Raw genomic sequence first — 142,174 nt, forward strand, 5'->3', positions numbered from 1 at the left:
GCCACATCACTCCAATTTAAATATTGTATCTTTTTTTAACTTTTTTTTATCTTTACTAAATAGTCTCTTTTCACTCTCTTTCATTATTTTATTTTTCATTCATCTTAACTGAACACAATGTGAGATTTACACCTCATAAAAAAGTTGTATGACATTGTTTGACAAATCATTTTTGATTAAATTGAATGTAACTTTCTCGAGTGATCGAACGGAGATTAAGAAAGGAGACTCAAGTTACTGAGAATCAATTTGGTTTCATGCCGGGAAGGTCGACCATGGAAGCGATTTATTTATTAAGGCGGGTGATGGAGCAATATCGCATGGCCCAACAAGACTTGCACTTGATTTTTATTGACTTGGAGAAAGAGTATGATAGAGTGCCTAGAGAGATTTTGTGGAAAGCTCTAGAGAAGAAAGGGGTTAGGGTTGCATATATTCGAGCTATCCAAGATATGTATGATAGGGTATCGACTAGTGTTAGGACACAGGGTGGAGAGTCAGACGATTTTCCCATCACAATTGGTTTACATCAAGGGTCAACCCTTAGCCCCTACCTTTTTACCTTAATTCTGGATGTCCTCACGGAACAAATCCAAGAGATAGCGCCGAGATGCATGCTTTTTGCAGATGACATAGTCCTCCTTGGAGAGTCGAGGGAGGAGTTGAATGAGAGGTTGGAAACTTGGAGACGAGCTCTAGAAACACATGGCTTTCGCCTAAGCAGAAGCAAATCGGAGTATATGGAATGTAAGTTCAACAAAAGAAGGAGGGTTTCTAACTCAGAGGTGAAAATAGGAGACCATATTATCCCTCAAGTCACACGGTTTAAATATCTTGGGTCTGTAATACAGGATGATGGGGAAATTGAAGGGGATGTGAATCATCGCATTCAAGCAGGATGGATGAAATGGAGAAAAGCATCGGGGGTGTTATGTGATGCAAAGGTACCGATCAAGTTAAAGGGAAAGTTTTATCGGACTGCGGTAAGACCGGCGATTTTGTACGGAACAGAATGTTGGGCGGTCAAGAGCCAACATGAGAATAAAGTAGGTGTAGCGGAGATGAGGATGTTGCGGTGGATGTGTGGTAAGACTCGACAGGATAAAATTAGAAACGAAGCTATTAGAGAGAGGGTTGGAGTAGCGCCTATTGTAGAGAAGATGGTGGAAAATAGACTTAGGTGGTTTGGGCATGTAGAGAGAAGACCGATAGACTCTGTAGTGAGGAGAGTAGACCAGATGGAGAGAAGACAAACAATTCGAGGCAGAGGAAGACCCAAAAAGACTATAAGAGAGGTTATCAAAAAGGATCTCGAAATTAATGGTTTGGATAGAAGTATGATACTTGATAGAACATTATGGCAGAAGTTGATCCATGTAGCCGACCCCACCTAGTGAGATAAGGCGTTGTTGTTGTTGTTGTTGTTGAATGTAACTTTCTCTTATCTAAGATTTACTCCAAATTTATTTCTCTTTTCCTTTTGGGTTGAATGCGAAAAACTCCAAACATAAATTAAACTACATTAAATCTACTTTTAACTAAACTAGGTTTACAAAATTAAGTTCAACTAAACACCACTTTTTCAGTTATAATCCAAACATACTTATGCCTAATTAGCATGTTAATCTTACCACACTTAATATATAGATTAATATACATATATCAATTTTGTCAAAAAAATTATTCTGTTAAAAAAATTAAAAATTAGATAGTAATTTTTAGTCAATTTTTTTTTCAATCACTTTTTTAGTTCATAAAACTTGAAATTAAGATCTTGCTTGACATTATGATTTTAAAAGAAAAATGAAAAAAAATGAAAAAAAGAATCTAATTTTTTTGTCTTAATGTTTTGGTTCATCAAGAAGAAGAAACTATAATTGTTCTGGAATTAGATGAAAGGTAAGTAAAATTTGTTCAAAATTTATTTTTGTTAAGAATCAAACTTAAGTATTACCAAAATAATTCAATCTTAACTTCAACACATTAATCATTTATGTTTAATCCCTTATTTGATAAGGAGTAAATTGAAAGAATATAAACCTAAAGAAATAGTAAAAAAAAAAAATATTTATTTAATTGTTTAGTAAGAAGAAAAGTAGAAGAAACTGAATTCATAAGTTTTCTTTTCTCTTTATTTGATTGAGTATAAAATGAGGAGAAAAAGAAAAGTATATATTAATATAAAATATGTTCAAATGCAAAAAATAAAAAATAGTCAAGATACAAAATAAATTAAATTAAAATCTATTTGAAATAAAAACAAAAATAACAATATTTTACAACTTAAAAAATATTTTTTATGTTTTAATTCAAATTTACATTTTCTATGCTCCTTTCTTTCCAAATTAGAAAGAAACGGGTTCTAACATGAAATCCACCGCCTCTTTCTTTCCTTTTATATTTATAAGTGAACCAAACAAAGAAAACTATATATTTTTTCCCCTCTTTCTTTCCTTTTATTGTCATTGCAATCAAGCATAGCATAAAATGTCTGACCTCAATTCTAATGAAATCAAAATAACGTGATACTAAAACGATTTATACTTCCAAGTGATTTGGCCAACAATAATTAAACACAATAAAGTGTGTTTAAGTTAATATAATATCCAGTTTTTGGTCGATCTGCATCAACGCAGCTCTATAGAGATGATTTGGATTTTCAGGTCCCAAAATCAGAGCCACCGCAACAGCTGAGTCACTCTTAAATTTTAAAGATAAGCTAAAGCACCTCAATTCATATAAAATAAAAAAGATACTACATTAAAGCTCTATTTCTTATTTTCGCAGTGAATATATAAGTCATATTTAATAATTTTAGAGTTTAATTTTAATATATAAAATTTTAAATTATTGATTAATTAAAAATGTTAAATTATTTTTTTTCAATTTAAAGTTTAAACAACTGGTTTTATTTTAATCATTTTTTGCTGAATAACACACTGTCACTCTGTCACATGCTGAACCTGCTAAAGTTTATCCTTCAACATAAGCAACAATGTTGATTTTATTTATTTATTTATTAGGTGTTCGATCGTACAGATACATGGTGTATAAATTACTAACTTGTATGTTCTTATGTAATGAATATTTTTAATAAATTGTTTTATTTTGTTAACTTCTTTAAATATGTTTATAGACGGTCTGCATCCAAGGAATTCCAGAACCTGAGGAAGCAGAGGTTGGTGGAGTCGTGGTCTTTTCTCCACGCATTGGAATGGCTACAAACTCTCCAAGTGCACAACGTTATTTTTGAGCTGGATTGCAAACGTGTGATAGATGGATTAAGCAATGAAAATAAAGGAGCTACTGATTTTTATGTTTTATTATCTTTTTTTAAAGCTCTTATTTATCATTTTCCAAACTTTTTTTGGGGGAGTAGTTTCATTTAATTTCATTACGAGACAAACAATTCATAATTAACTTAATAAGAGTATCAAATTTTTTGCTCACAACTAAGTTCATGATTGGATTCCAAATTATATTTACTCTATGATTATAAATGAAATGGAGTAGTGCTGTTTTCTTTCCAAAAAAAATGTTTATAGACACACCTACATTATAAAACTTGAAATAAGATATATTATTCAAGGTTTACGAAATACACATGACACTTTTAATTCATATGTTTATTTGAGTGTGAGAATTTTTATTTTTTTTAAGGTTTTTTTTCTTGTCTTTCTAACAAAACTTGCTCTCGATCAACGTGTCCCAGCTTAGCCATGTTTAAATGTGTGTCAATTTCTAGTTTTGATAAATACATAAGGATTATGTTTGAACATTCTTGTTTCGCATTTTATATTATTGTCCTTTATAATTTTCTTATTTATCGTATAATAGTGTAGAAACACTTATCATAATTCTAAAATTTACACAAAAAAAAAAGAAATTTGTTTTACCAAAATCCAATTAAATATAAAATGCGGTCTTATGTTATAAATTAAATATAAAATTTGGAAAAGTTAAAATTTCACTCTTTTTGGACTCTTAGTCATTTGAAAACCAGACCGAACTAGTCGGTTCGACCAAAAATTAATTACATATTCGGTCTAATATTTCATAAAAATATGATGAATTAATAGTTTTCCTTGAAAAAATTTGTTTATTATATATTTAAATTAAATAAAAACAAACATGTTTTATATGTAATTCACATGCTAGTACACTAATAGATCTCTAATATTGAGCTTATAAAAATATCGATGGAAAGAGATAAGACTTTGTTTGTTAAACAAAAAAAAGAAGAAGAAATAAAGGGATAGACTTTTAATAAGTATTTTCAAGACATTAACCAATAAAATTAACAGCGAAATATTTTATAAAAAATATTTAGTATTATCATTATATTTCATTAATATTTTGAGACACCCACTAACTAAAAATAAAGTTTTAAAAATTATGTGGAAATATTAAATTCCTTATAAAAACTTAAAAATGATTTATTTTTTAGAAAAAAAAAGGACAATAAATGAAAAGTAGATAAGGCAAGGCGTTGGAGCGTGGTGTGTACTGCGTAAGGTGTTGATGAGAGAGTGAGAGAGTGGCGCATGGAAAAAACACGGCAGCAGCTTCTTGTCGTCTTGTCGTGAAGCAGACAACAACGAAACTCCCTACAATTGAAGTTTCAAAAAGCACTGACTCCTATAATGAACTTCCATCACATTTTTCATCATTTGATTCTCCTATTTGACATGTAATGTCACTAATTCTTCTTCTAATGATTCGATTCATTTTAAGGTAAATCAATACTTTTTTTATCATTCAAACTTTAGGTAAGTTGGGTTTACCTAAACAATATTTATAGAATTATTTACAAATTATTTATTGATAAAATTCTCATATCAATAATAAAAAATTAGATCTATATCTTTATTAGAATTTGTTTTTTTATTAATTAGATCAAATTTGATCGGTAATAAATCAATACTTTAAATTACAATTATAATTTCAAATCATGAATCAAATCCCAACGAAAAGATATAAATATCAAATCACGTGTGTTAATATAATTAATTATGTTTAAATAATATTAATAAAGTTTACTTTTAATCCAAAACATATTATAAATTATAACTCGCTAAAATTATTTCTTTATTTTTATTAATAACTTTGCAGTAAAAAAATGTTTATTAATAATCTGTTTTATTTTCTAAGGTAAGTTCTTGATTTGAAAGTGTCAAAACTCTTTATTTTTAAGCTCGAGCTCATTCTTTAAAATAATAATTCAAAACATGAAAGAGACTAGTTTAAAACCTAACAAATTTGTCGCGTTAAATCAGAGATTAATTTTCAAATATTTTTACATTATCAGTTAATCAGATATTCTTCTAGAAATTACTTTTAAAGTATTTTTTTCTTCTTCTTCTTCTTCTAAATTTTAGATAACAATGTACAATTTAAAAATTACTTTTTTAAATTAGATATATTCAGTGTTATTTCTTTCCTCTTATTTGAATATGTATTATACACGTTACTTTGCCCCATGCAATTTTTTCCAATCATTTTTAATTATTCTCCCTTTATTTTTTTTATATAATTAATATTTTTAACTATTAGGTTATAATTTATTTTTTTACATTAGGTTTATTTATTTATTTTTTTAAAATATCGATGATTAAAAATATTTTATAACAGAATTTTTTTTTATCAGTATTGACCTTTGAATCTTATAAGCTAAAATTAATGTTATATTTTTTTTACACATGTAGAAACTAAATTTATATTCTTATGTTTTAAGGGATTAGTAGATAAAATATGTACTTATCCTATTAAAATATTATGTTTTTTTGGCTCCCCAAAAAAACACTTTTTTATGATTTTTGTTTGTTAAGTTTCAGCCTAGCTTATCAGTCGAACGTAGTACTTCTAACGGAGCATGAGCAAGAGCCAATGATTCTTCATGCTTCAATTTCATCCCATATACCAAATACGTATCCAAATTCTTCAATGCTCCTTCAGCTAAAGTTAATACGTGACAAATTATTTTTTAATAGTTACTGCCAATTATTTTTTATAGGACAGCGTCGCATGAATTATAAAAAGGAATACAAACTTTGAGTTATAAGGATTTGTTGACGGAAGACTGCTCACAACATCCTTTTCAACATATTACTTTTAACATAATTTTATAATTTTTAACTAATAATAAATAATAAACTAAATTATAATTTTGATCTCTCAAATTCACAATTTTTTTCTAATAATTTTATATCATCTTATATATTTTTATATGGAATAATTCACATATTTTTATTTTAATTAAAATTTATTAGTTTAATTTTTATTAGAATTTTTTTATTTAATTTCTTATCATATAAGAATCATGTCAATAACCTACATAATTGTTAGGTCATTACTAATACGTCACATCAAAATTAATATTTGACTTTAAAAAATTAATTAATGAGAAAAACAAAATTATTTATTATAAAATAAAAATTAAATATTTTGATTTAGAAATAAGTGGAACCAAAGTTATAAATTTAAAATTATAATAGAATCAAAATTATAATTTAATCTAAATAATATATTAAAAAAATGTGTAACTAACATTTTTTTGTGGAGGTGGTTCAAGAACCAAATGTGGTTTTTTTTTTTTTTTAATATTCATCATGTATAAACTCTATTTCATCTTATTTTTACCTTTTTTTTCTCTAACAATTCCAATGAAAATTTCTTTGTTGAAATCATATGTAATAATTAAAAGTTGTTGATACAAGTGATTAGATACTTGAGCCACTTAATCAAGATTTAGAATTCAATCCCTAATTTAGTATGTAATTATAAATGAAAATATCACTTTATCTCAAAATAAACTAATCTGATTAGTTGAGTACTAAATAATTAAAAAGTCTCAAATAACTCTTTGCTATAAAAAAATAGTATTGAGCAACTCATGGGAGTTTCTCTTCTCATTGACGAGCAACCTAGCGGGTCTTATATTTTTATGTTTTGGATTGCTGCAGAAAGCAACGGTTACTCCTCCAAAATCATGGACCATCAACTTAAAATATAATTATATAATATTGTCTTTAATATCTTGTTGAAATTGTTTTTGGATAATAGTTCTTTTATCAGCTTGTTTTTGGATAACAACTGCAACACACATTGAAAAAATGACCGTGCAATACAGCGAATTAAACGTTCGTTTGTTATACTATCCTCTCGGGCATCACTTCATTGACTTTAGCGAATTAAACGTTCATTTGTAGATTGATTGAGTCTATCCTCTTAGACCATAACTACCTAATGATTTCTTTCAAAATGGAGTGAATGAATATTACTACTTTCATATTTCTTATAAGATCTAAATTAGAAGAGAGATTTTATGAGAAGTAATCTAAAATGTCTCTTTCATTAATTATTTTTTTATAAAATATTATTAAGACAAATGTTAACCGGTAACTTAAGAACATGGATTAAAGAACTTAAAATATAAATATTTTTTATTAAGAGACAAGAAATTACATTGTCCATAATCTTTTTTATACTCTCATATGATTTGCACAATAATTTTTTTCTTTTTATTTTCTTAACTAATACCTTAAAAATAATGGTTAATAAGATTCTAATCTTAATTATTAACAAATTTTCTGAATTAAATAAATAATATAAGTAGAATACATTAATGTGTTAGACTATTTGAAAGTCTTTATCTTATATATAGAGAATATTTTGAAAACTTAGTTTGAGTAATAAAAATATTAATGAATTTCCATAATCTTAACATAGGGAGTATTTTTTTCGTGTGTTTTATGAACAACTGTCTGCAGTCTGCAAGTACATAACAACATCTCCTAAAAATGAAATGATGATTTTACAACCCCCTCACCCACATGCACGTACACACAAAAGAATACTTCTATATGTTTCTAATTCTACTAAAAAGATTTCATTTTTTTTATGTTTTCAAAAGATTTAAAATTACTTCAAAAGAAAGAAAGAAAAAATGTTGGGTTGAATTTTACTCATTTCCCGATTAATTAGTTGCGAGAAAATTATTTTTATTATTATATGCAAAAAAATTATAAAATTTTATAAAATACACAATCTTATAATAAAAAATTAAAATACTTGAGTTTTTACAAATTTAAAAAGATACAATGAATAAAATTAGTCCCAACTTATTTATTTATTATAATTTTTTACATTTTTTAGAAAAAATATTTTATTTAGTTTATGCTAATAAAAACAATAATTATTTAATATATTACAAGTAGAAAATAATAATTTTACGAGAGCAATTGCTCCCATAGTCACCAATGTGCCTCCACTCATTATTATTGTTATTAGTGAGATGGTTAATTTGTAGATTTAGTTAAGATAAGGGAGAAGCAAGAGTTAAAGTTGAGTTGTACGTTCACGGCATGCAGATGAATGTATGTATGTATGTATGCGCGCGTGAGAGAGAATGGATGAATAATGCTAGTTCCGGCCACTGATTAATGAGTAATTAGGCGTTAATGCAAACTCAAATGCATATGATTATGATTATGATTATGATGCAGCCCCTCCTTCCCTTCGCTCTTTCTTTTTCCCAAACTTATAAATACACACATTCTCAACCCCTTTTATAAACATACGCGCATTCCCCACATTCTCTCTCTCTGTCTCCGATATGGGCTTTGTCTTTGTCTCCGACCACGATATCGTTCCTCATACCTTCAACTCATCTTTTTCCTCTGCTCAAGTAAACCACACTCACAAGTAAGCTCTTTTCTTCTTTCTGTTTTGCTTTTACTATGATTAATATTTCTCCTTTCGAGGTTGATAGCAACTTTCTTTCTTTCTGTTTTTTTTTTTTTTGTCTTATACTAGTACAAAATTGTTTCTTTCTTTATTATAGCTCATTATTTTTTTGTTCGTGTGTGTGTTATTTATTTTTAATGGAGTATGAAACTCCAGAATAATGGAGATTTCACCATTGGAGGGTTTCTCCGAGCTTGATTGGCCATATTCAAGCAACCACCTTTGCTTCAATGAGTTTCCAGATTTAGAAAATCTGGACCTCGATTTCAGCCTCCCACCCCTTGGTGAATATTTGGAGGAGGAGCTGGACCAAAAGCCCTTGAACATTGTTGTTTCCCAAGGGGTCCATTGTAATCGGGAAAAGGGTTTTGGTGAAGCTTCTTCGTTCACGATTGAAAATGGGTCAGCCACTGCGAGCTATGTGCAGAATATTATTCGTCAGAGGCCACAGCCGGTGTCTAGTAGCAGTAAGAAGAAGACATGTGTGTTAAAATTTGATGAGATAAGGAAGCATTTTGGTGTTCCTATAACTGAAGCTGCGAAGCGATTGAATGTGGGGCTAACCATGTTGAAGAGAAGGTGCAGGGAGCTCAACGTGAAGAGGTGGCCACATAGGAAACTCAAGAGCTTGCAATTACTCATCGACAATGTTAAGGTACCTTGCTAGCTACTATGTCCTATGAGAATTACAAACATTTAATGAACCTGACCTGAACTGAGAACAACGTTCTCTTTGGATTTTTCCAATATCCCGTGTCTTAATCAGTCAAGGAGTAAACAATTTTGTTTTTACTTGATGACCAATTCAAAGTTTACTATTCTAGGAGTAGGACCCCACGCGGATATGATACTTGAGAAATTATATTAATTTTTACTAATTTGTTGGTCTTAAGTCTTAACCATTAGTTTTTTTCAGGCAGTGGTCAATGTTTGAAAGTGTTTAATTTGTTCTCTGGTACAGGAAATGGGTTTGGAAGACGAGGTTGCAAGGGTGGAGAAGCATAAAAGGTTGCTGGAAAAATTACCAGGAATGGAACTAAGTGAAGAAGCCAAGAAGCTGAGGCAAGCTTGCTTTAAAGCTAATTACAAGAAGAGAAGGTGCATGGCATCACTCCAAGCTTGACCTTTGTGGTTATTGCCATGAATTTGCGGGTGAACAAAAGATATGGCTAGTTGTATATGGATCTAGAAATTAGAAAAACCATATAAAATAGGTTAGGAAAGGACTCTAGTAGCTATCTTAGGATTATATTTTGAAATAGGAAACTAATTTGACTGCACAGCTCATGTTATTTCGTGTGACTTCAGTCGGAGTAGAATGTTAATGAGTTCTTTTGGCCTGTTATCTTTTATTAATATTGTCGGTTGTTTCTTGGTACAACAATGGTCGGCCTTACGGTTTCGGTGATTTAAAAGAGGATAGCCGTCCATGATCCATGATCCATGATGAAGCAGTTATTTTAAAGAAGGGTGCAGTGTGGTAAGGGGAAAGAAAGATGGAAATTTTAAACACTAATATATTAACACACCATTGCATATATTTAGAACATGTAGTGGATTGGGGGCGTATGTCCCTTTTTTTTCCCATGGAGACAAATAATTGTGAGAGACTTATGAAAGAATATTTAAGTTGAATTGATTTCTTAAAAAAATAAAATTATAGGAGATATTTACAGGTCCACTTTTAGTTGGCATAAAGAAAATCTTCGAGGACTCTTTCGATGTTGGAGCGCTGTGACTCAACAGGAATGGCGATGGTTGTTAATGGTCATCATTGGAAAAGTTATTTACCATTCAAGAGTATTGATTTGTTCCACATTCCTACCTTCCTAAACTATCACTCCTTGTTTTTTGAGTCAGTTAAAAAAAGCCTTTCATCAAACTAAGAAAAAAAAACCATATTTTATTGTGTGAAGAAATTAAATTAAAGAAAAAGATCGCAGCTACTAGATCCACACTTTAAGTTTACTGTGCGGGAAGAAAGTCATAGATGAATGCCAATACCAACTAGCACAAATTCAAAACGGACGATCAAATTAATTCGTTATGTGTATTATGAAGCTTTCAAATATCACCAAACACATGTGGCTGAGTGGAAAAGCCCACTTTGATGACCCATTTCTCCTTCGTGGCAGTGAGGCGCCCAAGTGGTTTGGGAGAGGGCGTAGGAGTGGCCAACTCACAACTCCATACCACTAACTCAATGTGTTAAGGATTAAACAAAGAAAATTTAAAGAGGAACGACCAAACAATAAATATAAATCCTTAATTAAACTAATTGGTTAAAATGACCTACTATAACATATCATTCAAGATGGTTCCTCATATTTTAAATATTTTTACAAATATTAAGTATTAAGAATATGTATGATACAAGAACTCAATTTAGATTTTTAACTCTCTTTGAAAGTTATTTACTATCATGTACGATTTTAGAACACCCACTAGTTTTCTCTCTAATAGAGAATAGTAGAACCCAACTTGTGTTCTTAATTTACTTTTAGTGAGTTCATAATGTATTTCACATTTATATATATATATATATTGTAATAATAAGTGTGAAAAAATAAATATTAAAATATTTGAAAAATTGTTTTATTTCATAAAAAAAATGACGAGAAATACATATCATATATAAATAAAAAAATTAGTTTCTATTGTTTTCATGTTTGATATTGTCTAAGTTTGTCTTCAACACATTACGTTACTTTCAAGAATCAATTCTTTTTTGTTATATATATGATTTAAATAAAATTTATGAATAGAAGTTAATTTAAAATTTTAATGTCTATGCATTAACATTATAAAATATATTTACTTTGTCATCTAATTAGGAGTCACCGATAGAATTACTTTAAGATAATTGTTTTAAAAATCAATAAACTTACCATACATGTTGAGTTATGATTAGATGGATGTATAATAGTCTTTACATTGTCAGTGTATAACCCTCGATACTATAAAATAGTTTTACATTATTATTCAATCACAACTCACGGTTTGTATGAATTTTAAAGAAATTATTGAAAAATTCAATAAACTTATCATACTTGATAACTTGTGATTGGATGACTGTGTAAAATTATTTTACATTGTAAGTGCATCAACCTTTTTCTCTTTAAATAATGCTTAGTCATACCTAAATATTATCTTAAAATACACTAACGATATAACTTGCTAATGTCTTCAAACTAAAAAATAAGTGCATGCATGCTAATAATTAAATATAATCAATCCTTAATTCAATATTATGGATTCTTCCTCTAACATTCATCCTTTGTCTACTAAATCTTTACCCCCTAACCATCATCATTTAACATTTCAACTACCCCTTAACCTCAACCTTCATGATCATCGTTTGTTATTCTTTCTCTTGATTTGCTTCAGCATGTGTCATACAACAAGAAGAATAATTTGCAATCATTCACTTAGAAGTCTAATATATCATTTTTCATGTATGTAATAATTAATGAGGAGTTTCAACATAATCCAAAGTTTAGGATAACAGTGTGGGTGGATGGAAAGATACACTTCCCCTAACACTTTTTCTCAATATATTATATCATTTCTTTGTACACACACACACACACACACACACACACACACACACACACACACATATATATATATATATATATATATAGAGAGAGAGAGAGAGAGAGAGAGAAGGATTATATATTGACAATACAAAAAGTTTTACACTATCATCCAATCATAACCTACCATGTATAGTAAATTTATTGACTTTTACGATAATTACTTTAAAAGTCATATTAACAGCGAATTATGATTGGATGATAGTATCAATTTTTTTTACACCGTCAGTGACACACATAACACATATATAATACAGAGAAAAATTGTTTGGGAAAGTATAACTCATTCTGTTCACCGAGACTGTTTTCTTAAACTTTGGATTATGCTAAAGCTCCTCATTAACAATTACATACATGAGAGTGGTATATTAGACTTCTAACTGAATGATTGCAAATCATTCTTTTGGTTGTATGGCACATGCTCAAACAAATCATGAGGAAGAAGAACAAAAGACAATGGCAAAGGTTAAGGTTGAGAGGTAGTTGAAATAAGAAATGATGGTTGTTAGGGTAAAGGTGTAGGAGGCAAAGGGATGAATGTTATAAGAAGAACCCATGATGTTGAATCGAGGATTAACTATATTTGCTAACATATATGCACTTGTTTTTTTAGTTAGAGTATGTTAGTAAGCTACATGTTCATTGTAATTTAATATAATATTACCCTATAAAGTGAGAACTCTAGAAGGAATCACATTATTAACGTTAAGTCAAAAGTTAGTCCAACATAACATTACATATCTAGAAAAGAGAACACATTGGGGGGACTTAATGGTGCTAGGTTGAACCCAAACTGAGCAACATAGTTAAGAAAAACACATGGTAATATAGTCAGAGGACATGGATTAAATAAATATAAACTTGAGAAAAATTAATTACTGCATCTATCAATGAGGATATAATATGATAGGAGGTACTAGGAACAATAGGAAAAATTCATCATGAAAATCAAGCCACACCCTATAGGAAAATGACAATCCAAATGTCAGCTCTAGAAATCATTACAAGAAAGCATTACATGGCATTTGAAGTCACTATAGAGTTGCAGTCAAACAACACAAGGTTTAATTAAGACCAAATGGGATGGGAAAAGAAAGATACACTTACAATGATATGGATTAAGAGTTAATAGGCTATTTTCCCAAGTGTACAAGACCTTGGCAAACAAAAATTAGTGGCCATCAAAACACCCAAAATTAGAAACTCAAAGCAAACGAGCACATAAAAACAAATAACTCAAACAAAGAGGTTGCAAGAGAAATGTAAACAACATATAGGTTATTGAGGGGTTGCCAAAAAAGATGACAATGAAACCTTCACTAGAACAACCAAAACAAGAGAAAAAGTATAAGATTTTGTTGCGGTTAACACGGGGAAGGCTTTAATCGGAGTAAATTTCTAAGATGTTTATTGTGGTGGGTAAAAATGTCTTTAAAGATTGTAATTAGGGCTCAATTAAGGCTTTGATTGGGGAAATATTTCATGGGGGCTTTGATAGAGGTTGACAAGAGGAGCAATTCTATCAGTTTAAATCTAAAAATTAATTTCCATGGTGCATGGAATCAATAATGATGATAGAAAACCTGAGGGAGCATAAACACATCAACGTAAAACTAGAAATATCATATAATCACAAAATTATTGCATAAATAACAATTAAAAATCACCAAATGTATACAAATAACCATAGCGCAAAAAAGATGAAACAAAAATCTCAAAGAAAAAGGTTGTGAGAGAAATGGAAACAAATGATAGGTTATCGAGGAGTTACCATAAAAAAGGTCAATGAGGTCTTCATTGAAACTGCCAAAACAAGAGAAAAAGTATATGATTTTATTGTAGTTAACATGAAGAAGGTTTTAATCATAATAAATTTTTGAGATGCTTACTATGATGGACAAAAATGTCTCTAAAGATTGAAACTAGGGTTTAGTCAAGACTTTGATTGGAGAAAATTTTCATGGGGCTATGATAAAGGTTGATGAAAGGAGAGATTCTATTGGTTTAGATCTAGAAAACAATTTCTATGGTGGCTAGTACTAATGGTGACAATGGCTGACCTAAGGTAAGGTGAGAAAGAGAGAGAAAAAGATAAAAAGACAATAGAGAATTTTTAGAATTATTGCATTTTTTTTCTTCAAAATATATAGGGAGAAGGCTTTGAAGACAAAATTTTGGTGTGCAGAAATACAAGAGTCTTACACAAGGCTATAGGTGGCAAAATGGACTACCTGCGCTCATGTGATCTAACTTGATGCGGATTGCAAACTACAGCGGGTTAGGCTAAAAAGTCCAAATTCAATTTGGGCTTAAAAAATGAATCTAAAGTCATGTAAAAGTCTATTTTTTTTTAGTTTTTTGACAATTTTTACAAATTTAACCCACGTTGGTCATGATTGGATTTGGCTAAAAAATTGGGGTTTAATTTAAACTCAAGTCCTATATTTTATTGAATAAAAGAAACATTAAATTATGGAGGCTAATGATATAAACCACATTATTTTTGGCAGTTTATGTTGCCTATCAAAAAATAACCATGGGTAATAAAGGTTATTTTTTTGTAATGTATACACAAACGTTATAAAATAATTTTGTAATATCATTGAATCACACATCATTACATAAGTTCGTTGATTTTTTTTAATAAGTTATATAAATGATTGCTAACAAAATATATTGGAGAATTAGGGGAAAATTAATTAGGTGTGTTTAGGGTCATGCCAAAATATATTATGGAGAATTACTTTCACTTGTTTTATTATGGCTATGATAAATCTTATCTATATAATTATGAATATATAGAGTAAGTGAAAATAAATTATGTATTGATAATGTTACATTATCATCTAAGAGTAGTTATATTTTATATATAAAAAATTAAACACTTAATCAATAATCCTTTTTCTTTATCTTTTTCTTCCTATTATATTACATCATTAATCAAATCAATTTATTATTGTTTTTTTCTCTCAAGATGTAGACAACTCAAGATTATTCAAGAAATATTTTCATCATCTAACTAAAAGATTTTGTAAGTAAATTTATTATTTTTACAAGTCATATTATTGATGATGTCTGATTAATCAACAATGTAAATATTTTACATTGATAATACATAATCATTAAACTTATAGAGTTAATATTTTTTTTTTCATTTTTAACATAGTTGAATAATTTTAATCTCGAACACATATACAGTTGATTATATATTATATACAGTCAGTATGAATCGTATATGCTATGAGAGACGACTTTGACGTGTAAAATAATTTTTTATTTATATACTAAATGCTATTTTTTTTTGTTCAGGACGTCGTTTTTTTTTTCCTGTCAGAAGGATATAATTACTTAAACAACTCCATTTGACAAGAGTAAAAATCTAAAATATCAAACAGTTTTCAATTGGGAAGCACATTTTTTCTGTGTTTGTTGCTTGCGTCTCCATGGGACCACTTGCTTAAAGCTTTCATAAATGCTTGCCTGCAGTTATAAAAATATAATTATAAGATGAGATATCAACCTAACCAAGTCATAGGCCCAGGCAAGGAGTAAATAGCCAAACGGTGCAGGCAAAAAAATCTCTCAAACCAAGAAATACTCGATATTTTTATTGGTGGACAAACCAATTATTCTCATTGATTTTAGTTTTGTAAAGTCTTAGTAAATCCGGGCATATAACGTTTCAACTTTCAACCAAGAAAAAAAAATAGTGTCCACATTAATTCTTTTCCTTCAAAATGACCTTTACCTTTCATCATTGACTTGAATGATTTGCGATATCTATAAAAGTATTATGGTGGGGATGTTCTTAAAATGTTTTTTGTTCTTTTTTTTTTTTTTCCCAAAAGGCAACAAGAATTTCTCACTCGCAACTAGCAAGAAAATCCAATGAAGAAAGAACTTTATTTTTTGTGTACTATAATAGTTACACTTATTATAAGTCTTTTTAGTTTAATAAAATAAAAATAAGAGTTATGTTTTAGGAGAAAATAATGTATTTTACTCCCACAAGCAACAACAACAACAGTTGGTGCTTTTTCTTTAGCCAGGTAGTGAAAGTCCAACTTTGGGTACCCAAATGTTGCTGCTGTTTGACAGTTTTAATTTCTTGACTCACAGAAAGTAAGCAAGTCTTTCCATTTCTTGCGTAAGTGTAGGGTATACTCGGCTCAAGAAAATTTAACACGGAAAACATTCTTTAAAAACGAAATCAGCACTTTTTTTCTTTTTTACAAAGAAAATCAAACATACTAATACACAAGCTTTTATAATTTCGGTGGCTCTATAGTCATAGTCAAACATCACTTTTGTTCATGAGACAACATGCCATTTATAATGCATACCTAACGCCTTAGCTGGCTCTGCTTTAATTTATGTATGATTTGGATGATATATCAATATATCATGACACCTTAAAGCAACAAAATAATGTGAAATGTCCAATGATAGACGGTTTAGACGTACACAGATCAAAATTATTACCCTTACTTTGCCACGAACATGGAATCCATGGATTGAGCATATATTGAATCAATCAAGAGAATTCTTGTTAAAAATAACGAACAGGAACGATTATTGAACAAAATTTCCTTGTTATTTTTATCTCTTAACTATTCGAATAGTATTTGAAAAATATTACACCGTATATTCTATCAAAAAAGTTAATGTAAATGAAAAATATTTCACGAAAAGTTAGAAAGTAGTCTTGTTAATTTTATAGTATGAAGACTTACCCACATATGTGACCTTGGCTTAGACAGAGCCCAGAAGCTTCCTCGTCTGGGAACTCTTGTGATCTTCACGTTAGGCATAGTAGAGCTGGAGTCGGATGAAAAGTCAAAAGTGCCCTCGTCCTCTGTGGTGATCTTCTTGTAACCGGTCCACCTGGAGGACCCAAAATTGGAATTCCAGTAGTCCCTGGGAGTCCTATAGGAGGTGGTGAAGGACATGGCCCGGCCCACGTAAGGTCCATCAAGCACGGTGATAGGGGAGGGACCGTCAACGTCGGAAACCTTGTTGGTGTCCAACAGAAACAACAACCTCGGAGGCAGCTCCAAGGTTTTTTTAACAGCATTACCACTGTCCTCGGGCTCCGATTCGGTGTGGCAATGCCTAGGTTTCCCCGGTGCTTCCTCCCACTTGAAGGGAACCGAGATTGTGTTCTGCGGCGGTGGAGTTTCCGGCGGCATGGTTGGGCGTGAGATTAAGAGAGAGAGCTTTGTTGGCACATGATGATCACTGCACTTGTTATCCTCTGACTCCATCAATGGTGGTAGTTGTTACTACTTCAATTCACTTCTCTCTAGCTAGTGTGAAGTGGGTATGTGTGGTTTTATTGAGATTGAAACGTGTCAATGAAGAGAGAGAAGAGTGGTGAATGACTGTGCATTGTGGTTGTTATATTGAACAACAAATTTGCTGGGGTCCTTTCAAAAGTCATGGAAATGACTTAAATTACGTGTGTTTGGTTTGTGACTTGTAGATGTGGTAGAGGTGAGAAATGTAGAAAGGAAATCAACAAGTTGCACTCTACTCTACCCCCAATTGTAGGGTAACCGCAGGAAGGACTAGATAGAAATCAACGTTGACTCTCTGATTTTTTTTAATGAAAGTAAGATATTTTTTTGGTCCAAAATGATAAGATTAACCATCAAAATTTAAAGATAATTAAAGCAAGTTTAGTTTTGTCTTTCTCAATAACGTTTTTTTCATACAAAAAATTAAACCTTTGTCAACATATTTAAAAAACCCAATAATCTAACATGTGTATTGAATCTTATTGGTAATGTTTACCGTCTAATATTAATTGACAATACATAACAACTTAAGTTTTTTCTTTGTTAATTGTCATTTAATTGAAATTAAAATTAAAATTTTGGCTTAATAACTTTCATAATAAATTTCGATCTAAAAAATTAACATTAAGTATAATAATATTTTTAATGAAAAATAAAATTGAAACACTTGAAATACTACATCTATGAGTTTTGTCATTTTTGGAATCTATATAAAGTCAAAATGAAACATTATCTCTCTTTAGTTTTTCTTGGGAGAAGAGCCACCCCGTGATCCTTGTTGACTCTCTCTGTGTAGATCCCATCGTTTAGGTGGAAACCTCCGTATCATACGAAAAAAAAATTAAATGACAATATTTTTTTTACTTAAACCATAATTTAAAACTTCTCTAATTATAATGCAAACACTCAAAATCGACTATCAATTTTTCCTGATTGGCGAAACTTTTAATAGAACTGCCGTGAATGACTCATGATAATGTTTGCATACATAAATGAAACTTGTTGAGGATTGGGCTTAGGGACAATCCGTATAATGGGTTATTTAAACAGTATATATATATATATTACTGTAGAGTAAAAAAATACTTTATTGCTACAGGAGAATATTATCTTCTAGAGGGATTAAATCTTGTCTCAAGTAATCAAGTCTATTTTAGACTCATATAAATGCAATCAATATCATTACATACTGCATAAAATACTCTTTTTTTATAATTACTGTAATTAAGACTTTTAGTTTCTTATTAAAATCCTTATATATCTATATAAGGTTTGATTTTTTAGATGGATTATAAAATTAATTTTTTGTCTGTAACTTAGTCCACGATATATGCAGTTATTTTACAATGTTATTTTAGTCAAACATTTACTGTCAGACTTTTTGCAAATATTTATCTATTGTTACAAAATTTCAACGTTGCCAAAGTTCAGTTCATGCAAGAGACTTTAGATTTCGGCCAAGAAATCTTGAATTTTGGTTGGGACATCAACATTTTCATTTCAGATAGGCCATTTCAAATATATCATTATGATCTAATTCAAACAAATAATATAATAATGATGAATGTAATTCATCTTTACGAAAAAATATAGATACTAATTATAACTTGAATTTTGCTAGAAACACAAAATGGGGATAATATACTCTCCTATTTGATTTTTAATGGAAATTTCATTAATAAACCTAGAAATACAAGATATATTGGTCTCCAAGATGTTAAAAATGAAATAAGGAGCTACATATAAAATATGACTATCACATCAAAAATCTAAGCCATACTTAGCCCAAGCATCAATAATTTAATTTGTTTCGCTTAACATATGGACCCAAACTTTTTTAAAAAATATATATATTTTATTGAATTACCAATCCCCACACAAGGTGTGCGCCACATGGGGTCAAACTTAATTTACTCTCCTATTTTGATTTATTCACACTTTTAGAACCCTTTCAATAAGCTAATTCATAAATTGAGAATCATTGAACCGCTGAACCAATTTGTTTGGTATTGTTTAAGTATAATTAGAGATCTTAGAATTTGAATCCTAAATATACCGTTACATTAAATATTTAAAGAAAAGAATATATGTAGTCTAAATAAAAACAGAATCAGAAGTAGGTGCCTATACCATGCATATATTTCTGTATTTGTGTGCTTTGTCCGGTACAAATATAGGTTGACACGTTGAAACAGTGAGAATTGCTTCTTCTTCTTCTTCTTTTTTTTTTTTAAGAAAAATTGTACCGATTAGAATTTATGAGTATTGTAAGATAAATCACGAGATTATTGATCATTAAAAATTGGAAAGATTAAAATTATTATTGTGAAAATCACTATTACTTGAACCATAGATAACTTTAAGAATATATTGCAAAATCTTATTAGCGTTGGATAAAAATAAGTAAGAGAAATTCAACTAAAATGGTTAATTAAGTTTTTTAATAGAAATTAGTTAATGGTAAAATCAGTAAATAATTTATATTTATAACATCATGAAAATATTATTATATTACTCAATAATATGAGATGATTTAATTCTGTCAATAATTCATCACAAGTAAACATATATTACATTAATAAATCTATATGGATAATATGAATGCACTTTTTCTTTTTCAAAATACAAATATTCTTAATATTTTTTTATATCTTTTCTTGTTAGAGGGAACTTGACGTTGATAACTTCTTTATTTTATTTTAACTTTAACCAAGACAACTTTTTTTATTCTTAATGTGGATGCAGACTGCTATTATTATAACATAAGCTCGCCAAAATGAAATGGCAATTAGGAGAGTCAAAGAAAAGTGCATGCCTTATTGATAAAGTAGAAACTAATCAAAAAGAAACAAACAAACAGGAAATCGTTGATGAAAGGAAAAGAAGAAGAAGAATTTAAAATTTATACAAATTATTTGTACTCATAGTCATAGGGTTGTAAAGGAGTTTTGAATTTGCTATTGTTGATCCCGAGAATCTTTTGAGGCCATTTTTCTAAATAATTTACATGACTAATGAATAAACTTTGGGATATCAAAGAAAATATTTGAAAATATTGCACGAAGAGAGTCGTCCTTATCCTAATAGAATGAATGCCTTTTAGCTAGCTAGAGAGCCTTAATGTCTGATTTTTTAAAATATGATAACATTAACTTTAAATTATTAAGCATAATTTAAATACATATTTAATCTAATTTCTATCATAAATTTTATATATGTTAAAACGTATATATATAACAAAAAGAATTGATCCCGTAAGAAACATAAACACTATAGCCAACCAGGAAAAAGTTCGATCCGACAAAAAAACGTTCCAGCTCATAAAAGTTGAAAAAGAAACAAAAGGAAAGGATCGGAGAATACCAGCGCGCACATACTAGGCCTTTTTCACTCCTTGTTGTTTAGCAGCATTATTTTCTACTTTTATAACTTGGTGATATATATTATCTATTAAACTAAAGTGGTGTGATATAAAAAAACATTATCTATAAATTATATAAAATTTTATAAAGTTGATTTTTTATAATTTTAAATTTAGTTATTCAATTAGTTAAACATATTTTTATAAAGAACTTAATTAAAAATTCATTTTATAAATTTGACATTGATAGGAATTGTTCACAACAACAATAAGATATTACAAGATCCATTGATAAAAAATTATTTTACTCTCTGCTATATATCTATTTTATATATTATATAAAAGTTCGTTTACAATTTTTACCAATATCAATATTTTGAATTAATTTTCTTTTTTATTGTATAACTTCATTTTTCCATTTTTTTATTTCTTCAGTTTATAACCTTTTAATTGTCCATATTTTAAATTTATTTTTTATGAAAATTTATTAAAAATTTCATTTTATAACATTTGGAATTAGTGTAAACTGATCCTATACATGACAACAACAATAAGATATTAAAAGATTCCTTAATAAAAATATTTTGTACTTTCTTTTATATATCTATCTACATAGTATATAAAAGTCCATTTCTTAACTTTTCAATTATTAATAGGAATCCAAAGTGCATGTATTCGTTTTTTAATTGCAAATTGATCCCTTAACAATCATAACCTAATCACTTTAGGGTTCCATTAACTAATTATGAGTGGTCATGAAAATATATCAAGTAAAGTATAAAATTTGCCAAATATGAAATCAAGTGCTAAGGTAATCCTAATTGTGATGGAAAAAAATACTATATTGAAATAAAATAATAATATCTCAATCAAAACATAACATCTATTATAGTCCTAGTTATGTTAGAGATTTAGTTGTTGATAAATCAAGACTTAATCCTGAACCAAAATATAATATTACAATCTTATAAAACCTAGAAGCGGAAGGAGCAAAAAAGAAGATAAAGAATGAAATCCCTATTAAGTCCAACGTGATCTCAATCTTTTGTTAATTATACTGCGACCATTCAGAACCCTAATTTACTTTTCAAATTTGTGCATCCTCTTCCGTCTTCTCCAAAGTCTTCCTTCTTTTTCAATTATAGTAAAACATGAAATTTTTTTGAGAAGAAATAAAATTAGAACACGTTTCACAATCTTGTAAAAGAATGATAGGATGTTGGGGAAATTACATGATTATTTATTAAAATCACATGATCATGTGACGTTGACAATAAGTCAATAATCATTCCTTGATAAGAACACACCATGTGGTAGCTCTTACTTTTCCGTTATATTATTTAAATTTTTAATATATTATTAATTTTTTAGTTTAAATTTTAACAAATATAAGTTACTAGATATTTCAATAAATATTTAAATATATTTTTTATATATAGACATGTTCTAAAAATTATTATTATTGAAAGTGTTATCCTTCGTATGATATCATTCATTTTAATGATATTTTGTATGTTTTCTTTCAACTTTCTTTTTAAAAAAGTTTATTTTATTCTTTTTTTTTTGTTTGTATGTTTAATTTGGGATAACAAAAACTGGATGAACTTGTTTAATTACAATAGAATAAATTAATGTTGATTTAAAATTTTTTTATCGAACAATTAATTAAAATTGTACACATGTATGTTTTATAATAGTAAAATATATCCGTGTGAATTGATCTAAATTTTACTGTGTATGTGTATTTTTATCAATGTGAATTAATTAAATTTTTTCTTAATCATTATTACTAATGAATTTTTTTAAATTTTACATGTGTTTTATAATAGAACAAATTACTATATTTTTAAATATACTTGTAATTGAATATTTTTTTACATATTTTTAATCAATAAAAAATATGTCATTTTAATTTACACGCTTCTTATATCTATTATATAAAATTCAAAAAATAAAATAAATATAAAATGTAAATATTTCAATTCATACAATTTTTATGTAGTATAATTGATTTAAGATTTTATTAGAAATATAATAAAATAAAATAAATATAAAATCAACATTAACTGAATTATTTGAAGGGAATGAATATGAGGGTGCTAAGTAACACTCTAGAATATATATATATATATATTAGATGTTTTGTAAAATGGAATTTTATCATCTAACCATTGAATTCAAAGTTTTCATTAAACAGATCAAGTATATAATAACATTTTATATATTTTATAAACTACTTAATACTTTATCAGTCAATTTGGCATATAAAATATTTTTTAAATTATAAGTAAATATCAACTATAAAATTAAATACCTATCAACTTCTAAAAAACTCTCTATATAAATGCTTAATTTATCTAAAATTTAATCCTAAAACATTATATCATAAAGTAACAGTTAGATATATTTAATTATTATTCTATGGAAACTTAATATTGTCATATACTAACAGTTTAAAGTTAAAATAATTTCCATTGAGATATATAGTTTATCTAATGAAAATTAAATCACATATTAGTATACATAAAGTGAATTTATACTAGACACATTATACTAACAAACAATTCCTCTAATATTAATATAGAAAAAGAATTAATTTGTTTGTTTGTTTATCAATAAACTGAATAATGTTGATTTATGATGTTTGTGTTAATAATTTAATTTAAGTTTAATTATTTATTTAGTCCATATAGCTTTCAAATTTATTTTTTTTATTTTCTATAATTAATAAGTGAATTTTTTTAATATTTGAAATTTAATTATATTTCAATTTCTAAAAGATTTTTGTCATTAAAATTTTTTAACTAATGAAGTTAAAAATTTGTAAGGACAGAAATTTTTGGGAAATTAAAATATAAATATTAGAGATTAAAAAATTTAGTTATTGAACTTATGATTAAAAAATTTACTTATTAATTATAAGAATTAAATGGGATAAGTTTGAAAACTATAAAAATTAAATAGGTAATTAAACTTTTAATTTAAAAAAAAACAAGTTTAACTATCAATATATCTTTATCGATCCATTACATAAGTAAATGACATTATTTTTAATCGGACTCAACTTCTAAACATTCTAAAGGTGCCACTGCTCCACTCATTCTCACAACTATTGGTTCCTCACCTTAATTAATGTTCTCCAAACTAGGACCAAACAAGCGAATCACATCATATATTCCATACATTGAAAATTTGAAATCAAATGAAGTAATATAGTTGTAATATATGCATATGGTCTGAGGACATGCAGTATAGTGATGGTTATTGCTGAGGAACACATGAGATACATGTACCAGAAATAGTAAGCTTTCGTTTTCTAAATTTCTCCACCGCTATAAAACTGGCAACTATTTATATAGTGAATTTCCTCCTTCAATTTCGTTTATTGATTGAATTTTAAGCAACTTAAAAATAGTAATGTTATATACCATCGACAATTTGTGCTATGAGGGTTACCTTTAATCGATGGGTGCCAAATTCAGGGCTTCTTGACAAGTAAACCGAAACTAGAACATCTTTCATCTTCCATAGAACTTAATAGATCGAACCCAATCACAACCACTTCTAATAGATACTGTTGCACATATAGGGAACATGCGTATTGATTCTTGGTGACTATGACTAGCAAGCCCATCCTCACCACTGTCTTAATTCCAATCTGATGCTGCAGTGCATGGTTATGAGTATATATATATATATATATATATATGCCTTTAGAAGATCATTCCTAGCTTTCCCATAAATTTGAGAAGCCCAGTACATAAAGCTTTAACTAATTCGAATTAAAGTTATGTGGATCCAATAAAATTAACTTTAATTATGTTCAGAATTTTGCCATGTAATCATGTATAGTGTCGGTCCAACCTGTCTTAAGAGTTTTGAAAGGCTTTTCACTGATGTAGATTCTTTAGTACTTTCGTAGTAGGTCAATAATAATATAAAAAAAAGAAAAGAAAAAGAAGCAGAATTAGTTGAAGGGATGAAACACTTAAAACAGGAGAAAAAAGAGACAAGAAATCAATGTTTGATTTGAATAGCTAAAACTCATTAAGGAAGTTTGTTGTCCATTTAATAACTGCATTTACATGTGCGCTTGTTTTCAGTTACGTTTAAATGAAGGTTAATCCGACATCTCTTCCTTCTACATATTTGTCTTGAAAAGTAGAAAGGTTCCTGTGAATGTCACGAAAAAGTAATCACACCCTATATGCGATATATTGATGAGAGTTGTCTATCAAGTATATGTTTGGTTATCCTAAGTAAACGTTCAAATATCCACCTCGTAGTTATTGGTGAACATATCTAATAGATAGTTTTGTATAGTCTTAAAACGAAAAAATTATTAGGTGGATTTAAACCATCATTTAGTCTATGATTCTAATCATTCTCTATATGACACATATCATTTAGTCTATAATTCTAATCCTTCTCCATATGACACATATTCAAGTATCATTAAATATTTTTTTTAAATTAAAAAACTTAAATACGGGTTATATAAAAATTGATCTGCATCATAAATAGATAGTAGTTCAAAACTACCTAATGATTTCTCAACCTTAAAAACTCATAAATTATATTAAAAGCATATCCCTAATTAATTTTTACTTTCAATTTCAGGATTACCAAAATAACCCTATAGTATTGGTTGGAGAATGACAACCACATTAGCTAGTTGGATAGTGCTTAATAACAGTGATGGGGATTGGGGAGTGTAAGATAGAAGGAATATGATATTTATTTTTTTTGTTAGAGAAAGGAATATGATATTGAGCCCAAGCATATTATAATAAAGCCGAAAATTGTTATATTTCCAAAGTGGTGACGAATTGCTTCTTAGATTTTAGGCAAGTTGTATGGTTTCCGAGCCCACGACGATACTTTTGAGGGTTCATCCAACCGATAGTGGCCCAACAAAAGGAAAAGATAAGCATATTGTAATGTTTTGAACATTTCTCTTTCACACTTTCACGACCCAAAAAGAAACTTGATTTTTATGGATGAACAAAAAAAAATGCTGTCAGTTTATGGACCAGAAGAATTGGTGCTTGCACTTTTTTGTTGTTCTTTTCATATTTATGCTTTTCTTCTACTTTCCAATTTGCAAAGCCAGATGAGGAAAAGACTTATTCCATGACAACACTCGAAAGAAGAGAGAACTTGCAACATCACCACGGCAATATATACCATATACAAAGGCACCTTATTGGAGGAAATATTATATCAACAAAAAGAAAACATTCCACGAAGTCCAGTTAAAGCTCATGTGATTAGAAGTGAGAAAGGTTAAAAAATGGTTTGTAGTGTAATTTTCAGCTGATTCAAAGAATAATCTTCTGTCTTGTTGCACAGATAACTATCCATATAGATCAAAGTGTCATAATACTTCAATATTTTAATTTTTACACATAGTGCTTTTAAAGTGAAAAGGATGTGACATATATCTTGCTAATTAAAAAAAGGTAGGTGTATTTGGTCGAGTTTGTTAAACATGGGAACATGAAAATTTTGAAATAAAAGCACTGTACACAGTACACTTATCTTTTCATTTATTTATCCAACCTAACAAACGGCAAATTATTTAACGCTATAAGGAAAATACATTAAGCTTACTATTATTTTTTCTTTTTTGGGGCATGCCCTGTCACCTTTTAATATGGTGGGTCTATGAGTTCGTTCAAGTCAACTAAGGAGACAGGAAAAATCATGGAAGTTTCAATACCATTGGAATCTTTGTGTAACATCCATATACAAATTGATGTTATTAATAACTACAGTAATATAAGTATAGTATAGACAAATAAACACATAAAGGCCATTCTAGACCACAAGAATCCGTTGCTACCTTCTCAAACATGTCATTCCTTCACGAGCTAGAGTTCCCTCAAGGTCTCCTATAATTCTAGCCGTCCTAACTTCTAGACCTCTTTGAACTTCATGGAACAGATTTCTAATGCTGTCGGCAAACCGGTTCATGTCAATGCCTGAACTTTTCCCCATCTCTTCTGCCACTCCAACAAAGCCAGAAAGTATCTTGGACTGAATTTCCATCAGTTTTTGTCCTGTTGCAACTATGTATCTTTGTAACTGAAATGTTTCTTCTAGGAAGTGCTCCAGTGTTGATGTTTTCTCCTTTGCTCTTGCAGCACTCACATCTCCACGGTTTGCATAGAGGTCATTCTCGTGCTGAAATAATGTGCAAGAAAATTATTGAGTGATGCTTAACATTAGTCCATTTTTTATATATATCAAAAATGGGTATTAAAAAGAAGCCAAAAATGTTGACATGGATAAAAGATTGTTCTGAGGATGTTGTCAATGGATTGTAGAGACAAAAAAAATACTAATGGAACTAAATAGAATTAATGCTTACTTACCATCCGTTTGCAAAGATCGTCAGTCTTCTCTTGGAGGGATTGATATCTTCCAACTTGTTTATTCAGCAACGTTGTCAAGGACAGATAAGCCTTCATACCAACTTTGCTATCATCAGTAATTTCTGCATGCTCGTCATTGGCTTGCCTTCCTGTTAACCTTTCAACAAGAACAAGTTGCTGCTTCAGCCTCTTGATCTTGTAGGATATTCCAAGAGCATGAAGGTCCATCTTCCCTAGGGACTTTTTTGTTGTACTTAAGGTCTGGCTGGTAGATGCTATCTTTTCAGAAGCATCAGCTTCTACTTTACTTGGACTTTGATTTTGCATAGGAGTAGTAGGACTATCCTCCCTAGAAATACTCTTTTCTTCTTCAATCTCAGTTTCTGGAGATTGAACTAGTAAATTAGCACCGTTAACCTGGTCATGGGGCTGACACTGTACTTCCTTCTCACAATCTTCCTCAACCAAAGTTTCCATCGTTTCTAGCACTTTTTCACCTGGTTTTCTCTTGACAACCTTCACTCTTGACCAGACAGCCTCTTGGGCTATTTCTAAAGATTGTGGAGGCAAATTTGAGTTATTTTTTAAGGGCCTCAATTTTGATACAAATTGCTCTTTCAGGGAAGTCAGTTCATCTTCTCTCTCCAAAAGTAAGGTCTCCAATCTCATCTTGTCATGCCTTAGCTGTGTCACATCCTTGACCAGCCCCTCCACATGTGCCTGCATCTGTTTCATTTCTAATTCTGTTCTCAACAACTGCCACCGAAATGCCTCTAATTTTTCATCTTTGAGTCGCATTTGTTCAGCAAAAGCATCTAGCTCTAAGTGATGCCTCTGTTCAATCAAGGTTGCATACCTTTCTGCCTCAGCTCTCACCCAATCTTCCAAACGCTTAGCATTAGCAGGAATGGCTGGACACAAAATAATAGGACAAAGGGTCAAGGCAACTCTATAGTCTATACACCAACAACAAATACAAACAGAAACAATACAAGTTTGAAGAAATTAATCTTACATAAGTCTCCATTTCTTTGCTGCAAATAGTGATCAGGAAAGGGTGAAAGTTGGTCTGGTTCATTTGCAATGTGTGAGGACCCTGTGGAACTATGCTGCACACCTCTATTACCAGGGAAAACATCCATCCTTGAACTCAAGTTAACCAACATGCTTTTTAAGGATTGTCTTTCATGTTTTCCTTCTGAAACAGCCTTCCACCTTTGTGTCTCCTGCTCAGCTTGCTTCCTCCTAGCCTTTGATAACTTAACCTCCTTCAACAGCATTTGCTTCTCTGCAGTGTCCAGCTTAGACTTCCTCAACATTGCTGACAAAATTTTATCCTTCTGTTCCAAATCCTTGTGAAATTTTGTGATCTCCAAAGACAATTTCTGCGCCATCAAATCCGACTCCTCCTTCTTCTCCTCCACAGAAGCAAGCTCTTGTCTAGTAGCTTCCACTTGCTTAACCGCGCGACCGAGTTCAGCCTCAAGCTGCCTTTGGTTTGACACAAGCTCAATGAAAGCAGTTTTGTGCTTCCTAAGATCAGAAGAATGCTCTTGAGCTTCGCGCCTAGCAGATTCTCTCGTTTCTTCAGCATCCTTCTCGACATTGTTCAGCTTTTCCTCTAGCTCCTTCCTCTTCTGCTCCTCTTGTTCAATCTCCTTGTCTCTTGACTCCACCAAAGATTCCATGTCCTTCAATTTCTGATTTAATTCAGAAATAGCAGCATCCTTGTTTCTCTCAAAAACTCTCAGCTCGCTCAGTAGAGCCCCAATCTGCTGCCGAAGTCTCCTCCTTTCACTCAACCAGCTTTGCTCTTGTGCTGCAAAGATTCCCACAACTTTCTCATTGGCCTTGGCATCCTCATGCCTCATTTTTTTCAGATTCTCAATTTCTCCCTCAGCAATTTTGAGTTTGCATTCTCCCCCATTTCGCATTCCCTTCTGAAGCTTCCACACAACCAACCCCAAGAGTCGAGCACTCCCTTGAAGCATTGTGTCACGGATTTTAGACCATTTCTCAACCTCAACTTGTGGTTCTTCTGTGAGGACTTGGAGTGCAAAGAATGCACAAGAAACACCAAAATACATGGGATACATGCTTTCAGTGTCACTCTTGTTGTCACACCCATCTCTATCCAAAACAGAAACTTCCTTCTCACCCATTCCTGTGAGATCGGATTCCCTGGCACCTCTGCAACTGAAAACCAAAAGTTAGGAAACAAAACCAGCAAAGACTGTAATTCCCACATTACCTTACAACTCACATGATTCAGACCACATAAATGGGGGAAAAGCACAGACCCACTTCGGATAAAACAGATCACAAAATGATTCAATAATTGGGAAAAACCAAACCAACTAGGCTTAGTACATTGGCAGTGCAATAATTGAGGAACAGCAATACCCGGTGAAATTGATGGGTGCAGAATGTGACTAAAGCAACAGTTTCCTTTAAAAAAAATAAAATTCAACAACTTACTCTTCCCACTGCTGCAACTCACATCCAGTGAAGCAGAAACTGCAGCTAGGGAAAAAGTGTTATTCCAATGGACAAGTTAACTCAACCAGTCACACCAAACAGCAAAGCTCTATGTAAACTAATGTCAAAGGTGTCTTCTTCTATAAAAGGGCCATGAAAGATGGGCGCTTACAAGTGTAACACTGCACATTCGGTTGAAAAAGGGTACTCCACTACTCTACACTGAATAGAAAGAAATCTAATGAATTATGCTCCCTGGTTTTCAGTGAAACACTGCCCTGTCAACCCCACATGCTCCTTCCTTTCTTTCTTTTTATTTTAATTTTCCCTTTCTTCACCACCAACCCCCCCACTGTTTCACACTCTTTTCTCTTTGCCTAAGGCCTTAACCATTTAGCAAGCAAAAGCACTAGATTCCTGGATGCTTGTCACCATTAATTTCAAGAGAGAGAAACTCAGCAACAAAAAGAATAGATATCCAAAATCAATTTGGCTTAGAATATTGAATAAATTCAGAGTTGCTTACCTGTCTATTGATCATTAAAATATACAATAAGACATTTCTGTAATAAAAAATACTTGCAAGACCAGAGTTTCAACTGTCAAGGGTCCAGCTCAATTGATTGAGTCGGATACGTCTGGCTTTGATTCCTAGGGATCAAGCTAGAGTTTCAACAGGAGATAAAAAAAATAAAAAATGAAATTATCATGGACAGTACATATATGAAAGTGCATGGAAGCAGTTACACAAAGTATATTTTTATGTTTTCCTTATACGTATACAAGTTGAGAACAAGTGCTGGTTGCTTTGCAACGTGGTTTACCCATTTTTGAAAATTCGGTCCCTGTCATGATTGGTAGTATATAGTATAACAACAACAATACAAACAAGCGAATTAGTAACCTTCTCCTGGACCACGTATCTTATGCGTGAATTAATCCTACGATTACTGGGGAATTGTTTGCATCCATGTAAATATAATACCTTCACAAGTTAGGAATAATTCAAATATGTTGAGATGCCACCAATTCTACAATATCTGAGATCCTTGATAGTTGTTGTGGGGCAAAAATATATGTTGCGTTCAGTACATATTTCTCAATATCCAAGCAATAAAGGTGTCAACGGTCATGATGGACCCGCAATGCACTAGAGGGATATGTTTGAAGCTTCTATTTAACTGGTTTCCTTTTGAGAATTGAGATGTGCAAAAGCTGGAACCTGTTAAACAAAAGCTATACAACAACAAACTAAATTATGAATGTCAGGGTCATATACATTTTAATACATAGCAGAAAAAATTGAGATACTTTAAGTAGGTGGCTTTTTCTAAGTCCAATAAAGTCTAGTACCAAAGGAAAAACAGAACTTCAATTATGTTTTCTTTTCAACTTTTATGGATTTTTATGGTTAATGTGTTTTTTTTATACATAATACATTACAATGAATTTTTCACTAATTAATATTATATTTTAATTTTGATTTTTGACTCATAAAAACTTTCTCAACCTCAAACAATTGATATAAACCCGTGGAAATATTATTGTTTACTAGACTCTTTTAACGATTATTCAATAATTAATAGCAGAGTCAGCCAGACATAAGTATCATTGATATTTTTATTGGAAGAGGACGACAATGATTGTTTATGTATGTATAGCTATATCATATCATATATACCTTTGCCTTAATTATTGACCGGAGGATGACTCACCCAACCTTTTGCAGTTTTGTATATAAAGGTTTTATAATTTCGAAAATTCAAGATCTGATAGTGGAATGTGAACTCGGTAATGTCGCTTCAAATTCTCCAATACATTATAGAAATGTTCTTTTTTATAATTTTTTCTTCTGAAATTTGATTTTAAAACTTCAAAGATAACGCGAGCTTGGAGGGGTTACCATACCGGTGGATATTGATATTTATCCACCTTCTTGACTACAATAGTATGACAGCAAAGTGTAAGAAAATTTTGATCTTTAAGGAAGAAAATCGAGGCCTATATATGTTCCCACCACGGATCTCGAATTTTTGGTGATGCTTATTTTGGGCCCATGCAAATTGATACGATATCACAGACAGCAGTGCTGCATCGGTGATGAGTGAATGCACAAATATATAAATGAGCTTTACATCAAATCATATCAAAACTCCCTAGAGAGAAAGGGAAAAACACCTCTAACCTCCCTAGAGAGGGGGAGGAAGAGAGCAATTATTAGCTACTGTTTCTGTCTTCTATTTTTTTTTTTAATATGAGGGGGACAGAGATTTTCTGTAGAAATGAAGTTCAGTATAGGTAGAAGTTTGGCAGGTTTGGTTTAAGATTTTCCTGAGATTATGACATGATTGGTGAAAAAGAAAAACTATGATCATTACTCTTCAAACATGTTTGTGATGATTTAAATTATAATCTTCAGATATAATTTCTATTTTCTATGTAGGTCTCAACTGAAATACAATTCTTGGGAGAATCTTGTCCTTGGGGGTGTCTCCCCACTCTTAACAATTTTTGTATACAAAAAATAATATAATTTCAACAAAAAAAAAAAACAATTTTTAATATTAAACTTTGAAACTTATAATTAAAAACAGAAACTTTTTTTAATGAAATTTTATTTTTATTTTCTTATTTTTAAATATAAAATTAATTATTGCAAACAACTTCATATATTTTTTAATAAGTTTACTATAAAATTTAGACAAATTGGTGTTACAAGTAAGCTTTAAAAAAAGTCAATTTAAACAATAAATTATCTCAAAATAATTTTTTACCTAATATATTTAAATGTGAAATATAATTAAAATAAGTAAAACACGGTCACTGACAATTTCCTATGATCTATCAATAAGTTAAAATTCCCCTTTCAAACATTTTATATTGCTAACTAAATAATTAAATAGATAAATATTATTTCATATGCGTGCTCCAAAATGAAAATGTTACTCATAATGAATTGATTGTATATTCTATTTGTGAATATAGAAAAAAAAAAGTTTGAAAATCTATTTCTCGATTTCCAAACAAAACTAGTCACCACCTATCAACTCAAATACATCATGCACAGTTGCACACTGAACAAAATACACAAATCTTTGGGGACGCCTGGCTTTGTTCAACGATTAAACAGAGAACAACTAAATCAAAAACTTGAAACTATCATTATTCTATTGATAGTAGAGAAATACATACACACGCATTTCCTATACACATGTAAACCAATGGATTAATAATTTCATTGTCATTTCACCAAGGTTCACAGTGTATTCATTTAAAACCTTCATTGAATACAAATTTTTGAAGACATGATTCTAAAAGGTAAAATTTGAGGTGCAACTAAACTGTATAATCAAAGATTTTACTGAAAAACTTTCTAAAAGAGATGTAACTATTCCCTCAAAATTATTCAAAAGCTATTTGTCTTTCTAGAAAATTTAGTATGATGCAACCTCTGGTGTAAATTGCCAAGCAAGCTACAAATTCCACAAATATACTTGGGAAAGAGCATGCAAAACCGGGTGGGGTAGGGTAGGACCCTACTAGCACTCACAAGAAAAACACATGTAAATCAAATGAAAATCCTGGTATACATATAATCTTAACACAATCTAACTACAAGTAGTATATCAACTCCAAATTACGGGATTTCGTTAAAAACAGTTTTATCCTAAGCCCGTTACTTAAGCCAGGGAAGACCTCAGTTTACCCACAAGGGGTAAGTTTCTTATTTCCAGCACCACGTGGATTATCATCCTTCCAGTCATCCCAAGCCCTTGCTTTCTCCTGTGCAGCATCATCATCTTCATCATCATCGTCTTCTCCTAGCTTTGACTTCCTATCATTGTGCCAAGATGAATTGACTTCTTCCATGAGTTTGACATTTCTCTCTTGCCATTTGTTCATTATTTCCATTTCTTTTAGCCCGGCCTCCTCAATGCTCATAGTTGGCATCCTTTCATAAAAAAATTCAGCTTAGCATCTCAAAAAATGTAACCAGAGTGCAAGTAAAGTCCATCCTTAGTAATATTGTACAACTCTACTCTCTCAATCATAGGCAACCAATGGGGAGTCCTAGGCAATATAACACTGAAAACTACAAGGAAATAAAACTTCATCTCTTTTTGGGCACATGGTCTGTTTAAAAACACTTATATTTCCCTATTCCAAAGCCTTTCTTAGCCAGGTTGCATGCATTTATTGATAAAGGGGATAATGCGTACCTATGACTAGGTTGGAAGACCTGAGCTGCCATTCTTTCTCTCTCAGTTGTTATGTTTCCATTTACAAGGCTAGCTGGTCCAAATATTAGGGGTTGATGCTTGTGATCGTGTTCTTGTGAAGCCTTTGCTCTTCCTTCTAGAACATCTTGGGCGAAAGTGGCACATGTGATTGGTGGTGATGGCCTAGTGTACTGTGCACGAACTGCAGAATCACGATGCCAAGCTTCTGCTTTCTTGGCACGTTCATCAAGAACATCCTTAGAGAACTCCTTATCCCCATCCTAAAACATGCCAAAATCATAAGAAACAATAAATAAAACCAAATTAAGTATAAAGATTTGTATCTGTTTATAAATTTCCGGGGGATACTCGGAATAGCTATTTATGATACTATGCAATTTGTACAACCAGATATACAGACAGTATGTATGGGAATGTACAATTTCCTGTTCCTTTTTTAAAATAGAACCTGTCTATTATATTTAATTATATATGCTACATTTGGCTTGAGAAACATGCTATGATCTCTTAACAAAGTTAGCCAAGTATCAATTTTCTGCTACTTCGTAACATTTCTTCAAGTTTTAACTTTCAACTCAACAATGTTTCATAAAGTAATAAAGATTTCCAGTGTAATAATATTATCAATGTAAAATAGTAGCAACAGGCCCACAGCTGACTGACTAGATACACACAACAGTGCTTCATGAAGTATTTGACACACCAAGCATTGTACTACCTTGGATTGTCTATCCTTTACAGCAGAAAGCATCTCTTCCTCTTTCTTCAACATATCCAGCATATCTAGTGCCTGAATATGGCACAAGATAAACATGAGAACAATGGAAACAGAAGCTTCAACAACTGAAACTGTTGCATAAGTACAAACCAACCTTACAGATTGCCAAAGATATGGTAGTGATCCAAGCCTGAAAAAGGGGGAAAAATAAATGAATGCTACAATGAGCAGATATAGTTCATACTTCATAGCAATCACACACACACACACACACACACACACACACACACACACTGTTTAAGGCATTTGAAACAGCCAAAATCCATTTCATAAATCACAATCCATTCAGGCAACATATAAGACCACTATAAGTCTCAGAAACCAAATTTTAAGAGCTTATCCCAATTTTTGAAATATATTCAGTGAGTGCTAATTACCAATGTTTACAGAAGTAAGCTGAATTTATGCCCATCTAATGGGAAGCGGATGAATCACATAAAAACAGGTTTTCAGCAATACATATATATAGCATAAGCTCACAAAATACAGTATTACACTAAAATAAATAGCAGATCAGACACAAACCTCTCTTTCTTCTTCCCCATCATCATCCAATACTTCTTCCTCTCCTGCCTCAACAGGGGTGGACAGGGCAGCTGCTTTAGTAGAACGCCCACGTCGTTCCTTTCGCTCTTTTATTTCCAACAACTTTGATTCTGCAGCTCTCTGACGTTTGAACCTAGCGATCTGCACAATAGGATTCAAACTTATAGTGCCTGAATTCTATACAAAATCATGTTATATAATTTATACAAAAAAAAATAAAAAATGTACACCTTCCTGGCCCTCTGATCAGCAACAGTTTTTGGTGCCCCATCAATGTAAGATTCTAACTCCTCTTTTGGGACCAGCTCCATTGCTTCACAAAATGAGATAAACTCCTACAAAAAGGCTGTGTTCAGTAATCATTGATTGAAATGAAAGTTATGAAAATTTAATAAGGAATTGTCCATATTATGTTGAATTGGCTGTTGTGAAAAGGTGAGCGGGTTCCTTTCTACAGATCAGCTCTCACCTTAAGTTTTGCCTGGGAAGACTTTAGAATCTGTATCCTGTCATCCTGTGCTATTTTTTCTGTCAACTCCGCAAGATAAAATGGCACCTGAGGTAATTATGACATGAAATTAGTAAAATAGTAAAAGGCTATCATTGTTAAGTATTAACTACTCAGTTATCTTTACCAATCTGTACAAGTTAGAAGTTAAAACAGATGAAGCAAATATCCCATGGGTGGTGCATATGTCTAGCCTTACCACATTTATACATATCCTTATACTTGGTTCAACAAATCAGGGGAAGAAATGCATAGTGATGATTGGATTTGTTGGTACTAATTGTTGCACATTCCTTTTCTGTTGCTCAGGGGGGAACAGCATAAAAACAAGCATTCCCGTAATGAAACTCATTCCATTAGTAAACCCACCACTAAATCTTTCAAGAAGCTGAATAGCAGCTGAGCATGGCAATCCAAACCATTCAACAAGAAATTGAAATAAAGCCCCTATAGGCACACGTAAAGTTAGTTCAAGTTTCAATTACCATATTGAAAGAATCTTCACTAACCATTTTCCTCCAGTTTGGATTTTGTTGATAACAGATTTTCAGCATGAAACAGTTATGGTTCAAGTTTCACTCTAAAAGCATCATAAACTTAACCTAACTGCACATTACTGCCTCACACGACACGACATGACATGTTTTGATGGAGTGTCCGAGTTAAAAATAATTTCTCCAACGATGGCTCTATTGCTATGAAGTAAAAACACCTATTTAACTCTTCCAAACACGACCTAAATAGGTTCATGGTGGTATTCATTTTCCTTGATTATATAAAATAATGGCGTTAATTAAAAGTAAAAGTAACTAAACTCAAACATACGAACCAGAATGTATTTGAGATTCGTGGTGCTGATATCTTCTTTGGTCTCGTTGGGAGAGAACAAACCTAGATTATTGACCATGTCCTCGCATCTATGCAGAGCCTCGCACCCCTTCTTCACAACCTCCTGAACCCCAAAACAAAGCATATCCATCCGATGAAGAACACAAAAACAAAAACAAAAACAAAAAGAGAGACAGAAGAGTATAGCGTACCTGGTCGGCGCCGGAATCGGTGGCTGCGGCGTGGATCTTGCGGGCTTGCTCAAAGAGCGCCGGCAACGGCATGTCATCCATTCTGCACTTTCCTTTCGATTCGATTCGATTCGATTCCCTCCTATTATGAGCAAATCTGAAGCACCTCGTTTATGGAGAAAAGGGAAGGAAAAATCGAGAGAGATCGAGAACGAGAAAGAATGTGGAAGGGTGCACGCTACATACACATGCGCCCTCCACTCACACCTTGCCACTTCCTAAACAAAAATATCACCTTCAAAAAACTGTTTTTTATTTTATTTATCAAAGATATAAAAGTAAAAATATGATTGAAAAATAAGAGTACCTAGTTTTTATTCCATATAACCAACATATTAAAGAAAATCATTCCAATAAAAAAAAACGGATTGGGTCAAGTTTTCAGGTTGAAAAAAGCATGGGTTTCACATGATCCACTTAATTCTTTCATGTAGACATTTATCTATTACAAAATTTAAGGTCTTATAATTGGAATACATCGATCTAGAATAATCCTCAATCAATTTCTAGATTCAATGAAGTGTACGAGAGAAATCAAGCAAGGAAATTTTAACATTATTTGCAAAGATGTTTTAAATTTTTGTAATTTCTAATTATTGTGATAAATAAAAATGTCACTTTGTTAATTACAAATGTAGAAATATGTTCAAATTATAAGTATTGTTTTGTGATGATTTTTAATGGTCATTATGTTAAAATTATTAGAATGTAAATTTTAAATTAATGAGAAAATGAAATTGAAGCAAAATTAAAATGTAAATGACTAAATTAAATATTAATGAAAAAAATAAAAAATTAAAAGTATAATTTAGCCAAAACAAAAGTTACCCTTCAATTTATACTAACATAAAGTTTATTCGATAATTCAATGTGAAAAGGTGGCATGAAGTTTTGCTTAGTGAAAAAGAACCGTATTTTCTTTGCTGTTTTTTAATTATTGCTCAGATACGTGTGAATGAATAACGGGACAAAATTATATTTTTATGTGTATTTTAAAATTAGTAAGAGAAAAAGAAAAAGTTTACACTACATGAATATCAAAAGTGGTTGCATATGATACAAGTAACAATGATTTTTTTTAGTTTATGAGTGTTACCCAAATCCATACATAGGGAGAGACACTAATAACACATGCAATACATCACTGTGTAATTGGTTCAAAGAAATTTTATGAACTAAAAAAATTAAAAATTATTTCACTAAATAAATCATTTTTTTACTTATACAACAAGATCTTATATTACATTAATCCTTAAGTTACAAGTAACGATGATCTGATCATAGAAAGTTCATACACTTAAATTCAAAAAAGAAAATGATAGGCATTCAGTTTTGCCCAAACATCCAGTGGAAGGATTCCACGGTGTATTATAGGTAGGATGTGATTCATTTTTTATTTTATTCAGAAGTCCATTTCATTTGACATGACAAGGACATTCAATGATTGTTTGTACGGGCTTTCAACCATTAGTTCTATGATCTAGGCATGCCTTAACACTGAAAAAAGTTATGAACACAAGCCCATCTAATGTCAACTAATCTATGGCCTATTTAGTGCCAACCTCATGGCCGTTGTCAGAGAGTTTTTAATTTTGGGTAAATAACACTCATTTTTAATATATGATTAAATTATACTTTTATATTAAAATATTAATTTTTTTCAAGAAAATTAATATAACGTTTGTTAACTTTTTTTTAATGCAAACGAGTTTTTTAAAGTCAAAATTCCCCTTACTACAACTCTCTATTATTATCATTCACAGAAAAAAAAAACTCTAGTATAATCAATTAATTTTAAAACTTTAGAAAGTGAAATAAAGATTTCTAAAAGCAGTTCAAAGCCAATATGATAAAGAGCTATTGCCATGGGATATCTTAAAATAGATTTTTTTGGTCTCAGATTTGGAAATCACATTGGATCTCAATGAACTCAAAAATTCGATAGAGACAAAATATGAAGTCTCTGAATGCGTATATTTTTTTATTCATAATGTTGGAACCCAAAACTTTATTTAAATAAAACTAAATTCTCTATCACTTAGACTAATAGATATTGAACTTAAAATGGATTGATCTTAAGTCTAAATCACCTCATGAGAAAAAAAGAAGAAAAACTCCAGTTTGTTTATAAAAAAATTGGGGAACCCACTTCATATTTAATGATTTTCACTAGTGATTTTGTTTTTTTTTATAACAAATTTTAACCAACATTAGAAATGCAATAGAAAAAGTATATCAAAAGACATATATTGAATAGTGCGTTGTTGTCGCTTGTCTTATATATACTATTTATATCATGTTTGGTTTCATGTTCATATGATAAAAAATACATAATAAGTGTAAAAATCAAAAGCTAACAAAAAAAAAAAAACTTCAGTGTAAAATGAGAAAATGCCTTCTGAATTTTGAATTATACTAGAAAAGGTCATCCATACAACTGACCCAAGCATATCTATCTTCAAATCAATATAAATGTATATGCAGCTAATGATGTATGATTAATTATAGTCAGATGATAAAATTATATAGATTTTAACCTGTGTATAGCATGAGAGCGTTCAAGAGTTCAAAATACAGCGTATAGGTAAAGAGAAAGTATATGGAGTTGGATAGATATTAGACATTAATGTCAAGTATAACACGCAATCGATAATGAAAAGGAGGCATATGCACTAATGCAAATACACACTATTGGAAACGTCAATCAGATATTTCAAGCTAACAATTGTTTTGTTATGCCGCATCTGTTAAAATATTTAATATTCGAGTGCCAACTTGCCACAATAATTGCAGTTTTTTTTCCCCCCTAAATAAAATTGTTGATTAGTCCCATAATTTGGCATCCATATGGTCTTATCTCTGAAACGTGTTCGCTGCCCATGTGCTGGTAACCCTGAAACTGAACTCTTTTGTCGACCATGAACCAACCCTAAAAGGGATCCTTCATAGTTGGCCACATCAATGTGCCAGCACAAAAATTGCCATTCCCTATCCCACCACACCGACCCTAAAGACACAATAGCTAGTATCCCGTTCGAATGATTTTCTGTTTTTAGTTTTGAAATTATTAAAAATTAACAAATTCAGTGTCAATTTTACCGAACACATTTATGTTTTGAAATTGTATTTTAAAACTAAAAATAAAAAATTTACTCCTGCTGTATCTGACTATCTGGTGTGAAAGTTACATATCGAAACCCCCAACCTAACAGCATGTACGTTCACTGATCAATCAAACTATAACTAAAGATCTTTAGGAACAATTCCTACTAAATGTTAATTAATACCAAACCAACCAAATATATGGCCAAACGGGTTTGGTTTTTTTTTTTTTTTTTTTCCTTGTAACCTTTATAGAAATCACAGAACTTATCTTTTGACCACATCAGACAGCAGAGAAATTAACTGTATGACAACTGACAAGGATAGAATCCCTAATTGATCAGTCACTCACTCTGCAGTTTCTAAAACAGAATTCCACCCTTCATATCAATACATGGGAACAGTCACATGTATCAAAGTTCAGAACAAATACCCGAATTAACATAATCAGTAAACAATCCGTGAACCAAATACGAGACATGCCGCATCGCATAATAAATCAAGTTACGATAGTAATAACAATGTTTAGCAAGCAGAGAAGAAAAGAAAGTATAATATGATAGTCAACACGTGGAATCTGTAATTTTGCACAATTGAACATGATAGGTTAACAAGATGGATCCTTGATGGTTGGATATGCAATTCCCATTAAGAAAAAGAAGGAAATTTCCAATGGAAATGGGAGATAAAAAAAGAAGGAAGAAGAAGAAAACCGAAACCCCCCAATTACATATTACATATACATAACAGGTATGCGTATGTTCTCTCTGCAGTCTGCAACTTTCACAGTTATCAAGTGTGAATAAAATATTTTTTTTTAAAAAAAAAACAAGAAGCTAAAAATCCCTACCTCCAGAGAAAGAAGAAGGGACAAAAACGAACCCGAAAAAACGTGAACTTATTTTTTTTTTTTTTCAATTTTGAGAGAGAAGAAAAAAAAAAGTAGAGTGTTTAGAAATTTGGATTGGATGATTCAATAGGCCATGCACTTGAAGCCGCTGCAGACCCACAACCAGATGACAAAGAGGACAGCGCAGACGAACAAATCGAGGAGGAGGAGGACCCACACGTGTTTCTTCCAAACGTGCTTGGCCTTGTTGCTGTGGTTGTGGAGCTGGGGCTTGAGCGAAACGGCGTCGTCGGAGACGTCGAGCGTGGCGGGCGCGTCATTGGGCCTTTTCTTTTTCTTCAAGCCCTGAGCTGGAGGGTTGAGAGGAGGAGAGGGTTGTTGTTGTTGCTGCGATCTGTTGTTGTCGTGAAGCGCGTTTTGGAAGATGGTGTGGAATTGGGATTGGAAGGAGAGAGGGGCAAAGTGGTGATTGTTGGTGGGGGGTAGGGTTTGACGGAAGGAGGATCTGATGCGGTGGAGGAAGGGGAGGGTTTGGGATTTGAGGAGGGAGTGGTGGGAGATGGAGAAGAAGACGAAGGGAGGGTCGATGAGGAAGGTGTATGTGCGGTGGTTGACGGTGTGGGAGAATAGGGAGTGGTTGGGAGGTGTTTGGGCCACGCATTGGGCCGCCAAGGCCTCCATGTTGGGCTCCTTCTCGCTCTGGTGCTGCCCCAGGATAGTCTCCGATCGAGCGATGCAGGCGTAGTGGATCAATTCCGGATTCGAAATCATTGCTTTGCACCAATTCACATCAATGGCATTGGGATTCAGATTAGGGATTTTGAAAAAAATTAAACAAGGGTGGCCACGCACCGCGCCCAACCGCAACCGCAACCCCAACCAAATTACCAACTTGTCCTCCTATCTCTTCTGCCCCAACCCATCTGCTGTTGTTGCCTTTCTCTTCTTTACATCTCTCCTTATTAAACAATTCTCAGGCATCACGATTCCACTATCAATCATTATTCTTTTCTAAAATTATCACTTTTTAATATTATTACTAGTATTCCGTAAAAGGATTTTTTAAAAATTGAGCAACAAATTTGATTCCACTCCTTTTATTTTGTTACTTTATTTATAATAACTAACTAATATTTTAGTTTGTGTAACGTGGAGGATAAGTATTTATTTTTATATAGATTATGTTGTAGTAAAACTAACTAGTTTTATAAAAAACTAGAAGATGGACAAAAACTTATAAATTAACTGATTTAACTTAAACTTAAATATTTGTTAAGATTAATTGTTAAGAGTTATAAGATTGATTTAATGATAGAAGAAAAAAAAAAGATAAAATTATAGGTTCCAATTTTTTCTAGTATAAAAATTAATAAAAAATAACAAATTAACCACTAATATTGATTTTTTTTAAAAATGTTAAATAAATTAAATTAAATTTTAAATTACAATTAAGAATTATATCGTTAAAAAAATAATAAAAACTAGCATTATATTATATTATATTTTTTAAATAAGTCAAACAACTTTAACTTTATATGCTTTTTTTAAAACGATATAGCATTCAACAAAAATTTAGCATATTATATTTTTTTTTTACTGCAACATATTATATTAAAAACCTCAAGTCTTATCCTACTTAAGTAATTCTAAAAAATGTTCATATTTCTATATTGTTTTAATGACCATCATAAATTATAGCATTTGTCTCCTTAATAAGACTATGATGTATCCTCCTTTGAGTCCTTCCTCCACAAGTTTCTGTTATTTAGACCAGCTAAAAAACTAGTATTCTGTATAATACCTCATCACACTTAAATTTTTTTACTCCTTTTGTAGGATATATTCTGTCAAAATCACTCATCAAGTCTAGTATAACTTAATCGCCAAATGAATTAGATAAAAGTGATCCAAAGATTATTGGGTTGCAGGTAGGGGTGGAAATGAGCCGAGCAGCTTGTCGAGGGTTCTTTGGCTCAGCCTATGTAAGACTCGGCTCGACTTGTTTACTATAAAGGTCAAGCTCAAGCTTTTTAAAAAGCCTTTTTAGATAAAAAAGCCAAGCTCAAATCATAAAAAAAGCTTGTTAAGCTTGACAAGCCGACTTGTTTAACTAATAATAATAATAATAACTTTATTTTATCAAATCTTATCTTATCCATATTTTATTCTATCTAGATTTTATTTTATCTAGATTTTATTCTATCTCGATTTTATTTAGTCCAGGTTTTATTTCATCCCATCTTATAATCTTGTCCAGATTTTATTTTATTTCATTTATGGGCTTGGACTTAAAATAGATTTGTAAGCTTTGAGGCTGAGGACCTATATAACAGCACCAAGGTTTTAGTTTAGAGAGTTTTTTTTTCGGAGAGGAGAATAATTCTAGAATCTTAAAATTCCATTTTTTATTACTGTTCATGCACACTGTTCACGTAGGATAAAATTCATTTTCTGCAAATCATCTCTAATTCATACATTTATTAATATTATGCTCTTTTTATTTTCTATTGATATACTTTATGCTTTAACGAATTGAATTTAATATGATTTTGTTTATCAATTATTTTTGGATTTGTACATTACTTATAGGAAATTTTATAAGTTTCTTTTTTTAGTTAGTATTTCACTAGATTTTAAAATAATTAATTAATCAAAGACGTCTTTAAGCAAACTTTTAAATAGGCTCGTGGGTCAAGCCAGACTTTTATATAAGCCGAGCCGAGCCTTAAAAAAAAGCCTATCACAGGTACTGAGCCAAATTCAAGCCTTACGTGTTCAACTCAAGTCGAGCTCAAGCCTAGTAAAGCTTGGCTTGGCTTGACTCATTTCCACCCCTAGTTGTAAACTAGCAGGGAGTTGCCTAAACAATGCTAAGACAAAAGTGGGTGGGGTCAGCCTTTGGATATCAAAGAGATGCATGCACAAGACAAAGATTGACGCATCTTGCAAATTGTGTCGGTCATTTTTCATACTTTTTAAGTTTTAACCAATGCTAATAAACGCACATGCTAATAAACAGCTCTGGATTTATAAAAATTCCAATGTGGCACATGACCGGTTCTAGAACCCTGTTCCAGTTCAAAAAGCAATAACTAAGCATCACAATTGATTATTCATTTGTCCCTTGTACGGTAAAAAAAAACTTGTAATAGCATTTAATAATATTGGCATAGTTACAAAGTCGAGTTATTCTATGAGAGGACCTCCTAGCTGAGTTTATGTACCCTATCATATCATCAAAAGAGTACGGCCTCAAGACGGGTGAGATATGTGCATTCCTAAAATAAATTTTGCGTTTTCATAATCAAATTACACCAAGCTGGTGGACTCAAACGAGCAAAGAAAAATTGCTTCCTTCCTGTTATCACTAAGCCATAATTATGAACATGATAATCTTCTTAAGTAGCCTGAGTATTGAAAGAAAATCTTGCGTAGATCTTTTATGCAAACTTCATTTCAGCTTTCAGCAATAGGGAGGGTCGGTGAATGCCCACTCAATGACTTGCTCGTATTGAGTGGCAGCATTTACCCACGTGTAATCTCTTGTCATGCCTCTTATCATCAATCCCTCCCAAGAAGACTTGTATTCATTGTATGTTTGAATGGCATATCTTAGAGCCTGTCAAAATTAATAGAAAAGTTAAGATCATGATGACAAAAGAGGTGAAACATTCTAGTCGGAACATCATGAAAATGAGAAAAGTTAGCCATTCCTGTTGTAACAATATTGTTAGAACAAAGGATGAAAGTTTGAAAAAAAAGAAAAGAAAAAAAGGCTTCAAGTCCACATTCCAATATGTTAGTCCACCATAGACTGTATGGAATGAGAATGGAACAGATTCCTTGATGTTTTAGTAACTTCATATGGCTGTTTTTAACGTCTAGAGGCCGACTCGAGATTCAAAAAGCCAACACAATGAATAATAGCAATGCCAATTAGAGATGAATGATCCCTACCAAGAACTATTTCATCAGTCAGAGTAAACTAGACCAAGCATGCCATGATTGTATTAAGATGCTATCAAATTATGCTTAATTTAAAAACAATGAATTTGAATGGACCAGAAATTAAGCTTACCGCTAGCATGCTCTCCTTTGTTAGTGGAGAAAATGTCCACCTGTCAGTGAAGTTCAAAATAATGTCAGAAAATATATAATGAGCATATTCATCTTGTATTAGTGAAATCCTGGGGTTGTAAAGTTATCCTTGACAGTGTCAGAAAAAAAAAACATAGCAAGAAGCAGTTCAATAGATTTAGAAAGCTAACCATTAGTTTATATTTCAGAAAAGACTTAAATATGTTTTTATTCCCTCAAATTTGGATACTCTTGTTTTTTATCCCCTAAATTTAAACTTGCTTCTTTTAGACTTCAATTTTGAAAAATGCTCTTTTCAATTCTAGGCTGATTTTTTGGCAGTTTGAATACATAATTTGTGGTGTGTTTTTTTATTACAGGAAGGCTAAAAAAACATTTTTTGAAATTGAGAGACTAAAAATACAAATTTAAATTTAAGGAATTCAAAACAACAGTGACCAAAATTTAAAGGCTTCATAAAACTAAGTTTGAATAGATGGACCTGCTTTTTGTTAACTTAGATACTATTTTTTTCCTACCACAATTCCAGTCGACAGTTGTGACCACCTAATCTGTTCTTACAACGTATATTTATAATTGGCAATGTTACATGCGGTCATATTTTATCCAGGCTTTTACAGGCTTATGGGAGTTTATCTGATCACTTTTTTATGCTTACATTACTTTTACAAGTTTAATTTATTTTTAATCACTGTATTATACTTAGTAATCAGCAATAGAAAATCTCTAACTGTCATGATTCACAGCAAGAAATTTAAACAAGAGCCATGCTTATTATACAGGTTCCGTTTTTGTATTATGCTATAACTATGTTAGTTTCACCTGGACCAAAGAACTGTAAGGTTCATTAAGAAAATATGGCAATTCGATAATTGAAGAATAATAAATCAAAGCTCATGGACAACATACCCAGTGCTTTCAGCTCTGCTTTCTTCAGCATAGGGATTAAAATTATGAACAGTATCCTGTACGAAGAGAAAGGCATCAAGGCAAAGAAATCATATTGAACTAGTCAATTGTTTATATTTTCTTGACTTACTCTTAGCCCCCCAGTTTCATGAACTACGGGTATAGTTCCATATCTCATTGCATACAACTGATTCAGTCCACAGGGCTCGAATGCAGATGGCATTAACAGTATATCACAGCTGACCATACCAGGAATACAGTAAGAAGCATAGTTGATGTAGATATAATAAGGAAATTTTGAATGAACTGCAATTGTCCTATAAAAGATTCATAAATTTTGGATTACCCTGCAGTTATTTTATGAGATATTGGAACATTAAATCCCACCCAACCCCGAAATTTATCTTTATAAATTGATTCTGTTGCTCTCATCCAGTCTTCATAAATAGGGTTTCCTGAACCAAGCATAACCTGGAAAAGAATAAGGAAAAATAACTAACCATATAGGAGGGTCACAAATATACAACACACTCCGCAGAACTCAAAAGCTCTACTTACATCCATCAATTAGAATTCAAGGGGCCTCAATTACTCTCAAATGAAATTATTCATACAAGGAGGTTGCATTTGAAGAATGATCAATCACATGATTTTTTTTTATGGTAAGTATCAAGATGTTTAAAGTTTTATTTAGCAGGTATAGTCTGCAATGTCTCAAGATATATTTTATACCCTACAAGTAAACACAGCCTACATTCAGATACCACCATTCCATGAATTTAATTATTGATTGCCACAGCATGTGTTTATAGAACACATATATAAAATCACTTACAAACTGAACATCAGCTTCCATGAGCTCTGGCATTGCCAAGCGAATCAGGTCAATACCTTTCTGGTAGTCCAGTCTTCCAATGAATCCAATCTATAAGTTTCAGCAACAGTCAATACCAGAAAGAGTGAGCAAGAATTTTGCATTGCAGATAACAAACTTACCATTGGACAATCAGGCCTCATTGGAAGACCCAATTCCTTCTGCAAAGAAATCTTGCATTCGGCCTGTACATTACATATAATTACGATAAAACAATTTCAGCTAATGAGATACAAAGGAAGGGTGATAACTGATAAAGGGAAAGTGTAAAGCAACCTTCCCGGAAAGGTCATCAGCAGAATAGTTGCAAGCAATATGTTTATCACATGACGGGTCCCATTCAGTGACATCAATTCCATTTGTGATCCCTAGTCAATAATAAAAATTGTTACAAGTTTGAGCATCAAGGCACATCATTCAGTAAAGAATTATTTTTTTTGTTTTGCTTTCAAATTCACATTCATTGATTCCCAAGTCACAACTACTAGTACAACTGATAGCATAAGACAGCATCATGAGAGAAAAAAAAAATAATGACAAAAGAAGCTTCTAGAGTTCGCAGTGCTTGCAAACTAAACAATTCCTTTGCTACTCAAGTAGTGAATTTGTGAAATCGAATTGGGATGTTATTCTGACAATAAATTAGAGGGACTTTCAACAATTTTCTATTCAAAATAGAGACCAGTATCCATACAACAGATTCTATGACACCAGTCAAGATTGACAAACAAACACACAACTTTGACTGGTCCAAAGCAGCGTTAGCATTTTATCCAAATGCATTACCTAATTGACTTGCAAGAAGTTATCTGAACTATACTGGTTGATGGCAAAACAAAACGGAAAATGAATAGAACCCTCCTTAACTCTGGCTCATTTCCCCTTTCTTTCCCTCATTTTGTATATTTTATGTTAATGATTTGCCACCAATGCTACACTTACCCTATGTATGTTTGCATGAGACGCAACAAAATAAGGGAGGATAGAAAATTTTTAAAATTGCTTCTCGAATTTTCTTTCCTCTAAACTTTCTTTCTACTTTTTCTTCAATCAAACAATACAATTTTTCAAATTTCAAAAGTTTTCATTTGTCTCTATTTTCTCTTTCCTTCCAAACAATAAACATGGTATTATGCTTGAATGATAATAACACCGATGAACAAACCATCACAATAATTTTGCTGTGTAGAAACCAAAGTCTGTTAAAATTAGTCACTCTACAAACTACAATAACAATTAAATAAAAACTGAGGTGCAGTATTGCAGAAAATGAAAGTTGGACAGGATTCTATGCATTTTACGGAACAAAAATCTTGCAATTGGATATACAGATATGAAAGTCTTCTAATCAATTAGAAGACTTCTAGTCACATTAGTGTCTCAAATTTGTGACACTAGTTATTTGCCATCAAATCCAGTAAACATGAAATACTGCTTTCAAATGGGACTTGATTCACAACAGAGGAAAAAAATACTTAAGATATGTATTGACTGTTAAATTGAGAAGATCACAAGGTACTTGTGTAACAAGAATAGCAAAATTTGTTGATCACCCTGTTGATCAGTTTTGTAAGTTTACATTGAAATAAAGCTGCTTTTATGGGTGTCAATGTCCACCAACAACATCAAGCTTAAATGTAAAACATATAATCTGAAACTTTATTGGAGATACGCATTTGCACTGACGATAATTATTTGGCCCAAGCTTGAGTTTAACTTGCTCAAAGATTTACAGTTGTTCTAGGAATTAGGAGTATAAACCACATGTTACCAACTCCAAAATATTAGTCATAAATAAATCTTTGATAGGATGAGCTTCAAACTGTATGCTATAAGAAAAAAAAATATGCAAAAAATTAAAAACATACCACTGAGAATACTTTTTCGACTGCTTAATAAATCATGTAGACCACATCCACCTTCACTAGTTGTTATCTCCCAGGAATAGCCCTGGAAAAGAGAGGCAGATCTTTATGCATTGCATATCATTACATAGTAAATACAAGACACTTGTCTTCTACAAAATTGTTAATTTGTTATGATATCATACATCATAGTGATGAAGTTTTATCTTCTGAGTGATTAACAACATTTTAAAATGAGTATCCAATATGAGGAACAGAAAGGATACTGAGCAACAAAGAAATACCCAATATTTGACACAATAAAACAGAAGTAGAATATATAGTTTGCAGTATTATGACCTTGCTTACTGTAACAATCCGGTCAGCTGTAACAACAGCACCTTTTAGAAAGTTGACAGCTTCACCCGTGTCAAGAGCATGCGTCCTTGCCCAAGTAGGGAACACCCATTCCAGTGCTCCATACCATTCTGAAGGTAGCCCCAAATTTCTATATGTAATTGCAGGCTCCACTCCCTAACATATAAGTTAATCAGCTTCTTTACTGATATAAAAGGCTAAACAACTTAAAGATGTGAGATACACCATCTAAGAATTTATAACAACTAATTCTGTAGGTTATTGCTAACACAGTCTCACCAGAGTCCTTATGTTACAAACTTCTTGAATTAATATCAATGGACATTATATTTAACAAAGCATTATGGACCCTAGTTGTAGCATTACAGATCAAACACTACATCATTTTCCAAGACTGTACACTAACACAAATTAGCATCTTTGATATGCATGCACAGTCACAATCATGTTCAATTCATTCATTTCAATATGACAACCACCAACACAACAGTATATTACATATTAATGAAGTCTAAAATAAATCCAGCCAAATGGGCTTGTGCTTGGCTGTTGACATAAACTTCAAGATAAAAGTAATAATTTTCAGTTTTTAACAATGTACTTGTTATTATAGGCCTTTCAGGACCTATCTGTCTAATTTCTAGAATGTGACTTAATAATCACTGATAAGAGGCAGCCCAGCTGAAGGCATTTGGATGGGAAGTATAAAATAGAACTCATAAAGACCCTTGTTTGTACTTTTGTTGTTGATGCTTGAAATCTCATTTTAAGAAACAGAGATTAAAGAATGATGTTATTGCGCTGCTCTTAGTAACATCAACAAAATAAAATGAAAATGAATTAACTTACTTGATGTGCTATATTATGTATCACTAATATACTACGTGCATCCTTATATACCCCATGTGGACGATACTTCGCTGCCAAAAGTCTGCACCACAAACAAAGTGCTAGTACTCATCCTCAGTAAGACAATAATATGACAAATCACAATATCCTCCAAATGAAACTTAAAAATGTGAAAACTCACATGCCATAATGAAGCCTAATAATAAGTAAATGGATAAATTACACTGACCTCTCTTGAGAGAGGCTTAAACTACATTGCCACTCCCCTAATTTTAAATATTATACTTTTTCCCCTGAGAGACAAAATAAGCTACACTTTAGTTCAGTTTAATGTAAACAAACTCCTTCGTGATGGTGAGCAACTGTGAACAACCCTTCTAGCGGCATTTTCTTTTCTATGCAACTTTCAGAGGCATAGACGGCTAACTACAAAAACTATTATTGATTATAGGTTTTTATAAGATGAAATGAAGTTTTAATCATCCTTACCATCGTTTTTGATGATGCTGAGAATCACAGAGGGAAAAATTGTCCCTAAGAAGTTTGTTTACATTACAATTGAATGGTTAAAGTATGACACATCTTAATCTCTCAGGGGAAGGTGGTGCAATTGAAGCATCTATATGAGAGGAGAGTAATTCACTCTAATTATAAAAAGGAAAAAATGTAGTTTCCAAACTAGATAACAAATTGCTAGACTTTAGGGGAGCCATTGGAAGAAAGATAGTCTTTACTAAAGCAAATGTATTTGCTTCTTTATTTTAATAACAGAAATAATATGCTTAGGGAAATAACTCATTGTATTTCTTCAATTGCAAAAAAAAGGGTGGATAAAAGTAGGTATGCATACATAGGAACTAGGCTGGCATGCCAATCATTAGCAAGGAATAAACATTTTTCTCCATAACTGAACCCTCCCAATGGAAGCACCAATGGGGCTTCACATGCTGCATGGCAAAGTAAAGTGAACCGAAACTGTAAAACCAAATGAGAAAGAAGTTCATCGTTATTCATGGATGTATAATACTAATCTAGCATCAAAGCTAGAATTTAACAAGAATATACCTGATTATCCCCAAAAGTCCCAAACTTGTCTCCATACGGATTCCCTGGTCTATGGAATGAGGGATGATCCACAAATACCTAAAACAACAAGGCAGCACCAAGCATCATCCACAAAGAAACAAAGTAGATCTTACGATGTAAAAAATCAAATGGTTTTGAACAACTCTAGAGTAACAAAAGCCTAAAACCAAATAATCTGAAGTTCATACCCAGTCAACCCCTTCCCTATACTCATGGTAAAAGCCAATTTCTTGAGCACCTCCAAAGCAAAACACTTTGGTGCTTTGATCAAGATCAACTGCCCCAGCAAACTTGAGATCCTCAGAAGTACCATGAATGTATCTCGGCGTGACAACCATGACACGGTGTCCACGGCTTGCCAGTGCTATTGGCAAAGAGCCACAAACATCGGCAAGGCCACCGGTCTTCGAATACGGTGCCGCTTCAGAAGTCACAACAACAATGTTATGTGACACTCTAGTCTTAGCTTCCTCTTCTTCTGTATCCTCAACCTTGGGTTTTTCAACCTCATCGCTACTAGAATCTTCCTCAGTTATAGAGTGTGACACATTCATAAACTCTTCAAGACCTGTGACAACACTTTGATCAACTCCTCAAGACCTATATATATATATATATATATATATATATATAACATCCTCTAAAACTTGCTGGATGCAACATTATTCTCTAATTGTCACAACATAACAAGAATACACCATATTTTCAATTCAATAAAAACAGAGGACTTAAAATTAACGGAATTAGAGTAAGTACTAGCAAGAATTTCACATGCATGCCAATAAATAAAAATGTGTCTATGAATTTTAGTATGGAAATGAAAATTTAATGAAAAAGAAAGGTATGAAACCAGAATTAGGAAGCAAGCGAAAGCCAACGAGATAGCCAAAATCGTCTGTTTCTCTGGCTAATACAAGAGCTCTATCGTCTTTGTGGTGAGAGACTTGGTCTTCGAAAGCGAAGGGTCCGTCTTGTGAAGTAGCACCGCCGCCACCTTGAAGGTTACCGGAAAATGATCGCAAGTTGGCGTTTCTAGTTTTACTATTGAGAAGAGAAGGGAAACGAAGTTGCCTTATTGATCGTGAATTGTTGAAAGATTGAGATGGTGGTGGATGCAGAAGAAGAAGGAGAGGAACAAGTTCCAGAGACTCCATAGACAAATCCAATGCGGGAGGGAAGGGATTCTGAACCAAAAAGGAAACCAGAGAGCAAAAAGAAAGCACCCAGCACAAGTTCACATGACATGTAGTAATGTAAGCTACAAGTTAGATTTGGAAAGAGAAATACGTACGAATACCATGCGTTAGATCCTGAATACGCGCCAAAACCCATAACCAAGATTAACGATGTTTTTTGTGTGAAGGAAAACGACTAAAGATATTTTTTTTACCTTTCTTTCTATTTTTGGCCATATCACAATGTAATATTATTTTAATCTATACTTATACAGTTATACTTATATTTAATTGATTTTAATCTTAATAATTCCTTTTGAGTAAAAGGATTATATATTCATTGTGTAAAATATTTTAAACTTAAATATAATTATATTATTTTTATTTTGTTCGATTTGTAATTGTGTTTAAATGGACGAAAAAATTATGTTTGGGACATTAAGAGTGAAGATAATCATTACATAAGATGTGAAAAATTACATTAAAAAATGTGAACCCAAATAAGCTATTAATTTTGTATATATATTTTTTTATCACAAATAAAAATTGTGCATTTTCAATGAAAAGAAAGCACTCAAACAAATAATATTTTCTTTATGAAAAAAAACAAAATTCAAACATTTTCTTACATGCGAAACAGAACAGAAAATGGGGTTACTAGACATTACAATCTCACTTTTTGGGTGTGTTTAAGGGGGAGGGGGTATACAATCTCAAATATTGTTGTTCATGACACGACACCACGACATATTAAACTTTCCTTGAATAGTAAGCACATTGCATATCAAGGACCAAAGTTCACACCATACAAAACATGCTATTATTATGATTATGATATTTAGAAGAAAAAAATAATTAATCAAGTCAAGCCCAACCGTTGGTGGCTCCAAGGGGAAGGGCCCAATCCTCAATGTGAACATTATCTGGGCTGCCACCTGAAATCCGTCTAGATTGGAGGCGAATCTCGTTAATTTTTGGGTTTGGGCTTCTTGGGAAGACATGGGCTGCAGTGGGCCCACCAGAGCTAGATGAGTCACAGCCCAAACCAACAGAAGAACCTCTCCTTGTGGATGAGTTCCAGTGAGGCCCAGGTGAACCACGTTGCTTAAACGGGCCTTGACTTCGAACCTTGGCCTTTGCAGACTGGGTTGGGGCCATGTAGCTAGGGACACCAGCACTGTGGTGGCGCTGGTGGTACCTATTAGAAATTGGGCTTGTGTCAAAAGATTCTCCATTAATGAAGCCCATATTAGCATGAGTTGAGTCCAGAGTTGCACCCATGTCCATTTCAACTGTCTTTTCTTCAGACATGTCATCAGTGGTGGAAGTAGCAGTAGCAAGAGTCCTATAAAGGGTCTCACGTGGTCTTAAGTTGGGTGATTGTGATGACATCCAACGTTCCAACCAGTTCCAATCCAATTGGGCTCTTTCACGCTCAGTGCTATAGCTTCCTATATCATCACCATTTGGGTCTATGTGCATGTGTTGCTTCAGCTGCTGCTGCACACGAAATGATCAACAATGAAGAAAATGGATATAGGATAATGAAATAATATGGAACTATTATTCCAATGCATGCATCTGGAGATATTATTATGTGATCCAAACACCATCGTGCTCTCAACTAATGATTTTTTTTTTCTCGCAAATTATTGAAAAACTTACGAGTGGATAAAACAATTACAATTTAATTCCTGAATGAAAAAACAAAAATTCTAATTTAGTTTGGTGATTAAGTTTTCATGAATCATTTTTTTAAAGTTAAAAAATTATTTTGATATTAAATTGTAAAATTTAATAGTGAATTTGATATTAAATTATATATATAACAGAACGTCTTATTTCTACCCATTTAAAGACTAGATTATTTTGGTGGATGTGGGGTTGACTGAAGGAAGGACAAAAAAGAATACCTGGCAGTTGAAAGCGTAAGCAAGAGCTCTCTCCCTTTTCATTACAGCTTCATGTTTCCTCAAATCATTATCCTTAATTTGCTGGCTAGTTTGGCGCCTACTGTCCCAACCATCCATATCTAACATTTTGATGGGGCTCAAAAACTGTTTAGGTTCATCTACTTCTCTTTGGACCTTCTCCTCATAAACTCTTCTCTGAAGCTTCTCCTCAGTCAACTCCAGTCTGCGAGCTCTTACTCTTGTCTGCACTCGGACCAATGCATGCATGCATCTCATTGTCATTTGCGCTTGCTTTCGCACATTATGTCCCCTCACCAGCGCTTGCAGCCTCACCAATCCCTTCAAAGCACGCAATGCACGTCGAGCCTGCACAATTCAACACAAATTCACCTTACTTGGGAAGCTATTACTTCAAGTTAGACACAATCAATCAAAAGCTAACAAAATGTTTAAGGGAATAATTCTGTACTAATTAACACAATGGCTTTCGCGTGAGGGAAAAATTATCATGTGGAACACACTCACACTTGAAAAAAAAAATTATTCTAAATATAAGTGAAATGAAGTCTCACATTGAATTTAAATGAAAATGGTGAACAATAACATATTAGTAAAGAAAAGACCTACCTAAAGTATGGTGTCAGTTCGTGTTGTGCTCAAAGTCCATAAGTAAAAATCTCTCTCCATTGCACAACAAATATTATTCTTAACTTATTAGTTGTAGTCACGTAAGAATTTCTAATGATCAAGTTAATTATTAACTCTAAGAGTTCATAAATATTGTACTTGCAGATGACCCCCCTTTTATTATCCGAACCTAATTTTGTGTTCTTCTGGTTAGTTTTCTGCTACTCCGTACACAATGAATTCAATTATTTTCCCCATAAGTTTACCATATGTGTATAATAAATCAATGTTTAAAGACGAAGGGGGTCATATAAGTACTGCATGCAAAGTGTGATTCATATATTATTAATACAAGTAACTGTAAAACTTTGGGAGTGGGTGGCATATATATGGTCCATACCAAACCAATGAACTAATATGTTACACAGTTATAGTGTGATATTAAACAATTAACAACAACTTCACTCACAGAAGACAAGAAATAATTACTTCAGTAATTTTGTAAGAGAAAGACAATGGAGGGACATACAAGGTAGCCTCTGTAGTATGATTGAATGAGTATTGCAGCTCTTTCTTCTTTGGACTGGCGTCCATAACCCGCCAACCTCACAACTCTAGCGGCTGCTTGAGCTGCCGCCACGGCCGCTTCGGCGGCGGCGGCAGTTGCTGCTGCAAAGGCAACGGCAGGGTTTGTATCTTCAGTCACTGGTGTTGACGACGTGACACTCCCTTCATTGGTAAGATCTGGAGAACTCTCTGCAGGAAAATGCTCCACAGAAACCTCCTCTGGCGCCACATGCTGCCACTGTTCTTCCTTGTTGTTCTCTTTCTGAAAGTGGAAATACCAACATCCATCAAACTCCTAATTAACACTCATTTGGGGAAAATCACAAGGACTAACACAACAACATCAACACAGAATGCGTTTTGTTTAACACGTGATGGAGATCTGACATGGGAAGCACATGATGATCAAGATGAATGATGTGATGGGGTGGGTGGTATGATAACTATGTGACACGAATGCTAGTAAATTATTTGATATACATGGTCACATGATAGGGGACCATGTACACGTAAATACACACTGTGTTGGGTCGATGGTCCTTATTAGGACTAGGTCGCTCATCCTTTTTATGTGGCAGCACAAAAAGACAACAAAAACAACAACTAAGAAGTCGACTTTACTTTAGTATCCTAACGGAGGAGCTATTGGCCTTCAATGTGTAAGGTAGAATGCAGTGATGGCATTAATTACGCAATTTCTGCTTTCTTAAGGTTTGTTGGGGATTGAGTGAAAGGTCATGACTCGTGACTGGTTCAATATAACTTGGAGTTGAATCGGTATTAATGATCATAATATACACAATTAAGTCGTCGACCTGTAAGTTGGAGTTAACTCTTTTCTTTTTACAAGGCCACAGTTATCTTTGTATTAGAAACAATCTTAGAAATAATCATGTTTCAGTAACATAAAACTATGCCTATGGAGATATAAGATTGATTCATGTTGAGGAAAGATGAAGAGAGAAGAGAGGAGGAAAAGATAGTGAATTCACATTTACTAATAAAAAAGAATTAACTACCCACAAAACTCATTTGAGTATTTATCACAATTATATCAATAAATTTAAAAGAATCTAGTACTAATTGATGCAGGTTCAATGTTCTCCAAGGTTAAACAGTTTAGTTTTACCCATAAGATGATAAAAAAAATTTATTTGAAAAAAACATTTTTAGAAAGTTAATTTCATTGTACGAAAATCAATGCCTTGAATTACTCTTCAAATAATGCTATCGGAGTATCACAATTTGTAGTCGAAAAACATTATAAAAAATCTTTACAACATTCTAATTAAATTAAAAAAAATTATGGTTTAACAGTGAAACGAATATCATAATCTTTAAAGGAATAGATTAAAATCAATTTTGGAAATCTTCAAAGTTCAAACCATGAAAATGCGTATTTACTCAACTGGTAAATGACTAAAACAAAAAACAAAAAGAAAAGACAAGGCAAGAATTTCATTATGCTTATGGAACTCCAATCAAAATGGAAAATCCTAATTAAGAAAGACTAATTTAGATGAATCAAAAGAATGAAATTAAAATTCTAAAATAGCAAATAATTTTCCAAAAACAGTGGAATGGATCACCTTCTTCTCCGGCAGCGGCGAGTCCTTAGAAGAAGAGGACTTGAAAACTTTCTTCACCGACGAGAACCAGCTCCCTCCTTTCTTCCCCATCGTCGAGGAAAGGATCTACTTCTTAAGCCGCCGCCATCATCATATGCATTACAAATTCAGACACGTCAGAACCTCAAAAGGTGAATTGTAACCATCCCAAGTCTCATTCGACCAACCAAAAAACATCCAACGACACGCTACGTTATGTAGCTAGCAAAGAAGGCGTGTATCTGTGTGTACTAAATTTCAGAGACACACACAAAAAAAAATGGGTTTATGTTATGAAACAACATGTGCGCGTGCGTGCGTACGTACCTGTTGCCGAGGCCAAACAATGTTGGTGTATGGCCTTTACTTGGCATATTTGAGATTCATTAGAAAGAGGTGTTTGGTCATTTAGCAGAGTCCGAGAAACTGTGAAGAATTGAGAGAAAGAAAGAAGGGATGGTGTTGTGAGTCTCTGAGAGGCAGAGCTTGTTGTGTGTACAGTACATGAGATTGAGAGAGACAAATTGGTAGTAACCGTAATCGCTTAAGAGAATCCAAATACAAGGAGGAAATCAAATCGGATCTAAGTTCCACACTTTATATTGTCAAATGTGATTCTGTGAAGGTTAATTTATTTCATCAATTAATTATAAATTATTTTATGACATAAGTAAATGATAATGTAAAAACTTTTATGTTAGTATCTAGATAGGAGTATTTTTTTTAAGTTAAAAATATTTTTTTTGTGATAATTAAAAGTAAATGTTTTAATCAAAGTTAGTATCAATTAAACTTCAATTTCTCGAGTTGAGAAACTGAGTTATTTAATCAGTCTGTCAATAATTAAACTAATTAAATACACGAGTGGAATTTTTTTACGCTGAATATTTACAAGACCATTTAATATAAAAATACACACACCCACAAATTTTAAGTAACTATATAATCTTAGAATAAACTTTAGGCAAATATAAACTAAAAATCATTGAGATACACGAAATTGTGGTTTCCTATAATTTTTAAATACACTCACATTTAATTTTCAATAATAAAAAAAACTTTCTCATTTTAAGTTAAAATTTGTTTTCCGCTATATACTGAATATAAATATAATCATGAAATAAATAAATATAATAATAAAAATATTGTGATACAATATATAATTGTAGCATAGTGGTTAAAGTTGTAAGAATTAACATATATCATATTTGACTTTTTCATTAAGTAACATGGTTTAGGCCGATTTAGAAAACTAATTCAAATCTAGTGATATCGGTTTACTTATTTAATTAGCTAATCTATTGCGGTACTCTGAGTAATTTATGAGTCTGATTTAGATTTTGCTTGGTTTAGGTTCTAACTTATGAAAACTTCTTAATTGAAATAACGATTTTTTCTTACAATCCACATTGAATGCTTAAAAGTTTTAAATGTGACTAAGTTGTAAGAATTAGTTATACATAGATTGTCAAAATAAAAAGTTATTTAGTTACAAGATCACTTAAAGAAATTATGTGACCTTTTAAAAAACTTACATGATTTTTATTTTATAATCTAGGCAATTGATGATATGATACAATGGTTAATATTTATTTATTTTTATTTTATAAAAAACAATTATATCTATCTATATAAAGAGAGTAGAATGATCACATTTGAGCCGTCCAACAAATAGATTACCAAGATTAAAGGGTTTTTGAAATTACATAATTACCTAAAAAATCACATATATGTGTTTTAATTTTTATCATTTACTACACTGATGTATAGTAAAATCTAATAATATTTTTTTCACTCGTAAAATAACTTTTTTAGTATATACACTGATGTGTATTGTGTACATATGTATGTTTTTGTTGTTGAGGAAAAGTGGGGTAATAACTATCGCTTAATGTTAGATAACTTTTAGCCTGAAGATTACTAATAGCAGAAAAGACGTGGTTGAACCATTCATATCGCGGTGTGCATCATAGATGGAATATCGTTCCTTTGACAACTGTTGAATAGTGAGATATATCTTTCATAAATAGAATAGAATCACCTAGAAGTTTGTATGTGCCTAGTTATATTGATCAACATTTCAATGTTAAGATTAAGAGGAGTTCAGTTGAAATGTTGAGGTTGATCTCTACAACTCTCGCATGCATTTTAAATTCATCATCCCAACATATCAACATTTTAAAATTTAAAATTTTGCTTAAACATTGTAACCTACTTAATCTATAAAAATTCTAATAAATTGAGTCTCAATCAATGTAGCCATTTTGTTTTTCATGAAACCTCATCCATTTTGTGAAGAGCTCATTGCCCTGTAATAAGGTAGAAACAGAACATCGCAACTATATTAAAATATATAGGCAAAGAAAAATGAACCTATATATTTATCTGCAGAGTACTTCACGTGACTGAGAAGTAGGTCACGAGTCACGAGTCACGAGCTTGAACCCTTGCTCGCACGTCATGTATGCTGGCTTGTCCATTCTTTCTTCATCTTCAACGATTAGTCCCACTGAATTCAATAAAAAAATCTGTCAAACCACACAGATTAAAATGCAAACGAAAACTAGTTTTCCCATTTGATTAATCAGAAAACAGACAGAGATTAGGGGCTTACAACTACAACTGGTCATTGAAGGATTAAGAGACAGAGACAATGTATGCGTATAACAGATTTTGAGTATTACATCACTTAAAAGGCATTTTCAATGGCTAAAATTTTAAGATACCGATTTTGAGTATTTTAGAGCATATGTAATTGTTTTTTTATTTTAATTTGTTTTTAGAAATGAGTTAGTTATATAAGATTCACATATTAAAACTTCAAAACTTACGAAACTCATAATATTATCTGAACTTCTCTAATAATAAAAGAAAATAAAAATTCATTTTTTATCCTAAGAAATTTATCAAGTATTTTTCACTGGAGATGACCTTAAAATTTTCAAAGTCAATGTAAAGAATAATTTATAAATATTTTTTTAGAACAAAGTAACAAACATGACATCACTTGTAATCTCTTAAATATGTCAACATATTTAAAGTAGAAGAATTGGCACTAAAAAGAGTGAATACCATAAATTACTAGTGCAATTAGTCATATGGTAATGGTCGCAAGATATCATGAATGATGCCTCAATTAATAGATATCGAGGTGGATACGCAACTTCAACCCAATGATTACTTGATTTGATCAGCAATATAGACTCTCAATATGTTTTGTCATATAATTTTCTTCTTCATAATATATATTATATTCCTCTTATACCCTGTCTACTTTGTAAAGCTTTTATGTGGTGAAAGAAAAGCCAAGTTCTCTCTTCCCAACTTAATTAGACAAAACAAATAGAATATCTCTCCCTCTCATAGATCATGGAGCTTTCATATGCACTTTCGTTTTCACTCTTTCAGCTTCCTCAGGACAGTCGAGGAGCGCTGACGAGACAACGAAAGAATGTTATATATATATATATGACAGTTTATAACAGAAGATAATGTATAAAAAAAATTACAGGAGATATATGATTTATTTATATTATATAAGATTCACCCTCAAATATATAAATTGTTAACCTTCTTGTAAGTGTTGTCAAAACACACAGTATATATTTGAATCAACAAGATATTAAAGTAACTGATACATCGCATACATACATACCCACAACTTTAACAAATCACACAGGCATAGATTTGAATAAAATTAGATATTAAAATTATTGATGCATATATATATATATATATATAAGCTCTGTCAAAGGATGTAGGAATATATATATTTGAATAAAGTTAGATACTAAAATAAAATCGTGATTTTTTAATTATAATAAACGTCGGGTTATTTATTCAATCAATTTTAATTTAGTAAAATTAAATACATGAATCAATAAAAGGTTTTAATTCAAAAATAAAATTATATACAAGTTACTCGCTGCTGTAGTCGAATTCGCTGTTCTTTGGCTGCTACAAACTTTCAGAGTATATATATCACCATATTCTTCGGCCAATGAAACAGTTCAACACGATAAATAACTGTATATTTCTTTATCTTGTTGAGGTGTGATGATGCGAAAGTTACTTTATTATTAAACCATGCATGGAAGACTTTGGCGCTTGGAAGATATTGCTTGCGTTAAAAGGGAACAAGGTTAAAGGTATTCATTGGGAAGACCGGTACTCTTATTTATGTGCCCTATTTTTTCATGCATTTGAGATGGTTATAACTTATAATTTTGGTGAGACACACCTTTCATTTTTTGTTTGTTGTTGATTTATTAATTAATGAGTTTAATTTTGATGTATTTTGGATTAAATTCATTTAAGTAGGCTAGTATTAGATTAGTAGATTGAGTTTAAATGTTGTTGTGGTTCAAATGAGTTATTCTCTCCTTTCTATGAGCCGTCCAAAGCCCAATATATGAGCAAACATGTTCTTCATCTTTTTCTCCCGGGAGTTGCTATGGTCACTTGTGTAACAGAAATATGATTTCGTTACACACTCGTGGAATGAAATTATATTTCCGTTGTCCTGTTATGTTTTCACCCCCTTAGGTAGGCAACAGGATTATGATTTTATTATGTTTTTGAATAAAAGACAATTTCGTAATAAAGCAAAAATACACCCCCATGGTAGTGCTAATAGCAAAAGTGTTAATGCCGATAGCAATACCCTTTTCTCCCCTTCCCTCGTAGCCCAAAAATCTGACAACAATCTCCAGTCTCAAGCCCGTTGATCTCAACTGGTTTCATTTTGTTAGGGCTTAAATATTAACATCCCTCTCAGTGTTTTATTTAAATCCCCCAATAATTGGTATTTTATATTGACAAAAACGCCCACACAATAGAAATAAGTTTTTGTTGTGTATGTCCACCTACAACACAAGAAAACTTGTTAACTTGTTTCTGTTGTGTAGTTGAGTGTTTGTGCATAATAGAAATAAGTTTTTATTATGTAATATTTTTTGCATCTTTACTGTACAACATAAACTTGTTTTTGTCATTAATTTGATATTTATTTTATTTTTATTTTATTTTTAAGGAGTTGAAGTAAAACAATTTTCTAAACTTCTTTTCATAAATAACTTGATAAATATAGATGGATGAAAGAATACAGAAGAAATCGTACTAAAATAGTCATAGATACATAACGCGACATTCAATGACAAAATATAAAAAATAAACTACAAAATGTATAATTAAATACAAAACATAAATCAATGATAAGTTTTCCTCGTCTTGTTTGGGATTATTTTCCTCAAATTCATTGTGGTGCGAAGATCCTAAGTGATGCCAAGCACTGATGCATAAGATGATATAGATTTTTCAAGTGCGTCTACTCGTGCATCGCACGTTGATAAATATTATATTAATAATATTAAATGCAATATTGAGATTTTTCAAGTCTAGTTTACTTGTATATATTATCAATTTCTATATATTATGCTAATATATATTTAAAATTTTATTTTTCCAAAATTTTAATTTAATAACAAAATTATGTCATATTATATAAAATGTTATTTATTTTCATATTTGTATGAATATTAAAATTAATAACATTAAATGTTGTATCTTGTATGTATATTTTTACTTCAGTCAAATAAACAAATAAATGTTATATTAATGTTTTTTTTATCAATATTAAATGTTATACATCATACGGACATGAAAAAAACAAGACTAAATAAACATTTTCATCTTGAATGTGTACCGCATTTATAAATTTATCTCAAAAGATGAATAGAAAATTAAATTTTTAATTAATATTATGTTTATGTTTGTTCTAATATATATTTGTTTTCCTATTTTTTTTTAGTGATTATGATAATGTTAGGTTTGTAATGATTAAAAAAGGAAAAAAATAAGGTTAAATCATATTTTTTTATAAATAGTCATTTATATTCTTTAATGTGTAATATGTTCACAAATAAGTCTTTGGATGTGTCAGATAGGCTCTTTCTTTGATGTGAATGGAATGAAGTTAATAGATGAATGAATTTATAGTATTTTTTTTTAAGTTTTTGAAAATTAAAATTAAATTTTTTATTATCTTTTAAACACTATTTGTGAATACTGCAAATATAAAAATGACTATTTAAAGAAAAAGGAATGAGTGAATATTATTTGGAGTTGGAAGTTGGAATATAACCGGGGAGGTGGCTGGTTAGTGCTGAGTCAACAGTGCAACTAAATTGAGAAAGCATAGAAGGAGAACAAAGGAAGATTCTGTTGCTGTTGCCCCTTTTCTTCCTTTCTCAATTTTCACATTCTATTCTATTCTGCACTCTGCACTCACTCACTCACTCAGTCATGTTTCAACCGCCCACTCCCACTGGCATCAACAAGGTCTCTCTCTCTGCATTCTCCTCTAATTTTCCCTCTCCATGCAAAATAAAACCACTGTGTTTGTCGTTTGTCTCGCGTAGTTTCCTCTTTATTTTTCTTACGGCTTGACCGAGGCCTAATCGCATCTTTTCAACACTCTAGGCTTTTCCCCAAGGGTTTAGATAATTATTGATCGGAGATTTTTGTCCTGCAGCTCGCGATTTTAATTCTAATCAATCACTCTCTTTTAACTTTATTTTAGGGTATAGTATTATTATTATAATTATTATTCTTCGCCCATACTAACAAATCCAGAAAATTAAATTCCTGACACATTTGTAACCTGCATTTTTTCCACTCGCATTCTCGTTGATAGTGGAAGCTATTTTTCTCCTTTTTACCTTCTTTTGAAATTGAAACTCAACATGATTTTGGCTAGTCGTTAACATTTTTCCAACATGCTCTTCATGATAGCAAGTAAAAATTTTATAATAAGAAGAAATGGTTGCCTCATGCAATTTGGGTTAAATGCCCTACAGTTATTCGGAACAGCACATGCATTGCTCTGTACTTCTATATCCAATTGTTTAACACACATTGTTGGTGGTGATGATTTTGTAACAAAGTAGAGAGCGTAAGCGTACTGCAGGACTTCAAGGCGTATGTATATACTAATGTTTATGTTTGATTTGTCTCCACTAGTCTCTTTTGTAAACTAGATGCCAAAGATGTAATCATGAATGCCCTCTAGGACACAGTGGAATTTCCTTGATTTGGTTTGCAGTATTGCACACCCAAAATCAAGACAATGATATTTTACATAATAACATGTTTTCTTAATTCTCTCTTTGCACAAGGAAAGGATAGAAGTCATATAGAGTGTAAAAACTATGCAATTTCAGGTTTGAATCTACAAGTAAAGTGGATCCTTTCATATATCAACTCATGCCTTTTTGCTGAGGAGAAACAACTCTTCAAAGAGACATATACTCTCATGATAGAACACAAACTTTTATAAGTATTTTGCATCTTTACATGAATATATTATAGACACGTGATTTTGAAAGAACACCTTTTCATAATTCATACTTGCATTTTTTCTTGAAGAGACTCATATTATGAAAACCTCTTACACACATACACCTATATTTTTTCTATGCGGTGGAACTCCCTTGTCCCTCTCTAATCAAGTACTGGACTATTGCTCATTTGTGCAAGCATTAATCTGTATTTATGAATGTCAATAAGCTCCATTTGTGCAGCATTCTCTTCATACAAATCCACTATCCATCCAAGGAGCTTCTTCAGCACTGGTGCCAGTGGATTTGAATGAAGGCACTGTTGATGCAAAGGAAAGTGTGCAAAATGGAGAAATGCTACAAGTGCAATCCATCTTCCGACACTCCCAGGTTGCTTTTCCCTACTAATTGCTTGTTACTAAATTAATTTCACCTTACTTCTTTGTGTGAGAACAAGTTGTATTATCTTACTTTATGGCAGATGCATTGTTCTGTTGAGTTTCTGGGTTTCAATTGAGTGATGATGCTTTATACAAACTTACCTCATACCCATGTAATACTTGCAGAAACTGGAAGATGATCTACGTATGTTAGGGACAAAAATTAAGCAGCATGAGAACAACCTATATCATTTAAACTCTGAAAAAAACAAATTAGATGACTCCATTCTTCACTTGCAAGGTACATTTATTGTGCATTTTAAGGATTTTTTGCCTGTTTGGCAGGTGGGCAAGAAGATACTTATAATGAAAATATTTATGATCCTGTTCTGTAAGGTGTATTTACTGAACCAATGTTGTAAGCTTTTATATTGTTGCATGCAATCACAAAGTAGGTATTCTGATGACAACAAAGTAAAATGTCAGTTCAGTAATATTTTTTCTGGTCTCCAGAGGATTCTGAAGGGTGGTGCACTAGTTTTATCTGTTCATTTAAGCATCATGATTTTGGTTATAAGGTTAATGGAGAACTGTTGATATTATTCATATTACATTACAGCTTACTATATGTATAGACTGAAAATTGAGGTGCATATGTCAAATGTAGCCATTTGCAATTTAGGATGTAATAAACTTTCAATTTTTTATTTGTTAAATGTTGTTTCTCTTTTGTGTAAGTAATCTTTCATTCCATTTTGTTATTATCTACTAATGAAGAGCAAATATCATTTATGTTTTTCTTTTTGTATTCATAGTTACTATTGGGAAATCAGAGTCTTCAAGTAAGGCCACAATTGGTGATATGGACAATCCCAACCCTACAAATGATGAGGAAGTAAATAAACAGATATTGCAGCATGAAAAATCTGCTGCTGGTATTTTGTGCCAGCTTAAGATTCGTCATGGAGCTCAGGCTTCTCATCTTACATTGACAAAGGATGTTGTGGGTATTGTTGCTACTCTGGGCAAAGTTGAGGATGACAATCTTAGCAGGTATATTTGGCAATATTTTCATTCTGGCAAATCACACACTTATATCAAACCTGTAATAACTTCTCTTTTCTTCGGTATCAGTGGAATTATCTTTAAAGAGGACGGAAAATAACGTATGTCTCTTTATTGCTAATATCTCTGAAAATTTGCTAATATCAGTCGAATGTCGTCATGTGATCCATGTAGCAAACGTCACCTAGTAGGATAAAGCTTTTGTTGGTGTTGCTAATATCTATGAATATGTAAGCACAGATGCAGATAGTTTCACTGTACTTGTTTGAATTGCAGACTTTTCTCGGAGTATCTAGGTGTGGAGACTATGCTGGCAATTGTTTGCAAAACTTATGAAGGGGTTAAAGCTCTTGAAATGTATGATATGGAAGGCTGCATAAATAAAAGTTGTGGTCTTCATGGGCTAGGTGCTTCTATTGGAAGGGCTTTGGATGGTCGATTTCTAGTGATATGTCTTGAATATCTGAGGCATGCCTTCTAAAAGTCTCGTGTTTATACCTTTCATTTGTGGTTGTGGATAAGTTAGTTTTGTTTGTTGTTTTTTAACTTGTTTCATTTTGTATGTTTTAGGCCTTATGCTGGTAATTACGTGGTTAATGATGCACAACGGAAGTTGGATTTTTTAATCCCAAGATTGCCCAATGGGGAGCTTCCATCTGGATTTCTTGGTTTTGCAGTGAATATGATTAATTTAGATAGCTCAAACCTATTTTGTGTAACTCCCAGCGGTTATGGCCTCAGAGAAACTCTGTTTTATAATCTCTTTTCTCGTCTACAAGTATATAAGACAAGGGCTGAAATGATACAAGCACTTCCTTGCATAAGTGAAGGAGCTCTTTCTTTAGATGGAGGAATGGTTAGGAGTTGTGGTGTATTTTCTTTGGGCAATAGGTAAGAGTATGAACGACAGATTTTTAGTTATACATGATGTGTGTATTTTATCTCTCTGTCTCTCTTTATCTTTTGAGAATTATATGGCAGGTTGAAACCTTAAATTATGCCATCCTGGGAATGGGAATAACTTTGGTGTTCTCCATTTTAAGAAGAAAACTGAAGATATTGACGAGAGAATAACCTTTCTTGCAATTGTATCCCACATAAATCTTTTCTATTTCTTAATATTGGGTGATTCAGCTGGATTAACTGTAAAATTCTATCCATAATGAGGTCTAGCAATGTCAATTATCTAAATCTTTTACTAGAATTTGTATAGAAATTCATGATATGAACTATGCAGTCTTGATATGTTGTCACACAACATGGAACCTCAACAGATGATCATTAAATCTTGTAAATTTAAGGTTTTGTAGGTTCTAAAGTTGATAATTTTTTTGTGTTTATTGATGAAGAACTGTTCTATGTTTTTCAAATCTGTTTAAAGAACCTTTTTCTTTTTAAAAAAATTAAGCTTCAATTTAGACGCTGTATGCTGTAATTTGTTTTCAAAAGAATACAATCATTAAATATGTCAATTAAAAAAATCTGGGGAATGTGCAGGGAAGATGTTGATGTGAGATTCCCCAGACCAGAAAGATCAATGAGACTTGATAACCACCACATTGAAATTGAGAGACAATTGAAGGATGTCAAATGGAAGAAAGAAAAGATTATGGAGGAATTAAAAAGGGAACAAATATTGTTGGACACGACGAGGTTCAATTACAATAAAAAGAAGGCTGATTATCTTAAGTTTTTGGCACAAAGTTCATCAGATGCAACTCAGGTAATCTATCTGGAAATTGGATTTCTAAACCTAGGTGATTAATTCATATGTTGTTTTGACCTCACCCAAGTTATTTGGATTGTTTTAGAATATGGTTTAAGTTACTTCTACTAAGAGCACTAAAGATCCTTTTTCTCTGAGGAAATGATGGATGATTATATTCTAAAATACTATCAAACTCAGCAATGGTTTTTGACTATTAACTTCAACAAAGAGTCTCATACTGAATACTGATGCATGCACATGTTAAATTATCTAATTCCAAGCTTATCAAATATCTAGTTCACATAGTGGTTTCAATTGATGGGAGCATTTCATATCTGACTTTAACTGTTGTAATGTTTCTTTAATTTAATGGCATCATCAGGCTCAGACTGCTCCTGACAGATTTGCTTGTAGATGATTGAATCATGGCTGACAGCATACAATGAAGAAGAGAGCCTGTGGCTGGCAACTTTGTTTTTGTTCTTGAGCTTGTAGTTATCCATTTTGTAATCTGGCTCTGGAATGAGAATTTTCTCATTTTGATTTCTTAAATTGGAAGATAAATTTTGGATAGTAAAACAAGCACATTGATTTTTGAAGCTGGAGACCTCTCCAGTTTAAGACTTTGTTTTTCTTCCAAGTTTTGCTGTAAAGCAAAATCAGATTAGCCTTCATGACACCGGTATAAGATTTACCTTTCAGTTTGCTTGGTTTCTAGACCAGACATACAGGCTAGGACAACCTTTTTCTTGGTTCCTTGTGTATCTGTTAGCTCTTCGTACTCATGTATTGAGTGTTGATTAGAGGCTGTGAATATTGTACATCTCTGTTAACTCATTTTTTTCCGCTTTTAGTTTTAAAAAATTCATTTAACTGTAGCCCTTCGTTTTTCATTTTTTTCTGCAGTTTCTGGAGGATCGAAGGCCCCCCCTATCCCCCTTCTTTCTTTCTTCTTCGCTGGGGAATCTGTGGATTGTTTAATTGATGTCTGAATAATTTCAAGTGGGCAAAAATATTTTCAAGAAAAATTAGATCGAATAACATCGATTTGATAAAAATGGATGAGTTTAATATACCAAAACGAGAGGACAAGGTTACAAAAGTATACTGGATTGGATATATTTTCCAGTACTTGATTCGGCTATTAGATTAGAGGTTGTGTTACGTTTAGTCCAATAATCCATAAGCTGAGTGTGGTCCAAAGAAGGGAAGGAAAAGAGAGGTTTCTTAATCTAGTATGGTTTAAGAGAAGACAAGAGAAATGTAAACTTGTGTTGATGAGAAATAATTGGTAGGTATTTCACTATTTTGTCATCGCAAATACCTACCTAAAAGCAAGCTACGCCTCAAATGGGAGCAAGTGTAAGGGAGAAAAAGCATTAGCAGGTTGAACATGTAATTGGAGGGACAATGATGTGCCTCCCGAAATAGGTCAAAACTGTTATAAAATTTACGAGAGCTTCTGAAAAATGTTAGAACAAATATAGAAAGGATTGAGAGCAACACGGTGAGAGAAAAGAGAAGGCTAAAAGAAAGAGAGTGTCCAGGAACAAATCTTTTCTGCAAGTTGTTTTCCTTCCTCAAATGTCTAAAATAAGTATTTATGCTGTGTAATGGCTAAAGTATTAGTTATTTTTATAATTTTAACATATAAAATATAAAGTGAGTTATACACATCATAAACATTTTTTTAACACAACAAATATCTCTATGTAGTTTTTTTGTTTTGATTTTTATTTTATAAAATTAATTTATATCCAAATTGAAAATGCAACAAAAAATAAAAATAGTAATTGAAGAAGAGAAAAAAAATCTTTGAAATTGAAAAGATATTTATAAGATGGTGATTTATTTTATCCTAAAGAAAATAATCGATTCCATTTCAGGGAGAGGTATCTTAGTCTATTTTGTCAACCTGTGATCGTTCACTTCACTTTCTGAAAGTGTTTTTTAGTGTGTCGAAACGAATAACAATTTGAGGAGGTTCGGTAGAGTGGCGTGGCGTTTTACTCACAACAGCATCATCATCAAAATAATCAAATCACCTATTCCGGCAACCTCAACACTACCTACCCCTAAATCAAATGTCCTTTTCTATCTCTTCTTCGATTCTCCTCACACCCCAAACATCTTAACCTTCCAGTTCAACATCTTACCCCAACCATGCTTGTGTTTCGATTGAAGCCTGGCAGTTACAAGGAAACAGCGACCCTCGCACTTTCCCACTTCAGGCACTTGGTCTTCAACTTCACACGCGCCGGTGACTCTGGGTGCCCGCCACGCGCTGGCTTCGGGGTTCGGAGAGGCTACAACGTCGTTTCCTCGTTGGGGGACCCACCCGAAGTCTGGTCCGGCGGCGGGATTGTCGTTCGCCCCGGGAATTCGAATTTCGATGTCGCCGGCGGCGGCGCCGCCCCGAATTCCGGCGATTCGAAAGAGGGATGTTGGGGTGGCTCCAACTTGGGGAACAGTTTCCCTACGCCAAAGGAGATTTGCAAGGGGCTAGACAAATTCGTTATTGGACAAGAGAGGGCAAAGAAGGTGTGCCTCAAATTCTCAATTTTTATCCTTTTTTGACACTTTTGTTTCTGAGTTTTGGTGTTGTTTTTGTTGTCCTTATTTGTGGTTCCATTGTGTTTATCAGGTGCTTTCTGTGGCGGTTTATAATCACTACAAGAGGATATTTAATGAAACCTCTTCGTCCAAGTGGTTAGTGTTATTATTCTCTACTGAGCTTTTAACTATGTTGATTGTATGTAGGTATTGACTGATTTTCACGTGTTCTTACTATTTGGAATGTTAGGCCTGCAGGAGATTCAGATAATAATAATGTGAAGACTGATGCTGTTGATGATGATAGAGTTGAACTTGAGAAAAGCAATATCCTTCTAATGGGGCCAACAGGATCAGGTAAATCAGTTTTTGCCTTCTGGTTGGGTGTTTAGTGTTTATATTCGTCTAGTTTTTGTATAATGTATGATATGATGCTTCCATTTTTGGAATAACAAATTGCTTGAGTGAGTGGAGAATAGATGATTCTCAGTCATGTAGTTTCTCAGTCAGTTGCACCAATATGTTAAAATTTTGTGCTGAGCCCTTTGGTTATATAGCTATTTTCTACCATGAAATCATTTTTTTTTAATAATTGAGGTTGAGTTGGGGGACCAGTTTGGGACCTTTTGCTTTTTATATCATTTCTTTGAACAATCATTAATGCCTTGTTTCTAGTGTAACTTGTTTTTCTTTGATGCTGTTTCAAGGACAGGGAAGACATTACTTGCCAAAACTTTGGCTCGGTTTGTAAATGTTCCCTTTGTTATTGCAGATGCAACTTCACTCACTCAGGCAAGTTTGTGAGCTTTATTTTTGTTTTCTGTTTTTTCATCTCCTAAAATAAAAGAAAAATAGTAAGGTGGGAACAGGGGAAAAAATGCTTTTGTTTGGAGGCTTTATTCTTTTGAAAAACTTGTAAAGCTCGTGTGTAAGTTGTAACTTTTCAGCATGAAAGACATATTCTGCAATCCTATAATCTTATGTTATCAAAAGGTGTAAACGTTTTATGCAAATAATGAACAGAGAAATTGAGATTATATCCAAAACATTTCATTATCAAATTCAAAGTGCCCTGAAGGTACTTTGGGAATCATTTTCTTTCCTTTTCTCCTGTGATTATAATCATCTTTCAAAAATGTTTTCATCTTAATTTTTGTTCTGTGGAAGCCATGTTTATGTCACATGTCTAACCTCAGTGTCACCTTCAAACAGGCAGGTTATGTTGGAGAGGATGTAGAATCCATATTATACAAGCTCCTCATGGTAAATACTCTGATGAATACTGACTGTGTTTTTAATACAAAATAGTAATTTGGGTATCTTTAGATTAAACAAGATCAATGATTCTGTGTCCAATCTTAGAGGGTTAATGTTTCAAAGCTTTATTAATGAGAAGTGGAGCGTAAGCTGGGTTTAAGGGGTTTGATTTGTGATTCAACCTTCAGTAGATCATACGGTTTCAGTTCTTGTACTTTTATGATTTGAACATAGTATATAGTGCCTGATGGTACTTATGCATGCTTTTGCAAAATTTTCTTTGTTATTGGGAATTAGTTTCTTATATCTTCAAAGTATCGTTTTCTCCATGGTTTATTGATCTTATAAAATTTGATTGCTTCTTTTGTGAGATGGACTGGTTGCAAGTTGATGAAAGAATCATAAATTAACAAACATAGCATCACAAACTGTAGTCTGAATCAAGCATTGCATGAGTTTATTTCCAGGTTGCAGATTATAATGTTGCAGCTGCACAGCAAGGCATTGTTTACATTGATGAAGTTGACAAGATTACTAAAAAGGTTCCTCCCTGTTTTGACTTTTTCCCCATCTGTCAAATTTCAAAACCAAATATATGTCTGCTGTTTTCTACATCTACTCTTTACATTTCAGGCTGAGAGCCTTAATATCAGTAGAGATGTTTCTGGTGAAGGTGTTCAGCAGGCATTACTAAAGATGCTTGAGGGGACGGTTAGTTCTTTTCATAATGATCAACACTGAAAGCTATTGGATATAGTTTTGTGAAACTGCTACTAAAATGATGTTGGAGTAGCAAAGTGAAGCATAATTAAAGCACCTGGTTATTTTTCTAATTCTGTATTTTTAGCAATTCATTTTATATTGATCCTGTTGCATTTTTTCCAATCAAGGTTGTCAATGTTCCTGAGAAGGGAGCCCGAAAGCATCCTAGGGGTGACAATATTCAGGTATGTGTACATTAGTCTTTGGTGCCTTACAATTTCAGCTATTTATGTGCTTGTAGGGATTATCAGATATATTTATGGTGCTGGTACATGGGTGCAATCACATTTCAATATTTAAGAGTGTTGTTTATTTTAAACCTTTGAGAGAGCTTAACTGATGTTTCTTGTTCTTTTTTTCTCTTCATTCTCCAGTCTGTTTACATGTTTGTGTATATATGCACTCTGGCTTGGTTGAATTTCATTTTGGGTATACTGTTACGTAAGAGACATCTGTTGTTAACATTTTATTTATAGCTGTTGTGCCATCTGTGTCTCTTCACAGATTGACACAAAGAATATACTTTTCATTTGTGGAGGAGCCTTTGTTGACTTAGAGAAAACAATCTCAGAAAGGTTGCACAAATCTTGAAAATTTAATAGTAGTGATATTAATATTATGGAGTCTGTGGTGTTTCTGTATGTAACTAGTAACTTTTGGTTCCCTTTCAGCCGTCATGATTCTTCTATTGGATTTGGGGCGCCTATACGTGCAAACATGAGGACTGGTAAAGTCACAGAAGCTGCTGTGGCATCATCTTTATTACAAACTGTAAGTTTCATGAGGCAGATCTTGTAAGGATAGCCTGGCTTTTACTAACCCAACTAGATTCAACTTGGATCTTTACATTTTTTAAAATTATTATTTGGCAGGTTGAAAGTAGTGATCTTGTTGCATATGGTTTAATACCTGAATTTGTTGGGAGGTTTCCTATCCTTGTCAGTTTGTCAGCTTTAACTGAAAATCAACTCATTCAGGTAGGCTTCATGTGTGTAACAATTCAACTTGGTCGCTCAGAAAAAATGTATCTGTAATGCTTTTCTCATTTGGCTGTGTTCACAACTGAATGATGTATCCATGTAGTGGATTAGGTATATATTGATTGATTAAATAATTGAATGACAAATGGTGAGAAAGTCAGAAGGACTGGCTTTTTCACGAGCATCTGGCATTATTTTGAATTTTTTTCTTTTATTTCACCTGTAAATTAAATTGTGTGGTTTATTTAAAAATGTCTTTAATAGTGCTTTATTTTTAAACTTTACAAGGCCATTTTTCTTGCTACGTAATGCCATTAATGATTTTAACTTTCTATAGGTCCTCACAGAACCAAAGAATGCTCTTGGGAAGCAATACAAGAAGATGTTCCAAATGAATGGGGTAAGTTTTTACCAGCCTCCTTTTATTTCCTGATATTTTACAGGTAACATGTTTTCTCTCCAATGAGAAGATACAATAATTGGTGTGATACTGCATATTGACGCAAAACCTTAGCGCATTAAGTTTATGGGCCTTTCCACTTATAAATTATTTCTTATTTGTTCATTGTAATTATAAGGAATAGGGGAATCAGTTGCTTGATTGGATTTTGAATGGCTATAATAGGCTTTGTTGGGATTGAAATGGCTGTTCTAACAACAATTTGATGTAATTTTTCTCAGGTAAAGCTACATTTTACAGAAAACGCTCTAAGATCAATTGCCAGAAAGGCAATATCTAAAAATACTGGTGCTCGGGGATTACGATCAATATTAGAAAATGTGTTGGTAGATGCCATGTATGAGGTATGCTATAAATTTTCTTTTGGATAAATAATTTGTTCATAGTGTATGACATGGCATGCAGGTGTCTTGTAGGATCAGAGAGGGTGCATAACATTAAAGACAGTAAAACTTAGTGACACTGGGCAATCTTTAAGCTTTGGGTCTTGGCATCCACCTACATGCTAGTTATTAGTTAACCTCTGTTATTATTATTAATATTATTTAGAGAATAGACGACTTTTGAAACTGAAACAAGTACCTCCTAAACCATGATCTTTTTCTGTTCATTAGGAATTGGGTTTATTGGATTGTACTGCATCATGAAATGTGTAGATTGTTTAGCTTAGCTTGTTGAACTTTTTGTGCAGATTCCTGATATTAGAACAGGCGATGATGTTATAGATGCTGTTGTTGTTGATGAAGAGGCTGTTGGAGGTGAGGGGCGTGGGAGAGGGGCTAAAATCCTTTATGGTAAGGATGCATTGGATCGATATCTTTCGGAGCAGAAAAATGATTCAGAGGTGTGTATAATTTGTGGGATACATGAATTTTCTTTCTGCGGCTATCAAATCATTCCTAATCATGCTCATGCTTTTGTTTGTGCACATAGACCATGGAGGCATCAGCCGCAGATAATGAAGCAGATACGGAACTTCCTTCCATTGTTGCCAGCATGTAACTTGTTGCAAATTATTTATTACAGTTGTCTTTGTACATATAGTTGATACATTTGGCTTATGTGGCTTGGGCTTGAAATCAATGTACCATCAATCAATGTAGTTTCCACGGTAAACTCCGTGGTTGCTTTTGCACAAATCATAGTGAGGTAAACTAAATGCCACATACTTCTTATAAGTGTGCAGTACCTGATTCGTTATGTAAATGTTGAGTGGCATTATTTAAAGAACCAAAAATGTGTATTGTTAAATGATTCGGGTTCATTTTATTCCTGGTTTTGTTCCTGACTTAGGCCATTCAAGTTCAACTTAACTTTTTTAGTAGAGCAACATCCGGTTGGTTCAATAAAACATGATAATTGCAAGTTTTATTGAACATTTCATTCGTGAGTGTTAAGAAAAATCATAATTCGTTTTAACATAGGTACAGCTCTTGCTGCATAAAATACGTGGGGAATGATTCAATGAACAAGTGCCGATTATGAGTATTTTATATTTTATATAGTACAGTATACACGAACTTTCTATATTTGCATTTAGAAGTTGAAACAATCACTAGCCTTGCCAAAGTACGTGTTAGTATTTTGTCTCTTGTGACATGTCTGTTTTGTATTTCAATTTTTTTAAATGTTGGTTATTTTAGAAAATAAAAAATTATTTATTTTTAAATACTTATTATTTTGGAAATTAAGTATTAAATATTTTAATTATTTATTAGTATCTTATCTATTTATTTACTAGTTGAAAAGCAGGCTGAGTGTCTTGTTCCTTAACTGTTTTTGTAATAACTCTCATGATTAGACATTAACTACTTATTGTGAGTGATTTTAAAAGTAGTTGAAGGATAAATTAGTTATGACAAATATGTATATTAAATGGAATAATTATCTTTATTAGACAATCATATGTTTTATTTAATAAGGATGAATTTTTTAAAAATATTTTTCATAATTTTTGTAATTTATATTTTTATAAAGAATGTGAATTGTCTTAGAAGACAACTTATATAAGATAAAGTACTTTTCACACATATGAGAGTTTTTTTAATAAAAAAAAAATCCTTAACCAGACTATTCTACAAATAATTTAATCAAATAATAAAGTGCAACATGGTGAGTATAACTAATAACTCTATCTGTAGCGTTACTCTTTAACTATTTGAATTAAAGAATGTTACCTGTGTATATTAATTCACATTAATATGCATTTCTGTCTGCTCCTTGGAGAAATATTTAAATTGCAATCCTCTCCCATCTTCCTTAAAAAATAAGTGTTTATGTGTTATTGATTGAGTATCATAGATATTTTTTATTTCTCGTAGTAATTCTCAATACAATTAATAGTTAATTTTAGATTTTCATTATTGATTTGTGTCCTTAAAATAAGAAATAAAGGTCTTAAATGAAATTTAAAAATCAATAATAAAATATTTAAAATTTACTTTGCCTTCTAAAATACTAAAATCAACAATAACATATTCACAATAGCATGGTCATAAAAAAAAAAGATATTCACAATATCATTAAGAGACTTTTATGATTATTCTTGATTGCTAAAGAAATTATTTATATTGAAAAGATCACAAAGTGTAACTTATATTAATTTCTCAAGAACAAATATATTTTAAAATAAGAAGAAAAATAAGTGTTGGTTAGCATCTCTAAGAAAAATAGGAGTGTAATTCACTCTTATATTACTATTTTCTTACGACTATTTTCATTCTTTTAATTATGCCCTTACTTTAATTTTGTCAGCTTTGTGCGCCTAGCATATTTATTGCATTTATGATTTGGTATTATTTGCTATCGCAATATCAATCATCAAATATAACACCAAAGCAAGCCAAGCCACGTGCACCGAAAATAAAGTTGTGAAACTATACCAAAACCTATAACCTTCATCATCATTCGTGCCAAAGTCTCTCTATCTCTCACAATGTTACTTAATACTATAAAAAAAATCTCTAAAAAGTTGGGTGAGGTGCGAATGCAGAAAATGAGAACTAAATCTACTTCATTTTCGTTGTGTCAACTTCTATGTAGTGATTACTGCGTTGGATCTTTTCCCAGTGATTACGGCTTTGCATCGACACGAATAAGATATCCCGTCTGGCTCTTCCATTTTAAGATGATTTCTCACAGTTCAATTAATTTATTAACAACACTAGTTATGCTATTAATTAACCCGTAACTGTTAAATGCATTGTAAAAATAACTTTGATTAGGTGTAACTTAACGACAATATTTCCGTTTTGTTTTGTGTCTTAACCTTATCTTATTTTTAGGTACGTACCCTGTAATTACTTTAGAAGAAATGCACAAATAATCGAGTAGACCACCAACATAATGATCATTGCTTCTAATTAAAATAAAAAAAAACAAAGTTCCAAATCAAATGACTTTTTTTTCCTTTTCAATGAAAAAGGCTAAGGTAGTCTCCATTATATATCATTGTTATTCTGTTTTTAAGTAAAGTTTAGTGTGGAAAAAAATGTCAAGTGGATAACCCAATTCAGTTCTTCCATTGCATGCCAAGTTTTCACATCAAATTTGCAATAATTGGTATCCACTATGTTTTTAAATTTGAAATAGGATTAACAATTTAAATATTAGAGGAGCTACAAACACGTTATTTAGTAGAAATTTGAAAAATTGTAGTAAACGGGAGTAAGTTATCTTGTTTTCTTAAAACAAACATGTGACCTAACAAAATACTAACTACTAATAACAAATATTACGTGAACTTGTTATTTTTTTTAGCAAACAAATTAGACGAATTTTAGTTACCGTTGGATCGACTCATCAACAATCTAATTTTTCTGAAATTAACGGTCCTCTTCTCATTTCTCTCTCTTCACAGCACGACACAATCTAAACCTCGGAAGAGAGAGAAAGAGAGAGACAACGAAGAAAAGAACCTGTTCTTCACCAGAACGGAGTTTGGTTTTATAGGAACCCTCCTATTCATCCATTTATCGATCCACGTCCATCCCCATCTTTCTTCTCCTATTCTCTCTGTTTTCTTTTCTTCTTCTAAAAAGTGAGAGAAGAAAAAAGGGAATTGAAGGAAGAAGATTGAGAAAAAAGGGGGAATGCCCAGATAATTAATTCGGTGAAATTTCGGATTTTCGTAAGTGGGTGTTTCTCTTTTCGTGTTTTTACCTTCAGTGGTGGAAGGAAGGGGGTTTGGTTTGGTGAGTTGATGGACTTGATGAGCGTTGAGTGTGTGTCATCCTCGGACGGCATGGATGAGGATGAGATCCACGCCAACCATCATCACTCTGAGTTTTCTTCCACAAAGCCTCGCAATGGAGGCACTAGTAACATCAATTCTGTGGGCCCCAACGGAATTGCTCCGGCAACCAGCGTCCATGAGTTGCTGGAATGTCCTGTTTGTACTAATTCAATGTACCCTCCAATTCATCAGGTATGTTCTTTCACCAATTTTAACATCTCATGTTTGGTATCTTTTGGTGAATTTGATGACTCTTAGAAGGGGTTTGAGTGGATTTGGTTTAGCAGATTTTGAGTTTTTCTTCAGTTTTTCTAGGGGCAGGGGATAAGGACAACCTAGATTTGGTTGACTAGAATTGATGAGTCTGCAATGTTGATTGTGGAATTATGAGATTACTTGCAATTCATGGTGATATGGTGTCAAATAGAGGGATTTGCTATGTTGTCAAATTTTAATCTTGTCTTGGCTGTATGTATTTGGCTACGGAGGGCTTCTTGGTGCTGTTTGACACTCCTTTTTCTGCTTATTGCTTGGCAGTGTTTGTAACTCTAGACATGTTTTTGCATTTGAGGGAAGGATGATTTTAGGATAGTTTACATATTTTGCTTTCAAGCATTGAGTAAAGTATTAGGTTTTTGGAGTTAGGTAACAAGAATTTCTGATCTTTACAGCATGATCATTTGTTTCTCGAGAGAGCAAGACCCAAAATTTTAATAGATTTTTGTTTAATAGATATATCTTGTGAAAAATGCTTCATGTTGGATAGGTTTCAGAGTTGCTGGATGTCAATGTATTCACAATGCGAACATATGGCATGCTAGTATGATGCTAGATGTATTGTCTTGGTTGTAATTTATTGATAATGTTGAAAGTGGTTAATTCAATGTATCTTTATGTAATCATACCTGAATGTGAAACTCGGAAGGCACATAAATTTTATCAGAAATTTCATAGGGTAGGTAGAATGACTAAAAATAGGAAAAACAGCAAAAGAGCCAAAAAGAACACAGACAACAGAAAGACCAAATCATCAACTCAAGCAGGGATCTCCTATCCTCCAATCCCTTAGCATGTCTAATTAAGCCCTTTAAAATATCAGTGAACTAAAATACACAGGCTAGTAAAGCAAGTCCATACCCAAAAAGATATGCAAGTAAAAACTTTAGATTGAAAATACCTATTGTTCTCATGCCTAATGCTGGAGTGATAATTGAAATTAAACAAACGTATTTGTATCACCCCTTTTAAAATATAACTGTTACTTGGAAGTTATTTTGGTTTAATGACAACACCTTAGACTTCTCTCCAAAGTTGAGAGCATCTTTTAATTTGCTGGGTACAACTTACCTTGGAATAGGTACAAGTAGATTGAATGAGGTTTATTCTTCAGATGTCTTGGTCCTTAGTTTGCTCAATAGTCAATATTTGCGTGCATGTTTGCATAGCTACAGACATACAAAGTGAAGCTAGTGAATTTTTAAGCATCTGACCTATAGAGGGCCATAACCCAAAATTTCTTCCCATCTTTAGCCAATCTTTGATTCTGCAATTCTTGTGTTAATTTTCATCAAGTTGTCCAAAAGTTGATCTTGTCATGATTGAAGCTGCAAAGTGTATTTCCATAAGGGGGATAAAATGTAACAATTAGTTTCTTTGAAGTGTCACAATGGCCACACACTGTGTTCCACATGTAAAACTAGGGTGCACAACCGATGTCCCACTTGTAGACAAGAGCTTGGAGATATTAGGTGTCTGGCACTGGAGAAGGTGGCTGAATCACTTGAGTTACCTTGCAAGTACTACTCCCTTGGATGTCCAGAAATCTTTCCATACTACAGCAAGCTTAAGCATGAGACAGTATGCAATTTTAGACCATATAGTTGTCCTTATGCTGGATCGGAGTGTTCTGTTGTTGGGGATATTCCTTTCCTTGTTGCTCATTTGAGGGACGATCATAAAGTGGACATGCACACAGGATGCACATTCAACCATCGTTATGTGAAATCAAATCCACGAGAAGTAGAGAATGCCACTTGGATGCTCACAGTAAGTGTATCACATCTTTTTGTCTTGTTTTTCTTTCATTTTTTGAATCCTGGAAGACGATGGGGGAGGAGATTGTTTCCCTTTGTCATATATTTGCTGTTAAAAAATTGTTGTATATGGGAATACAATTTCTGATGTTCATTACCACCACTTATTTGCTCATAAAACTCATATAGGTGGTCTGTTGAGAGAAGAGATGAGGAACTGATGCTATGGCAAAATGCTTTAAATGCTCATGACAATTATTCTATCACTCCTTTATATTGCTGTTTTACATGGCTCAACCATATTTGTGTCTCATCAGATTAGTTAAACAATTTTTGGCCCCTATTGAAGAATGATGGTTAAGGACAACTTTCTTTTATGGAGAAAACTTACATATAGTTCTTTAGGTGTTGTTTGTGCTATTCTCCAATTAGAATTAGAATTTCACTTAGATAATCCACATAATCTTTGAATGCAAACTTCTATATCTTATTTTCAATTCTGATTGAACAACATAGCACAAACAGCCCTGAAGGAACTATATCTAAATTTTGTCCCTATCATGTAGCAGCAACATTTAATCTTATTTTGAGTTTAATTATACTCCTCACTGCCTCTGATTCTTTTGTTTGCACAAACTCATTTTGTATGGTAGGTATTTCATTGTTTTGGCCAATATTTCTGCCTTCATTTTGAAGCTTTCCAGCTTGGCATGGCCCCTGTATACATGGCATTCCTTCGTTTTATGGGTGATGAAAATGAGGCTCGGAATTATAGCTATAGCCTAGAGGTTGGGGCCAATGGTAGGAAACTCATTTGGGAGGGTACACCACGAAGTGTTCGTGATAGTCACCGTAAGGTTAGGGATAGCCATGATGGGCTCATTATTCAAAGAAATATGGCCCTATTTTTCTCTGGTGGGGATAGAAAGGAGCTGAAGCTCAGAGTCACAGGAAGAATATGGAAAGAACAGAATTCAGATGCTGGGGTGTGCATGCCAAATCTCTGTAGTTGACATGTTATTTGAAAGGAATTCTTACATGTGTTTCTGACACTCTTTTGAGATATATTTGTACCAACTTTGTGCATGTTGTAATAGATTAAGGCACTAAGGTGGCTCTGAAATTTTCAGATTTCATAAGCTGTGTAATAAACAAGATTTTCTTCCTTCAAAATTTGCTTGATTGGAATTCGTATTCCGTGCTTTGAACACCCGAGTTAAGTTAGTTGCCAGTTGCCATAAATTTAATAGAAGCATAATTGATAGATTGGTGAATACTATTAATAAATCACACGATAGAACAGTAGACTCCTATAGAGATAACCACCAAACATGGAAAAAAGAACTACTGGTTGAGGGCTATTCTAGCTTAATTAGATTTTTAATTCAAGTTTGAGAATGCAGATACATTCAAAGGGAGAGTTTTGACATTTTGAATGGTCTTATGCAATACATAATATAATATCGGGTCCTAGACTAGAAAATGACTCTTACTGTTCAAATTACGTGAAAATAAAAAGATTCAATTTGAATAAACTCTCGAGCACTCAATTCATGTTTTAGAAAAGTTTTAAATAGTAGAATTTTATAAATGAAAGACTCTTATAACTTATAAGCTAAAAGCTAAACAGTGTTTAATAATTGTTATCTTGAATTTAAATAAAGAGAAAAAAATAAAGTTAAAAACTCTTAAAATGAACTTTTATTGAAGCTTTTAAAAAAATCATCAAAAATAGTTTTAAAAAAATAAAAACTTGTCGTCTGTCGTCTGGACTATGAATAGATCTGTGCTCATCACCATTGCCAAAAGCAAGATAAGGAGAGGGAAGCACATGGCTTTTGTGAGTCTCTTGTCGTCGAAGATGCTGAGCTAACCCATCACGTACTCTTCCACCACCCTCGCTTGCAGACATTACGATGCCCATTGTCACGACCTCCTCAACCATGCCCCCACATCAGCCTCCTTCGTCGTCACTATCATTTCCTCCCTCAACATGTAGAGAGGCAAATCGGTTGTCAACCCCAACACTTCTTTGGTCTCCAGATCTGATGGGGCTAATGACATCTAGATCCAAGATTTGGGGTTTTTTTAATTTGACTAATTTGGGGAGTATTTTTTAATATTGATTGATTTATCAGGGATTGAGAGATTGTTTGATGGATTGTTTAGAGATTGTGGGATTTTTTTTTTTAATTTGATGGATTGATATGAGAAATATGAGGAAAATATAATGACGGTTAAAATCTGTCACTGTTTATAAACAAAAATCGTTGGAATTCATCCTTCTATAGGCGAAAATTTAGTTGGACAAAAATGATTAAATTGATATATTTTAAAAATATTTAAAGATCAAATTGAATCTTTTAAAAACTTCAACATCATATTTAATCTTTTAATCTTTTAATATAACTTGAGGACTAAACTGATAATTAAGCCTACTCTTAAAAAAAAATTGCCATAAAAATTATTGTTTCGGATATAGAAACAAAATAGATTATTATAAAAAAATTTCCCATAACATGCCTAAATCAATTATATCTGTAATGGAGTATTAAAATAATCTAATTCCATCCAAACCCACAACGAATTGTAAGATTTGATTCAACATCTTGGTATTTGGATTTGTTCAAAATTTAAAAGTTTGGAAGAGTGTGTACGAGTGCACGCATCTTAAAGGTAGTTGAATCAGGAGATCATTGATAGCAGAACAGTGAAAAGAAGTAAGCTTTTTACGCACCACAATGTTGTTCACAACTCATCTCGGTGTCCAAAATACAATAAGTTGCTTCATCTTTCTTCTAACCTGTCATCTACCACCAATGTCAACATTGCTTTACTTGCAAATTAAGAAAATCCATCATAATCCCCAGAAAACACTATCCCTTTTAGAAATAAATGGCTGATCTTGTTGCTCCAGTACAGGAACACCAATATAAAAAGGCACTGTAAAATGGGAAAACCGTAAATTGCATAATCCTTTCCAACAAATTTAATTACATGTAAAATGATTCAAAATGTTGGTAACGTAGGTTTTGATGATTCAAAACTATTTTCTGGTAAAGAGACACAGACATCATACCTCCTCATCCATGCACAATTACGTTATTATACCTCCCCATCTAAGCACCAAGAAGTTGCAACAACTTCAACCTGTTAACTGTTCACTTGCTCTATCACCCTCAGTTTCAGTCGTTTCCTCCACCAACTCCGCCTCGGAAGCAGTGGCATTAGTGTTCTCTTCATTGAGAGCTTGAATTTCACCCTCGCGTTTAGATTCTAAATCCGTTTCCTTGTTCCCAAACAACTTGGATGGAAGCAAAGAAGCTACTGCTGCTCTTGCACTTCTTTTGGCAGCTTCAGCTGCCTCGATTTCCTTCGCCTTAGCTTCAGCTTTCAGCCTTTCTTTCTCCTCCATCAGTTTGGTCAACTCCTCTTCTCTCCCTTCTTTCCTCAACTCCCCCTTGACAAACTCCTGGAACTCCTCATCAAAATCAACCCCATTGTCATCCAACAACGTATCAACAATCTTAAGCATCTCATCCAATCTCCCCTCATCACTCAACACCTTCATTATGAACTGATAGCTAGTAACATCCATCTTGAGCTTCTTCACCATCAACTCAAAGAAACCCTTTGCCTCATCAATCTTCCCAACCTTAACCAACCCACCAACCAACCTATTGTAAACAGCCAAGTTAGGCCTCAACCCAGAGTCCACCATTTTCCTAAAATACGCAGCTGCGTCATCAGCCCTATTCTCTCTAAAACAAGCATCCATCAACAACCCATAAGTAAATTCATCAGGACTCACCCCTTTCCCCTCCATCTCCCCATAAACCTCCTCAGCCTCCACAATCCTCCCATTATCACACAACCTATCAATCAAGTTATTGAACGACAACGTATCGGGGCTACACCGATACTCCCCCATCTTCCTAAAAACCTCCATGGCCTCCTCAAACCTCCCTTCATCACAATACCCATCCACAATCACATTAAAGCTCCCCAAATTCACACTCAACCTCTTCAGAGGTTCATGCTCCTTCATCATCCTATCAAAAAGCCTCAACGCCTCGTCAAACCTCCCATTCTTAGAAAGCGCATCGAGCACCGAATTATACCCGACAGCACTCATCTTCTTCTTCCCCAGAGCCTCCTCGTAACACTCCATAGCCTCCTTCTCCATCCCCTTAACAAAATACCCCTTCATCAAACACCCAAACACAATCCCATCTTGCACAACCCCACCCAATCTCTCTCTCAGCTCCTCATAAAGCCTCAAAATAGCATCACCATCGGAAACCCTAGCATGCCCCAACATCAAGTAATGGTAAACAAGAGGATCAGGGGCAAACCCTTTGGAATCCATTTCGGTTTTAATATCCATTGCACGTTCGAGTTTGCTGTTATCGATTAACCCTTTGATGAGGACGCGGTAGGTGGTGGGGGAAGGGTTCATGGGGGCGTCGTTGAGGAACTGCTTGTAGTGTTCGAGGGCGGTGTCGGGTTTGCGGCAATCGAGGTAGGTCTGGAATACGAGGTTGTGGGTGATGATGTTGGGGACCACGCCGGCCTGCGTGATGAAGCGGTGGAGGGAGAGGAGGTCGGAGTAGCGGGACTGGCGGAGGAGGGCGGCGAGGACGGCGTTAATGGTGAAGATGGTGGGGCGGCAGTTGGAGTAGATCGAGTGGCGCGTGTACAGCGCCGCCTCGTCGAGGTCGTTCTCGCGGATTAGGGTTAGAATTCGGTTGTGAAGGTTCAGCCGGTTGCCGGTGAGCGCAGACACGTGTTCCGGGAGCTTGGGGTTGTTAGGGTTTAGATAATAGGGTGATTGTAGGGGCTTTGGAGCGGTTTGGGTGCGGTTCAGGGCGGAGAGGGGCGGTTCCATGCGGAGCTGGCGCTTTCTTCGGCGGCGCTCCGCCGCGGCCTCCTCCGGGGAGGAGAAGGAGAGGAGGCGGATTGAAACGCACGAGGAAGGGCGGCGGTGAGAATTGGAGAGGGTTCTGAGGTGCGTCAAGAAGGTGGCTTTGGAGAGAGCCATGATGGAATGAATCTGAGAAGAGGGATAGGGTTGGGATAGGGTTCAGAGAGGGTTTTGTCTTTAGATTCAGAAGATTACTTATGCTCATCACCAAATGGGGTGTTTGGTATTGGAGTTTTACTTTATCTAATCCAGGGATAAAGTAAAAACACCAAACACCAAGGCCTGCCTAACTTTTTCTTTTAAAAAAATTGATTGTAGATTATATTAAATTATTTTTAAAGGGAGTTTAATATATCATGTAATTAAATTTTTAAAGTAAATTGAATATAATAATAGCATTATTAATCCAGCGTGATAAAAGAAAAAGTAAAAACCCTAACTTCATAGTTTGGGTAACTACTAAGGATGTATTTGGATATCTGTTAAAATGGTGCTGAACGGAAGAATTGCATTTTTTAATGCACACGAAGAAGTAGTAACGTGAATATTGAATTGATTTGAAAGTGGATTGGGTTGAATGAAATTGAAATCCAAACACATTAACATTAACTTGTATGCTATTATGAGTCTATTGTCATAGGCTCAGAAATAAGGAAAACGAAAGCTAAAGAATGGGGAGGGGAAAATAAATTTGGATAATAACAAACCTGATTTGTTTCCTAAATTAAGTATGTGTTTGATTTTAATTTATGAACATATATATATTTCACAAAATTGTGTCAAGTGGATTCAAAAGTAAAAATAAAAAATAAAAAAATACACTCACAATGCATATTAGCACATCACGTGAAGTGACCTTGTTTGTGTGTGGATATTTATACATAAGTCAATTTTGTTAGTGTAGTATATATTTATTAGTTAATTGAAATTGTATATTATAAGAAAAAGGTGGACTAATATATAGAATATGTCATTGAATGCAGTGCATGACTTAAATGGATATACTTGGTTCAAGTTTTTTAACATAAGTATAAGTATAAGAAAATAACATGAATATTTTTTTATGATTTTTCTATATTCATAATTATTCCTGATTTATATTAATACAAAGTAATTCTTATATAATATATAATAGTTAAAAAAAATAACTCGTGCACGGGTCCAAAAATTTGTAACTGAAAGTTTTTACTTTTGAGCGGTAGTCCCGTTGTTAATTACATGTAAAAAAAAAACATGGGCCTAACTCATCAAACAGTAAAGGATGACTAGAAGGGACTTGGCCCATTACTCAGAATAAAAGAAAAATGATTTGTCAGTAGTGTTTACAGCATAGGGATATCCTTAACAATGTTTACAGTCCTTAAGTTTGTTGAAAACTATTTTTATGAGTTGTGAAAACTAATATAAATTAATACCTTGCAAAAACAAAATAAAAAATATTTAAGAAAATAATTTAAATTTCATGTACATCATTAAAAATTAATGTTTTCTCTTTCTCTGTCGTCTCCATTAAACGTTTTACACAAAACTAATTATGAATTCATGCTGATTGCTGACTAATCACTAAGTAAATGGCAACAGTTTCCTCTTCTTCTTTTTCCCCTACTTATATGCATGTGTGGTAAATATGATACTCTTTATATGAGATGTTCCGTACATGCAACTTTTTTCTGTCCAGATGTTCTATACTTTTGTACCACTCGGTGTATAAAAAATTTAAGCATGTGGTCATTTTTTTTTTTATGTATAAGCATGGGGTCTTTGCTTTGTCACCGATTGCTACCATTTACAGTATAAACTAGCTAAAGCAGCATATAAACTACTTAAATAACTTGCAAGATACACTCATATAGCCTCCCAAAAAAAAAAAAAGGTTGAAACATTTTACGCAAAACAAATTATGAACTCATTGTGTACAATGATGAAAGCGGCAGCACTTTTATTTTTACCTACGTATATGTATATGTATGAAAGTATGATATTTGTCTTGTTATGAGATGTTCTGCGTGCAATTTAATCTTGCCTATCTTTCGCTGCATAAAAAATTAGTAAAAGGGAAGGACATTTTTTGAAAGAGATGGAATGGATAAATTAATGGTTGTTTTGAAGAATTGAACAGGTAGAGTTGTATTGTGAGTCACCAGATCTTATCAAGCTCCCAAAGTAAACGTACCCCAAAAGCGAAACCAAAACTAAAAAAGAATAATAATAAAATACAAGGTAATCGTGTGTACTTTTCTCACAACACAATAATATAAATATATAGGTTGAAATCAATTTTTTTTTATATGATGATATTGGTAATTAATTTTTGTCAAAAAATTCAAATAATCATCTTTTTTTCATCTATAAAACTTAAATCCAAGACTTTATTTAAGAGAATGGAGTTCAGAATCACTCAACCAACAACTTATTGGTGGTTGAAATCAATTTAGACTTTAGAAAAATTTAACAATCTCCACATGTGGATTAAATACTTATTTTGCCACCTCATAGAGTGCTAATTTATCCCCAGCTAATTAATATGTCCTCAATTGTATGAATTATTACAACATATCCTCTTGGAGAATTTTTTTCTATACAGCTGGGCATCATGAATTCAAAAGAATTGGAGTTATCAAATGACTAGGTTTAATAAATACATTCTGTACATTGAAAAGGGAAAACAAAAGAGACCGGAACCGATGACTAAGGGTCAAATATATGCATGTTAGGAATAACAAATTAAAATTTTAAATCTTAATTAGTGACTTGTAATGTATAGTAATAGTTATTTTTTAGAATATTTTTATGGTGGAACTCAATCATTTTGATATGAAAATTTTGAAACATACAAGTTCAAGAAAAGTGAGGAAAGTGTGCAATAATCATTAATAATATGTGAGTGTGTGTAACTGTGTATATTATAATTTCTCATAACTCTTGAATGTGGAGTACAAAAGCTCGTGGGATAATAAATTAGAGGAGAACTTTTCAAGTTTTCTCAAAATTTGTACTACTTTCATTCCTTTCCAAATGTTAGATTTTTAGGATAAAATGTTCCTTTTCAACTATTATTTTAAAAAAATTTAAAAATATTAATTATATATATTTATTCATATACCTTCACCTAATTTGTAATCATTTTATACATTTTTATGAAATTAAAAGGAGAGAAATAAAGAATAATAATTGATAGAAAACGTAATCAATAAAATAAAAAACATAATAAAAATTATATAACAATTTGAATATAAACAAAATATTAATTATATTTCTTAATATTATAATTAAAAAGAAACGGAAGTAACAATCTTAATTTGAGATAGTAATTTTTTATTGAAATATTTCCCGTAGACATACACAGTTAAAAGTTGTAAGTAGCTAACAGCGTGTTTGGAATGGTGTTTTACACATTACCAGCGAGCTAGTTTGATGTGGCATCCGGGATGTGGTTTTCAACGTCAAAGATGAAGCAGCTAGTTTTCTGCATCAAAGAACCTTTGGACGTTAATTTTTTGCAGGTGGAAGACGCGGTTCTAAACATGCACTACATTTGCAACAAAATTCATATCTAAAGGCCTCAATGATCTAGAATTTCTTAGTACTTCAGATATCGGATGTGTAGAGAGAATGTTGATCACATTGAACTATTTTTTTTTTTCCAAACACGCACTAAATCCTTTATGAAGTTGTTATCACTTCTTTATGGAAGTGTTTGGGTGTTTTCATGATCGATCATGTGTGAGCAGAGTCTTTTAAACAATGGTCATCAAAATAAAATCATCAGTGGAATGACAACTTTAATATTTGATTCATGAACTCATCCAATCTATATATATATATATATATATATATATACATACACACACACGTATATATGCATGTGTACCATGAAAAATATATAGCTATGTATGTCTTGTTTTTTAATATAGAAATAAACAAGAACAAACTAAAAGAAAGTTAATCTATCACGAGAAACTAGTTAGCTCAAACACAGAGCAAACATTAGTAGCAGATATATCCTCTTAATATATAGCATCTATGCTTGTGAAACTCATCTTGATGATAATCTCTACCATTCCTCTCAAACAACAAGATCACCTCTAAACAGTCTGTTTCACAAATTAATGACTTACAGCCATGCATGCCAACAAGTCTCGAGACCAACATTAACAGCCATGAGTTCAGCACGCAGTGCATCTCCCTGGCCCAGTGTTCTAGAGAAACCCAAAACCCAAATATATAGCTATATGTTTTAAATTGTGTTTTTCATTCTTTGATTCTAAGTTTCTAACTAGCTTCTACGATATTATAAATTATAAATTAAATAGTTTCATTTAAATCAGTCATCTAAAAGAGTTTATTAATTTTATCATTTGATGTTAAAATATTTTAAGAATTTAACAATATACGTGATGTTTAATTCATTAAATAATGAGAAAATATATTATTAAATAATATATAATATTTTTATATTAACATGTAATAAAATAAAATAATTCTAAATTAATTTTTCTTAATTTAATTTTATAAAGGTTTAAATTTAATTTTTAGCTAGAAAACATAGATTATTGTTTTTTTTCATAAAGATTCATTACAATTTATGAAAATAAAAAAATGTTATTCAACTTTTATTTATGCATTTTATATTTTTATTATTGAGAATCACGGACTCAGATTGTCCGGTGTATCACCAAAGAAAAAAAAAAATAGAAGTATATACCGTAGGGATGAATACGAGTCACGAGCCGATAAATCTGAATTAAACTGAACTGAATAGGAAAATTAGGATTAGTTTTAAATCATCTGTTCCCTTAAGATTTTAAAACTACAAACCTGATGAGATCAGTCAAAAAAATCCCTATGGTATTATTGGTATATACTATCAAATTGTACTGCATGTATTTTCTATTAGAGAAGAAACCAGGAATTCTTTTCTAGATCGATAATTATATTTTCTGTCATTTTTAAATTAATATAATAATTGTTTATATAAAGTATAAACAATATAACCATTTTGAATATTGTATTCCAAAAATTGTTTATGCACGTGGCAAACATTAATTTTTACTTTTCTTGAAAATTTGATAAAGATAGGTGCCTGGCTAACCCTACAAATTTAATTGGATAACTGAAATTGATTGACAGCTAAGTGTATGGTTTATTGAACAAGAAATAAAGAAAGTGGGTAAGGATCCAGATTACTACGACGACAACTCGACAAGGGAAATTTAGGGGCAAAAGTATATGTGATCTTAAACTTGAATCTTCCTCGAGAGCTTGAAACTATGCCTGTATCTGCATTTCTAGCAAAGAACAAGTACTGTGTGACTGTACTGTCTATATATGTGTTCTCTCTATTCTGTTTTCTTTTCAAGGTGCGACTCTTATGTCTCTTGTTTGACAACAGCTTAGGAAAATTAACCATTCAAACACATATTTTAAGTAAATTATGCGTTAGATTTAAAATTTATATTGAATGTTAATCTTAATTTTATTTTATAATAAAACATCCAAAGGTAAATCCCATAATTTTAAAATTAATTTTAGCCAAAATCAATTTTACAAAATTAAATTTCATTCAAAATATGCTCATCCAAACACATACTTGGTCATATTTAAAGCTGTATTTTGGCCTACACTTGTAGAGTGGTATACTAATTTATTTATTTTTGAAAGGGAGTGTTATACTAATATTGATAATATATAATATGGTTGATGTTGTGAAAAGTAATAAGGCAGTTTTTTTATCAGAAAAAGTCAACTTTGGATACGAAAGAATTTATGACAATTTGCGTACACTACTAAGCCAATTAAGTTGGGTTTTTTGCTTGTATGAATAATATAATTTCATATTTAGTATCGATCGAGTCAAATTATGCTACGTATTAAAAAAAAATATAAGAACTAACAATGAAAAGTTTGTCTGTATACAATCCATTTTTGTTTATTATTTTGAAAATTATATATTAATTTTTATATGAATTGTAGATAATATAATCGTTTTTTATATTTACAAAAACTATACCTTTTATCTGGTTGCATTGGTTATCTCAGATTTGGTTTCAATTAATTACTTGCTCCTCAGTATCGTTATACTTTCTTTAGTTCAGATTTTTAGTCTTGGATGTTGCTTAATTTGACTTCAGTGGTATTTGGGCTCAGGACTGCTATAAATTGTGATTCTGGAGAAATCAAGAAGTTCATAATTCGGATAATAACAAACCGTGGGAGCTGGTTGTTCAGGCATGACTGCAATATAATGGGAATAATAACAACTTTAATTTTTATTGCTCTAAATGCGTCTCTTTCTAAACAGGTGTTGGATAGTTGGTCTCCACATGTTATCTTCACTCATATATACCAAGAAGCGAATCAATGTGCTGATGACTGCCTAATAATGCTTCTATGCAAGTGGAAGATGTCGTGTTTTATGATCAGCCTCAGTTTTTAAAATCATTAATTGTTGGGTTATGATGTCTTGAGAGTCCCAATTCCTAGCCTCGTTCAAATAATTCTATACCTTTTTTTTTTAATTGGAGAAGCCAAATTGATCGATAGCTAAGTGTATGGTTTGTTAGAACCATAAATAAACAAAACAAAATGGGTTAAGAAAATCAGACAAAGACTCAGGCAAAGTTGGGGATTAAAGTCTGCTTAGCCTACGTACAAGAAGCCGACAGACAACGAGTCAACGATCACCGACGGAAAAGGAGGATCTTTGCAATTGATTTTTTATAATTTTTTTGAAATGAGACTATTTAAAAGGTTAAATTATTTTTTATCCTTAATTTAGTTATTAGGTTTGATTTATCTCTTTTATTTTTAAAAGTTTTAACTAGATTCTTTTAGGACAGATTCAATTTGATATCTTTATTTTAAAAAAATTTGATTAGGCTCTGTATTTTTTTAAAATAGGCTCAATTTAGTTACATTTTAAACAAAATTTAAACCCATTTTTTAAAATGTTCACAACTAACATAAGGAAAATGAAACTAAATTGAATCTATTTTAAAAAATAAGAGATCTAAGTGAATCTTTTAAAAATAAAAAAGATCAAATTAAAGTTACTAAATAAATTAAGGGAAAAAAAGCAATTTAAACTATTTTTAAAAAGAAAATATAAATATTATTTGATATTTTTTTAAGTAATTTAAATAAAATATATTTAATGCTTCTGAAATTCATATTTTTCAAAATAACCCAATTTAAACACTATATATTATATGGGAGGGATTAAATGATAACCGTATAACATATTACACCAGTCAATATTTTTATAATTGTAAATATAGAACAATTATTAAATTGTCATGCATTTATCTGCATTATATGTTTCACTTGCTATGAAATATGGGTGTTGATGATACGAAGGTCGTGATAAGTAACAAGAGAGATATATACTAATGAATATTGGTCTAATTGATAAAAATGTGATTCATCTCATACAAATATGAATTCAAATTCACTTATCATCATTGTGAGACTCTCGTTTGTAAATAATAAGTAATTTGTAAGTTTTTTTTTAAGTTATGAGATCTTATCTAATCCTAATGAGGGTTGAAGTTTAACTCATTTAAACTTTGTATTCACAAATTAACAAAAAATAGATTATTTTTCTTGTCCTAAAGTAAGAGTTTGGCTTGATTTAGTTTTTAAAAATCTGTACCCGTACAATTTAATTTGTAAGTTTATTAATTTCATAAAAGATTAGTGATTTAAATGTGAAATCGATCAAATTTAAACATTAAAATTGAAGTTAATAAACTTGAAAACTAACATACCATAATTCTGTCATAAATTTAATAAATTCTAATATTAAATTAATACAAGTTACAACTTTCACAAGTGAAATTATTTTTTACTCATTTTCTTAATTTCTGTTCATCAAACTACATACGCACTACCATGGAAAGAAAATGTCATCGTAATTGAGAATCGGAAGAATATGAGAATGGCATCCACGATCTTTTGACAATTCAGTAAATAATAGAGTTGTTTTGGGAACAGCCAAAAGAAAGGACCTCCACCATTGTTTTTGTTTTTGATTTATGATAAAGACTTTGGTTGCTTCTAATAATTATTTTTGAATCTTATAAATAAAATATAAATTTAAAAAAAATATTTAATTATTATAAAATGCATAAAATAAATAATAATAATATTCTTAATTTAAAACTAAATTAATCTATTTTAATATAAAAATAAGTACGTTGTATTGTTTTCAATTTTTAATGAGTCAAATCCAGAAAAGAAATGACCATACGAGGGATCGCTTTTTAAGTTTCATTCTTGTTTTGCTTTCGTTTTTTCTCGTGGAAATTAACAGTCTCGTTCTCTTTCTTGAGACAAAGATATGACTCCGTATTAAGAGAAAATGGAGCCTCCTTTTTGCTTTATCTTGCTTTACTACTTTTGCAAGGATCTTAAATAAGAAAAGCTTAAATGCACAACAACGTGCAATCACTGCAATGTTTTATTCAATGAACCATTTACTCGCTTTTATGTAAAAGGATTCTAAAAACTAAACAGACATTCATAATTTTGTGGATGACATGCCTAAGACGGGGAGAAAGAAAATAAATTATTAATATTTTTTAATTTTTTATTATTCTCTGAATTTTTATAAATCCTACTTTTTTATTTAATAAATTTATACATAATTTTTTTATCTCGATCACATTAATGATTAAACATGACTTACAACTATCATTTAGGTTCGTTTTAATCTTTTAATTTTTTTTCTGTTTAATATAATCTTTTAATATTTTAAATTATTTTAATTTAGTGTTTTATATGGTAAGAAATTATGTTATGACAGTTCAAAGTAATCAATAAATGATTTTAAACGATTATAAAATATATTTTTAAAAAATAAATAAATTTATTTTAAAAATTAGAAGACTAAGTTGAAAAAAAATTAAAAAATTAAATTGAATTAATTTTAAAAATTAAAAGAATAAGTTAAACCTAAATAATATATTGGAATAAATTAAACTCTTTGTTGTTGTTTTGTTTCCGTTTTTGCACGTTACCAAAAAAAACTACATGTTTTTCACTTGTCATTATTGCGCTTCATCAAGTTTCTGTACGTTTCTTTGGTTGGATTCTTTTTTCACTTGCCAACATCATCACGTGATTCACACGTCCTAATTTTCTTCTCTTATTAATTAATCAACCATTTTCATTATATAAAATAATCACATAAAAATTATAATAATACAACCAATAAAAAATCTTTTATGTATATATTAAATCTCACCGTTAAGAATTCCTGGTTTTCAAACATTTATCCTTTTTTACCTTTTAAAAATTAAAGTCCAACAGTCCCATATACACGTATGGGGGAGGAAAAAATTAGATGATTTGTAATACATTCAAGACACTTAATCCAATCTCATGCACACAAGAACCTTGTTTCTTGTTAACTAATTTAACTCACCCCATCTTATGACTCATCTCATGTAGATATATTTACTCTTTGAGAGAAGCTAAACTACTCAATGTGAGACTAGGAACTTTTGACATACTTCACAAAGACTACAATTACAAACACCAAAAATAGAAATGCAGAGAAATCACTTCCTCCTATTACAAAGAAACCTAGATAGAGCCTTAAGTTTTTCTTCAATTTTTCTTTTCTTTGTAGTTCCTTCCTGATCTGCACGTGCTTAGCAACAACTCAAAACATTGTAACATAAAACTCACCTCTAGTGATAAGGATCCCATTTGTAATAAGGCCTCTATCAAGCTTCATTGAAAAGGCAAAAAAAGATAGACAATTATAAACAGAGAGGATGATAATACAGGTAAACTGAGAGACTAAAAGAGATGTAAAATGTAGTTAAAAAAGGGAAGGAGAGGTTGGAGAAAGAGGTGGTGGCAAAGAGGTAATGTTGGAAAGAAAATAGATGGAAAGAGAAAAACCTCTCATTGTGGAGAGGGGGAAGGAAGCCTCCCATGGACAGGGACAAATCCAGGAGTATATTAAAAGAGAGTCAATTTTTTTACATAATTATTTATAAATCAAATTCTAATAAATAATTATTGAATAAATAATAAATTTAATAAAATATTTATTATTAATTTTATATGTAAAATTAAAGATAGAATCTATTAGTAGAAGAAAATTAATTTAATATTAACTCAAAAATCTATTTTTTTATTCATTTTTCTTCATTAATGTTTTTTTTTTCACATATACACCAGGGATTTTGAGTTGTCTCCCTTTGAATCGGTCACTTCCATGGAGGGAGAGGATCCCTTGGGAGGGGGAGGAAAGCGTTGTATGGCTAGAGGGAAAGCTCCAAATGTTGATATTAAATAAGAAAAATATTAACATGTAATTTGTGTGAGTGGAATTAGACAATCCTCCTTATGCATCATTTTAAGTTTGAGTCTTATAAATGAAAAAATATAATTAAAAAAGAGACTTTACAATTAAATTTTGTTAATCATAGTATTAATACAAAGTAATTTCATCATAAGTATTACTAATTTTTGTTGATGATCATGAACACACATAATTATGAATATTCTGTTTTTAACAATAATTTATTTCATACTCAAAATCTGGAATCTTAGATCATTTAATTAAATAACAAAAGTTTCTACAATTTGTGTTAACTGTTATTATTATTTTGGATGTATTATCTACTGATTATCCAAACAAAAAGTTTTGGGAAGTTTTACACTTGTTTATGATTGGGAGGCGTAACTTTAATTAGGAAGAAAGATAGTTTTTTTAATAAAGTTAAGAGAAATATATAGTAGCATTTATAAAAATAAATAAAATATTAGCATACTGCGATTATGTTGATTTATTATTATTTAAAAAAAATTAAATTTTTTTCATTAGAAATAAAAATTATTTTCCTTATTTATTTAAGAAAATTTGACTCTCAAAACTGATAAAAAAAATTAACTCTGGAAACTGATAAAAATAAATAAGTCTCAAACATATTTTCAGAGAGTGTAACTACCCTGCTTTGAGATAGGAAGGATATGATACGAATTACGAGCTACTATCAATCAGTGGTTTGCTAAATCAGTTTATAAAACGAAAACCACGTAGACCAGGGGAGTACGACTTATGTACACATTTAATTTAATAATGGGAATTCCTTTCACTCTTAAGATTAATGAATAATGATGGGTGATCCAAATAATGGAAAAAGGGAGTAAAAAAGTTTATAGGAGGAGCCGAATAAGACAAACATTAAATTATAATTAAAATATGAAACCCAAAACTTAATTCAATCAAGTTTTCATAACAAGATTTAGAATGATATCAGGTAGACTTTAGATAAGGATACAACCGGCATGAAACGTTGAATATCAGTGCTAAAAACAGTAAGGAAAATAAATTATGTATATTTAAGTGTTTGACTGCAAAGTACTGTGCCAAAACCATTTTGTAAGAAATCTTTTCGTGAAGCAAACCAATATTATTGGATGCATATATATTCTAGCGAGTCGATGACACTATTTAGTATTTACAGTTTATATATGACATGATTTTTTTAGTAAATTATATGACATAAATTTTGATTTGATCTTGCTTATAAAAAAATGACTTGATCTTAAATAATTGAATGTGCCAATAAAAGCATATAAATTTTAGATAAGATAATGAGCTCTTTCCGACGCATATTAATTCAAATGATAAAGATTTTTAATGTTTTTTAATCTTTCAGTTCGAATCTTATAAATAAAATAAATAAGCATTAAAAGAATTTTATCCGTTTTAAACAAGCTCATCCAGTTCAATTTAAATTATTTGGCATTTAATATAACTTTTAAATATCACGAATCTAAAAAATACAACAACGGATTCAATATAAGCTGTTATATAAATAGGCTTTTTAGGTCAAATCGTGCCTTAAAAAGAGACCTATTGTTAGTTAAATGAATTAATTTAATTTTTTCTCTTAAAAAATTGAATATAAACTTTAAATTTATAGATTATGTTAAATTATATTGTTAAAGATAAATTCTTACCTATTACACCCTTAATTGTTGTATTAAATTATTAGTACACATTATATTGAACAAAGTTTTTGGTGTATGGATCTTTCTCAATACTTTGTGTGTACTTTTCCTCTTACTGAAAATTTCCAAGAAAGGATACATACTTTTGAAACTTCCGCTTAGGTTTTGAATGCCGGATTATAAAGAAGTTTTGGCAAGTTTGACTTCCTTAACACTGTTGAATATTTCATCTAGTTATATATGTTGCAACTAAGGTTTGTCAAATTATGACTTATACTAATATATGTTTAGATTCATGTGAATCTAATTGAAATCAAGTCTCCATCCTTTCAATGGAAGATAAGAATAATTGGCTTTGAAAAGAATACATGTAACTAGAAAAATCATGACTATAAAATTGTTAGCGTTGGAGAAGCTTAAATATATAAGGACTTCCATCAACTAGTTGAAAGTATAGTTGCAATAAGAGGACAAATGAAATCATATTTTCATATTGGAGTGGAAAGGTGAGCAAGATAGGTATTAGTAGGAGACAAATAGTTATGTGTACTCAGACTCATTATTGTCTTCGTCCCTAATTTAAGAAGTCGTATAACATCCATATTTATACTCATTCAAAACAAATAATACCTGGCAAAATCAAGACGAATTCAGGAAGATACCCACAAATAGGGGTTTGTTGTCATCTTAGAGCATAATACTTTGATGTGCTAAAATTTGTGAAGTGTGGGGAAAAAAAGAGAGAGCTAGCGTGTGATGAGAGAGAGAAACAAAAAAAGAAAGATGAATTTTGATAATTTGAAAAAGGATGGAAAAATGAGTGGTAAAAGAAATTGTTTTCATTCCGCAAAGGTGGATTTTTATTTTTTATTTTTTTGATATTCAACAGGATCGAAGCCCAAGAAAACAAGAACTACAAATGAATTAGTCTTTGAGTCACAGCTCCAGAAACATCAAAGAGAAACAATTATTTTAAGAAAGTTGGTGCACAATCTAACATCACTTGATCCTCCTTCATAACACAAGTCAAGATTTGCAAGCGCATCCCCACACTTGTTAGCCTCTTGATAGAATGAGAAAAACTAACTTATCATCCTGTATTAATCATTCTGCAAATAGCATTTACAATGCTCCACCACGATGCACACCCTTCTCTGTCTCTAAATAAACAATTAGCAACTGCCTGAGAATCCACATGAACTCCCACAATGCCAAATCCAAAGATGGATTTTCAGTTAGTGCGTTAAGTAAAATCACTTTTGTTGGCGTGGAAGGTGTTAAAGAGAAAGGGAGACTAGACATGATGGAGGGGACTGATGGAGTTGGGGTAATAAACAACACCATATCCCAACAAAAACAAGTGTCTAATTTTTAAAGTTGACTTTAAGAAAGCCTATAACTCTGTGTCATGGGACTTTCTTTTTTATATGATGAGGAGGCTTGGTTTTTGTGAGAGGTGGGTAAGGTGGATTAAGGGGGCTTAGAATCGCCTTCGGTATCTACATTGGTGAATGGTAGTCTGTCCGAAGAATTTTCTATTGAGAAGAAGGGTTTAAGACAATGAGAACCCAATTGGTCTTTTCTTATTTTTTATTGTTGCGGAGGCCGAGGGTTTGGCGGGTTTGGTGAGAAAGGCGATTAAGGAGGGTCTTTATGGAGGTTATGAAGTGGGTAAGGAGAAAATGGAGATCTCATTTGCAATTTGCGGATGACTCCTTATTTATAGCTAAATCTACCATTCAAAGTGTCATGTGTATAAAAGTTATATTGAGATGGTTTGAGGTTGTTTTGGGGTTGAAGGTGATGAGGATAAGAGGAAGTGATGTGTGTCGTTCTAGGGAGTGTGGAGGTTTGGGTATCAAGAGTGTTAGTCCTTTCAATTTTGCGCTCCTAGGGAAATAGAGATGGAGGTTAGCTTTAAAGCAAAAATCTTTATGGGTGCAGGTAGTAAGGTCTTTATATGGGAAATGAGGGGTGGTGGTAGTCATAAGAGTCAACAATTTCGACTCTTGGTGGTGGAGAGACCTTGTTTCTGTTTGTGGGGAGGGGCAAAATAAAATGTGGTTTGATAAACAATTGGTGTGGAAAGTGGGTGATGGGGGAAGATGTTGCTTTGGCATTACCCGTGGCAAGAGACTGATAACTTTGCATCTAACTACCCGAGGGTATACATGAATTCTTAACAGAAAGGTTGCACTATCAAGGAGATGGGGTCATGGGTTGCTGGGAGGTGGATATGGTCGTTTGTGTGGAGGCGAGCGTGGTTCGAATGGGAAACCCCAATGGTGGAGGACCTAATGCGGCAGATGCAACAGGTAAATATTGGTCAAAATTCAGAGGATTTGTTGCTATGGAAAGACTCAACCATAAGAGGCTATTCGATAAAACATGGATACAACTCATTGATCCACCCTGAATAAAATGAACATGAGCCACGACTTAAAGTGGTGTGGAATATGAAATTACCATCTTTTATCTCATTCTTTTGTTGGAGCTAGGGTTTTCAAAGATAGATTACCAACTAGTGTGAACCTAGAAAAACGTGGGATTCGACTAGGAGGACTACAACACCGGTGTGTATTCTGTAATATGGAGGAGGAAGATCTAACACACATGCTCTTTAAATGCAAATTTTCTATGGCAGTGTGGGCAAATTGCTATAAATGGCTAGGCCGGGAGTACAATGGGTCAGCCATAAAGATCCCTGTATGCATCTTCAGCAACACAATTGTTATTGGTTGGGAAAGCGATCCTTTGCAGTATGGTGTGCAGTGGCTTGGACCCTATGGAGCCATCGAAACAGAGTTATTTTTGCAGAAGAGAGGGAGGATTTTAACGAGGTAATAGAATTATATAGGTATAAAGCATGGTCTTGGATATCAACTAGGTGGAAGAAAGCTTCATTCTCATATTATGAATGGTATGCTAACCCTTCATATTGCTTGAAAATGATACACTGAATGTTGCTATTTAAAAGGAATTGGGTTGGTTGGGATTATCGGCATGAAGGAGACAAAAACTGCACCGTGTTCTTTAATTGCAGTGAAGGAAAGAGGTGTTATCAACCAAGTTGGTCATGCTCGGGGGAAGGGGTGACAAGGGAGTTAATGGATATAAGGGCACAAAAGGAATTGGTCAATATGAAGCAGGTGATTTGCATATCATGTTTTGCTGAAGATATTAAAAGAGGGTGTGCAAATGCTCTATAACAGGCGTGGATTTGAGAGGATGTCATTGTCTAATTTGTCTACATGTATAACCATCGATTATAATTTATTTATAATGCACTTTGTAAATATTTTATAACCAGTGATTGATACTATGTTAGAGGATAGGAAGTTACTCTGAATTTGTAAATCCGATGGGGTATTTCCAGTACCCAAATTAATGAATTTTTTTTGTTGATAAAAAAAAAGTGAAATCACTCTTTTAAATCAGTTAATTTTTCACACATTACAAATCTAAATAGCTTAAAAGTTTATTATTCTGTCTAACTTTTTTTAAAAATATTATTTCAGTCCCAACACCTCCTCTTCTCCGAATCAAGTAACTATGCAGCATGTTTAAAAAATAAAAATAGAAAGGAAATACTGTATAGTGTGGGATATATATGGTATTGTCCCGTGCGTATGTATATACATACTTTGGTCGAGTCGTGTATAATAAATTGGTAAGGTGTTGTTAGTCATGACGGCACTGTTGGTGGGGCCAGCTACCAGCTGAAATAGATTTTTTTATATAAAAAAAAAAAAACACTTTAAAAATGAAAATTTTGCGCCTCCGATTACGATTTTACTCTAGAGTTGGCTTGATTATAAAAACGCAAACTCCGAATTGCAACCCAAGCTATAGGCTTAGCTTAATAAACGTTGAAACTGCGCCATCTCCATTGCTGTTCTCTCTTCTTGCTATTATAATCCAATTCAAGAAGTTCGTTCAACTTTTGTGCTCAACAAGTCTAACATAACAGGTTACAGTCTCTCTCTCTCTTGCCCTCTTTGCTCTTTGTTTGTTTCATTTGTGTCTGTTGGAAATGATGTCTTCCTCGGAGCTAGCTTGCTCATGTTTCGATTGTTTTCCTCCTTCTTCGGAAAAGAGAGAGTCACTTTCATTATATCTATCCGATCTTGTCCTTTGTCCATAGCAAGCTCATGTCTCGCTTGGTACAATTGATTTTGATTTAGATGGAAATCTACATTTGATATTTTTTTTCAACAGCACAAACATGTTTTTATTATTTGACCGTTCCTGAATGATCCAGCGTAGATCCTCCTCTGCTTGCGCTTTGTTATCAATTATTCACATTAGATTCGAATAAGTCTACTTTTCCTTTACACTTTCTTTACCGGAGGAATGAGATAGACAGTAAAGAAATGAGAGGAAAACAAACATTATAGAAATAATAAAAAAAGTTATTTAGATAAGCAAAAATAAATAAATAAAAATATAAAAATTATTAATTGAAATTTTTAAATAATATATTATTTTTCATAACAAAATAAATTTTTATGTTATAAAAAACTATTTAATTTAAAAAAAAAAACTAAGAAAAACTCTCCTCTCTATCTTTTTGTTCAGTTGAGGGAAATTTTTTTAGCTTTTGTGTTGAATTATTGGGTTGGTCCTAAATTATTTGTGAATTTTGAAATAAGCCTTTATACTAAAAAAAAATTTTAATTTTGTGTTCTTGATCATGTAGTAATGTTTCTTAATCGAGTTCTTAAATTTTTCCTAATTATCATAAAAAAAAATTATCATATTCTACCACTTTCAAGTCACTACAAAATATAGTCCATTAAAATTAGCCTGGTGGTGAGAAATCGAAGTAATTTAATCTTTATTGCTATCGTTCTCCATTATAAAAAAAAAAAAGTTACAATAATAGTTTAGCCGTTCAATTATTATTTAGGACCTATCTAAAACCCTCCCAAATAGTTTAGAGATAAACTGAGTAATTTAACCATACTTTTTCTCACTTTCTAAAAATTCGTTTTCTTTATATTTTCTTAACCAACAAACGATAAAAATTTAATACTTTTTCTATTTCATTTCTTTGGAAAAAAAATTCTCCTATTATTTTTAACCTAAACAAATTGATATAAAACGGTGGAACTTTTTTCAGTAGATGCGCGAATATTAAGTAGAAAATGTGAATTTGCCCCTTGTGAATAGGATAAAGATTATATATAATCGTCACCTACAGCCTCGTGTATTGTGATTTTGTGCCGGTGCACAAAGAAAAGAGGTATGAGTAATCAGAATGTGACTTTCCAATTACTCCAGCAGTTCAGCGGCTACTGGTCTCACATTTTATTTTTAAGAATTGCTCCTATTTTTTTGGGAAATAATAAAATATAGAGGTATTTGGAACTTGATTCCTTTATTGACACCTTAACGCCCTTATTATGTGAGGTGGTTGGACGATGCTAGATCTGTTCACCTTTTTCTATAAGTAAAAATCAAACACAGGAATCGATGTATCACGTTCAATAGACTTTCTTGGTCGATATGTCACCTTTGTTTTCTATAGTCTGTACAAAAATAAAAATAGCTTTCTATAGTTTTCATTTATGCGCATTAAGGCTTTTATTTTAGGATGATTTCTGAATTTCCTGTGAAATTATGTATTACTATTAAATAGCATTGTTTATTCGGCAAGATGGTCCTTGGTTGGTTGGTCACGAAAGGAACACGCGCGTGGCCACCAAACTGTGAACCTATGCTAACTGGTGTCACTGGACCATGCCAGTTGATCCTTGTTTACTTTGATTTGGAGTTGGTCTCATGGGTTTTAAATATTTATGTTGCGAATAGGACTTGGATTAGTATTTTTTTTTTCGTATGTCCTTTTCATTTGGAAAATGAACTTGAGCCATCAATTAAATTTAACCGAGTCAAGTTAAATTAAGAATAGTGGAATTGTATAAAAAAAATATGCATGTTGGGGTGTGATATTAACACGAATTTTTCATCATATGTTTTTTTATTATTATACTGTTAGACGCAGTTGAGTATATTAAAAAGCCTGGGAAGAAATATTTTAAAGAAAAGAAGAAAAAAGTGTGAGAGCATGTTTCTGTCATCAGAGTTATTTTATCTTATGGATTTCAAAAAAAATAAATACACACGGACAAACTGTTTTTTTCTTCCTTGATCTGCTTTGACTTTTTTGAAAACTCTGGAAAGTAAAATATTGTGAGGCTGTGAGCAGTCTGACCCAATAGATAAACACCAATTATAGTTTTCCTGACCTTTAGAAAATGCGTATTTTACGGCTGTATGTTGTTTTGAACTAGTTTTTTTTTTTTGTTTAAATCAGAGTGATCGAAATATAGGGTGATGGCCAAATGAAAGTAAAATTGGATAGTACTGAACTTTTCTTTTTTTCCCCCTTAGTTGTAGTTGTTCAAGTTAGTTTGTTTGTGTACTCATCTTGGAAGTAAAAGGGTCATTACCTTACTTCGTTAAATGAAAGTTAAGGGATGAAATGACGTGACTCAGTAATTAAACAGATCATTTAAATATTTTTCTTCTTCAAGTTCTAGTCAGCTCTATGCAATTTATCTGCCACTGAATTGTTTATTTACATTGGATGGTTGTAAATTGAGATGATTACGTTATTTCTTTGTTAAGTTTCAATCACAAGCAAATTGTCTACAACCTGAAGATGAAAGTTGGCCGTCTAGAGTTTTATGTCTTCCTTGGCAACATAATTGTGATTTAAGCTTTTAGTATTTTTGCAGATATTCAAATTGAGCATAATTGTGATTCAAACTTTGGTCTTTCCCTGGAATGAATCCATTGTTTGTCAAGAAATTTGGAAGTGATTTTTGCGGTTCTATTTAATGGGCTGCTACTGCTCAACTTCAAAGAAAACGGAAGCACAAGGTTATGAGGAACCCACCATTCTATCATCTGAGACACCTTGTGAGTATCATGATCCATCATTGAATGGTAAATTCTTGCAGCTTTGCTGTTAAAATTTTGATTTGTCTTCGGCTAAGAACCATCAAAGTCCTTTTACTTAACCACGTTTCTTGTAATTCTATTTCACCTAGTTCCATTACGGGCGTTCTCTCTGGTTTCAATTAATGACTTAATATGCTTGTAAGGTTTGCTAATCTTTTAATATACAATACAGAATAAACCAAAGATCTAAAACTTCAATTTCAAATTCACTGGCTTAGTCCTTTTAGTTAAACTTAGTTACTGATAGTTGATTATGATAAATGATAATCTATTGAACTTGTATTAAAAAATATGGCTTTGGCTTTGGCTTTGTTGCTCAATATTAGAACTTGCAATTGGAGCATTGAAGTATTCAAATTTGATTCTTCCCCATGTACACAGTTAACATAAACCGTAGACAGCGGTACTTGCAATTTGCCAGCGATAGTTTCTAAACTCTGTTTTATGTTTTCCGCAAAGGATAGGTACACGCACACCCCTCTTGGATCAAGAGAAAAATTTTACTTCATAATGTTGAATTTAATGCTCAAGCTGTGGAAAACACTAAACCACAGATTCGTTTATTTTTTCTGTACTCTTTTATCGAATATATTTTCAGCAATGTTATTTTAAAAACATGAAATGTCGTTGCAATGCATTGAACTTTCTAATTTTAAATATTTTGTTTTTTATTCCAAATGCAAAACATTTAGTTTCATTCAGGACAAGCCAAGACAATAATGACTGAAAAAAATTTACAAAATACAGACTAGTAGTATTTACTGCTGTAGCACATGATTGACAAGGGGCCTTGTAGGCTTTCGCTTTATATATTATCTTTCTGTTTGTAGAAACCTCTAAGTCGTGATTTGCAATTCTCATGAGCTCGATATTAAGTTTCAAAACTGACAAAAATAAGCTTTCTTTCTTTCTTCACAGTTACTGTTAGTGAAGTAGAGGCCTTGCATGAACTCTACAAGAAGTTGAGCAATTCAATTGTTGAAGATGGTCTTATTCACAAGGTGAGTTAGGCTTTTAAGTTTTCCGGTTTAGATTAGATGTCCTTAAAGTTCGCACCTAATTAATCTTTTAGATAATTTACTTTTTGGTCATCTTTCATTTCAGGAAGAATTCCAGCTGGCGCTATTCAGGAATAAAAACAAGAAAAATCTGTTTGCAGATAGGGTATATAAATCTAATCCATGCTCTTTAGTTTAATATTCTTTGACCTGAAAGTTCCTGGAGACTTTGTTCTATAGGCTAATAACTTACAAATTACAATACCCGAAGTTGCTCAGGATTCTTACTTTTCAGTGAAATCTTTTTATCTGATGTATCGTTTTGTTCTACAATATTGGCAGTCATGTCACTTCTTTTGACTCTCGCACTAGTACTGTTTCATTCTGATGCATACTCACATTTGTTTGTTTCTCCATAGATTTTTGACTTATTTGATCTCAAGCGCAATGGGGTCATTGAGTTCGGGGAATTTGTTCGATCATTGGGTGTTTTTCACCCAAATGCAGCTTTAGAAGACAAGATTACTTGTAAGATTGACTCTTCCAACATAAAGATTTCATGTTAATGTCTTCATTTCCCCTGAGTTTTGGAGTTTCCTATATTAAGTGGTCTATCTGCCAGAATTATACCCACTGATTATTTATGTTTGGTTGCATTAAAGTTTTTCAGTCACCTATACAGATACTTTATCTTTTGTTAAATTGGGATTAATGATTTTGCAGTTGCTTTTAGGTTGTATGATCTGAGGCAGACAGGGTTTATTGAACGAGAGGAGGTATGGTTTTCTTTTTCTTTAGTTATTATAATATTACGCTATGGTTCTTTAGTCTTATCCATAATTCATAGATATATGTATGTGCTTGTTCAATATACATTTAGATCAACCCTTTACTCCCACTAATGGTTTATCTGATCTGCAGTTGAAGGAGATGGTATTGGCACTTTTGCATGAATCAGATCTTGAGCTTTCGGATGATATGATTGAAACCATTGTGGATAAGGTTCACAAATCATAAAAGTTTTACCTTATTTTTATTACTTTTAAAAGCTCCTTTGAATTTGGCGTTTCTTAAGTTGTATCTATACCTTATCCACAGACTTTTAGTGATGCTGATATAAACGGTGATGGAAGGATCGATCAAGATGAGTGGAAAGCATTTGTGTCCAAGCATCCATCCTTGATAAAGAATATGACACTTCCATACTTGAAGTCAGTATTTTCACTCTCCACGAACCTTAATTTTAGAATTTCAGAAAAAAAAAATTCTAAATTTTGATGCATGTCTCCTCCTCGTGTTGCAGGGATATTACCTTGGCTTTTCCCAGTTTTGTCATAAGAACAGATATTGAAGAGTCAGAGATGTGACTTTGGGAGGTTTTGGCTTCACCAATAATGATATCTCTTTGATTTCGTCTCTTGATATATTGTTGCTACATGTTAAGAGATGACCTTACCTGCGGTGCCCAAGACAAGAATAAAATTTCGTTTATGATTCCTGGGCAAAACTTCTAAACCTGGTTTTGCAAATGCTCAGCCACTTCTTTGTAGTAGCTGAACCTGTGCTGATAGTGATATCTAAGGTTACGAATTATTCACATGAACTTTTAATTCCAGTGCAAGGTTAACTTGTACATTATATATGTATATATGAGAGATGTAAGTAGGGTATAGTAACCCATGTTACTCGGACATTTTGCTGCTTGTGAGTTTGGAGGTATTTTGAGAATTTTGCCTTTGGATAGTTGTTTGAATAACTGTTAGCATGATCCCTATGTTAATTTGGGCATCTTTCCTCTGTGCTTAACTGCTTACAGCTTTAATATGCTGGAAGATTATTTTCAATGCTTTCTCTTCACTTAGAAATCTTTATCCAGAGCTCCACATTCCTGTGCCTCATCGTTTCCGTTATGTTTTCGTGAGATTTATGATTGTTAAACATGGATTGAATATAGACAGCAATGTTAGAGTTTCCAATGTTGTGCTTTTTTTAAGCCTGTCTTTTTGGGCTGATTTTGACTCTGTAACTTCCCGAGTTTGGGCCTAGTTATTGGCACTCTCATATTGCTATTTAAATCCCCTCCCCTCCCCTCAAAGAGTTGGTACTTTTTATGTTGACGAAAATCTCCCTTGCAACTACCAAAATGGTGTATATCCATCGTATAAATAACAAAAACTTGTTTCTATTATGTTGCTGAGTGTCTATACATAATGGAAACAAACTTTCATTGTATATTTTTTTTTACCCCCCTTATTATACAACATAAACTTGTTTTCATTGTGAATAAACACTTAACTATACAACTGTTGTGTATATAGTGGATGTAAATAAGAGAAACTTATTGCTGTTGTGTAATTAAGAAAAAAATTAATTTTGTAATTTATATTATTTTATTTTAAAGGAGTTAAATTGAAACAATTTTGTAGACTACTTTTCAAAAAATAACTTCTCCAATTTTGCATTTTTAAAGTCTTTCAAAAATCAATTCATTTCACAACAATCCGAAACAGATTTCCATCAAGTTCTACACATAACAACGCCAAGACAAATCTAAATTTGTAACTTTTCATCAAAATTCACCATTTCAAACTCGAAAACTCCAATTTACTCAACTATCCATTTTTATACATCACACTTAATTCTCAAGCAATTTTAAGTCAATCCAAAGCAACCAAAACACAGAAAAAGGATAAAGCTCCCCTTATCCATTGAAGAACCAAACTTTTGAGTTTTTAGGGGAGAAAGAAAAACTCTTTGCGTCCAAGGAAGGGTTTTTTTTCCCAAATACACCAACACCTCCACCAAATCAACAATAATTTGAAATCAAAATATTCCATTTGACTCATCTCAAGGAGAATGGAGGCGCTTATCAAATACAATGGAACCATGCACTCAAGAGAGAAAAAAGGGGATAACTTGTCTTGAGTTGGGGAATTAAAACATTGCTTTAGAAAGATGAGCACTTAGGTGAGTGTGAGAAATGAGAGTGTTTTAGTGTGTTGGTTGTCATTTGTCAAGAAGTGTTTTTCTTACCACTAAAATCCTTTTACCTTTACTAAACCCTCTCTAAGGATCCTAAACTTCTCTTTGGTAAGAAATGACCCAACTTAACTCAACTCAACACACATAAAACATTCATTTAAATTATATTTTCAATAACATAAAAATAAATTTAATTAAAATCACTTCATCATGCCTTAATAAAATTACGGCATTGCAATATTTTATTGACATGTTAAATTTTATCTTAACTAGTTATGAATAGATTATTTATAAATTAGTTGCTACCTTAAATATAATTTTATTTATATACTTTATACTTTTATCAAAATTCTAAATACATCTGTGTTTTACATAAAATATTTTCTTAAATGTTATATGTTTTAAAACGTCAATAATAACTATTATTATAAGTTCAAGAATACATTAATCGAAAAATATATATCAAAAAATAAAAATAGTATAATAAAATATTTTATGTATTGATACTTTAAATAATATTTATGGTTTAATACATTAAATATAAAGTATTCAAATTTTAAATGTAATTTTAACTCTATGTATTAATTATTCTAAATAATGGTATGTATATATTATTTCTTTAAATTTATGAATTAATACGTTAAATAATATTTAATTTTTTTAACTAGACAAAAGTTTAAGAAAGTTAGATTTGGAGACTAATCGAATCCATGTTGATGTGGAATATGAATTGGTTCCTTATTGATCATATCAATCAATCTTTGTTAACAAATAATATTTGAAAATTGAAGTGATAAATAACGACTACAAATGATTAAACGAGTCTTCTTTTTTAATGTTAATTTTTTCTAAAAAGAATAATTTTCTTTTTGGCTTCTCCTGCTGTGATTGTTTTTTTCTTTTTGGTCATCAGCTAAATGATTGCACCCAGCACTCATTGATTCATGTAAGAGGTGGGAGCCAATCCTTTATAGAGACTCACTTTCCACACGACGTCACAAACTCATCTGGTAAGGTTTGTAAATTTTTATTTTGAAATAAGTTTAGGAAAAAGTTAATATAATACATAGTTACATACAAATTATATCTTCATTTTTAGCTTGCGTGATTTTAAACTTAACAATATTTCAATTAAAGAACCGAATATTATATCCTAGAAAATTACGTTTATTTTTTCAAGATTAATTCTCATCCACGCGTGGACTTTGAGTCTCTTTCAATCTTCGGTAATAAAATTAAGTGCTTGTTTGGACACATGTTCAACACACAAGTATAATATGCAAAAATTACGTCACTTTGAATCAAATATGCAGAAGCTACAACTTGATGCTTCTAGGTAGACGTGTGTAAAATATAGCAAGAATCGAAACCAAACAAGCTGATTAATATTGTCAACTCATGATCTGCACTTATAAGTAAACTTCGTGTTTGAAATTTGAATCTTATCATTTTGGTCGGTATTTTTCATAACATATATCACATTAGAATTGCTTTTGTATGTTTCGTTCTTTTTTTTTTTTTAACTGGTTCTAGAACGCTAATAATTAGATTGAGAAGCCGAATTAATATAAAATTTGTACTGTGACTCGGATGACATATGAAATTGTATTTAATCATTTAAATTTGATAAAAAAATGATAATTAATTTTAGTTTTAATTTAGAAGGATTACCCTATCAATTTGAAAGAATTACAATTTCTTTTACATTATAATCATTTAAGTTTCAGGTATTGTTTAGATAAACTTTGCTATAAATACTTATACCAAAAAATAAAAAATAAACTAATTATAAAAGAAACTATATCTAATAATCAAAGTTTGACAAAAATGATTATTAGTTGTAGTTTTAATTTCAAAGGATTACCTTATCGATTTGAAAGAATTATAATTGTTCTTTTATATTATAATCATCTAAGATTTAGGTATTGTATAGATAAAAAAAATCATAAACACTCATGAAAAAGAAAATAAATAAAAATAAAATGTTTAAATTTTTACTAAATTTAAAATTTAGTTACGCACTTTAACTTATATAGAAACTATTTCATCTAATTTCTCTAATAGTTAGGGTGATAAGTTGATTTTAATTTATGAGAATAGTTCACTTTCATTTTATCATCTTATTTTTCTTCTCCATAAATACTTATGAAGAAATTTATTAAAAAATAATCTCATTTCATTTGAAAATGATTCTGAATCTCATTTATATTGTTTATAAACGCAAATAAGTCAAGCTATGAAGCATTAAGTTTGACATGTCAAAACCGCGTCCTTATTCGAATTCAATTATTGTTACAACTACACAACTAGCATTTACTAGGAAAGAGAACATACTACTCCCTTGGTCCATTATAATTATTTTGGTAAGAGAAAAAATTTGTGTTAAAATAATTATTATTTTAATTTGTTAATGTAATATTGATTATGTTTTTTTTTTTACTTATATCTCTTGTAATATTAATGGTGAACAATAAAATATATAAATAAATTAATAATAGTATAAGATTATTTTTGTAAAACTATTATTTTATTTTATTTTATTGTTTTTTTTGTGTAAAATAACTTAGGATTAGGATGAGTATTATTTTCAAACTTACCTGGTATAAGCTAATAAAAGTAAAATAATAATGATGATCTTCCTTAAAAAAAAGTAAAATAATCATAATCATTTTGGCATTAATTACAACCTAACACTCTATAGATAAGAAGCTATTTGATTATAATCGTATCCTGGAACATCTGAAGACCTTAATTAAAGAATATTTACTGCTTTTTTTGTTACTACTTACTACATATTACTGCATTCTTCCCATAATTATTAATGTTTGAGATTAATACATATGAAATGAAAAAAAAATATTTTTTATGGAAAAATAAAAAATATTTAATGGATACAAAATATTATTTCCTTCGTTTCATTATAACTAGTGTGTAAAAAAAATAATTTATCCCTAAAAATTATTATTATTTTAATTTTTTAATATAACATTAATTTTTTTTACTTATTTTTCTTATATATTAATGATGAAGTATAAAATCGAAAAATAAATTAATGATGATATAATGTTAATTTTGTAAAATTATTATTCTTTTTTTTGTATGTGTAAAATAATCTAAGACAAATTAGTTTGAAACGGAAAAAATAGTGTTGTGATTATATTTGACAAGATATTTTAATTAGTTTATAGTTTTTTTATTAGTTGAAAAATTTGTTTAACTATTTAATAAATAATTTTTTTTAGTTGTTTCTAACATTCTTTAAAAAGTTAGTTTTTAACTTTTTATATTTTATTCCTATATATTTATCCAATTTTCTAGTTATTATTTTTAAATAAATCATGATTTTTGTTATTTTTTGTCATTTCATATTTTTCAGCTACTTCGATAATTAATTTTACTAAACACTTATAATTTAATAAATTTATTTTTTAACTTTTAATAACAGCTAATTTTTCGACTTTTAACTAAATTTTGAGTTAAATTTTGTAAAATATAACTTATATTTATATTAAAATGACATTATTTATATTCAATATCACATAAAGTACTTATAATGGTTATTTAATAAATATCTAATTAAAAACAATTAAATTTAAAATTTTAAAATATCAATTATTTTGGAAAAAAATAATGGTTTACACTATCTAAATTAAAGTGACAGGAGTGCATTTTAGAGAATAAAACACAATAATAACCATAATTTATATATATATATATATATATATATATATATGTATATATTGATTTTATCACAATGCTTAAGTGATGATTTTTTAATTACTAATAATTATGAGCATATTTTATTTTTTAAAGTACACTTCCTCACTTTAAAATAATCAAATTAAAAAAAAACTAGAAGATTAGTAGTTATGAGAAGGTCATAATAATTACTTAAAAAAATACATATTAAATAATACATATAATATATATAAATATAATAAATATTTTTAATAAAAACTAGTACTATTTATTTTTTCTTAAGATTTGCATTTGAGTATTATTTTTTCATTTTTATCGTTATCTATGCAATTATTATTTATTAATGAACTACTAGGGCGAGATGGCCACGGACGGAATCACCCCCCCACCCCCGTCTGTCCTCTTCGCCTGTGTTTGATAACATCGAAATCGAACGAAAACCTTTCTTTTACGGCAATATATATATATATATATATATATATATATATATATATATATATATATATATATATATATATATATATATATAATATTAAATAAATATAAATTCAGCAATTTTTTATTCAACATTTGTTTCCCTATCTATTTATCTATCAGAGTCCAACGCCACCAACTGAACATTGAACAACAACATAGTTCATCCTCTTCCTTCTTTCTCCACCAAACCTTAAACCTTAAACTCGCATATAACCCAATCAAATTTGCCTTTAGATTCTCATTTCCCGTCAAACTATCTCTCTCTCTCTCTCTCTAGGAATCCAAAATATTCCAACTAAACCTTTCTTCCTTTTCATGGCAGATCCTACCCGTCTTTCATTCAGGTTAGATTCTAATCATCGTGATACTCAACAAAAGCTGGGTTAGCTTTAATTAACGTTAGTCAATCAAAAAATTGTCTTTTATTTTTTTTGGTTTTCTGGGTTCAGTCCCATACACAGCTTGCGATCGGATCCGGTTACAGTGGATTGACTTATAAGGTTTTAATGGTTCTGCCATCATTAGTGGTCATAAGGGACTTTGAAAAAGGTTCTGGTTTATTATAATCTATTATGAGATGAAGTGAAAACCAAATAAACTAAAAATTCGCATTCTTTTCTTTGATTTGTTACTTACTCAATCTTCTATCTTGCTTGGGTTCCAAGGTTTTCTTCGTTTATTTTTAGTCATGCTGCATTAATTTAATATATACGTAGAAGCTTAAACTTAAAACCAGTTTCAAGTTATTCGTGCCTGTCAATATCAGGGTAACCTTTTACCTTCTTTTGTCCCTTTTTATTTATGTTTCTGGTCTCCTTTACTTTGTTGTTCTCCACCTGAATAATATTCTCAAGTTTTTACCTTCTAATGATTTTATGTCCTCTCTTATAAAATAAAACTTCTGTTATTTTGGTCTTTCGAGCACATTCAGTCAGGCTCAATGGCAGAGGAATTATTCGTAATTAAGCATTGAAGAGTCCTTTAATTCCTCTCTGTTAATTTTCATTGTAATTGAATCTTGGTGTAAATGTTGTTAAACTATTAATACGCTTGCTATTGTCTTTGTAGTAAAATTGTTATTTTTATTGCTGGCATAATTACCCATGCTCTTTTGCAGTTCAATCTCATACCTGTATGTGTATCTCTAATGCAATCAGTTGATGAATGAGAAGAGGAATCCAAAACGTCAAAAACCACTGCCTTTCAGCATGCCTGTGACAGACTCAAATGATCCGCAGAATTTTGATGATAACATTCTTTTCCCTGTTGAAGAGATTGTACAATACCCGTTGCCCGGATATGTGTCGCCAACTTCAATAAGTTTTAGTCCCGATGATAGTTTAATTTCTTATTTATTTAGTCCTGATAACTCTTTAAACAGAAAGGTTTATGCATTTGATCTGAAGACCAATACACAAGAATTGTTATTCAGTCCCCCTGATGGTGGACTCGATGAAAGTAATATTTCTCCGGAAGAAAAGTTGAGGCGGGAGAGGTTGAGGGAGCGTGGTTTAGGTGTGACACGGTATGAATGGGTGAAGACAAGCTCAAAAAGGAAAGCAGTCATGGTGCCACTGCCTGCTGGGGTTTGTTCCCTTTATCCTGCAATTGATTTAAAATGTTGTCTTATGTTTTTATTCAGGAGAGAAAAGTGGTAATAGTTTTTAAACATTTATCTTACACTTTAGTACTTTAACCTGTTAGGAACACTTCAGAAGCACATAGATCACATTACTCCAATAATCTCACCATGATGCCTCATTGCCACCAGAACGTTATCCCCTTCTTGAAGTGTGATGTCAGTCCCTTTCTAACACTTGCTTGGAACAAGCTGTCAACATTTAGATGTTCTATATGAACAAATTAACTGAAGCCTCAAATGCTGATTTTTGTTTTGTTTTTCTTCTTCTTTTTGTATAGGGTGGCTTATCATTCTGCAATTGTCTAGCATAGTTGAAAGGAGGTTTCTCGAGTTATTTACTAACCTCTTCAATTTCTTTATAAAAACTGAGCTTCTTGTACCTGATTTTGGAAGCTGTGTTAACTACAATGATTTGCGTCCCATAATTGCCATTGAAATTGACTAGGCTTATTCCATACTTGATACTAATATAGGTTGGAATCTTGTTTATATGTATATAACAATGTTATGCCAAACTCTATATTCTGTTGTGTTTTGAATAGGTGTGTATGAGAATGATTTTTTTTTCTCTCATTTTGTATTTTATACTACATTGAATATGATATTGATTATTTACTTGAAATAGTCAAGTTTCTTATGGTTATTTCCTTTTCCCTATGAACAGATTTATATTCAGGACATTCCCCATTCAAAAGCAGAGCTCAAGCTTCCAAGTGTATTAGGTTCACCCATTATTGATCCACATCTCTCTCCAGATGGATCAATGCTTGCCTATGTAAGAGACTGTGAGTTGCATGTTCTGAATCTCTTGTCTAATGAATCAAAGCAGTTGACCCATGGGGCAAAAGAAAATGGTTTGGTAAGTTCAGCACTTGGCTGTTCTTTTCTGTATTGGATTGCTAAATGCATTTGAGTTCTACAAGATATTTATGATTCTTATATAAGTCACCTGACTAATTAATGTAATCTTTTAAGATAAAATATCTTTAAAGAAAAATATTTTAGCAATTAAAATATTATATGGTTATGTGTCCTTTTGAAACATTGTAAGCTTCACCTACTTTAAATCTTCAAATCAGCTGCACATATCCTATTTAAAGTTTTTAACTCTGTCATATGTGTTTCATTACAAGTATGAGGCATCTCACTGCTGAATTTGGTTCAGCTTGGTCCTTCTGTCCTTGCTGCCAATGGCCTGGATAATGATAGTTTAGTGCAGTGTTGATTCTCTTCTAGGGTCAATCTCTAGTAGGACTCTAAGGTTTTTCTTTTCTTATTTATGACATAAAGCTTGATTGGATTAAGATATTTGAAAACTGGAACTTCAAAAGAGTCAAATTACTCTTGATCATCCAATAGACCTTAGGCTTGAACTTGTAGACTTGTCATTCAAATGATTGCATAAAGCTTTTAGTTTGTTTTCCAGTAGTTGAAATGTTTTGTTTGACTCTTACATTATTTCAGTCTGAGAAAATTTGACATTGGGTTTATGTGTTGCAGACTCATGGGCTTGCAGAATATATAGCTCAGGTGAGATTTACTTTAAAATTAGATACTTTTATATACATTTTTAGACTAAATATGGTGCTTTGCATTCCTTGTATGAATTAGTCCTTCCTTCTACTTCTGACCGGGTGAGTTGCATAATAGATAGGTTCTGAAATGATCTCATTTTTTATGATTTCATCCTTAGCTTGTTAAATTTTCCGTACGTTTTACAGTGACAAGAACTAACTCTTCTAAAAAGCTTAATATGTTATGTGCTGGCCCTGGAATGGTTTTTATCTTTGCCAATAACATGTATTTTTCGGATTTCAGGAGGAGATGGATAGAAAAACTGGATATTGGTGGTCACTGGACAGTAAATATATTGCTTTCACTGAAGTTGATTCTTCTGAAATACCACTTTTTAGAATTATGCACCAAGGGAAGAGCTCAGTCGGTTTAGAGGCACAGGAAGACCACCCTTATCCTTTTGCAGGAGCTTCAAATGTTAAAGTGCGCCTTGGGGTTGTTTCAGTAGCTGGAAGCTCCATTACTTGGATGGATCTTCTCTGCGGGGGCACAGAACAGCAAAACAATGAGGAGGAATATTTGGCAAGAGTCAATTGGATGCATGGAAACATTCTCACTGCTCAGATTTTGAACAGGCACCACACTAAAATAAAGATCGTTAAGTTTGATATTAGAACAGGCCAAAGGAAAAATATATTGTTCGAAGAAAACAGCAGTTGGATCAATATACATGACTGTTTCACACCTCTTGATAAAGGAGTTACCAAATTTTCGGGTGGATTTATCTGGGCTAGTGAGAAAACAGGATTTAGACATCTTTATCTTCATGATGCAAATGGGACTTGTTTAGGACCCATCACTGAAGGTGAATGGATGGTTGAGCAAATTGCCGGTGTGAATGAGGCTACAGGTCTAATATATTTTACTGGGACCTTAGATGGTCCTCTGGAGTCCAATTTGTATTGTTCCAAACTTTTTGTTGATGGAAGTCAACCACTTCAGGTCCCTGTCAGACTTACGCACAGCAAGGGGAAGCACATTGTGGTCCTTGATCATCATATGCGAAATTTTGTTGATATTCATGATTCCCTTGGTTGTCCTCCTAGGGTGTTACTGTGCTCGTTGGAAGATGGAAGTTTAATCAAGCCTTTATATGAGCAGTCATTTACAATTCCAAGGTTCAAAAAGCTTCAACTTGAGCCACCGGAGATTGTTGAAATACGGGCTAATGATGGCACTACATTGTATGGAGCCCTATATAAGCCTGATGCTTCAAGGTTTGGACCTCCACCTTACAAAACTATGATCAATGTTTATGGTGGTCCAAGTGTACAGCTTGTTAGTAACTCTTGGCTAAGTACAGTTGATCTGAGAGCACAATATTTGAGAAACCAAGGCATCTTAGTTTGGAAGGTCAGTTCCCTGAATTTTACATGATTATGGTTCACTTTTTTTTTTGCTTGCTTTTAAATTTATATGCATCCAGATTTTTATGATTCAGTCGCATGCTGAAACTCAAACATATAGGACATAGTTGCAATATATTGAATCTCATTTACGAACCACCGGTAGTAATATGATTGAGATGGGCAATCCACATATTTAATAGTGACAGAACATGCTTTCAATTACGAAAATCCAAAAATGTATTCACCCTTGCAATTCATATTTCCCATTTGTATGCTCAATGGTTGTAGCAGTGCTTTGATGGTCCCAAATGCTTAGGTTCTTGACCCTTGAGCTTTTATATTGGGAATGTTTTTCCCTTTTCTAACAAACAGGGCAGATTTGCCCACTTTTTACAAAATGTAGCATGGAAAAATATAGGTTTTGCCTCTATCTGTTTCCAATTATATGTCCTGCTCATCCTTCCAAGTTAAATATTGCTCTCTTTGTTTACAGTTAGACAACAGAGGAACTGCGAGACGGGGGTTGAAATTTGAAAGCTATTTAAAACAAAAACTTGGTCAAATTGATGCTGATGATCAGCTAACCGGAGCAGAGTGGCTTGTCAAACAAGGGCTTACAAAAGCTGGTCACATTGGGTTGTACGGATGGAGCTACGGCGGGTATCTCTCTGCCATGACACTGTCAAGATATCCAGATTTCTTCAAGTGTGCAATAGCCGGTGCCCCTGTTACATCATGGGATGGATATGACACGTTTTACACAGAGAAGTACATGGGGTTGCCATCTGAAAACAAGTCAGGATATGAAAGCGGTTCTGTTATGAACCAAGTGCACCAGTTGAAAGGGCGGTTGTTGCTTGTGCACGGCATGATTGATGAGAATGTTCACTTTAGGCACACTGCAAGACTTATCAATGCACTTGTGGCAGCTGGAAAATCATATGAGCTAATAGTTTTCCCAGATGAACGGCACATGCCTCGGCGTCATAGTGACCGAGTTTACATGGAAGGGAGGATGTGGGACTTCATTCAGAGGAATCTGTAACATGACTTTTTAATTCATCTTTCATTGTTGTGTTTAGTTGAATGGGCAAAGTGGTTTCTGAAGTTCTTTTACCCAAAAGAATTGGTTTTGTTTCTTCTTGCCTTAAAGCTGATAAGCTACTTTGATGGCTATTTTGGCCCACTTCACACACCCTAACAAGAAACTCTTCTGGGTATCAAATAACTGAATAAGCCTTTAAAAGTCAAATAGTCTAGATCTTGTATATGGAGGAGTTGTCCACATAGCCTTTTTTTTTTATGAACGGTTTGCTTTCTTTCTTTTTCACCATCAAGTCAACCTTATAATTTCTTTCTTTTTCACCATCAAGTTAACCTTATAATTCCTCGTACTGCTTACAAGGAATTGTTCCCCCCCTCCTTTGGCACTTCTCCTTTCTTGCCTTTGCTTAATAATAATTGAAGTTAAAAAAAGTTGAAGAAAAATATATGATTCATCCAGAAAAACCAAAAATATTAGTACCATACCAATGCTGGAATTTTCCTGAAAGGTCAAACACATATATAAGTTGCCGTTGAAGAAACCATAATTATTTCCTCTATAAGGATGGTTGAGTATGTCAATTTTGCCGTTTTGCCGTTTGTTGATGGTAGAGGCCAATGTGTTTAACATCAAAAGTCTTCTCATTATAGAAGAGTTGATTTCATCTCTTAAGAGCATCTCTAATGTCTAACGGAGGTTCTTGAAGGATTTTTTAAATGAAGAAAATGTTTCTTATAATTTCTTCTTCATTGGAACAAATCTATGTAACGGGACAGTTTCTTAAAAATAAAGATTTGTATCTTGTGGAAGAAATTATATCTTAACAATAAAAAAACAATATTTATCTGACACATAACATAATTATAATTAAGTGAAAATAAAAATAAAAAAACATATAAAAGTGAGTTTCTTGAAGTTTCTTACATAAAAAGTAACTTAAAAAACACATTTAAGAAATTTCCATTGGAGATGCTTTTAGGGTAATTGATGGATACTACAATGTTGTGTAATGGTCACTCACTCTTGTTTAACCATTTAATGGGAGGTTAATAGTAGTCGCCTCATTAATGTCAAAGAAAAGGAGGTAATGCTTAATTAATAAATGTCACTTAATATTAGGTGCTCTAATTTGTACATTAGATAGTCCGGATTACAAACTCAAACATGGTTCAAATCAAGCTATTAAAAAAACGATCACGCAAGGCTCCCTGGGTTGTTATAGCATTGAACTAATATATCCAAAACCTAATAAGCTTTAGAGATCGATTGTGGGATGTTGCTTCCTACTTGCATATCGGATTGGACTTTCTGGACAGCAATGAGACACGTTAGGAAGCAAAGGAAGTTTTAGCCTCAATTGTGAAGTTGTTGGGTGTTCTATTATGCCTTCATGGCGTGGAGCAAAAGTCATGGTCAATTGATGCTACTTGGGCTGGAAGACTAGTAGGGCTTAAGGGTGGTTTCGAGGGAACTATTGCATTTTGCACCTCCTATTGCATTCTGAAAAGCATATTTCAAAATGCAAATTTTCATTTTGGAATGAACTTTCTGGAATGCAATAGTGGGAGTGCTAGAAACAAATGCCTTCCAAGGGTCTGGATGGTACATGAGCCTTAATCTTTGAGGGGAGAGTAAATAAGGCAACCAACTTGGCCTTAAGGATATTTGTGGAAAGAGGTTAGACATTTTTATTAGGCTTAAAAAGCTTGACTTGGTCTAAGTTAGGCTTAAACTTTTTTAAAAAGGTCAAGTCTTAAGCCTTAAATAAAACTTATTAAACTTGATAGACTGATGTATTTATATTCATATCTAATACAATGTTATATACAAAATTTGCTAATATACATACACTTATTTTTAATTAATGATGTTAACAAGTTATAATTAGAGATTTTCTTAAAGTACACAAATAGTATTCTGATTAAAAATCAAGTGAATTTAGTCGACAAATGATTGTGGGGATTGCTAGCATACACCAACTTGTTCTTTAATTAGACTATATTAGCAAGTTTTAACTGAATATCATCTTAAAGTATGTCGATAATATAATTTCTTATGATACCTGAAAGGCTCAGTGGATAACTAAAATTTTGGAGACTAAAATTGAATATTTATGATATTTGGAAAACTCAATTGGCATAATTGAAATATAAAGGATTAAAATCGTACAATTGTAATATCTAAAATATCAAAAGCATAATTAAGTCAAAACGTTCACATTCTAGATTGGTAGCTAATGAATTGATTTCAATATTTTTAAATATCAACTCCTCATATAATCGATCTAGAGTGTATTTTGTAAAATGACTTTTTATTATTGGCAAAAATTAATCGCCTTTCTATCAACCTATTTAAAAAGTCTATATTAATGTTATAAAAATATCATCATCTCACTTGGAAAACTAAGGAAAGCCGTGTTAGGTTCACGGGAGGAAAAAATAAGAGAAATTTTTATTTTTATTTTCATCCTCTCTATTTTCATTCTGAAATTCAAACATAGCATAAAAGACCTTTGTTCACTAGTGATTAGGTTTTATTTTAATATTTTTAGTGATTCAATCCTCCTAATTGGAGGCATACAACGTTAACGTGGAATATAATGCATGGATTGTGTAAGAATTTGCGATCCAATGTCAAATTGCATTTAAAAAAAACAAACAAACAAACAAACTTTTCAATCATGGAAAACAATTCGCATTCGTATAAAAAGGTTTAAAGGTTGACCAAAACATAGTTAACGGATAAATATTGATACTAAGGGATAAATTTAGAGTCCCACTAATATCTTATATATGTTTTTTTTATTAGTATTCATTTTTTATGTAATTTGTTTTGTATTTGTATTAGTTTAAAGCATTTTTTTATACTGATGTTAATTAGAGTTTAGAGCTAGCTAGATACCAGTAAAAAAGAAAAGTTTAAAAAAGAAAAGTTCAAAACTATAACTAACAAATATTAGTTGGATTTATGTTGCTGCTTGTTTGTCATAAAGAAAATTATTTTCAATAAAAAAAACATGTTTTAATAAAATTTATAATTAAAATTAATCTAAATCATATTTAACGATTTAAAATGAATTTTATTTAACTTTAAAATGAACCAACCTGTCCCTACATAAATCTTTATGAAAATTCAGACACTATTTTTTCCAAGGCAAAATAAAGATACTATTAAAGTGAGTTCAAAGTACAAGATGTGCGTGAACATGATAACAACATCTGATTACAAATATTTTGCACCCCTGAACCTCCCATCCTTGCTTTTATGCCACCCAACTCTGCTACCAAAATTAAGAACGACATTCTGTGAGAACAACAAATATATCCCTGCCCACTTTCTGTTTGACACATTGCCAATACCAAACTTTCAACCTTCCACATACAAGACACAATGACACATGGCATCTCCCCACCCTTGTAGCACAGGAATTGCCAATGACTGATACAAAATACTCATTATACGAATTCTGTATTTAACAGCCATGCCCAACTTAAATAAATAAAGCCAACACTACTGGAAACAATAAAAAAGACTATTGCGTGTTCATCTGTACCAGCTGCACTATATACTCATTCATATAATAAAGATGTTATTCCGTATGGCCACATAGGATTTCAAATGATTCAGAAAGCACGTTCAAATTCAAATTTAAAGAAAAATATCGTGACAATTTGGAATCATATCTATCAAGGTTTAAATTCTTGTTAAAAGAGTTGTTCACACATAATATTCAACCCTACCTCAAAATCAATAATAATAATAAAATTATTTTTTTAAAATATTATCACAAATTTAAATTTTATTTTAAAAATACTTATAAAATTAATTGGTTTAAGTAATAATCAAATATAATAACATCAGTTATAATCTAATGAATATTTTTTAACCAATAAATAAGAATTATATTGATAATAACTCAATAAATTTTAATATCACAATTTTATTATAAGATAATATGTTTTAATGTAAAATCATTTTTTATCATTATAATATATAAAGAGGGGAGGATCAAATTATACCAGTATAACTTTGATAATTATTATATCATTCTATAACTTTTAAATGAATAATATTTTCTTAAAATTGATCATTAGATTGAAAGTTCTTTTACATAAATTACATATACAAATTTTCATATTAATATAAAATTATTAATTATTTTATTCATACAAATTAAAATTAATATAATATAAATATTTCAAAATATATTAAAATATGAATCATTTGAATATATTTTTATTGTTATTTAATTTTGAAAAAAATTGATACAAATAATCTTAATAATATATAAATATAATTCAATAGTTAAATTAATAAAAATTACATTTTATATCAACTTATAAAATGATGTAATAATTGTTAAAATTACATTTTATATTAAATTATATTTTATATTGATAATAATATAATTGTACGCTATAAATACATAGTCATTAAACTTTTAATAATGTTTTTTCTCTTCCCTCTTTTAGAAGTGCATTACATATATTATCCTTGAAACAAGGAAAAAAAGTTCTCTCGACTACATCAAATTATTCTCGTATGCTTACATGTATATCCCTATACGAGCTTTTTTTTTAATATTTTACTCTCTATCAACACTTCTTCCCTTTCTTCTTCTTCCCATTTCTTTTCATCTCCCCTATCTATTTCCTTATTTTATTTTTCCTCATCAACACCCCTTTTTTCTTTTATTTTGCTGGTCTGTATTTTTTTAAAATTTCCTTACATTAATTAATTCTCATTGACTTTAAATTTAAGAGTCTGTAGAGTTCAGAAGCACTTCTTAGATAAGACGAGATAACCTGCGAATAGCGATTTATTTTGGAATTCCTTGCAATGGCAGAGACTTACTTCATCATCTCAATCGCTTGGGTTTTTGTGTCATGTAATGTGACTCCATTTACTATAGGTTTTCTAACACTACCCCAAAATTGAAAGTGGCAATGGAAAATTGACAAAATAAAAAAAAAAAAATCGGCAGTTGCTAAACGGTTTGACATTTGAAAATAAAAATACTTTAGCCACACATTGTTGCTAAAGGTAATTTTTGATAGCAGTGCATGGCAAAAAGCAATATGTGATATACAAAATAAAAATGGCAACCTCCATGTGTCTTGGCATTTTATGAAGTAAGATTAAAATGATATGGCAAGTTTTTGTCATGGTAAGGAGTGCCAATAAAAACCACTACTCGCAAGCTACCTCGTCTTGTCCAAGAGTGTGTTTGAAATGAGAATTAATCGATGCAAGGAAATTTAAAAGAAATAGAATACACAAAATAAACAAAGAGGGGGAAGTGTTGATTACAAAAAAGAAAAAGGAAGAAAGATGATAGGTGTTGATACAAATTAAAATATAAAAAAGTATTCGTATATGGATTAAAACTAGTAGTTTTACAGCGTAGCACACATCAATATCAGCTTACTACCACGTCATTCATTGTTAATAATATTAATTTGTTTTAACAACAGGAAGCAAAATAAAATAAAAATAAATGCTTGCACACAAACTAAAATTAACTATTTTTAAATGTAGAGACTAAAAGATAAAATTGGTACCATTATAAGAACCAACACATAATTTTTTTTTTAGGTATAAGAATTAAAACAAAACTGACAACACATTTTAGTGTCATATCAACACCCATTAACATTAGCAACAAGAACGAAGACAAAAAAAATAATATTTGCACCGGATAAAAAGGGTGATTTTTAAGTGTTGGAAAAAAGGTAAATTTTATGCAACTATGGGATCAAATTAAGAATTCTTCCTGTTATAATTAGGATTATAAAAAATTATAGACATAAATGATTAATTTCTTTCATTTATCAGGGCATACTTTTAAAGAAAAAACTGTATATAAGATTAGGGCATACTTTAAAAACAATAAAATAAAATTGAAGATTAATTTGTATTGTGCTATGTAATTTACAATTTTGAAATTACATATAAAGAATAACATTTTTAATTAGAAATTTAGAACCATTCAACTAATATTAATTTTGTCAAAATTATTTCAATAAAAATTAGACAAAATTATTTTATTATAAATATGTATTTGGACACGCGTATATTATTCTGTCTAAGCCTAACAAATAGAACCAAAACATACCATTTGATTTTTTTTAAAAGCAAGCTTACTATTGGTAACTTCTATTGTCACGTGAATTTTTTTAAAAGAAAGACTTACTTTCAAAAATATTTTTTCAAACGAAAACTCATTAATTTAAAAATTTATAAACGTTATTTTTTCCCCACAACTCTCTTTTTTTAGAGAAAACTAATGCTGTGAAAGACTAATATCTTGGATTTGACTCAATTTCTGTCGGTACAAAATTGCTATTTTGGAGACACGTCAAAATAATAAACAATTAACCACCGATTTTTGGACTTATCAACTTCTAAATTTTGTAATGACTTAAACGATAAATTTATGTATTGTATTAAAGAAATAAAATCCGAAAATAGTTTTAGTACTAAATTTAACATGTAATTTATTAATTATTCATTCCACAAAGAAATATTCTCTGTGTATTAAAGAAACGTAATATTTTACCTAATCTGCAAATGTAATTAATTAATTTTTTTGACAAAACTAAAATTTTAATTAATTTTTATTTTATTTTTATCTCTCCTATTAAATAATGTTTTAAAATACATATTAACTATTAGAGTTTTTTTATCATTGATCAATATTATTGAATGATAATTAAATGAAACAAAAAAAAAATTTAAACGTCAATAAAAAGGAAATATTTTAACTGGAATTATGGCATCAAACGCTCAACTCTATATACTATTATTCTTATCACGACCTTGTTTATTGCACACATTATTTTTGTAATTAGCCAAAATTTCTTTATCAATCACCTTAAATTATTCCATCTTTACCTTTGTTTATATATTAATTTTCTACCTATTTATTAATTTTAATCCATTCTCTTCTATCTTTATTTTTAAATTGAATTTTAAATTTTTTTATATGTCAATAATTAATCATATTATAATTTAAATGTTTATTATAAGTTCAATATATTCTAAAAACATTTATTTATTATCAATTTTAATTTTATAAAAATAACTATTTATTTTATATAATCATATAGTACAACACTAATTTCAAATAACTAACATTAATGAGTTACGATTTATGAAATAAACGACTAAATTATGACTATGAACTTTGTCATTTCTTACGAATGAAGTTCGTGAAATACCTCACTTATGAGCCGTTAGACATTCAATTGATTCACGTTTACCATTCTTTTTAATTAACCAAAAAATGTAAAAATAAGATAAAAATTCAATCAACTTAACTTCTTGCATTCTATGTAAAAAAAAATTTACATTCTATCAATTAGTCATTGGTTTCAGTAATATTGAACTCAGTCTCCTTAAATAAATTTTTGCATTCAAAACTAATTCATTTTCATGAAATAAATATCAGCAATATGTTTTTTATTATGAAATTAATTAGATATGAATCTCATTAAATAAATAATAAAACTCTTAAAAATATAAAATATATTAAACACCTACCATATACATGTAATAAAAAAATTGATAGAGAAATATTGGAAAGAAAGTTGGAATTATTCATATATTAAATTTTTAGCTTAAAAACAGTGTTCTAGAAATTTCTTTACATTTTGTTAAAAAAAACCTTTACATAATTAATTTTTTCTTTTCTTTCTAAGAAGAATTCAAAATCCTGCATTGATACCAGTCCAATTCCAATGTCTTTCAAATAACTAACATTAATTTTTTCAGTAACGTGTTTTTAACTTCGGTGACAAGTCATGGAGTCGAGTCCACGCCTATAAATGGCACCTCCCATTGGCAGATTCTATTTCATTTCGAAACCGTATTTTTTACACTGTCCGTCCAGTCTTAATTTTCTGCATTCCTCGAGACACTGACTCACTGAGTCGAGTTTTTTTTCCCGGAAAATTAGGAACCTGAGAAAATCTCCGATTCTCCGAGAAAATCCGTGCAATGGCGCTTAATTTCTCATATCACCGTCATCGCACATGAACGTCCTCTTCGATTTCGCTTCACTCTCTGTAAGCGTTCTGTTCACTTTAATTCCTTTCGTTTCAGATACTTTTTTTCTGCTTTTTCTTTTCTTCTAAGATTCGTCTCGTGAATTGTACTATTTGTCAGCATATGTAGCTTTTTTTTGTAGGAAGAAATTTATGTAAAACATCTCGTCTCCGATTCGCCTTGATGTTTCGTTTGCATGTCATTGGAAATTGTTTCGTTTTTGTTTGCTTTTTTTTTCTTCTTCCGAGTTTCGGTTTTTCTGTATGATTCTACGGATATTGAAAATCGAGAGTTATGTTATTGTGCCTTTAGCTCTTCCAGCTTTGCTCGTTTGCTGAGGTTATCGGAAAGAAGAAAATTACTTAAGTGAGGCACAGTACATTACTTAATTTTAATCTGATTGAATATTACTTCATTGTTGAGAAATTAAACTAGACATTTTCCATTTTACTGATTGTTAAGTTTATAAGTGATTGTTTGAGTTTTTTTTTTCTTTGATTGAATTTAATTTTCTCTGACTGGAGATTTCTTTCCTTTTGTAGGCTAATTGGAGTCCAGTTTGCAGGGAATTCTTCCTTCCTTTTTCAGCATCAACAAATTTTCTTATAGCATAGATTAGAACATGACAGCTACGAAAAAAATCATGTAATCAATTCAAGGAGATATCTGATCAGCTGATCTTCATTTCTCCAAGGTCTTGTGTTTTCTGAAAAGTCTTGGTTTGACTCTGAGACCTGGTTTCTGGAAAGAAACTTAGGATATACATATTTTAGGCTTCTAATTCTTGTTTGCTACTTAGGTTCAGGCATGAGGAATCAGGAAGAAAAAAAAGAATTTGATCTTTTTGTGATTTCCTATTGAATCTCTGATGGAAATCGGTTGAATTTTGCTATTGGTTTTGAGGTTCATAACTTGTTTATTTTTGAGCCAGCAAGGTTTTGAACCTGTAAATTGATAATGGCTTGTGTGGCACTTCATCCGGTGTGTGAAGAATCTCTTAACCGTGGTGAATTTACCAGCTGTTTCAGCCCTCATTTGAGGGAGTCAATTTTGATTTACCTAACTGTTGGTGGATCTGTGATTCCTATGCATATTATGAAGACGGATTCAATTGCTTCAGTGAAGCTGAGAATTCAAACCTTCAAGGGATTTTTTGTTAAAAAGCAGAAACTGGTTTTTGAAGGGAAGGAATTGGCTCGTAACAGATCTTGTATCCGTGATTATGGTGTTGGTGATGGGAATGTTTTGCACCTGGTGCTGAGGCTTTCTGATCTCAAAGCTATTACTGTTAGGACTATGTGTGGAAAGGAGTTTGGGCTTTATGTTGAGAAGAGTAGGAGTGTGGGCTATGTGAAGCAGCAGATTGCAAAAAAAGGGCAAGGGTTCTTGGATCACAAGGATCAAGAACTGATATGTGAGGGTGAGGAACTTGAAGACCAGAGACTTATTGAAGATATCTGTAAGGACAATGATGCTGTTATTCATTTTTTGGTCAGAAAATCAGATGCCAAGGTAAGGACTAAACCAGTTGACAAGGATTTTGAATTATCAATTGAAGCATCATATGTGCACAATCTGGTACCAAATTTACATGCAGACCAGTTAGGGTCAGTCTCTGTAACAAATGAGGTCCTGGAGAGGAGCCAATTAACAAGAGATTTTGTTCTGGAACCAATTATTATGAATTCCAACATCAAAATTCCACTGGTGATCCAAGAGCTAATTAAGAGCACTTCGGAGGGATTAGAAAAAGGCTGTAAACCAATTCAATCTTCAGAGGGATCAGGAGGAGCTTATCTCATGCAAGATTCTTCTGGCTTGAAGTATGTGTCTGTTTTCAAGCCCATAGATGAGGAGCCAATGGCAATAAATAATCCTCGAGGCCTACCTGTTTCTGAGGATGGTGAAGGGCTAAAGAAAGGTACACGAGTAGGGCAAGGTGCATTGAGAGAAGTTGCGGCTTACATTTTGGATCATCCTAGGAAAGGACCTCGCTCATATTATAACAATGAGGAGGGCGGATTTGCTGGAGTTCCTCCTACAGTCATGGTCAAATGCCTTGATAAAGGATTTCATAATATTGAAGATTATCAGAATGATTCAGCTAATGTTAAAATAGGATCTCTTCAGATGTTTATGAGGAATATTGGAAGTTGTGAAGACATGGGCCCTAGTGCTTTTCCAGTGGAAGAGGTACACAAGATCTCTGTGCTGGATATCAGGTTGGTAAATGCAGATAGGCATGCAGGGAACATTTTGATTGCCAGGGATGGTGAAGACGGTCAAACTATCCTCATTCCAATTGATCATGGCTATTGCTTGCCTGAGAGTGTAAGTTTTCTGCCACTATAAATGCATTGGTTCGGTTTTCCAGTTGTAGGGATATTTTAAGCTGGTGGTGTTATCGACAACTACACTGTATCTTCTTAAATCTACTTCTCGTGCATGTCTACTTCAGAATAACTGCTAAAATGCTGTAAAATTCCAAGTGCAACTTCGCCACTGATCTCAGTGTTATTTGCTTAACAGATTACAGTCTCAATTAGATTCATTTTTCTCTGATTGTCAAAGGCATTAGACTGCATGAAAAGTAGAGTGTTTACTCTTCTTTAAATTTCCTACACTTTGCATATATTCTGATTTCGATTTTGGTTTTGGTTAATTCTACATATATTTCGACTTCTTATTCCTCTCTTAACTGCTGCTGAAATTCTCTTACACTTTTTATAGCAAAAACATTACTATCATTTTCAGCAAAGCCTATTATTCAGACTTCATATCCTTTTCAATAATCTCAAATTGATTTCTTTTGCATTTGCACTGTCTCTATTCCCTTGGTTGATTTTTCAGCAAACCTTCCTGATAATATGTGTGAACGTCTATTATGGAATATGTTGTCCTATCATACATAAGTGTACATTTGGTATCACTTTTATAGGGAAAATAACCATTCCTTTTTTTCAAAAGCTCTCTCAGAAGTTACAAAATGAAAAATTCATCAAAATAAGTCAATCTAAAGAAGTTCTCAAGCTCCATTGTAAATGGTTTTCTGAGGTTCTCGAAATCAGAATATGATTATTCTGCATGGCGAAGGCATTAGCAGTAAACTGTAGTAATTATCAACTCTTCTTTCTTTGTTGTTGCTACTCTGAAAAGGAGTTAAATTGTTTGGCTTCCCTCTTGTTTTTCTTCTACTTATTCAGTTGTTCTATTTTCTCCCCTTTTGCAGTTTGAAGACTGCACTTTTGACTGGTTATACTGGCCACAAGCTAAGGAGCCTTACTCTCCTGACACCATTGATTACATAAAATCTCTGGATGCTGAAGAAGATATAAAGCTTTTGAAGTTTCATGGATGGGACCTTCCTCCTAAATGTGCCCAGATCCTTCGTATATCAACCATGCTTCTTCTGAAAGGTGCAGAGAGAGGACTCACTCCTTTCGCCTTAGGAAGCATCATGTGTAGAGAAACACTGAAGAAAAAATCTGTCATTGAGCAGATTGTTGAGGAAGCAGAGGAAGCGGCATTTCCTGGAGCAAGTGAAGCTGCATTTCTTGATCTGGTTTCAGTGGTCATGGATAGTCATTTGGATGAGCTATTCCCGTGACTGAATATACATAATTCACATACTTATTACTACTATTTTGATAATACAGTGATAAAGTGGTCGTGCTTGTTTCGTCTTCAAAGAGGATCCATCAAACTCGTTTAGTAGACTGTGGTTAAAACTTCTGTATTGACCAATCAAGCATTTGATGCTTGTATTGCAAATATCGACTTCTCTTATATATATATCTCTTATAACATGGAAATATATTGACCAGGAATGTTTATGGAGTCCTGTGCAATAATATTCCTCTTATGTTCTTTGGTGAATATAAAATTGTTTGAATAAAGTTGTACTTATCATAGAAAAAAGGAAACAAATTCTGCCATTCGTGGTGCGTTTTTTCTTTAAAATATGTTCAGATTCTGCGAGGTTCTGTCCGTAGAGCAGGGAAATTTTGCAGCTCTGCTCGGAAGGAATGAAACAAGGTTAATGAACATTGTAGGGAGTGCAAATGAAAGGATTTGTATTATCTGTTAAACTTAGGTGGAAGACTTCAATTTTAAAAATAAAACTCAGTAAATGGTAAAAATGTGCGAGAACATTTTTTGTAGGTAGAATTGTAAGTTTCTATTATTAATTAATTAGTAGTATAACTATCTACTTTAACATATAACCCAAAATTATAACTACAGAACCATAGCTCAAATGACATATAGCCTGATCCCATGATCAAGTTCTATTCATGCTACACTTTAGCTTATCGTTTTCTATGAAAGTTTTAGGTATAATTTGTAAAAGGAATTATTTTTTGGAACTTATACTTTTATTTTTCCTATTTTTAATTTTTTTTCTACAGAAAAACTTACTCCACTCTAAAACATACCAAACTTAAATTAGGAATGCCATTTTATTTCAATCAATTCTATCATTTTCTGATAATATGATTTTATTATTTATGAAATCATCATTTATATTAACCAAACGTTTATGATAACAATTTTCTAGTATAATGGTTGACTGAAAAATATTCGTAATAATGAGTAAAGTATTGCCGACAAGCATGGTGCGTTCATAATCAATTGATCGCTTGTTCCCCCTGCTTATCACATAATATTCTCAAGATGTTGAGATTGCTTGCTTAACCTTCTCATATGCTAGATCTATATGTATTTAGTAAGACACCGTTCGGTAGAATAAAAAAAATGGAAAAAAAAGTAAAATGAAATAAGAGTTTTGGATTAAAGTATCAGTTTCAAAAACAACAAAGTCTAACCGATTAGTTATGGACCATTTGTTACATTTTTCAAAAAGAACAAATTATTTTTATTTTATTTATTTGTTGTGGTTATTTAAACTCTTCAAAAATAATAAAAATTGAATAAAACATGAATTTAATTAAAATAAAAAATATTTTAAATAATTTCCCATAAAATCAGTTACTTCTTTTAGAAAAAAAAATAATTTTTATAATTGTAAACAAATATAAATTAGCTTTTAATTTTATTTAAATTTCTAAAAGTTAATTATTAAATTATTTTACATTGAATCCCTTTTTTTTAAAAAAAATAACAAATTGACCACTGACACTAGACTTTTTTTTTTTTTTACCTAAAGCAGTTCTCTCATCTCATCTATGACAAGATACAGGGATGTATTAAAAAATATATTTAAAGGAGATGAAAATAAATAAACTTTGACATATATAATTGTCAATATATTATAAGATCGTAAATTTTCCTTATATATAAAGAGAAGGGGCGGGCGGGATCCATCCTTATTCCTATGTCAATCTGTTCATACTTTGCAGTGCTAAACATCAACAAATAACTCAATATACATTAATTAGGACTAATTTTTTTTAATATCACTAGAATAAATAAGACAACCTAAACCTAACTAACTCAACCCGAATGTAAGAAAGAAAAATTACTCATGTCATTATATATTACTCGTATCATTATATATTACTCATCATATACTTGACCAATATGCTATGACCAATATGAAACATTAGCATGTGCTTGATTAGACTTCAGCTTAGTACGATTATCTTTAATTTCTCGTCAAATATTTTTCTTTTTTGGTTTTCTAAAAACAATGCAAAAGCTACTTCATAGAACTTTCACATGTGTCCAAAAGACGCGTAGCCAAACACCCCGTTAATATGAACATCTGAACATGAACATGGATGGAAACATAATACCAGAATGGACCCCTTATCTGATATTCTGATGCCCCCATTAATTAATGGCTTGCCATGTATGCTCCTATGAAGTTTCCAGGCAATTGCACAAAAACGTAAACTTCCAACATCCAATAAAGACAAAAAAGTCATTCATTGTGTTTTTCTACATGCTGTTTTTAATTTCTTTTTAAATTACATGTATATTTTATTAGAGATAATTCTATTGTACATTGAGCACTCGAATTTAAAACTTTTGATTAAATTAAAATAATTTTATATCAATTGATTCAAATGCTTAATGATACCATGTCATTTAATCCAAATAGCTTACCTCTTCGTTAAAATTCTGGCCAGCAAGATTCACTTCAAATTTCTAAAACAGAGTTGAGTTAAGCAAAAATTGAATGTATCAAACTCGGCATAAAATTAATTTCAGTCCAGTTTTAATTGATATCAAGAGCTATTCCTTTGATTGAAACCCAACTACTACTGCTATTATTATTATTATTATTATTATTATTATTATTATTATTATTATTATTTGTTCAAGAAACCTCAGTATAAGCTCCCAATTATGTGAAAGATATGTTAGTGGGGATTCATCAAAGAAATAGGATCCATGAAACATAGTTTGTCAAGAGGTCATGTTGAATGCTGATAACGTGATGGATCCCCCACCAAAAAGAAAGAAAGCAAAGCTGACAAACGCGAAGTATTTTTCGGTTTTTCCACGACTCTCCTCTCCAGTTGCGTTGGTCTTTTTCCTCTTTAAAAGAAAGTCAAGAAACAATTACTAATATCTTTTTATTATAGAATTTAACATTTTTAATGAAATATTTCTTTCTCTTTCTCATTCTTTTCTTTTCTAAATCTTTTGCGATGTGATTGATATGCATTGAGAGATAATAAAAAGAAGTATAATGTACAACAATACAATACAACATTTTGTTATGTATATTTGGTACTTGGTAGTCAATACATAACACGAGTAAGCATTAAATACAAAGCAAATAATTTATTGTATAAAAAACTGTATAATTTACATATAAATGATAGAATTACTATTATAAAAGTGGTGGTGATGAACATTAGCAATGATAGAGACTAGACAAGTGTTGACTTTTAACAAGTTGCTCTTTTTAGAGGAAAAAAAGGCACATCTTCACCCGTCACATAACCAAGATGCATAGATTATGATACTACCATTATTTTATGTCGGGTGAAATGAAAATAATATTACTAAAACAACTATAACAACTCTGACGTGGAGTGAGGCAAGCAAAAAATAAGTGCTATATATGACACTGAACACTGTTTACATACATGATATATTCCTTATTATCATCATCATTGGGTTAAAAGAAAATAAAATAAAAAAACTATATTGTAGTTTATTACAGTCACAAATAAAAATTATATGGGCAAATTGGTTTGGTTTAAACTTTAAACTATGAACCAAGATTTTGAAAAGGGTCTACAGTGGCAGTGGATCAACTTACGTTGATAACCCAGCAATGAACGCCACTCCGGTAGAGGGCAACCAGGACGAGCCCGATATAAACTGGCCCACCGTGAATCTAGACGCTTCCACCGTCGAATTGATGGCCCGATAGCCGGCCCAATTAACCCGTTGGCCCAGAGCTGAACCCGGCCCATAATTCATGTATTCACCATAATAACACGTGTCTAAAGCAAAGGAGGAAGTGTTCCACTCGAGCCAGCCACGTGGATGCACGTGGTCCCCTATGTAGGACAGCATGAAGACGGTTCTAGCGTAAAGTTTCCAAGGACGTCCCAGATAAGTGGGGTAGCTACCCTTGGATGCTTCAAGATCCGGCGTGGCCATGATCCTACAATTGTGGATCGAAATGCCCGTGTTCTGATTCGGGTCCTTTCGGTTTTGGGCCGTGATGGTGTTCTTCTGTTGGGCCATGGGCTTTCGGGCCCAGAGGGTGCAGTTTTGGAACACCACCGCGGCGTTGCCGAATATGAAGTCCACGGTTCCGTAAATGTCGCATTCTCGGTAAAATTGACGGTTCGAGTGGACATACATTGTGTCTTGGTATCCGATGATGTTGCACCGGTACACCACCGCGTGGTCTGCTCCGACGCGGAGGGCCACCGCCTGATGCCTCCCCGGCCCTGCGTAGTTCTCGAACGTCATGTCTTTTGCGATGAAACCAGAACCACTAGCAGCTGCAACCACAGGATCAGCAAGCATTATTGTTATTAAGTGTGAAATTGTGTTAGTGGTTGAAATTGAATTAAATTATTGGTAGTGAACCAGTGATCTTGTTGTCTTTATGGATATATTCTGTTGATGCTGGACACAAATGTGACATTGTTTATCGATTTCGCAAGCATTGCATGACCCACTAACAATAATTTGATTTCGCTACTTTAATTTGATAACATTAATATTTAAGTGTATTACGTGGTTATGAGGTCAAGATGTGGTTCGTTTGTTTTGGTGATCACAGATGGGATCCATTTTTTTTTTCTCGTTTTCTTTGCAAATATTTATAAACAAAGAAACGAAAAAAAAAAAACAATGTGTGAAAGAACAATAGAAAACAAATCAGCTCAAATTAAGGGAAAAAAACCATTTTAGATTAAGGAAAGGGAAGTTCCAGGTTTGCAAGTCCAAACCTTGTCTAAAACTATAATTCGAAAACAAATCAGCTCAAATTATTTTCTCAAGAGTGTGAAAGAAATAAACTGTACTTTTTTTTTATAATTAGAGAGAAACTACCACGGAAGTAAATTTGAGGAAGTTCACGAGATCTAATAGTGCAGAATATTATTTTACATGTTTTACGACTTTATTGATTGGGCTATAGATGTAGTTTTGAATTCTCTTCAACATTTGACTTCGTTTACTCTTTTTTTTTTTTCAAACAAGTAATTAAAAAAACAATAGAATTGGTGGTGGTGGAGATCAAACGCTCACTTGGACTAGACAAGCAACTAAACAGCAAGGAATCATAAATATGGCACCCTAGAATAACAGACCACGTGCAACTTGCCCTGATCTACCTCATGTCGTGCATGTTTTTTGACCTTTTGCTTTCGTGGTTTTTCTCTCTTTCTTTTTTACAATATTTTGAAAATGACACAGGTTTTTCTTAATTTGTTATTTTAATTTTGAAAACAAGAATTATCATATATTTTTTCACAGTTTTAATTTTGCTAACTTTTATTTATTTGGTTAAATATATATTCATTTATCAATTTATTTTAAAATTTGAAAATTTATAAAATACAAGCAGTGCTTAATTACAAATTGCTTGCATCACTCAAAGCACTGTAATAAACATTAAGGAGAGGACAAAAAGAAAGAATTTACCGAAGGAAGCGGTGTGAAATGTGGTCAGGTTCTGGTAATAATTTCTTCCGCCCGTGATGACGGTTTTGCCCTTCCCGTCCCCTATGAACATCACATTTGTTTTCTTCCTCCCCAACTTTAAATTGTCCTCTTCATACCTGAAATTAAAATTTGCATCAACAGAAAATCTTAGATCTTTATCTATCGGAACCTTTGCCATCACCAAACATGCTTCATATATATTTGGCGTTTATATCCATCCACATGCTAATTCTTTATAAACATATATTTAATATTTTAACAACTTAATAATTTTTAATATCCAATCCTTAAGTTGTAGTATATATTTTCAACACACTCTCACCGTTAAAATGTCAAAATCAATTAATGAGGATGGTGTCATCGAGACAGTAGTAAACAGTTCATTGTCCTACACCACATGGGATTCATTATGATCGCAATATTACATAATTACATAGATAATGTTGCTAGTACTAGTAGGCTTCTGTTTTTTTTTTTTTTTAGTGCAAGAGCATGAAGAAAATGAAATGGAAAAATAAAAAATATGAATAAAATGGTGTGATGTAATAAAAGAAAGATAAAAATATTATCGTTGAATTCGTGTTCACGTGACTACAGTGACAAGTCCAAGCATGATGATTTAATACCAACAAGTCCACCACGCAATCACTCCACAAACTTTTTTAAACTCAGTTAATACAAAACATGAAAACAACAATGATTAAAAAAGGAGGTAGTAGTTAACTGGTTACGTAGTCAAAAGCAAAAAAATAATAATAGGAGTTTGAGGAAAGAGAAGAGTATATTTTATGACAATATAAAAATAAATTATGATAAAAAAATTTACATACAGTAACAATTAAGCTCATTATATATTTACCTTCCTGCCCTGATGTAGATAATGATGCGGCGTGAGCTATATTCCGGCACCTTCTTAATGGCCTCGGCGATGGTCTTAACGGTTCCGTTACCGTCTTTGGAAACCACAATATCTGCTTGTATCTGCGACAGAGGCAAGCTCAGCAATCTCCTATCTCGCCCATTCAGCCATGTCGGAAAATTATCCTCTCGCATTGCCATCAACCGCCTCCTATTCTGAATAGGGACGCCGGCGAAGTCGTCGCCGGCGCCTGCGCCGGAGAATATCGCGAGACAATTGCTCACGAGCTCGGACAAGTCCTTGAGGTTGTTGGCCATCTGGTCCTTGACTGTGCCGGCGGCGTCGGCGAAGCCCTCCGCGCAGGTGTCCTGGTTGGTGAGCGCAGCGCTGAGCCACGTCAGCACGTCGTCGTTGGCGGAGCCGACGGCGCCGACGGAGACTGTGTTGAGGGAGCGGGCGAGCGCGTCGACGGAGTCGTCGAGGAGCTCGAGGCAGTCGTGGTAGGCGGCGCGGACGCGGGGATCCATGGCGGTGTAGGAGATGGTGGCGGAAGAGTAGAGCGCCTTGGAGAAGTGCTGCAGCGTGACGTTGAAGGAAATGTGGACGAGGTCCTTCTCGGATGCTCCTTGAGATCCCGGGAAGTCCAGTAATGATTTCATGCACAACATCTTAAAGCGTGTCTTGCTGCACGTGCGTGAAATGGCCTGTGTGAACTTGCCGAGACTAGTTCCGTCCCCTCCGGTATTTTTGGTGCGAGAGCGGACGGCAACTGCAGTAACAGCGGACGCGGCTATTAATAAGACAGCAAAGAGTGACAGAAACACAATGTTTTTCCTCCCGGAAGATCTCGGAGGGTTGAGGCGCGAGGAGCCACCAGGATCAGAGGGTCCTAACCTTCCGTACTCCATTGTGATGTGTTCTTTCTTTGGAGAGAGAATGAGGGTGATGTGTACATAATGAATATATGGTGCCCTTTATATAAATGACGGTGCTTAGTTACTTCTACTACTGAGGAGTGAAAAAGTGAGTGTGTTTTTTGTAGGTTGGTGTGAAGTCCATGTCGCAGGGAATTAGCTGGCTGCTACTATGTATGCCCACTGAATGTACAACACACTGGCTTCTACTTCTACTTTCTATTATTGCTTTAATAATTATTTACCTGAATATGATAAGTATGACCTAAGGATGAACAATTTTCCACAAGCTAGGTTGAAAACATTACAGGAAAAGATTAAGTACACCACATTTTTAAGTAGGGGGAACATAGGGATAAGAAGGAAAAATAGAAAAGAACCAGAGAGAAAGTAACAATGTGCCTGATAAAAAAAAATTGAATAGAAAATGAAAAGGAAGACAAGGTGAAGATTGAGTATATGAATATATATTTGTTGGAAGCCTTTGATTTCTTGATTATTTTTGTTTTCATATTCTATTTTTAAATTTAATGTACACAAATATTATCTTGTTTTTAATATACTTTTTTTTGTTTTAAAATATTTGTACAGGAAATAAAAAATAGAAATGAAAATTTTGTAGATTACAAGTTAAAATAGGCAATGGAAATAGAAGGAAGCGAAATCCACACAAAGGGGACGTGCATACTGCATGAATCATGATCGATGATGATGATCTTAACTGTTAAGTGAATTCTCCAATAATCCAATCCCTTCCTTTTCGTTCTAATCTTTTTCGCTAATTCTCTCGCCTTTCCACTTTATAATCATGTCCGAAAATGTTTGTTAATTCCCTTTTGTACTTAATTTTGATTTTGATTTGCTCTTTCTGCTCTGAACCAAATGTTTAATTTAATATTATAATTATTTTTTTATTTTATTAAAAGTCGAATTTTATACTTATTATTAAAATGTTTCTCATATGTAACCAAAAAATATATATTTGAATTATATGTAATGTAACTATTGAAATATAAAAGATACAAGAAAAGATACGAGAAATCTTTATTTTGGATGCAAAATTGGAAAATATTCAAGGATGTAGCAGGCATTGTTTATCAAAAGAATTGTTGTTTTGTAAAACGTTTATGCAAAAATTACTTAAAATATAAGAATAAGAACAAGAGTGTGGTTGACATATTTCACACGGTGGTGATTTACTTATGAGTTAGGGAAAATAGAGTATCCATAGGCAACTTTATCTCCTTCTCGTTAAAATCCATGAATCAAAAAATGTTTTTTGTATGTACAATACTTATGGGGTAAGTTATTTCGCAAAATTAATTGTTAAACTAATTTCAAAATTGTAATTTACTAATCAAAAGTATTTGAACTAATTTATTGAATTGGAATTTAATAAAACTAATTGTTGCATGTTAAAGTGTGTCTGAAAAATGTCAGGTAATTAAAAGTATTTGGGAAAAGTACATGATAAAATTAACATATATACTGCTTGGTGCTTACTGCTTACTAAACCCGGGCAAACGGGTTTGAATATATTGTGGGCTATCCGTTAAGTCTACAACTCGCACGATATATTAGTTTTATTTTTTTAAGATCGTTTGATTTGTGGATGTTTTAGCATGACTCGTTTAATCCCCAGGTTATATGGACCAGCCTGCGGTCCCTGCAAGCCTTTTATAACCTATTTTAAAAAATGTGTTTTAAAATTTACACTTGGTCCACTTCACATTAAGTAATCTCTATATGATTTAATAGTTTGTAAATAATTATATAATATTTTAATTTAGTATAGAATTATAAATAAAGTAAAGATGACGTAGGAAAGTATTTTTTAAGAGACTTAAAATGTAAATTAGGTTATTATTTTGGACAAATATTTTTTTATTAGATAATTCTCATAATTAATTAATTTTTAAAATGAGTCAAATTTATATTTTTAAAATTTTTATTTTCTATTTATTTTTAATTTTTTTGTTAAATGTGAGTTGGTTTGTAATCTTATTAATTGTTTAAAAAATATTAGATTGACGTCTCTCATATATTATATCGATGCTTTCCTTAAAATGTTTGAAATATATTACAATACATATAAGAGGGAGGTTCTTCTAAATGTTGAAAAATGGGAAAATGTTCGTGTAATTTCACAAAATTTCAAAGGTGGTTAGTATAATTTCCATGGCAAAATTAACGTATACGTACGGCTTGGTGCTTACTACTTATTACTTACCCGTTCGAGGACTACTAGTCGATCTGTCACCATCCAACCAAAAATCTTCATTTGGATAATATGACTTGTTTAATTAAGGATGCGTTTCTTAGCAATTGAGAAAAAAAATTTAATCAAATTGGCAATCAATCAATTATCAATTGCTAATTACATCATCAACTAATTATACATGCATGGGTGGGAATGAGGTTACTCCATAGACATATAAAATATGATTACCGTATTATTATTTTTAAAGGAAATATAGTTAGGACTTTTCATTTCAAATCAAAGGTTTAATACAAATGAGAATAATATTAAAGGATTGAATACAAACAAAAAGCATAATACAATGAGGCGTGTGCAAGAGTCCGAGCAAACATTGTTTACTTATCTTTTCTCAAAACTGATCCTAGAACTCTCCCTAGAGTTAGAAATACTAAGAATAACGGGTCTATATATACTTAGTTATTATGACTATGTTTTAGTTAATTTTTATTTTTTTTATTAGATAAAAAATTTGTTTAATTGTTTGGTAAATAAGTTTTTTTAATAGTTTTTAGTAATTTTTAAAATATTATTTGAAGTATCATTTTTTAAAATATTAGCTTATAAATTTTTATATTTTCTTTTAATTTTATGCTTAATATATTTATCTAATTTCTTAATGACTTTTTTTAAAATAAATTATAATTTATTATTTTTATATTATTTTATATTTTTCAAATACTTCAACAACTTATTTTATCAAACATTTTAAATATAATAGAATAATTTTTAACTTTTAACTTTTAATTATTTTTACCAAATATAGTCTATATTAAAAAACTCAGATATTCTTGTTGAGACATGAACTAAATTATCAACTAATAACAGTTTTACAATCAGTCTCAAAAACTATATTACTGTATTGTCTTTTGATGTATAGTTTTACTTGAATTTTTATATGACTTTATGTTAACGACTCATTGGTTAATATATTAGTACAATATATAATACATGTTTAATTAACACTGATTTAAATAAAGTTCAATCATAACTAAACTAATAAAACTGTAAAATTAATACTTTAACTAGTTTAATGATTCATACGTACAGTTTTTTTAAGTACTACCGTATTTATTAAATAGAGGTAGATATTTTAAAAAAAATGATTGAATTGGTTTCTTTATTTACATTATCATATCATTTTTTTTACTTTTTACAGTTAATTATAAGATGATTTGCTCTTTGGTTTCAGTCCAAGTACTTAACCAGTTAATTACCACCCCTGTCAGGCAGGCAAAATGAAATGGGGTTTACAGATTAAAGTATCAGACTACTAAGTGTTAAGTGTATGTTTGATTTACTATTACAAACGGATGTTAATAACAAAATAACTTTTATAAAAGCATCTAGCTATACTCTTTTTTTCGCGTTCAATTTCTATTGAACCGTTGGATTTTATTTCACAATTCGTACATGATATGTAAGATGATAAACCAAATATGTTATATATCCATACAACAGTAGATTTTCATTTACATTTGATTCATTGATTTTCATTTACTAGTACTATATGATTTTGCAATTAAGCAAAAGTGGACATTTAATGTCGATCCGCAAACAAAGATCTAGCATTTAAAATATTACTACTAACACTAACATGAAAAATTGTATATTTTGCATGTGCTGCTAATTATTCGCTCTACGTATACAAATTATTGGAGCAAATGTACTTAAGAAAATCAGTGCACAATGTAGTTTTAAACAAAAATATGATTAGACTGATAATGGATAAGATAATCAACTTTGGCACAGAATGACATCTGGATTTATTGGTTGGTTGGCTACTTGACGTTAACAACCATTTTTGCCACCTCACTAATTAATTTAGAATGCTCTTTTTGCTCTTCAATTGTTCGTTGAGAGGCTTTTCAGATGTTCCTTCATAGGTCAGTTTACACTTACTAATTAACGTAATAATTCCGTAATTGAATCTTCTTTTCCCTTCTTATCTCTCACTTTTCTTCAGGGGCCCCAGCTAGCTATTGTCTCAGTCAAAACTGGGTGGCGTCTTCCCTTTCCCTCGAAAATTATTGCACTTTCCCCCTTGAAATCATTTCAACATTCATAATTTGAAACTAACTTAACAAAAAATTTAAGAGCATTTATTCTGTTTTGTTTTTCTATCACTCATTAATGAAATTTATGAATTGGGCTTCTTATTTAACTATCTTCTCATGGACAACGAATTAAGTTTATTATAAGCTGCCTAGTTTTAAAAATGCTATATATCGATTTATTAATAAAGACTGTGTACACAGTGGTCCAGCTTTGCCAACTTAAACCCAATTAGTATGAAGCTCTTGTAACTTAATTAGTAATTTCAAAATTGAGATATAGATATATAATTGTATTAAATATTTTAAAAAATAATTTTATCATTTATAACAGTTTCATTTAACTTGAATAAGATTATTTCCCATTAGAGATACCTATGACTTCATAAAAAGTGTATGTACAAAATTTTTATCGTTGATCCAAAAGATAATTGAAAAAAATTAAGACAAATGGTAACCAAGATTTTAAGGACTTGTTGAGAATTTAAAATTGAAAAACTATCAAATTGAAAAAAAAAAATCCTTATTATACAAAACACTACAAATGCTTAAACACCAAAAAAAAAAATCCTTATTACACAAACTGCCTTCTACGTCTGAAATATATTATATTTATATTCCTCCACGATATTAAAAATTTGACATTATAAATGCTTAAACACCAAAAATGTTAAGATAATATTTAATAACATGAAAATAAATCATGATTTAATTTCATGTCTTAAAAATAACAAGAATTATTCTATTTGTTTAAAAATAATTTTTCAATGAAATTCATATAAACTATTAGTAATAAAGTAAAACAGATAAATATCTCGTACCAATGTATTGGTAACAGAAAAAATAAAAAATAAATCATCATCGTAAATTTTTAATATTTAAAATTGTAATGGTTGATCAAATCAGTTGTTAAAAATAAACAAAATACTAAAGTACTCTCTAAATTATTAATTAATTTAACTCCTAAAATTGTAATTATCCGTTAAATTGGTACTTATCTAAAAATAAATAAAAAATTGTAAAGTATTAACAAATTTAGTCTCTTTGTTATTAGCTGGTGTTATCTAACATCATGTTGAGTTGATATGTTAAGTACTTGAGTGACAACCAATTAGGTAGATATACGTGATTGTCCCAACTATCCATCAATGTTAAAAAGATTGAGCCACTTTGTTTAATAATGCATGTGTTCTCAATTTTAGAGGGTTTTGTGGTGATATTATTAAGAATTTTATGATTCTTAATTAATTAATATGGGCTATATATTATATTATAACATTTATATTAATTATTTATATTTAGATGGGTTTAATATAAAATGGTTTAATTTAATGAGTCCATTAGAGAAAATTGATATGAATTTAATAAACGGAAATCAATTTGACTCATTAGAAAATAATGGGAACCCTAATAAGTTAAAACCTAACGTATGATTATGATCCCTAAGACACCAAGTCAAGAAATAGTTTCTCTTCTCCCCATCTGAAGAGAAAACGAAGGTTCCATAAGGAAAAAAGTGATTTGGTTAAGGAATATCATTAAACTAATTGTTTGTGAGCGTTGTAAGGTCATTAAAACGAAGTTCCCATGAAAAAGAAAATGATTTGACTTGATAATCTGACGTAATATGATTTGATGCTCGTTTGATATTTTAT

At 31.7% G+C, this 142,174-nt stretch overlaps 15 protein-coding genes across 34 annotated transcripts; 7 read left to right on the forward strand and 8 right to left on the reverse strand.

Moving 5' to 3' along the window:
- The first annotated feature begins 8,510 nt into the window (after positions 1–8,510).
- LOC102670540 (protein RKD4) lies at positions 8,511–10,095 on the forward strand. Its single transcript, XM_006578834.4, has 3 exons — positions 8,511–8,703; positions 8,889–9,400; positions 9,707–10,095. The coding sequence occupies exons 2-3, from the start codon at positions 8,906–8,908 to the stop codon at positions 9,866–9,868; spliced, it is 657 nt and encodes a 218-aa protein (XP_006578897.1). The 5' UTR covers positions 8,511–8,703; positions 8,889–8,905; the 3' UTR covers positions 9,869–10,095.
- Positions 10,096–15,593: 5,498 nt separating this feature from the next.
- Positions 15,594–17,869, reverse strand: LOC100806827 (uncharacterized protein At4g00950). The gene is made up of 2 exons (XM_003523311.5): positions 17,075–17,869; positions 15,594–15,821 (listed from the first exon to the last, which is right to left on the reverse strand). The coding sequence occupies exons 1-2, from the start codon at positions 17,603–17,605 to the stop codon at positions 15,729–15,731; spliced, it is 624 nt and encodes a 207-aa protein (XP_003523359.1). The 5' UTR covers positions 17,606–17,869; the 3' UTR covers positions 15,594–15,728.
- An 8,843-nt stretch (positions 17,870–26,712) lies between these two features.
- Positions 26,713–30,856, reverse strand: LOC100807704 (myosin heavy chain, striated muscle). 9 transcript variants are annotated; one of them, XM_041015051.1, is made up of 4 exons: positions 30,840–30,856; positions 28,392–29,572; positions 27,377–28,287; positions 26,713–27,185 (listed from the first exon to the last, which is right to left on the reverse strand). In XM_041015051.1, the coding sequence occupies exons 2-4, from the start codon at positions 29,536–29,538 to the stop codon at positions 26,841–26,843; spliced, it is 2,403 nt and encodes an 800-aa protein (XP_040870985.1). In that variant the 5' UTR covers positions 29,539–29,572; positions 30,840–30,856; the 3' UTR covers positions 26,713–26,840. The 9 variants fall into 9 exon arrangements, with proteins under 9 accessions (XP_040870985.1, XP_014630426.1, XP_014630425.1 ...); XM_014774940.3 differs by lacking the exon at positions 30,840–30,856 and adding an exon at positions 30,381–30,666 and having other exon boundaries at positions 28,392–29,566; XM_014774939.3 differs by lacking the exon at positions 30,840–30,856 and adding an exon at positions 30,381–30,666.
- A 2,562-nt stretch (positions 30,857–33,418) lies between these two features.
- Positions 33,419–37,225, reverse strand: LOC100807894 (PP2A regulatory subunit TAP46). Its single transcript, XM_003523313.5, has 9 exons — positions 36,968–37,225; positions 36,757–36,879; positions 35,889–35,975; positions 35,650–35,754; positions 35,399–35,560; positions 34,968–35,003; positions 34,814–34,885; positions 34,075–34,355; positions 33,419–33,806 (listed from the first exon to the last, which is right to left on the reverse strand). The coding sequence occupies exons 1-9, from the start codon at positions 37,046–37,048 to the stop codon at positions 33,557–33,559; spliced, it is 1,197 nt and encodes a 398-aa protein (XP_003523361.1). The 5' UTR covers positions 37,049–37,225; the 3' UTR covers positions 33,419–33,556.
- A 3,440-nt stretch (positions 37,226–40,665) lies between these two features.
- On the reverse strand, positions 40,666–41,961 carry LOC100808430 (phytolongin Phyl2.2). The gene has a single exon (XM_003523314.5). It carries the CDS (start codon positions 41,727–41,729, stop codon positions 41,082–41,084), a length of 648 nt encoding a protein of 215 aa, XP_003523362.1. The 5' UTR covers positions 41,730–41,961; the 3' UTR covers positions 40,666–41,081.
- A 2,129-nt stretch (positions 41,962–44,090) lies between these two features.
- LOC100807354 (soluble starch synthase 1, chloroplastic/amyloplastic) lies at positions 44,091–52,256 on the reverse strand. Its single transcript, XM_003523312.5, has 15 exons — positions 51,847–52,256; positions 51,185–51,564; positions 50,976–51,053; positions 50,761–50,885; positions 49,911–49,992; positions 49,044–49,217; positions 48,708–48,789; positions 47,116–47,207; positions 46,962–47,024; positions 46,801–46,890; positions 46,312–46,436; positions 46,096–46,204; positions 45,966–46,021; positions 45,037–45,076; positions 44,091–44,577 (listed from the first exon to the last, which is right to left on the reverse strand). The coding sequence occupies exons 1-15, from the start codon at positions 52,148–52,150 to the stop codon at positions 44,422–44,424; spliced, it is 1,956 nt and encodes a 651-aa protein (XP_003523360.1). The 5' UTR covers positions 52,151–52,256; the 3' UTR covers positions 44,091–44,421.
- Positions 52,257–52,737: 481 nt separating this feature from the next.
- Positions 52,738–57,484, reverse strand: IQD13 (protein IQ-DOMAIN 13). Of its 5 annotated transcripts, none has more exons than NM_001357542.1 (5): positions 57,213–57,468; positions 56,868–56,978; positions 55,241–55,540; positions 54,085–54,450; positions 52,738–53,671 (listed from the first exon to the last, which is right to left on the reverse strand). In NM_001357542.1, the coding sequence occupies exons 2-5, from the start codon at positions 56,955–56,957 to the stop codon at positions 53,036–53,038; spliced, it is 1,392 nt and encodes a 463-aa protein (NP_001344471.1). In that variant the 5' UTR covers positions 56,958–56,978; positions 57,213–57,468; the 3' UTR covers positions 52,738–53,035. The 5 variants fall into 5 exon arrangements, with proteins under 5 accessions (NP_001344471.1, XP_006578903.1, XP_040870473.1 ...); XM_006578840.4 differs by having other exon boundaries at positions 52,746–53,668; positions 56,868–57,127; positions 57,213–57,484; XM_041014539.1 differs by having other exon boundaries at positions 52,746–53,668; positions 57,213–57,463.
- A 5,520-nt stretch (positions 57,485–63,004) lies between these two features.
- Positions 63,005–68,681, forward strand: LOC100809510 (protein DEFECTIVE IN MERISTEM SILENCING 3). Of its 2 annotated transcripts, none has more exons than XM_006578841.4 (8): positions 63,005–63,224; positions 64,466–64,612; positions 64,789–64,903; positions 65,418–65,655; positions 65,944–66,135; positions 66,238–66,558; positions 67,165–67,390; positions 68,282–68,681. In XM_006578841.4, the coding sequence occupies exons 1-8, from the start codon at positions 63,189–63,191 to the stop codon at positions 68,354–68,356; spliced, it is 1,350 nt and encodes a 449-aa protein (XP_006578904.1). In that variant the 5' UTR covers positions 63,005–63,188; the 3' UTR covers positions 68,357–68,681. The 2 variants fall into 2 exon arrangements, with proteins under 2 accessions (XP_006578904.1, XP_003523364.1); XM_003523316.5 differs by lacking the exon at positions 68,282–68,681 and adding an exon at positions 67,758–68,253.
- Positions 68,682–69,202: 521 nt separating this feature from the next.
- LOC100810042 (CLP protease regulatory subunit CLPX1, mitochondrial) lies at positions 69,203–74,638 on the forward strand. 2 transcript variants are annotated; one of them, XM_003523317.5, is made up of 15 exons: positions 69,203–69,916; positions 70,020–70,084; positions 70,179–70,285; positions 70,641–70,720; positions 71,141–71,191; positions 71,653–71,727; positions 71,819–71,896; positions 72,076–72,132; positions 72,452–72,522; positions 72,619–72,718; positions 72,820–72,924; positions 73,265–73,327; positions 73,609–73,731; positions 74,079–74,231; positions 74,321–74,638. In XM_003523317.5, the coding sequence occupies exons 1-15, from the start codon at positions 69,539–69,541 to the stop codon at positions 74,387–74,389; spliced, it is 1,575 nt and encodes a 524-aa protein (XP_003523365.1). In that variant the 5' UTR covers positions 69,203–69,538; the 3' UTR covers positions 74,390–74,638. The 2 variants fall into 2 exon arrangements, with proteins under 2 accessions (XP_003523365.1, XP_040870986.1); XM_041015052.1 differs by having other exon boundaries at positions 69,862–69,916; positions 70,187–70,285.
- Positions 74,639–77,334: 2,696 nt separating this feature from the next.
- Positions 77,335–80,842, forward strand: LOC100810573 (E3 ubiquitin-protein ligase SINAT3-like). The gene is given in 3 exon segments (NM_001255267.2): positions 77,335–77,813; positions 79,281–79,667; positions 80,308–80,842. Coding segments are annotated over 3 exon segments (972 nt in total). The 5' UTR covers positions 77,335–77,588; the 3' UTR covers positions 80,668–80,842.
- A 1,538-nt stretch (positions 80,843–82,380) lies between these two features.
- On the reverse strand, positions 82,381–84,982 carry LOC100811113 (pentatricopeptide repeat-containing protein At3g49240, mitochondrial). Its single transcript, XM_006578842.4, has 2 exons — positions 82,734–84,982; positions 82,381–82,597 (listed from the first exon to the last, which is right to left on the reverse strand). Exon 1 carries the CDS (start codon positions 84,693–84,695, stop codon positions 82,800–82,802), a length of 1,896 nt encoding a protein of 631 aa, XP_006578905.1. The 5' UTR covers positions 84,696–84,982; the 3' UTR covers positions 82,381–82,597; positions 82,734–82,799.
- A 15,362-nt stretch (positions 84,983–100,344) lies between these two features.
- On the forward strand, positions 100,345–106,362 carry LOC100811649 (calcineurin B-like protein 7). Of its 2 annotated transcripts, none has more exons than XM_006578843.4 (9): positions 100,345–100,521; positions 103,295–103,505; positions 104,439–104,521; positions 104,625–104,684; positions 104,938–105,046; positions 105,242–105,294; positions 105,440–105,520; positions 105,617–105,729; positions 105,822–106,362. In XM_006578843.4, the coding sequence occupies exons 2-9, from the start codon at positions 103,397–103,399 to the stop codon at positions 105,883–105,885; spliced, it is 672 nt and encodes a 223-aa protein (XP_006578906.1). In that variant the 5' UTR covers positions 100,345–100,521; positions 103,295–103,396; the 3' UTR covers positions 105,886–106,362. The 2 variants fall into 2 exon arrangements, with proteins under 2 accessions (XP_006578906.1, XP_003523368.1); XM_003523320.4 differs by having other exon boundaries at positions 100,347–100,521; positions 103,295–103,478.
- A 5,392-nt stretch (positions 106,363–111,754) lies between these two features.
- Positions 111,755–117,494, forward strand: LOC100812178 (dipeptidyl aminopeptidase 4). 2 transcript variants are annotated; one of them, XM_014774944.3, is made up of 6 exons: positions 111,755–112,020; positions 112,794–113,262; positions 113,983–114,177; positions 114,819–114,848; positions 115,137–116,246; positions 116,736–117,494. In XM_014774944.3, exons 2-6 carry the CDS (start codon positions 112,837–112,839, stop codon positions 117,285–117,287), a joined length of 2,313 nt encoding a protein of 770 aa, XP_014630430.1. In that variant the 5' UTR covers positions 111,755–112,020; positions 112,794–112,836; the 3' UTR covers positions 117,288–117,494. The 2 variants fall into 2 exon arrangements, with proteins under 2 accessions (XP_014630430.1, XP_014630432.1); XM_014774946.3 differs by lacking the exon at positions 111,755–112,020 and adding an exon at positions 113,381–113,474 and having other exon boundaries at positions 113,148–113,262.
- A 7,575-nt stretch (positions 117,495–125,069) lies between these two features.
- LOC100812724 (phosphatidylinositol 4-kinase gamma 3) lies at positions 125,070–129,268 on the forward strand. Of its 4 annotated transcripts, none has more exons than XM_006578845.4 (4): positions 125,070–125,353; positions 125,876–126,027; positions 126,139–127,664; positions 128,563–129,268. In XM_006578845.4, the coding sequence occupies exons 3-4, from the start codon at positions 126,291–126,293 to the stop codon at positions 128,938–128,940; spliced, it is 1,752 nt and encodes a 583-aa protein (XP_006578908.1). In that variant the 5' UTR covers positions 125,070–125,353; positions 125,876–126,027; positions 126,139–126,290; the 3' UTR covers positions 128,941–129,268. The 4 variants fall into 4 exon arrangements, with proteins under 4 accessions (XP_006578908.1, XP_014630433.1, XP_014630434.1 ...); XM_014774948.3 differs by having other exon boundaries at positions 125,075–125,353; positions 126,133–127,664; XM_014774947.3 differs by having other exon boundaries at positions 125,072–125,353; positions 125,876–127,664.
- Positions 129,269–132,338: 3,070 nt separating this feature from the next.
- On the reverse strand, positions 132,339–136,264 carry LOC100808236 (probable pectinesterase/pectinesterase inhibitor 61). The gene is made up of 3 exons (XM_006578846.4): positions 135,295–136,264; positions 134,415–134,551; positions 132,339–133,264 (listed from the first exon to the last, which is right to left on the reverse strand). Exons 1-3 carry the CDS (start codon positions 136,200–136,202, stop codon positions 132,564–132,566), a joined length of 1,746 nt encoding a protein of 581 aa, XP_006578909.1. The 5' UTR covers positions 136,203–136,264; the 3' UTR covers positions 132,339–132,563.
- Between the last annotated feature and the right edge of the window lie 5,910 nt (positions 136,265–142,174).

Source organism: Glycine max, chromosome 4 (assembly GCF_000004515.6).
Source record: "Glycine max cultivar Williams 82 chromosome 4, Glycine_max_v4.0, whole genome shotgun sequence".
Classification (NCBI taxonomy): domain Eukaryota; kingdom Viridiplantae; phylum Streptophyta; class Magnoliopsida; order Fabales; family Fabaceae; genus Glycine; species Glycine max.

Excerpts from the sequence above, each read along its gene's own strand:
- LOC102670540 (XM_006578834.4), top strand. The coding sequence starts at position 8,906 with ATGGAGATTTCACCATTGGAGGGTTTCTCCGAGCTTGATTGGCCATAT. Across the intron at positions 9,401-9,706 it reads TACTCATCGACAATGTTAAG|GAAATGGGTTTGGAAGACGA; the intron begins GTACCTTGCTAG and ends TCTCTGGTACAG.
- LOC100806827 (XM_003523311.5), bottom strand. The coding sequence starts at position 17,605 with ATGGAGTCAGAGGATAACAAGTGCAGTGATCATCATGTGCCAACAAAG. Across the intron at positions 15,822-17,074 it reads AGCCAAGGTCACATATGTGG|GCAAGCATTTATGAAAGCTT; the intron begins GTAAGTCTTCAT and ends TTATAACTGCAG.
- LOC100809510 (XM_006578841.4), top strand. The coding sequence starts at position 63,189 with ATGTTTCAACCGCCCACTCCCACTGGCATCAACAAG. Across the intron at positions 65,656-65,943 it reads GAGGATGACAATCTTAGCAG|ACTTTTCTCGGAGTATCTAG; the intron begins GTATATTTGGCA and ends TTTGAATTGCAG. Across the intron at positions 67,391-68,281 it reads GTTCATCAGATGCAACTCAG|TTTCTGGAGGATCGAAGGCC; the intron begins GTAATCTATCTG and ends TTTTTTCTGCAG.
- LOC100812724 (XM_006578845.4), top strand. The coding sequence starts at position 126,291 with ATGGCTTGTGTGGCACTTCATCCGGTGTGTGAAGAATCTCTTAACCGT. Across the intron at positions 127,665-128,562 it reads GCTATTGCTTGCCTGAGAGT|TTTGAAGACTGCACTTTTGA; the intron begins GTAAGTTTTCTG and ends CCCCTTTTGCAG.
- LOC100807704 (XM_041015051.1), bottom strand. The coding sequence starts at position 29,538 with ATGGGTGAGAAGGAAGTTTCTGTTTTGGATAGAGATGGGTGTGACAAC. Across the intron at positions 28,288-28,391 it reads GCAAAGAAATGGAGACTTAT|CCATTCCTGCTAATGCTAAG; the intron begins GTAAGATTAATT and ends TTTTGTGTCCAG. Across the intron at positions 27,186-27,376 it reads ACGATCTTTGCAAACGGATG|CACGAGAATGACCTCTATGC; the intron begins GTAAGTAAGCAT and ends ACATTATTTCAG.
- LOC100808430 (XM_003523314.5), bottom strand. The coding sequence starts at position 41,729 with ATGATTTCGAATCCGGAATTGATCCACTACGCCTGCATCGCTCGATCG.
- IQD13 (NM_001357542.1), bottom strand. The coding sequence starts at position 56,957 with ATGGGGAAGAAAGGAGGGAGCTGGTTCTCGTCGGTGAAGAAAGTTTTC. Across the intron at positions 55,541-56,867 it reads CGCCGCTGCCGGAGAAGAAG|AAAGAGAACAACAAGGAAGA; the intron begins GTGATCCATTCC and ends TTCCACTTTCAG. Across the intron at positions 54,451-55,240 it reads CATACTACAGAGGCTACCTT|GCTCGACGTGCATTGCGTGC; the intron begins GTATGTCCCTCC and ends TGAATTGTGCAG.
- LOC100807894 (XM_003523313.5), bottom strand. The coding sequence starts at position 37,048 with ATGGATGACATGCCGTTGCCGGCGCTCTTTGAGCAAGCCCGCAAGATC. Across the intron at positions 35,976-36,756 it reads CGAATCTCAAATACATTCTG|GTGCCATTTTATCTTGCGGA; the intron begins GTTCGTATGTTT and ends TAATTACCTCAG. Across the intron at positions 34,356-34,813 it reads TAAAGGATAGACAATCCAAG|GATGGGGATAAGGAGTTCTC; the intron begins GTAGTACAATGC and ends GGCATGTTTTAG.
- LOC100810042 (XM_003523317.5), top strand. The coding sequence starts at position 69,539 with ATGCTTGTGTTTCGATTGAAGCCTGGCAGTTACAAGGAAACAGCGACC. Across the intron at positions 71,897-72,075 it reads TAAAGATGCTTGAGGGGACG|GTTGTCAATGTTCCTGAGAA; the intron begins GTTAGTTCTTTT and ends TTTCCAATCAAG. Across the intron at positions 72,523-72,618 it reads GAGAAAACAATCTCAGAAAG|CCGTCATGATTCTTCTATTG; the intron begins GTTGCACAAATC and ends GTTCCCTTTCAG.
- LOC100811649 (XM_006578843.4), top strand. The coding sequence starts at position 103,397 with ATGGGCTGCTACTGCTCAACTTCAAAGAAAACGGAAGCACAAGGTTAT. Across the intron at positions 105,047-105,241 it reads TTTAGAAGACAAGATTACTT|TTGCTTTTAGGTTGTATGAT; the intron begins GTAAGATTGACT and ends ATGATTTTGCAG. Across the intron at positions 105,730-105,821 it reads ATGACACTTCCATACTTGAA|GGATATTACCTTGGCTTTTC; the intron begins GTCAGTATTTTC and ends CTCGTGTTGCAG.
- LOC100811113 (XM_006578842.4), bottom strand. The coding sequence starts at position 84,695 with ATGGCTCTCTCCAAAGCCACCTTCTTGACGCACCTCAGAACCCTCTCC.
- LOC100807354 (XM_003523312.5), bottom strand. The coding sequence starts at position 52,150 with ATGGAGTCTCTGGAACTTGTTCCTCTCCTTCTTCTTCTGCATCCACCA. Across the intron at positions 47,025-47,115 it reads CTGATGACCTTTCCGGGAAG|GCCGAATGCAAGATTTCTTT; the intron begins GTTGCTTTACAC and ends TGTAATGTACAG. Across the intron at positions 45,077-45,965 it reads AGCAGAGCTGAAAGCACTGG|GTGGACATTTTCTCCACTAA; the intron begins GTATGTTGTCCA and ends CTTCACTGACAG.
- LOC100808236 (XM_006578846.4), bottom strand. The coding sequence starts at position 136,202 with ATGGAGTACGGAAGGTTAGGACCCTCTGATCCTGGTGGCTCCTCGCGC. Across the intron at positions 134,552-135,294 it reads ATCTACATCAGGGCAGGAAG|GTATGAAGAGGACAATTTAA; the intron begins GTAAATATATAA and ends TTTTAATTTCAG. Across the intron at positions 133,265-134,414 it reads ATTTCACACCGCTTCCTTCG|CTGCTAGTGGTTCTGGTTTC; the intron begins GTAAATTCTTTC and ends CTGTGGTTGCAG.
- LOC100812178 (XM_014774944.3), top strand. The coding sequence starts at position 112,837 with ATGAATGAGAAGAGGAATCCAAAACGTCAAAAACCACTGCCTTTCAGC. Across the intron at positions 114,178-114,818 it reads GGGCAAAAGAAAATGGTTTG|ACTCATGGGCTTGCAGAATA; the intron begins GTAAGTTCAGCA and ends TATGTGTTGCAG. Across the intron at positions 114,849-115,136 it reads TTGCAGAATATATAGCTCAG|GAGGAGATGGATAGAAAAAC; the intron begins GTGAGATTTACT and ends TTCGGATTTCAG.